The sequence below is a fragment of the Desmodus rotundus genome, chromosome 2, assembly GCF_022682495.2.
Source record: "Desmodus rotundus isolate HL8 chromosome 2, HLdesRot8A.1, whole genome shotgun sequence".
Classification (NCBI taxonomy): Eukaryota; Metazoa; Chordata; class Mammalia; order Chiroptera; family Phyllostomidae; genus Desmodus; species Desmodus rotundus.
In genome coordinates this window covers 186,224,301-186,368,479 of record NC_071388.1, presented here as the reverse complement: position 1 = coordinate 186,368,479, position 144,179 = coordinate 186,224,301, and the positions used below count along the sequence as shown (strand labels likewise).

The window sequence follows — 144,179 nt, the reverse complement described above, 5'->3', positions numbered from 1 at the left end:
AACGCTGTGTGAACTAGAGAAAAAAACTAGTCATTTCTGTTCTATTAACATAATTCCCTTACTAACCAGCCATGGATTAGCTATTTACATTCTGGGAAGATGTTTAGCAGTGGTACAGACTAGATTTACGCATTTTCGGTGAAGACGGTCTAGAGAATGATTGCTCTGGACTGTCACGAGTTTTACATTGAAGAAGGTTCATGGTGGCTGATAAGTCTTTCGTGTGGCCTACGCAGTATTTTTTTTGTCTTAAGTGTTGGCTTGTTGAACATTTAAACATTCAGAGATTTTATAGAAAATGTGGATTTGCTGCTCCTTATTCCCTCATTAAACCAGATAACCCGGTGGCCTGGTAGTGGCTGCCATCATTTAGAAGGCGGCTCTATTCATTTATGCTATCCGCAGGGTCCTGTAGGCACTGGGTTTGGCAACACTGGCTGCGTTTTACATCCTCCAGGGCTCTGCTTATGTGTGTGTGGATTCATAAATTGGATGATTTGTAACTTATGGAATGCCCGTATTTTGTTTATATCCATAGTCCTCTTGTGGACATGTCATTACCCCAAAATGCATACTCTTTAATTTAAAAGTGACCCAGATCCATACTAAACAGGTCACAGGTAAGTGAGATAAATGAGTCCCAGAAATAGAAAAAGAAATAATGAGTTTTATGGGCCAATCAAACATTACCCTCCTAATTATCACAGTTAGATGCTTAAGGAAGATCTGTTGATCACCTTTGAGTAGTCAGTATTTTAGTACATTCTTTTAAATTTAATTTGATTTGATTGCTGTGGTTCTTGTGGAAAGACAAGTGTATGTAATGTCAATGTAATTTTATTAGCTGCCTCCCATATAATTGCTTTAAAATAAGCTAATTCTTCATTGCTACACCTTGATGTTCTATCCTTATGATTGTAAACATAAACAGAACATAAGAACTTTATTATGTGACACCTATCTAATTATTATTTTTACTGTTTATCTCGTTATTGAGATACACCAATATACTTTTACATACTAGGTTTTTATTTTTCAAAGAAGATAATGAACACTTCTCTATTTTAATCTAGAATATAAAATAAGTAATAGGCTATTCCTCAATGTCTACAAATTTTGTTTTTGAATTGGTTATTTTTTTGCACTACTTTCCCATGGCATGTAACCACCCACCTACCCACCCTCAGAAGAATAATTAAGAACGAGTCCTATTTTTGTGTCTGCCCAGGAAAGGGTTTGTATTATCTTTTAAGCCTTACCTAAAACAGAGATTTCATATTCCTTGACTTGGCATTTGATGGATGTGTGTTTACTGTATCAAATTTACCTTGTTCTGTTCCAACAATGATTGACAGCCTTAATTTAAGGCCAGTGAGTTAACAGCAGATTGTTCAAAGAATGACCACCATTCTCTAGCAGGATGTAAGTGGTGTATAGAATGTATACAATTCACAATCTCAGTTATAGCATTTCAAACAAAGCGCAGAAAGCAATAATAAAAAGATAAACATATAAAGTACTGATGTAAGAGGTTCTTTTCCCCTTAGGACTTTACTTGGCTAAAAGATTATCAACACCAATTGTGAGCAGGCATTAGCAGGAGATAAGGGAATTATAACTGAATTTTGACAAGTCATTGTTAATTCAATACCCTACCAAACCTGGAAGCTCAATTTACTGTTCCTTTTGGTGTGGTGGCTAATTAGTTGTGTTTTCAGGGTCAGAAATATTCAGTGTATTTTTTTCCCCTGTTCTTCTACCACTCAAGTGTTATATAGATAAATAATCTCACAATTTTCTTGGTTGATTCTCTAGTCAGTCAAAGACCTTGTGATTTTCCACCTCCCTGTCTTTCTGATATCACAGTGCATTTCCAGGGGAAGTCAGGTGATGTCAGAAGTAGAAGATCAAGTGTATTTCCCAGAAAAGAGTATCTCTCCTCTTCTACATACCGTCTGCTGTGTCCACTGTTGTCTCAGACCTTCTTCACAAACAGTTCTTTTTCAGCTTTTGTCTGAGTTCCTAAGTCAGTACAAGACCACTTTACACAAATTTCCCTTCCCCCAGCTACATTCTTATTTTGTGTTTTTCAAAGCTTCAAATGATTATGGTTTCTAACAAGGATTTCTACTCTAACCTTTGGTAATTTTATTCATGGTGATGAAATAAGTTATTGAATAGGTACTTGAATTGCCTCTATTTTTACCTGCAAAAACATTTGAAGAAATCATTTTCAAGGAATTCCCAATAGGGAATGAAGCCCATAAGTGTGCACAGTGTGCCGCTCACTACTGCGCGTCTTCGTGGCCCCTGGGACACAGTAGATACTGTGAGTGACCGTGAAGTAAGTGAGCCCCAGGCTTCTGACACACCACCGACTTTGGAAACAGCACTGGATTGAGGGTTAGGAGAACTGTCCTAAACTTTAAAATATAAATTTAGTCTCCCACCTCTTGCCACAAATGGTCTGAGACTCCTAACAACAATATCGCAACAATAATAAAGACATAAATGGAAGTAATAAGCCAGGATGAACAGAACATAAAATGTGTTGAGCCTGGAGTCAACATAGTTGGCTGTTGTTGAGCTGGAAGTCAGAAGGACAGGGTTACAGTCTAGGCTCTGTCCCTAAATACTGGTCTCCTTGAGCAAGATGCTGCATTTCTCTGGGCTGTGACTTCCTCAGGCAGGAAAGTATAGGGGGTTGCATTATTAGATGATTTCTGAAATATCATCCAGTTTTAAAATTCCAGGTTTCTAGGATGATGGGAGGCTTTCATCAATCATTCACCTGGCTGTAAAGAAAAAAATGATTTGGGGGCTGAGAAAGAATCTTGCAAGTCTAGCAAGTTATCTTGGACATGGGGGGTACCATTGACCATGGTGCATACAGTGCAGGAGAGTACGGAGATGTCTCCGCTGGAGGGCGGGGGCGGGCCTCAAGATAACCATGCTTTTATTTCCGGGGACAGCTTATGCAGTTCACCCTGAAAAATACAGTTATCTTCTGCTTTGCCAGACTCTGAAAAGCCTCCTTACAACTTTAAATGCACTTAATTTTTCAGATTTATGTATTCATTTACTTAGATGTGAATCTCTGACTTATTTCATTTAAAAGAACATTATAGTTTTTATACAGTATATATTTTCATATTACAAAGATATTTTAGGCAATACAGAAGAATAAAGACAGAAAGTAAAAACAAGCAAGCAGAGAAAAACCACGCTAAATCTCACAGTCCAGAAATCATAATCATGGATTGCAGGTAAAGCTCCTTTAAGAGAGAATAGAGAAATAGAAATGTTTTTTATAATATTGGGTCATATTCTACTTACCATTTTAAGTGGTAAGAATTGATTTTAACTTAATTCAATCTGATACAAATAAAAATAAACTGAACTAAACAAAAGGAGTTATTGAGCTCAAAGTAAATGTTTGCTCCCAAATATCGGTCGTGGGAGAAGACCTTTGCTTAGTTTATCCCACACATTTATGTTCACTTATAAGAAGGTCTAGAGACCAACAAATTTAATGCCGAGCTCATTCACATCATGTTGTTATTTTCTTCTACTGTGATGTTTAAGTACAACATACGCCCATACCTTAAGAGTGTAACTCCAGTTAAACGTGAGTGTTTGGGCCGATGGTGCCATGGGGATAGGTACAGCCCAGCTAAAAGAAAAGGAAAAGGAGCCCACCTGTCTGTGCGTAAAGTGTGATCCTCAGGAGGTTTCTGGAGAGGTGGTATTGGGGCCCTGAGTATAAGCAGGGCATGGATGGCCTGTGTTCCTTTGCCCCCCCCAAAATTACTCACTTTGTAAAACTGCAGAGAGGCAAGATGATCAAATTGATGTGTTGAAGGGAGCCCAAGAATCTGTCCCCAACTCCCACACCCCCATTAGTAATTCAGTGACTTCCAAAGCAAAGAGTACACAGGACAATCCATGAGAAGAAAACGAATTCTAAATTCATCCTTACAAAATCTCTATTTTTGACATATGTTTTATAAGGTATATAATATATTAGTGCAGTAGTACAGTATTCATTTACAAAGAAATAAATCAAAAGATACGTTTTCAAGGTGCAAGTTTCAAATCTTCATAGACGTGGGAGGCCCAGTCAAGACTTAGAACCCCAGTACTGAATGGTGGGAGCAGATCCAGTCTTTCTGCGTGCCTCCATCTCTCCATTTGTAAACTGAAGTCGTTCTGCCCTTTCCCTTCCAGAGAAGGTGGAGGTCCGCAGAGAACACGGTTGCCCTAAAGAGCAAAAATTTCATAAACATTCTGCATTAACTTGGGTAATTTAATTCAGATTAAAAAATGGTTTTATTGCACTTAGTTCATATGTTAATGGCTCCATTTCCTATGTTTAATTCATGTTTGCGGGCATTCTCCCAGATATATATTCTGAATTAAATTAAGCCAAAAATAAATAAATAAAATTCTAAGAGAAGACTTCTATGAGAGATTCCTATGAAATCCCTATGTCTTACTATGTGACTTAAGGGGAATGACATAAATGGACTCTGAATCTCTCCCATGTAGCTCATGCATGAGAGTACCTCAGTTTGCTAAGAATTTGCCTCTTGTTGGCCGTTAGAACACTTACTAGAATATTTATTAGTTATGAATGAAGGAAGCGTGTTTGCATGTGTGTGTGCACGTGCTGACAGAAATAGAGCTGTCTACTTAGTGTCGGGGCTAGGTTAGATTTTCATGTGTTGTGCATGCTTAAAAACTGCCTAAATCTGAGAGGGAATTGAGGCGAGACTCCGAAGAGGGCTGATCACTGGCAGGAGCGACAGTGGGGAGAACCACACTGCCCGATGCAGCTTCTGGTTCTGGGATTCACCTAATAAATCTGCAGAGCTATTTATGTTTAATACTGTGCTGTATCCGTTTACTAAGGCTGCCGTTCAAAGTACGATACAGACTGGGTGGCTCAAACACCAGAAATCCGTTTTCTCACAGTTCTGGAGGCTGGACAGCAAGGTGTCAGCAGGGCTGCTTTCTCCTGAGGCCTCTCTCCTTGGCTTGCAGATGGTCACCTTCTCCCGGTGTCTTTACATAGTATTCCCTCTGTGTGTGTCTGTGATCTACTCTCCTCTTCTTATAAGGACATATGTGAGGACACACCAGTCATATGGGATTAGGGTTCACCCTAGTGACTTCATTTTAACTTTAGTTTATCTTTTTAAGGACCCTATCTCCAAATACAGTCATTCTGAGATACTGGGAGTGAAGCCATCAACATATGAATTTTGGGGGAACACAATTCAACCTGTAAATAGTGACGTTCCCCAAGGTGATGGCTGCACAGTCATCCCAACACCATTCCAGCTGAGCTACAGCTAAATTCACACTGGACAGCAGCTTTCTTCCGCCAGGGCTATCTTTATGCACTATTGTGAAATGTTTTATTGTGTAGCTGTTAAATGAAGTTTGTTGCTTTCCATGCCAGAGGTGGCTGTATTCCAGAAATGAATGAAGTGTGTACTGTGCCTTTTCTGTAATGAGAGAAGGAGAGAAAAGAAAATTGGGGACATTAATACTGTCAATTACTAGTATACAGTAAGGAGGAGTGCAAATTTTAATCCTGTTTGTAGGTTTTATTTTCATGGAAAGAATTTAATTTATATAGTAACATAAATTTGGTTTATTTTCCTCTTGATTCAATTCCACTTAAAGGGGCTTGAACTCTTCAGAATACACAAAAGAGGGTCAAAATACAATTTATTTGCTAGGCTGTCACATAAGATTTTTTCCCTAACATTGCAGTATTTTTCTTGGCTGACTAAGCACTTTTTTCCCTGGAAAATAAACACCAAACAGCTATCTATGAAATGGGTCAGAGTAAATATATTTGGTCAGGTGTGGGATAAACAGATAATAGGTTGACTAAAACAGTCCGAAACAAAATCTCCACGGCATTCAGCTCCAGCCTGAAGGCTTTCAAAGCCAAAAGAAAGAAACAAAACAAAGCATTTAATGTATTCATGGCTAGTTCATATTTCTATTAAAGATATGTTCCCTAAAGCTTTATCCTCACAACTTCAGATGAACAAAACACCAATCAACCAACCAACCAGCCAACCCTAAGCGGAGAGCTTGACAGAATTTTTACACACTGTGAAATCCCATGGTGTCACAGGCCACAGAGGCAGTTAGAGATTCTGGGACCCTCACAATCCTGGAAAACTCAGTGTAGTGATTGCTGCCTCCAGATTTAGAAGGAGAATAAAAGACTTTTAAAGTGAAGTTTGATATTCCCGATAGTAATGAGTATCATTTTAGCGACCAGGAAACACTTTGAGAAAATATGTGGACATATATATGAAAATATATGGAACCTATAGGGGAAGAAAATACTCAACTTGTAAAGCAAAAAAAACCCCAAAGTCCATCACCTCCACCTAAAATGAAACAAACAATTTTTCCTTTTGTATCTGTAAAAACAATGAGAAATTTAACTAATCTGTTAGGCCTCCACTTCCAAAGACATTTGGAATGTTTCCCCTTCTATTTCAATTATACCAGTCTCTTAGCAAAACTCAGGATCATTTCCATTGCAGCTGGGACCACAGACTTCAAGAGTTCAATGGGAAGTTAGAGATTTTCTTCCTTGAAACTCCCTTGGTTTTGACGATGTTGCTGAATCTCAGCTCTCCTTCCACTTCTGTAGCTGATTTTTCCCAGCCTTCCATGCAGCACCTTTCTCCTCTGTCTGTCCTCAGATATTGGCGGTTCAGTCCTTCATGTTCTTCTCACTCTTTCTGGGTGATCTGATTCACTCTCTTATCTGCAGCTGCTGTCTCTGTGCTGATGACTCCCAGGGCACACATGCCTGCTGAACCACAATCCATACCGCACCCCCCCGCCCCCGCACCGAACCCTGATACTGCACAAGTACTCTATGTTCAAAACTGAACATCCCAGGCTGAAGCATTCATTGTCCTCAACAGTGGCAGCTAGCCCCCAAGATTACTCCCATGATCCCCTCCCTTTTGGTTTTTATGCCCTTGGGTACCCTTTCCCACACTAGATAGGGCTGACCTGTGTAACCAAAAGAAAACTGCAGCATGATGGGAGTGCTTTCTGAGGCTCTAGTTATGAAAGATACTGTGGCTTCTTTCATGCTCTGTCTTGGATCATTTGCCCTCAGGAGAAGCCTGCTGCTGGTCACGAGGATGCTCATCAGCCCTTTGGAGAGAACTGGGTGGCACGCAAGATGCCTCCTATCAACAACCATCACTAACTCGCCCTGCATGAGAGGGAACCAAACTAGAAACAGAGCTCCAACCCCAGTCAAGCTTCATCTAACTGCAACCAACATTTTGACGGAACCTCCTGACAGACCCTGAATCAGAGCCATTTAGCTAAGCCACTCTTGAAATTTGCGCCAGAGAAATTGTGTGAAATAATAAATGTTTACTGTGTATTAGGTCGCTAAGTCTGGGAGTCATTTAGCAAATATGTAACCAATACTTCAACAAAACCTAAAACTTCTTCTATGTGTTCTTCCTCAGATGTGTACACCACAATCTGATTTCAGTAACTCACACAAGAAATAGTGACAACCTTGTTTAAGATGGCGGTGGTAGATGTGTCGAGAAATGGATGGACTACACATACATTAAGGGCGTATTTGATAGAACTCGGTGAGGGAAGGTGGGGGTCAGGGAATGGCAGGAATTTAAGGTGAGAGTCTTGTTCACTTGGTGTTATGTTTAATTTAGTTCAATTCCAAAAGGAATAAAAGAAAAATCCAGCCAAGTAAACTTTAATGAGCTAGATCTTTCATAAATCACAGTTTTCCACAATTTTGTCACAAGACTCAGATTTTAAATATCATGATTGAAGAAAGAAAATTGGAAGGAGGAGCTATCTTTATGGTAGAACAATAGTTGTTTGTATTTCTGTTTATACTCTTGAAATGTCCCTATTATGTATTATCTTATTTGCTGTTCATACCAATAAAGTGTATTAGCTCAACCAGTTATTACACAAATTTTAGCAGTGAGAAGAGAATGAGATAGTGCATCAGTGGATTTTTTAATTGAAATTGTGACAGAGGACGGACCCAATTCAAACTGGCTTAAGCTGAAAAGGGATTTTATTACTAAAAGTGTAGGGATGGGTATGGCTTCAGGTCAGCATAATTCAGTCTTCAACAGGCTGCCAAGACCCCGCTCCCGGCTCTGTTTCATTGCTTGCTCTGGGATGGATGGTTCATTCCTGGGCTCTATGTGGCCCATGGCTAGTGGCTGTAGGTTCCTGTCATGACAACTCTCAGATTAACAGAGGTGGAGCAAGTCTCTTCAGGTCTCAAAGTTCCGAGATTCTCTCCGACTGGCTGCCCACCCGTGAATCATCCACATAATTCTGGGATGTATGAAATGTTAACAGGCCAGGCTTAGTTTCCATGCTTTACCCCTGGAGCTGAAAAGAAATCAAGTCCATCCTGAAGCTCCTGGGCTGTGACTGGAGAAGAGGTAGTTCTCAGAGGAAAACCAGAGTAGGGTTACCAAAGCAGTCAGTTCATGGTGCCAGAAGACCCCAAATCAATAACTGTATGACAGAAATCTTATAGAAAAGCAGGGAACATATGTCTGATGTATAGTCATCGCCAAGAAAAAAGTTGTTAGGTCTGAATGTGAAAATCGAGGCCAAGAAATTGCCCGAACTAGAATTAGAGTCCTGGTAGGCTGCGTATTAATAAATGTTGCCAGTGGAGGTCATGGCCATGCCCATACACTGATACCTCTAAGACCCCCGTGACTGCAAAGATCCCCAACACTTGCAGAACAGAACCAGAGTCGGAGGTGGGGATGGAGTTGGCTCCTATGGGTCAGGTGTCAGCCTGGGGAGAAGGGCCACCTCTACCCGAGGCAGTGGATCGAAATGGTGGCTGAGCAACGGATAAACGGTGCACCCTTCATCAGCACTGATACCCTTTCTAGCTTGGGGTCTCCTGGAAGAGAACCTTCCCTCTAACCCCACAGCAGGGAGCACAGGGTCAAGCAGGGACATTGTAGCAGAGTTGCAGCAAGGGCGCTGAAATACTGTGGAAAAGCATGTTTCCAGGGAGGGGCAAAGTGATTCTTCATAAGCCAAGTGCTGGGAAAATGTGAGTAAGAGGTGGGCAAAGCAGTGAAGGCATGATCACTTAGTCAGAGCGTCCTGAGAATTCCACCCAGAGTCCTTAAAAGGCTGGCTGGCCAGTAAACGTCCTGGCCCAGGTGGGTCAGCTTTAAAACCATCCAAAACACCCCGGACATGTTTACAGGCATTTGGAAAGATTGCTAATTTGGAAATGTGTTCTAATGATAAAGCACTTTTTCCACTGAAAAAGCTTATGTATTAGTATCCTCCATTTTTGGTCTTTGAAGAGAACTAAATAATTGAATACAGGAAGTAGGACGAAGGACCAATCTTTCATGACTCTTTGACCTCACGTGTGTCATCTTCCTTTCCTGCACCCTGATTGTTGTCCATAAATCAAAAAGAAGTAACCTCCTTCGTAAGAAAATAATGAAGATGAGAAGATACAATGTAAAAAATATATTGAGGTAGAAAGACAAAAAGTACTATTTAAACAAGTGTATTATTATAATCCACATTATTACTACTAATGACAGATGTAGTTATAGTAATACATCTATGTACAGAAAGAAGAGAATAGAGTAATTTCTAGTTCGGATGAAGATGTATATACAAATTATGAAAAGAGTAGCAACACTTAGCTGTCAATAGATTTTGCCTTTGTTGTAAGGGAAAGATTGAGAATTTCTACCTTTTGAGTAAATATACCCTTGGGAGTATGTTTACTGTACAAAGAATAAGCAATGTTTTGCATTTGAGGCCAAAACTAGAAATCAATGTAACTTCAAGTTTTGTTCCTTAATTTTCATATCTTTCTAACAGTAACCACCAGATATGTTAAAACCAATCTTTTCCTGTCTAACTTGGGGGTATTTTCTGGTGTGAATGGTCATAAATCTTGAAAGAAATGTTGCTCCCTTTTCTTTTTAAGAACTAATGGTGAGGCCTAGGTGGGAGCATACAGTTATGCATCACACCCACCAGCATTAGGCTTTTCCCAGCAGGGATGTCTGGCAGCTTTTGTGGCTTCCAGCGATTTCACAGTTACTGTCAGAAAGGACATCTTACCAAATTCTTCCTTCTAATGCAATTTTGTCTTCCTGAAATTTGTAATATTTTTCCAGTAGGGATAGGGAATTTTTTTTTTTTTTTTTGAGAGTGCACAGTCATGTTCAAGTAAATGCCCTGGAGAAATACTTTCAATTAAAATTCAGAAGGTTTAAAAATCCGGTCTAGAAAGGATTTCCCTGACCTACAAAACCTAATAAGATTTTTTTCCTTTCCATTTTCTCCTTCCTCATCTTCTCTGAGTGCGTACAGCCGGCCTGCTTTCTTACCTGGTGGCCCATTTAGCTCTGCCCTCTAGGCATTTAAGTCAGAAATGGCTTTAAAGATTGTTTTGAGAAAACTTGACATACTGATCTACTCTCCAACTCAATGGAAAAATTTTAAGCTGGAAAAGAGAAAGAAACCACAAAAGCAAAGTAATAATAAAATCTTTTAGGTGAGTAAAAAAAAAAACAAAACAAATCTGGCCAGGAGATAAAGAGGTAATTTGTGGTGACTGAGGGAATTAAATAAGAAAATCTTAGAAAGCAGGGAGTTTGAGGCCTGAAGAGAGGGCAGGATGCAGGCAGCCAGTGAAGGCTTGGGGCCTGTTGGACCCCGGTGGCCCTGTGTTCTCTGGGGCCGGCGGCCAGTCATTTGATCTGTCTTGGTCGCATCTACAAAGTGGGATATGGATGCCCAGGCTGCAGAATTTCTTTGTGAGTACTACACATGGTATATGTAAAATACCTAACTGGTGTTAGTACATAGGTATTCACTTATTTAGAGTTATCATTGTAGAAAACTAAATGCCTGGGTATCGGGGAAAGAAAATTCTCTTTTTCTGTAAATGTGGTCTTATTAGGATTATGGTTAAGAGTATAGCTATTCAACTGAAATTTATAAAACATAACTAGTTAGAACCAACAAGCAGACATGTAGCAACTGAACTAAGTTTAAGGGGACAAGAGTGTCCATCAGAGATCATTTTTTATTGGGAGGCAGGAGAGGTGCCTAGGGCCAACAGATGGACGCCCACACCCCCTCAGGGCCCCGCCAGGGTCGAACCCTGCACTGCAGGGGCTGAGAGGGAGCGCCGCCTTAAGCTGTGCTCCCAGGGTGCCTCTCCTGCCTTCTCCTAGTCCCTGTCCACTTCAGAGGACGTCCTGCCTGGCTCATTGGCACCTGCACTTTGCTTTCACATTCGCTGTAGCTGGAGACACAACAGCTGCCTGTTGTTAGACAAGAACTCCAAAGGAGACCGTTACGGGACGCACGGCATGTGAAAGGGAACAGGGGTACATTTAAGACTATAAATTTGAACGGCAGAGATGATCTCATGCTTAGTCGTCAAAGAGGTCCACGGACGGACTTGCTAAAATTTCCACTGTTGAGGATAAGGCGTCATGGCCTCATTTTTTAACTCCAGAGCCTTAATATAAGTGCTAAGAATAGCAAGCAGGACCCTTTTTATGGGCTTGTCAAGAACAACAGTGGGGACTGGCAGGTACCAGTCGTCTTCAAGAACTAGCAACAAAGGAGAGTTTGATGGCGGTTGGGGGACAACCTCCAAAATACCTATTTTTCCTAGACATAATCTTCAAAATGCCATTATTTAGTTCATTCACCCCAATTCTCAATCTAAGCTTGAAGATAACTAGCACTTTTACTCTGGATTAATTGGGATGCTTGGATAAAATCATGTAAAGCCAGTTTGTTTGTTTGGTTTAGAATGGTTATGTATTAGGAATGTGTTTGGCTATAAGTAACAGAAAACCCAACCATGGGACGTTTAGCACAGGAGTAAATTTTCCTCATGTTAACAAGATATGAAGAGTCAGGCAGTTCCCAAGTTTGGTTCAACTACTCAGTTCTCTCGATCTTTCCCTCACGATCCCAATAAGGCCAGGCCGCTGCAGGACTGAGGCAGTATGGAAGGCAGAAAGGAGGGACAGTGGGAGGATGGCACACCAGGACTGTCCCCTTTTCTGAGGAAAGAAACCCACACTGCCCCCATGTTACATCTACCCATCCTGCTTCCACCCCTGTGTCTCTCTTCCCCCCATGAAAAGGTATGTTGGAGCCCTAACCCCCATACTTCTGGATGTGACGTTACTTGAAGATAGGGTCTTTATAGAGGTAACTAAGTTAAAACTGGGTCGTTAGGGAGAATGCCGCGTGAACGGGAGGGCAGCCATCTACAACCCAAGGAGAGATACCTGAAACAGCCTTTCATCAGGGCCCTCAGAAGGAACCAAACTTGCCAACATTTTAATTGCAGACTTCTAGCCTCCATAGCTGCAGACAATGCCTCTCTGTGGTTTAAGCCCCCCAAGTTGTGGTACTTTCCTACAGCAGCCCCAGAAAACTAATACATCCCACAAAACTTCTGTTTACATTTTATTGGCCAGAACTGTGCCCCTGGCTACTCCTAAATACAATGGAGGCTGGACAAATACGTACGTAGCTGAATATACGAGGTCTGTCTGGAAAAAGCCCAGCCATTATTAATATAACAAAAACAATTTGCAAGGCAGTGATGTAACCTGGCAGCCAAGGAGAGTGGACTGGAATGTGTATGTGTGACCAATGATGACCTCACTGTACTTAGTCAGTGGGCAGTTGATGGCATTGAGTGAGCATGTGTACTGTGTGGCCGTCGCATTCAAAATGACTGAGCAAGTAGAGCAACGAATCTACATCAAATTTTGCATTAAGGTTCTGGCTGGTATGGCTCTGTGGATTGAGCACCGGCCTGTGAACCAAAGGATTGCACGTTTGATTCCCAGTCAGGGCACATGCCTGGGTTGTGGGCCTGATCCCCAGTAGGGGGCATGCAAGAGGTAACCACACATTGATGTTTCTCTCCCTCTCTTTCTCTCTCCCTTCTCCTCTCTCTAAAAATAAATAAAATCTTAAAAAAAGTTTTTGCATTAAGCTTGAACATTCCTCTGCAGAAACTATTCGGATGATTTAGAAGGTTGAAGCTATGGGCAGCTGGTGACTGGCAGCTCCATCAGGACAGTGCACCTGCTCATACGTCATGTCTCATGCAGAGTTTTCTGGTGAAATGTCAAATCACCCAGGTGATTCAACCCCACTACACCCAGATTTTGGCGCCCTGGGACTCCTGGCTTTTCCCAAAACTAAAATTACCTTTGAAAGGGAAGAGATTTCAGACTATGGATGAGAACCATGAAAACACCATGGGGCCACTGGTGGTGACTGGGAGAACTGTGTGAGGTCCCAAGGTACCTACTTTGAAGGGGACTGAGGCATCATTGTTCCTATGTAGAATGTTTCTTGTAACTTGTATCTTCTTCAATAAATGTCTCTATTTTCATATTATGTGGCTGGATACCTTCTGGACAGACCTCATATTCCAACCAAAGCATTAGGATTTTGGTGGGAAATTAAAAAACACGATTGAATGCTGGGTGGATAACCAACAGTGTTTTCCATAGCAGGGAAAGTGTTTATGTTGGGTAGGTGGTGCCAGGATGGGTAGGACTCCCTCCAACACTGTTCAGAGATTTGAAGTCATACTTTGGACATAAAGTTGTGCAGTGGAAAGAATACAGGGGGTCTGGATACCAGCACTGATGTTGCCACTACTTGCGATATGGTTTTGCCCAAGTTGCTTTAACATCTAGCCTCAACTTTTTAATCTCACAAATGGAAACACTAATCTATGCTCTTAACATTTTAATACCAGCTACATTATAGAATTGTTGTCAGGACACCTAGTAAAATAGCAGATATGAAAATGCTTTTGAAAATATGATGGTCTATTCAGGTGTAAAAGGATAATTAAAGAGGAGATTATTCAGCTTTCATGTTTTGGGAATGAAGAAAAATTGGAATGAAGTAGTCATATCTTAGAAGTTAGAGGAAGTGAAAAGTCAACCCCCATTCTTCTAAATCTAGTTTTTACCAATAAGCTGGTGTTAGTGGAAGTGACACCACAGGAAACAGCCCCATTTCCACAGAGTAAGTAGCAGTCAGGTAGGTGGGTGTGGCCAGATGGAACTGGCTCCAGGCTTTATAAAAAGTTCAGAAAAAGAGAGGTTATGAGACTGTGGCCTATAAGTGCTCCTCAAACGTTTCCTGCTCACAAATTACCTGGGGCTTTTATTCAAATGTATATGCAGCTCAGTAGGTCGCGGGTGTGGCTTGCCAGTCTGCATTTCTCACAGGCTCTCAGGGCTTGTCAGGGCCACTACATAAAATCTAATTTGTTGTTTTGGTAAATGTTCCACACGCAGTTGAAAATGTTTTCTATATGCACTGTGTCATATTTTATATTTGACAATTGGGTAGACATCTTGTTGCTCAAATCTTTTATATCTTTACTGATTTATTTCTGTATGTTCTATCAGTTACCAAGAAAAGTGACACTCTATCAGTATGATCATAGATTTTTTCTACTGCTCTTAATTCTTCCAGTTTACTTTATCATTTTGGGGTTATAATAATAGGTACATGTAGATGTAGAAGTATTATATCTTTTTGTGATGATTATATTATAAAATATCCTTTTTATGCCTGTTTATTAACTTAAAGTCAAATCTGTTTAATATTCTTAGATCTAAGCCAACTATATTTTGGTTTTATTTACATAATTTATTTTTTCTTCCTGTTACTCTCAACCTTTCTTTTTCCTTATATTTAGTAACTATCTGTTATAAGCACCATACATTTCAGGTTGAAGAATGTAAAATATTAATATAAGACCACTTTGGATCTACATAAATGGAAATTTTATTACACCTGAGTTTTGTTTTTTATTTAGTTTGATGCCATCTTTTAATTGAACATTGTAGTCTTTAAAGTTATTGAAATAACTGATGTATTTAGGTTTAAATTCACTAGCTTACTATTTGTTTTCTATTTGTACTACTTATTCTATTTCTTTTTTCTCCTTTTCTAGATTAATAATTTTATTCCTCCACCTTTATTAGCTTGTTATTTAATATTCTTAAACTTTTCCTTTAGTGGTTACTTTAGGAATTATAATATTTCTCTTTGATTTTTAAAAGTCTAATATACAGAGCCTGACACAAATAACACCCCTTTTATTATAAAATCTTTTATTACAAAATCAAAAGCATGTAATTCTGTAACATAACAATATCACACTCAAGCACACCATATGACATTTTCGGTGAAATGTTCAAATTAAAACTATATCCCTGGCTGGTGTGGCTCAGTGGATTGAGTGTCAGCATGCAATCCAAAGGGTCACTGGTTTGATTCCCAGTCAGGGTACATGCCTGGGTAGCAGACCGGATCCTGAGTAGGGGGCACATGAGAGGCAACCACACATTGATGTTTCTCTCCCTCTTTTTCTACCTCCCTTCCCCTCTCTCTAAAAATAAATAAAATCTATTTTTTAAAAAAGAAAACTATGAATTATTAGACCCATATTATTACCCTATCAACACACTCAAGCAGGCATTACTTCTGCAGGACCCTGTATAATAGTAATTTTTCCATGACCTGGGACCATGGAAGTGCTTCAGAATATTTCAAGTCCACTTACTTCCCTTTTTTGTGCTATTTTAATTCCACATAATTTAAGACCTCATAGACCTTATTATTATTATTTTGTAGAATCAATATTTATATCCACCCCCTATGCCATCTCCACAGCTTTATCTGGTACCATCATCTGATTTATCATCCTGACTGATGAACTTTTCTTAGTATTACTTTAGGGTGGATCTGGCAACAGTTTTTGAAGGACATTTTCACTGGGTATGAAAATCTAAATCGGCAGTTACTTTCCTTCAGTACTTTGAATATTTCATTCCATTGTCTTCTGCTTCCAATGTTTTTGTTGAGAATAAAAAATTCAGTCTTATTTTTGTACTCATGGAAGTAAAATATCCCTTACCTTAAATGCTTTTCAGATTTTCTTATTGGTTGTCAGCAATTTTTCCGTAAGTTTGTTTGAAATAGTTTTGTTATATTTATGCATCTTGGCCATCTACAGCTCTTCGTAATTCATGGATTTGATATCTTTTGATTAATTTTGGAAAAGTCTCAGTCATTATGCCTTCACATGTTACTTCTGTCCTATTCTCTTTTTTCTTTTATAGAATCCAGTTATACACATGAGAGAATGTTTCACCTTGTCCCATTTGCATCCCCATACATTTGCCTAAATATCTTCTTCTAACCAACTTCCAATTCTCTGTTCAGCTAGGTCTAATCTATTGTTAAACTCTGTATTAGAGTTCTCTAGAGAAACAGAACCAATAGGATATGGAGATTTTGTATAAATATAAATATACATATATTTACTATAAAAAATTAACTCATGCAATTATGGAGACTGTGTAGTCCCACAATCAACTGTCTGCTAGGTGGAGATGCAGGAAAGCCAGGGGTATAATTCAGTCCAAGTCTGAGGGCCTGAGAACCAGGGGGGGAAATGATGTCAATTCCAGGCTGGGTCTGCAGGCCTGAGAGCCAGGTGTGCTGAGGCCAGGAGAAGATGGATGTCCCAGCTCAAACAATTAGGTGGGAAGGGCAAATTCTTCTTTTCTCTGCCTTTTCTATGGGGTTTGGAATCCACATTGGGGAGGGCAAACTGCTTTCCTGAGTCCACTGATTCAAATCCTAATTTCATTCTGAAACACCCTTGCAAACCTTGGCAGAAATAATGGTTAGCTAATACCTGGGCACCATGTGATTCAATCAAGGTGACACAAAATTAACCATCGCCAACTCTTCCCTTACATTTTTATTTTTAATCATACTGATTTTTTTGTTACAGAATTTTTTGTCATAGTCTCCAGTTCCATGCTGAAGTTCTGCATCTTGTCATTTGATTTCCTGATTATATTTGTGAGGGTTATTTCAAAGTATGTTTGATCGTGACAATATCTGTATTTCTTATGGGTTTGCTTCTATTATCTGTTTTACCTTTTTATGTTTGTTTGTTTTTAATTGAGTGATGGACATTGTAGAGTTAGTTTGACTTTCTGGCCTATCTTTTTACAGCAAGGATTCACTCCTTCCTTCTGAAGGCAGCTTGACTTGGAGCACATCACCTCACTGCAGTCAGGTAGTACAGTATCTCAAAGTCAGGCTTCAGTCCTGGTAAGGAAGGGATAGTCTATTTCTGAACTCCTCCCTCCCCTACCAACTGCTTGGAGGACCCCATTATTGAAATCCTCAGCCTCTTGGATTGTTGAAATCTTTGCTCATCTTACTTTTCAGCTGTGTTTCCTGATCGCGTTCATAGCGTCTCAGCTCTTTGTTTGTTAATTACTTCAGTGGGATAAGGTCAGGCTGACTTGGGGGGCTTATTTCTTTGGGCTTCCTATCTTTCCAGGGCCTCGGTTTGGCTAGTCCTTGCTTCATTGCTACTTCTTCAATACTTTCATCATGTAGTTTTTATATTCCATCCAAATTTTCTAGTTGTTCTCCAGGTGGAGGTGGGGTTCATCCAACATCTGCTAGTCTATCTTTGCTGGAAGCACACAACACCCAACGGTATTTTTAAAGCTCTTTCTAATACACAGCCAGTGCTGGGAATATTGAGTTTAACGGCGCTCAATGCCAGAAGCAATGCTGATTCTCATTTTCACCTTGATTTTAGCCCAATAATTCCTTATTATCTCGTCCGTTTATCAAGTCTCATGTCCTAGCATTTTGGTTGTTTTTACATAGAAGGAATCTATCCCAACAATCTAGTCTGCCATATTACCCACATTACTTTTTAATTAGATTTTTATTTAAATCTGTTTTCGGTTAGCACACTAGTTCCAGAAGGGCAAGCCCCATATCTCACTCTTCCTGATAGCCCCAACCGTAACCCACTGTTGGGCTGAATAGGTGCTCAGTCACTGCTGAGTAAATGAAATCACATGGCTTTAGATGAGATGCCCCGGCTGCATCTTAGTGGGTCCACCAGAACTGAAAAATATGAAGCTCAGTTTTGCCAGATTAAAAATGATTAAGTTTACAAAGATGAGATTCTGTGCCCTAGGGGCATTAGTTCACATGAAGAAAATTTACAAGAAACTAATTTATAAGTAACAATGTAGCTTGATCATGTTTAATGGGAGACACAGTTCAATGATAATGAATACCTATTATATTACTTCTTCCCTTATCTTTTGGTACTTGACTTCAGTCTTGTTTTTAATGCTAATAGTTTTCTGTGTTATCATTCTTGTACTTTATTGTCTTTATTTATACTTCCCCTCTGGAAAAAGAAACAGGTATGTACATAAATAAAAATTGATATTATGTGTTTACAAAGAACAATCTCATACAAGTAAGTCCACTCAGAAGATGAAATTACAGATCAGAAGATTGCTGTGGTAAAGACAAACTAGAAAGGGGAAATTCAAGTTTGCCAAATCCTTGCTTTCAAGCTGCTAAAGTAGATCTCTTTCTATTCTGTGATCTTTAAAGGTCATTTAGCGTCAAGACATCCTTTACCCCAGGACACTGTGAAAGAAACTGAAATTGAATAAATTTTTGTTCCTTGTCTTTTCTTTTGCTAATGTTACCAGTTCCCAGAAAAGTCTGTTATTATATCGCTTTTTGAAATGTTATGATATTTAAGATTACAGTCTCTCTTAAAATGTAACAAATGTAATAGAGGCTATTTCCTGACAGACTGAGAAGTGTCTTATTTTAAAAAATATCTCTTAATCACTCTGTAAAGGGATCTTTGACAATGTTTTTCATATACTTTATGTAAGATTGGGTCATTTTAATTACAGAGATTTGTTACTAGGAGTCTTAGATCTTCTATTTTCTTTCAACCACATTTGACATCACTTGAGGTAACACCATTTCTTCCCATTTAGGCCAGACTAACAGAAGCCAATGCAAACAATACCATGTCCAAACAACACTGAACAAAGAGTAATTATTATTTTTAAATTTTACTAAACATATTTTGTGTAACCTCTTTTTAAGTTGGCTTTAAAAAGTTTACGTGGGCCCTGGTGTGACAGCTGAGTTGATTGGAATGTCATCCCAATACACCAAGGTTGTGGGTTCCATTCCTGGTCAGGGCATAAACAGGAGTCAACCAAAAATGCATAAATAATAAGTGGAAAAACAAATCAATATTTCTCTCTCTGTGTCCCCCAAATCAATTAAAAAATACTTTATGTGTACCATAACAGGTATCAGATTATATAAAAAGTGAACAGACAAATGTTCCCTAGGGATCTGTAATCTCAAAAGGGCAATGATGTACGTGAAAAAAAGGACAGAAACAATAGGGGGTTTAACACTGACATCTCTCAAATATCAGGACTTGAGACTGCAGAAAAGCAAAGGATAGTTTCATTTGTGGCACAGAGGGAACTAGGTAGAATTTCACATTTGGACACACTGGGTGGAGGGAGGGAGACTTCTGCGTTATGCTGCCCTTTGGCCACCATCAAATGGGATTTCGCTAGCTTCCCGAGTAAGGGCCAACCGTGAGGTAAAGCGGAAGAGCATGTCATACGTGGGACACAGCTTGGAAGAGGCCGCAATGAAATAACCCTGTGTGAAACAGGAGCGCATTTGCTTAGAACAGTCTTTTGCAAAGCCGTAGGGAGAGAGAAGAGCTGGCATTCTGAGGTGGATGCTGGAGCTCTTTTCCCCATTAGACTGCATAAGTGGAAGGTTAGGGCATTTGCTTCACTCCTGAGAAAAACAGTAACCAGTACTAGTTACTCAGCTGACTCTTCTAACCATTTACATAAGCATCCTTCTGGTAAAAGAAAATGCAGTGAAATCCAAATGAACAACCTGTCAGCAAAAAAACTGCTGCTGACGTTATTAATCTTCCAAACCACCCAGAACTAGCATATGCATAAAAACTCATCATTGGGCACTTGTGGAATAGGTATCCCTCACTGAAAGGAATGGTCACTGTCAGCAGAGTTTGAAGTGCAGAGACTTTCCATCAAACCAATCTTATTCTCCCATTGATTTCCATTACAAAATCTGAGATGCATTCTGCCGTTAAATCCCATTAACCGTGTACCAAACCCTTTGGAAATGGCATGTTTAAAAGAAAAATGAAATTCTGATAAAACATTGACAGTGATATTTAATATATTAATAGTAATGCAGTGCTGTATTCAACATGTCAGAACAAAAAATGCTCAGGATAAAACATAACGTAATCCTATAAACGGTGCCTCACATACTGCAAAGGGTAATAATTCCCCCAAAACGAGCAACTTAATTTCTCACTAGTTTCACAACTGTCTTGGCTTTTCTATCATTACATAGCCAAAGGAGTGTTTTCTTTTTTATTATTTAAAAATATTTTCTCCTTTTCTACTGGTCTCTTCCCCAAAATCTTTGCCCAGAACCCCCGCATAGCTTGTGATGCTATTCTTAGATGGGGAAAATCAGCCAGCCTGGCTCAGTCATAGTGATTTATTGGGTCCTAGAGCAAATTAAGCCTGGAACATCACTGAAGGCCAAACTCACACAACTGAAGCTGTCTTACTGTGAGCACATCAAGAGAAGACAGCGTTCTTTGGAAAAGACAGTCAAGGTGGGAAGAGCACAGGAAGCAGGAAAAGAGGAGACAAACACGAGATGGATTGGCTCCATAAGGGAAGCCGTAGGCATGAGTCTACAGGAGCTGAGCAGGGCTGTGGAGGACAAAACATTGTGGACATCTCTCGTTCGGAGGGTCACCAGGAGTTGAAGCAGATTCAGTGACATGCAACACACACGCTCCTGGAATGTGCCTTCAGTGGAGCGACGGGCATCTCCTGGAAGGAATGCTGCAGAGGGAAGCAGCGGTCTCTGAGGCTGGACTGGACATTACTTTGGAGCTACAGTACCACTGTCTGACACTGGCAATGTGTCTGTGTTTGCCATTTTATTTTCAACCTATGCCCTTGCATAAGCTATGTTAAATGACGAAATGTTTTGTACAATATATGTTGAATGACTGATTCAATTTAAATAACGACTGTCCTAAATTAGAGGACAGTGACACTTGTAAGTGCTGGTAGCTGACGCTGGAAAAGTGACCTCAGTTACTAATCTCCATAGGATTTAGACACCACGGTCACAACAGCATTGAAGGTCCAGTGTTCTAAGGTCTGGGCAGGATGTTCCGGACGATAAACTTCTGCTGAATTCTTGAGTTCCTTCCCCTGCTCATTGTGGGAGTCGACTGTGTTAGGCAATAGCTGACTCGAGTCAGAGCAGCATGTGGGTCACCAGCTGTGCGACCCAGGCCCCCCCTTAACCCCTCTGGTATGACACACTGCAATGCAAAATTCAACATTCAGAGTTGGATTTAGGATTTTATTAACAAATAAATGTTTACTAAACTATAGCATGCCCATAGAACTCTGAAAAGTCAATAGCAAGATTGAGATGTTTTCTGGAGATCAGCAGGCTACCTGCCAAGAGTTTCTGGTTAAATCACCAAGATCAAGAGGGTTTTTTCCTCCCCATCATACATCCAGAAATCTCAACACGTCAGAGTCTCAAAAGTGACACTTGCAGGGAGTCAGATCCATGGTAATTAAACACCCGAGGAACACAGGTACAACTGAAATATCTGTATGGACCGGAACCATAGCAATGGTCACCAGGCTCCCGCGGTTGTAACCAGCACATTCTTTCCCTGCAGGCAGAACAAGTGGGAAGCCAAATTATGAGCTGAGTACACAACGAAAACAAAAGGGGATGTGTATTCTCGGGGAATGTTTTATGTGGGACATGACAGCCCTGATAAAGCTGCCACCTTCCTCTTCAGTCATAAAACAACTCTGGTTGTACGTGTGCATGTATGTCAGTGTGTGGAAGGCCACCGCCATTTTCTTCCAGATTCAAATCATGTCCCACAGACTTGTTTACCGACCTCTCCCGCTCTGGCGCTCTTGTGTCCTATGACACACTCAAGCAGTTCCCCAAGTTCCCAACCCTCCACTACAGTAAGATTGTGAAGGGAAACAAGTCCTTACTTCATGAAAGTATTTATTAATGATATGACCACTTAGACATTAGTCCATCATTCAAACACCTCTTTTAAACCCCGGGATTCCTCCCTCTCGGCCCCCCATGGTGGTAAGCGGTTATAATACAATGCAAATACATTGATTCCATTGCAAAGTAAAGTCACGAATCTTGCAAAACGTGTAATGTTTCATGATGTCAAGGAAAGTGAAGTTGGTAAAGCAACTGGCAAATGAGGATCTATAGAGTTAAACAAACAAATGAAGGTAAAGTCAACAGGGATGATGAGTATAATGACACTTTAGAAGAGAAGGAGGGAATACTTTGAATATCAAAGAATTAATTGAGACCCTTGGGAAAACTATGAAACCCTCAAATATGTATACAAAATGACCCTCTTTTTGATTATGGTGTAAAAGTCAAATATGAAATAAAGCATATTATAAGGTGCTTCACATTTTGTAGAAAAAATTAAGCCAACACTAATCTCCTTGACTTATTACTTATTTATTCTATATTATGACATAGTTGTCCTTACAATGTAAATTTTGATCAACATAGGATAGAATAAATGTATTTTAATAGTGTTGTTTTATCTTTTTTAAAAAAAGTCCCCAGCAAACCTTTTTTCCCCACTAATTGTTCTGAAATTTGGTTCCTGTGTTAAGCAGCTTTACTTTAAGGAGGCTTTACCAGTGCTAATCACACAGTGCTAATGAAGACTTCCTGTACTAATGAAGCAGAACTTTTCTAGTAGTAACTGTCTGATGCCTGGATTGTGTCTATTTACAAATTATATTTTTACTCTTTTGTTCATAAAATATCCTCATTTCTTAATTCTTGGGGAAGAGGTAACTTATTTACTCTTAGGTTTTTCCTATTGGATTGCTTCCAAAGGGTGGTACTATTAAAAGTAATATTAGTGTTTAGAACCTAACCAACAAAACAAACAAGCAAGCAAAATAGAACCAGAGACATGGAAATAAAGAACAAATTGACAGTGACTAGAGGGGAGGTGGGAGGGGATAACAGGGGAAAGAAGGGGAAGGGTCAAGTCAAGGAACATGTATAAAGGACACATGGACAAAGACAAGGGTGGGGGGGCAGACTGAGTGTGGGAGGTGGGGGTGGGTAGGGCAGGAGAGAGTAACCCGGAAAAATGGGGACAACTGTAACTGAACAACAATAAATTATTTTTTTAAAGTAATATTAGTGTTTCCAAAGGCAACTCATTTGGAGGACGCAGACTTGGGAGTGAACTTGGAGTTGGACTTACATTTGAATCTGCTTCTGCCATTTAACAGACATATATGTTAATGAGCAAATTATGTGCCCTCTCTGAACTTTGGTATCTTCATTTGTGAAAAAAGAGCAATAATACTCCCTCACAAGACTGTGGTGAAGGTCAGATGCAAACACGCGTCAAATGCCATGTACAGAGAAGGCATTCAATATGCAGTAGTTACAGCAGAGCTGTTTATTTTTGGTTTGTTTGAATTGTCTGCCAAAATTCCCTTGTGATCTTAATTTGCTGATTAATTTGTACATTCAGAATCTTTACATGTGTTTTACAATGTGCACCTAAGAGTAGCTATGACTAATATTGAAAATGTACCTTTAGGAGTGCCTTGTTATGTAAATCTCTTGGAATGAATTCTAAAATATTCTGTAAAGTTTTGAAAAATGTCACAATGAGGTTTTCAGGGTTTACACTGCAAAATTCTGGTTGAGTTCTTCTATAAGTTAGATGGCTGATATTTACATGGGAAAAAAACCTCAATGGAAGCTCCCCTTCTCCACACCCAAGCAATTTTTATAAACAAATCTTAACTTAAAAGCAAGAAACTCTGCCTTTTACCACACAGACAACCCCACGCAGAGCACAATCTTGAAAGTCATATGCTTCTGGATTTGAACCCCTGCTCAACTGCTTCTTAGTTGTGTGACCTTCATTGACCAACGTAATATTTCTAAGCTAGGGCATCTTCATCCATAAAGTTGGAGATAACAAAAATACCTACCCCAGGGTTGTCACGAGAATGAAATGAGACTTTACATAGAAAATGTTCACGTGCCCATACACGTTGAAAGTACTTAATAAATATTAACTATTATTTGTAAAATCTTCAAATTCACAAATTAACAAATATGTCATGCTTTGTTCAAAAATGGTAATAGTGTAACTTAAAAAACAAAAATTAAGTTCACTTGAGTCTTAAACATCAAGTTATATATAGGCTTTGGTCTTTGGCCTCTGGAATTTCCTATATCTGAGTTCTTCTCCTTCCCGTATTACTTCCCCACGAACTTGGCTTCCTCCCCAGTGCTTCTCAATGGCCTCCTCCCCATCCCCTCACACAAAAGGAACAGCATAGTGGGCAGGGTGAAGAGGAGAGACCTTGTTACAGATTGGCAAGGGCCTTCTACTTCCCCTCCTCCAAGCCTGTGATATACATCTCTGTGGGTCCCACTCCTTCAGATACTATTTCATTTACTTAACTAAAGCCGGGGATAACAATGAGGTGAGTTGGTGAGTTGGTATTCACCTAAGAGCACTATAACTAGGTATATACTAGATGAGTTACAAACATTATTTTGACTCTTCATAACAACTAGGCAAGATAGATACCACTGTTCCTATTTCTGAGATGGGTAGGCAGAGGGCCTGAGCCAGTAAGTTGCTTAAAGTCACACAGCTAGTAAGTCGCAGCATCAATGACCGTAAGGATCAAGTTAATGCGTCATTCAGGAGGTGACAGCTCTAAGTGGTTTTCCACGTCTGCGAAAGGCCTGCCCCGTCTTCCAGAGGGGCACAGCTGCTCCCTCACACTGGTGCTAACATACGTGTGTGCTATCGTGATATCATCTTAATCATGTATGACTTTTAATCTTTTTATATCACTTATCACCTAGTAATACGTATGTGTATACGTAATACTAAACGTACGAAGACCCTCATGCATACCATGCATTACTACAATAAATACACATTGTACAATAAATTATACAATGGATGCTGTAGATCTGATCAACAGAATTCCAGATATCAAAAAGTAAATAAACTACACTCTCAATCCCAGTAATTCCTGATTAATTTCCCCTGGCAAATATTTAATTTCAAATCTAGAAAGCAGAATCTTTCAAATATTATTATATGTAATGCCATATACTCAGGAGGGAAAGCTGAGAAGGGCCACCAAGGTGGATGTGTTTCTTCCACTACGAGTAGAATTAAGTGTCTCCTCTCTGGATAAATAACGAATTCAGCAATCATTCCAAAAGTGGAAGTTCAGCTCACAGTCCATCTGGGGGAAGCTTGAACTACACTAACCATTTAAGGTCAAGAAAACAACTGGTCAACCCTAACAACGAGCGCTGTTCAGGGTTTTCACCTAAGAGATTGCAGAATCACTATACATCTCTACATGCCAGCTCCAGAATACAATACGGTTCCACCTCCCGATAGACACCTCTCCCGAAGCCACAGGAAGAGCCAGGCTAACATTTAACCCCCTTAAAAAGCTGACGGCTCTCGCCTGCGCCCCACGTCTGCCCAAAGTCTCTCCATTCTTCTTGACACAATCGAGCGACAGGCCCCCTCCACGGATTCTAACTGGGAATCGGACTCCCCGCCTGGCCCCCCGCTGGGGGTCAGAAGGCAAGGGCGGGCAGGTGTCCGCGGCTGCGCCGACGGGGCGCTCGCGGGGCGGGGCCGCGCTCGGTGCCGCTCCCCTTTGTTCTGTGCCATTGTGTAGCGCTTCCTCTCCGGGCGCTTGTTCGCTGCGCCCGGGGAAGCCTGGGGGGAATTCGTGAAGGGGCTTTTTCTTTTTTCAGTTTACTTTTTAGTAAGTGAGGATCTCCCTCGCACGGCCTCTCCCTTGCGGCTTCTTAAGCCCCAGTGCCTAGGACCCAGGTGGAGTGGGAAGTGTCATTCCTCCCCACGGACGGCTTCTCCGCGGGTCTACTGCCCTGCTCCTCCTGCAGGAGGCATCCTAACCCAGTATTCTGGACTTGCACCTCCTGACCGGCCGCGTTCACGCCGTAACGGCAGCACGCGACCCTCTCCCTTCCAAGGGGCGCAGGCACGAAGGCGAGGGCCGGAGGCCGGTGCTCGGCCCGAGTCTGCCCGCCCGGGCGTCCTGGCTGCCGGCGCGAGTGTAGCCCAGACCCTCCCCGTGCCTCGCGCTCGCGCTCCCAGACCGCCGAGCGGCCAGCTCAGCCCCCTTATATAGCCCTCTAAAAATAGCTCGCCTCGCACCGCCTTGTATGGCAGCAGGGAGATCCTCAGCGCACCAATCCGCGCTCACCGCCAGGGACAAGCCCCGCCTCGGACCCCGTTTTACGCTACCCATTGGTTCTCAGTGACTTCATGAGCCTCCTGTTTACCTTACATGGTCACACGCGGCCTAATGGACGCCCTCCTCCGAGATCCCACGGCTGCGCGGAGAGCGGGGTGGTGGGAGGGAGTTTGGGGAGGGGGAAGAGCAGGAGGAGGAGAAAAGGAGGAGAAGGGGGAGAGACTACAAACTAGCAAGGATGGGGTGGGGGTGGGGAGGGAAGGGAAGGGGGGGTGGGGAGAGAAGCGATCGCGAGAAAAAAAAATGCAACCTCCCAAAATAAAGAGCAAAGATTGCATTAGGAGCGAACAGCGCTGCAGAAATAGATGGCAGCTTCGTGTCAGTGAGTTTGCATCCCCCTTCCTGATCCACGAGCTGGAGTGATTAGAGCCCTGGAAGGCAATTGTTACTCCCGTGGAGAAGTCCCCTTTTCCTGGCAGCCGTCTGCACTGTACACGCTGGATGCCTCTCTCCATCCACCCCACTCTTTTCTCTCACCTTCTCTCGCCCTCTCTCCTGCATTGATTTTTTTTTCCTTTTTAGTTGACTGAAACAAAACAAAACAAAAGGGCCACTGGATGTCTGCCTTCTTGGGGGGTGAGCCAGACAGACTGACAAACAAACAGACCCAACTGTGTTCGGGGGAGGGTTTCTCCTCCCGTTTTGCCCGGCAGCAGCAGCATGGACGTGTTGGCTAGTTATAGTATATTCCAGGAGCTACAACTTGTCCACGACACCGGCTACTTCTCAGCTTTGCCATCCCTGGAGGAGACCTGGCAGCAGGTGAATGATTTAAATTACTTGTGTAAATCGTGTGGTGGCGGCGGAGACGCAGGGGCTGCGTTGGTGTGGGCTTTGGGTTTGAATTTCTTGTTTTATTTTTTCCCCTCTTTTTGGCTGTTTGTTGTTTAAAATGTTTTCGGAAACAGTCATCTGTGCTTTACCTCTCCACCCACCCCCTAACCCCTTAGTGTGCCGAGCCGAGCAGCCGGTCGAGCTGCCTGCGTTTCAGTCACCAACATACGTACATCCTTGCGCCCACGTTGTTGGGCTCACTGTCCCCTAGCAGAAACCTGCCTAACTTCTGGGGTTCGGAGGAGCGGAGAGGGAAGGCGGTTTGGGGTTTTACGAGCCGTGGCTGACAGGATACCGCGCACGAGCTCGCCTACCTGATACCTTAAATCTGGCTCATCTCTTTCAACTGGTACTGACAATCGTCAGTTCGCGGGGTGGGGGTTAGTGTCAGTAAAGAATAGGAACTTGATTTTGAGATTAGAGAGTGGGCAGCAGCGAGAGGAGCCCAGTGACAAAAGATACTCAAGGCTGTCAGGAGGAGGACGGGAAGATGCAACGCTGACCATGCATTGTAGTTTTCCCCAGTGCAGTGCGTCCAGAAAGAAAACACCCTCTATGTGCGCCCTTGTTTCCCTTTTTTTTTTGTTTGGGGTCCCTTTCCAGTTAGACAGCAAAACCTCCGGCAAAGGACACGGTGTGCTTCCCTGCCTCTGACTTTGTCTTCGAGGACTAGTTAAGAAACTCCTTAGGATGCTGAAGGGCACTAATGCCAAGTTGGCTAGGCGTCCCAGTGAGGGCAAAGTGGGGCTGGTGACAAGTTCACTGCGCTTTGTGAAGTGGAATGAAGTGCTGGTCAGTGAAAAGTGCTAGAGGTCTGCTGCAGAACAGTGGTTTTCTCAGCAAGAATTAGGAGCTGCTGAGGGGACATTCTGCAGGAAAGATGGTGTGTGGGAGGTGAGGGGTGGTGTAGGTATTCTTTGAAAATTCTACAATGTGCACCAAAGAAAGTCCAAGAAAAGGGTCTGGATTTACACTTCAGAAGTGTGAACTTGCACAGTCCATCTTGGAGAAATCCAGTTGCCCTTGGGGAGGGCTACAGAGGCTTGGTGTGTGGCTGCTCTTGTAACTTCCCGGCTCCGTGACAGCAGCTCGTTATGGCTAATGAACGGCTGATTTTCCTCTGCCAGGATCCGAAGTGGGATTTGCCAGCTCGAGGCTGGGATGTAACAGTTGCTGCTTTAGTGAGTGAGGTTTGGCTTTTGGTACAACTAGCCGAGTGGCAAAGCTGATCCTCTGTACCATTGTTGTTAGTTGCTGCTGTCCCTTGATTGGAGGCTGCCAGTTGTCCTCCAGGTATTGGCATCTGTTGTCTGTGTGTCCACGCGTGCATTCCTGCTCAAGGATGCTGGCAGATATCCTTGACTTTGTCTCTGAATGCACACACAGTACGTTTTTAGCATAAGGTAATTTCTTCAGTACAACCTTTCCCTATCCTTAACGAGATTATTTTATGAAGGGTCTCACTACATCTTCTTCCTCCTTTTATTTCACATGCTAATTGAACCAAAATGCCCGAGTTTCATTTCTGAAATAGCTGTCATTTCACACTGTCAGCTCACTGGTGTCAAATGGTTGGGTATTAACAACTGTCTAGACAGGTTAGGAAGGGACTCCGTTGATTTAGTCAGCCTGCCTAAGGCAGCTCTTGTTTGTGACTAACTGTTAAGCAGTGTTGGAGGGAAGAAAGTTGGCTTTATTTGTTACAACGTTCTCTCCTGATGAATCACACAACTTTGTTTTGGTTCAAGTTTTCACAGTAGTAAAGCCTGTTTTGGGGGCAGGCCTCTCCAGAGGAAACCTGCTTTTTTACATCAGTTCATACCACGCAGGAGAAAATCTAGACCTGTAAAGAAACATCATTGGTTGGATAATTAGGGGATGTATTAGATCTATTGTTTCCTCAGAAGCCTTCTCAGCTTTTCCTTACCCCCTCTTCTCCCTCCCTCCTCCATCTACCCCTTTCAAGGAACCTCTTTCATAGTTTCTATCAGCGGGCAAAGGAATTTTCAGCTCCCTCCCACCCCCATGTCTTGCCTTAACCCTCTCCAACTGCCAACTACCATCATCTTAGAACCCTTTGCCAAGCTATGTCGGAGGCATACACACAGTCCATACTGAAACATAGCTTGTGGGGAAGCACTGCTAAATAACACCACGCAGAGGAGCTTTCTGCTCTGGACTCTACAGTCACACTGCTCTATGTAAAGGTGACTCTGACTCTTAAGTTCATACTGATGACAAAACCTCCAACCTCTCTCTCTTCCTTCCTCCCGCTCCCTGCCCCCCTTCCCCTTTCTGAGTGTAAGGAGGGGGGGATGGTTATATGCAACTGTTGGTTCCAAATCAACCATCAGATGGTGAAATTCTGAGACTGCTTTACTCAAAAAGGCTCAAGAAGGTTGCCACAAAGAACCCGAGGCGGGAGGAAGTTTCTTCATGCTCTGGAGTAATGAGATTTTAGAGGTCAAATGAGGAGCAATTATTAGATGTTCTTTGGAAAGTGAACAGTGTACCTGGCCTCGAGGAGATGAGCGAAATACAGAGATTCCAGTAATCTGATTTGATTTTGTTTGTATAGAGAGAGTGGCTTGGATGAGAAACCCAAGAAGCTCTGTGCATTTGCAAATTGAGGATGAACAATTTGGGGATTTTATTTTAAACGTATGGTCTGGGATAACTGTCCTGCTGAATAGTCAGTGACCCTCTGACGGCCCTTCTGTCACAGGGTCATATTTTGACATTGAGTTTTCAGGCAGTGATCCACATATAGCTCCAACTCTGAAAATCATTACTGGTGTAATTTTCAAGTCCAGATGGACATCCAACATTAACTGCTCTCCGTTCCTGGGCTCTGGCTGCATACTTAAGCACGCGGCCCAAGTAGCATCCTCTCTGCCTGTCATACAGCTGTAAATTACACTGTGCTTTTGTGGTCTGTTATTTTATGGAATTCAGCTGATGCACAAGTCTTAACAGCTACCAGCCTTAACCTCTTTGGAAACTTGCAGGACAATTTTCCAAGAGCTGTCTGAGCAAAAGTAGGAAAAAGTCAAAGGGATGACAGAAGCTGGAATAGCTCATAGGGTACCACTTGGGGGTGGATAAAGGGAGAGCCATTGATGAGTTTTGTTGCCAATAGAAACCATGATTTTTCTGGACCTACTGTTGACTTTAAAAATAAAAAGGATTTGATACAATATACTTGGTTGTTTTTCTTTGGGAAGCTACAAAGACTTAGAATTTGAATATATTCTTTATACCCAGCCTGCTTATTTTGTGAGTGCAGGTCAAGTAATGAGGTTCTCAGTCTTGTTTGCGTTTAGCTCTGCTTCATGCCATTTTGTGGCTTGGTGTATTTACTTGAAAACTCTTATGGAATTATGCTTGTTGTTAATGCTGATTCATAATTGGCAGATGGGGTCAGTTTCAGGCCTCCTTTTTGCTCAGAGAAAATTTTCCACTGCTACTGGAAACAAATAAATAAATCATAGAACATTCCTCCCTCCTCCCCCATTTCCCCATTGTTTTAAACTAATGGCATACTTGGCTACTGTAAGAACTAAAAGGTCCCCATAACACTGCAATTTCATCTTGGTTTCAGGCACCCTGAAACACTTTTACAGGCCTTCGGAATGAGGCATCTCTAGGGGACAACCTACAAAAATGGTTGCCTTCCAAGAACGGCCTCATGGTACAGGGGATGGGGTTGGATCTGTGAGCTACTTTGCTTCTCCCTCTGTATGGTGATCTTGCCTTCGCACGCTGCCTTCTATAGGCCTGAGCAGCCAGGTGCTGTCTCAGACAGAAAGACAAAGCAAACTGGAGGGTCCCTGCATCCGCAGGTTTGCCTCTTTCCCCAATTTGCAGAAACCCTTGTCATGAATTAGAATTTCTTGGCAACAGCACCACCCAGGGAAATTTGTAGACACAAAGGAGCCTTGCTAACCACACTGAAAGGATAAAATAGCTGGTGCCTCCTTTTTTTTTTTTTTTTTTTAAATGTGATTTGTGTGCTCTTCAGTTACCATAAGTCTATGTGTTTTTTTTTTGAAACAGTGTCTTGGTAGATTACGAAAAATGAGAACTGCCCCTGTTAGCCAGCTTTTTCTGTATAAGGATGCAATCACTACATAAAGTGTAGCTTTACAGATGAAAGCACATGTGAATGCGATCAATCACATACTTAGCCTTTCGTTAAGATTCATGTCCATGTTCTTTTTAATAGATACATCTTTGTGTAGGTGTAGGTGTTTTCAAACATCATTCAGTCTACCTGTTTGCAGTTTGGTATTTTAAATGTTACAATGCAGATATTCTTACTATGTCTGTCTTCAGTGGGTGGGGGGATATAGAGGAAGTGGTGACTTCTTTGTTCTCCACAAAACTCCCACCCCCACTTCTTACCCTGAGCAGAATGTGATGTTGGGGTCCAATCCATTTAAAGGGCAGAGCAGAAGATGCACTGTGACAGGCTCACCCTGAAATGATTTATGTATGGGCATGTCAGAGACCTGCAGTCTTCAGATGTGGGCTCTTGCTCCCTCCCTGCCCGTTCTAAATATAAATGCCAGTGGGGGCTGTTTGCCTCTCCACTTAAATGGGAAGAGTTTAGAGAGGGTCCTAATGGGGCTTTTAGTAGCCATTCTTTTCTAAATCTTCAGATTCTTCTCCTTTCAGAGAATTCCCGTATTTTAAATTTTCAGTACAAGAAGGCATTGCAATCTTCTTTAATCACGCTGCGCCTGTTGGGGAAAGAAGAATGCAGTTTGCTCTGGCCAGTCCCAACGGGCTCCTTTGGGTAGGGCAGCTGCCCACACGCAGTAGTAGAGGCCCCTATCTTTGCAGTTTGTAGTAGCGTGTAAGGGGCTTTTACCACCTTTGCTGGCCCCCAAGATGGGCAGACGCAGAAACCGCCTCTGTGATTCTGGTGCACTCAGTTCTATCAGTAAGCATGTGTGCAGGAATTGGGATTTGCTGAAACTTTAGGACAGCTCCCCAACTGAACCTGCGTGATACCCAGGGTGAGGGGTGAAGATTTAGTCTCTACAGTAAATCCCGTTGCTTTCCCAAATCAGTCGAATGCTTGCTTTGCATAAACAGGTGGAAACATTTTAACCCAAATTGCCGAATCTTACCAAGTGCAGTGATTAAGAAACTCTACTAATGCTGTTAAACTCTGAACGAGTGACTGTATCTAATCATTAATGTCACAGGTAACACTGACAAGTTAAGAAACACTCCTCTGCCCAGTTACATCGTGTGTTATCTTAGAACATCCGCATAAGAACACATCTTTATTCAATGTAGTGTCAGAGTCCCCGAAATAAACAAAGTATTACTGTGAATAGGACATACTTTTACCTGACATTGACCGCTACTTTGCCTTTATTTTCTGCGGCTGATTTGGAGAACTATTTTTATTGCTTTGAGTCCTTTTTGTCTTCCTCACTCGGTATTTCAGTGGGACCCTGAGAACTTGGTCCTGCTGAGTGTATTGTATCTGTTGTAGTTTCCATTAGGGCAGCTTCCTGCTGCCCTGTCTGCCCCATGTGTGATGTGTGCGTGTTACAGCGGAGCAGCAGTGACCTTGGAGTATGGGCCCAGGAGCAGCCTGCTTGAGATGTGAGTGACTTCTCATTTCCTAGTGAAGCCATTCCTGATTGAGCTGGTAGATGCGCCTAGTCACACCTTGTGGGATTTTCTTTGTTTATAATAAAATGTGGTGTGAAGACTATTTCACAGAAAATAATCTCATTTCTTGATTGTAGTTATGTGTAAAATACTGTGTGAGTGATGCAAAGTTGCATTGGATCCAGATTCTGCCTTGGATGAGCTCGACTTCAGCAGAGGAGAGTAAGGATGTCCAAAATTAAGCAACACAAAAGTAGAATACAATTCCCCAAAAAAGAGAAAATGTAAGTTCTCTGAGCTTTTGAACGTTTAACTGTGCCTGCCTATGTTTACCCACGTTGTTATAACCATGTTTATAAAACATGCTTGAATCTTACTAAGTTCTGTTGTGCTTTTAGCTAATGGCACGGGTGGGCGGGCAGGTGGCCCTTTTAGGACAAATGAGTATACAGTGTGAATACACGTCTGTCCATAATGGCCAGGAAACAGCATCCATGTCTGTGTCATTCGGAAATGATTAGAGGTAATTAAAATAATTAATGTAGAGCCATATGCAATGTCTATTTCTGAATATGGGTTTATTGATATTTCCTGAGGGCCATATTGAAAGTCAGGCCCCAGGCCCTGTACCATAGTTAGGACCATAGACTCTCAGAATTTCATATCCTTAAAAGGGTCTTGGTTTCCACAACTGCAAAACACTAGGGTTGTCCCAAGTGACTGTTAAAGCCAGATGAGACATTCGATCCTCCAAGTCCACTGCGCTGTTATCACCGATGGGTCCCAGGCTCTTCTGCATGACTGAATCAGTTCACTTGCCTTTCATCACCTTGTTCTGAATATACTTTGAGCCATTTCTCCTCCCCACAACCCCTTGCCTCTAAAGGGAGCCAAGAAAATCTCTCTGACTTTGGACAGTACTGATACATGGAATTTTGGAATTGTCTGAGCCCTAAATGAATATGTGGGGGAAGGCTTATATATGCAACGTAATCCCTTTTCCACTTTTAATAATGTGTGGTAACCTGGAAAATGTACAGTGCCCTGAAAACAAAACAACAAAAGCTCCCAGTTACAACTTGAATCGTATAAAAACATGTACTGTCACTTAGCCCTGGCTGGCGTGGCTCAGTGGATTGAGTGCTGGCCTTCAAACCAAAGGGTCATTGGTTCGATTCCCAGTCAGGGCACATGTCTGCATTGCAGGCCAGGTCCCCAGTAGAGGGTGCTCAAGAGGCAACCACACATTGATGTTTCTCTTCCTCTCTTTCTCCCTCCCTTCCCCTCTCTCTAAAAATAAATAAATAAGATCTTTTAAAAATGTACTGTCACTTAAATAACAAATGGAGGGGAGTTAAGGGAGAGCATTGAGAGAACGCGGTGGGGAGTGCGTGGATGATAGAACTGAGGTTTTATGTAGAAAGCATCGGATGTGAAATGACTTTGTCTCTGACAATAGATGCCTCTCCAACAGTAGGCCTACAGGAAACTTTAACAACAATCATGGGCCGATTCAGAAAACTTTTTGGAAGTGTTTTTAAATTTATTGAGAGTATTGGATGGACAGTGAGGTTGTAATGTTTTACAGATTTAAACAGAAAATACTGAATGTTGTGATAAGCAGTTGGAAAGAAAGTCAGCTTCTGTAAGGTTTTTAAAAAGTCCTTTTTGGGGCTGGAGGATGATGAAGGAGGCCTAGTGTTCGCACTGTGCTAGTGAGGAAAGGCAATGTGGGGTTGCTCTACACTCCTTTGCCCAGTGAATTTTTGCCCTTCTCTACCCGATCTCTGGTGGTTATCATGGTGAAAATTCTTTGTTGGTGGTGGTTTCACAAATCTGTTTCGCTACTAAGATCTCTGGAATGGAGATTTCCATCCCAAATGGAGGCTACTTGATTTCCTCAAAGCTGTAATCTACATCTCTAACTCTGGACATGTTCCTGAGTTTCAGGCCCACACACCTGACCTGGGAACGTGGGACTGACCACACAACAGGCTTTTTGGGTCGTCCTGTGATCACCTCAGCTGGATACGCAGCAGAGTTTTCCTCCTCAATGCTTCCCTTCCTTTCCTGGCTTTCTGATTTCTTTTACTGATAAGAGTGTTCTTCCTGTGATCTAGGTTTGAAGCTTTGGTCATCTTCGGCCCCTGTCTTTCCCTTGAATCTAATCAGCTGAAAAATCCAATTGATTTGGCTCCTCCCATATTTCAAGGTCTTCAACTTTCTGCTCCTCTGCCATTGCCTGAAAGCAGCCCCTGTCACCTCCCCGGGACTGACTTTCCACTTCCACTACCAGGGCTTCAAGTGGTCAGGGGTGCCCCGTGACACAGAGGATGAGGCCAGACTTCTACGAGTCAAGATGTTCCAAGACTAGGTTTAGAGAATAGTTTACGTGTTTGTCCTTTCGTGTGTAGTAAAGGCCATCCAAGTGGATGGCTCTGCTTTTCCTGCTTCTGTCTTTATTTGTGTCATTTCTGTCAGCCTTTTTCTTCCTCCTCCCTCTTCCCCTCTGATCCTCTTTGTCCAAATCCTACCCATCATTTAACATGGTTGCCACATCTTCCAGGAAATTCCCCCCCCCCCCCCCCCCCCGCCCCTTCCTCGGCCAATAATAATTGCTACTGTTACTGAATTCTTGTGTAGACCTTTGCATTTCCTCATGATGCTTTTCAGTTTTGTCTTGTAGTACAGGTTTCCTTTTTATTTTCTTCTTTCCCCTGTTGTCTTATTTTTCCAGTTGGGTTGTATGATTTAGAGCAGACTTGATGCCTTAATTATAATTTCAATGGTAAACTTTTGGTACAGAACCCCACAGGTTTTTAGAGAGCCTTGTGCTGGGCATTCCATGGATATTTAAGGATTATCAATTTGACTTGATTTAAGATTTGCCTGTCTGTAACAATGGTTTTTCAACCATGGGTGCGCCCCAGGCCAGTTAAATGAGTGTCCATTTGGGTAAAATGAATAGCAGTCAGTGTTTAAAGCTTCTAGGTGATTCCAATAGGATGCCAAGGGCTTACAGGTTTAATAGTGTGTGTGTGTGTATAGTGTGTGTGTGTGTATATATATATATGGTGTGTGTGTGTGTGTGTGTATCAGAGTTGTAGATGCCTACTCCATTTATAGAAGTAGTTCATTTCTTGTATAACTCGAATCTAAGTGTAACAGAGGTTCATAATGAAGCAGGACAGTGCTGGTGGATGTTGTTCATCTAGCTCATTGATTACTAGTGACTGCCTGACTGTTATTCCATCTTTATTGCTTTGCTTTCCCTCACCTGAAGTGTCTAATGCAGCCCCTTTTGGCTCACATTTCCTATGACCCACTAGAGGTTTGCTTAACCTGGTCAAATTCCGTTTCTGGTAACTTTGTGTTGCTGGGCCTTAAACGCCAGTCGTGCTGGCTGCGTAATTCCTTCTCGGAAAGCCCTCGACCATGATTTTCCACTTACCTCAGCCTGTGCTGTGGCTTTAAAGGGATGGGCGCGTGCATGAACATGTGTCGGTTGATGCCAGATAGGCATCAAGTAGTAGCTCTCCATATTTGTTGCTGACCTCCCTGTTTGGAAGTAGACTCTATTTATGTGGAATTTCAAAGGACCCATGCTTCTAGTAAGAGGAACAAAAATAAACTGGAAGAATTGCTGCTGAGGACATTCAGTCAAGGAGGCTACCTCCCCGTCCATAGAAGGCTTAGCTCTTGTGGTAATGACCGTGGGCATGTGGTGATCTTCACAAAGAAGCCTTAGAAATGCCTCTATTTCAAACTGCGATGTTTGCCAAAATGTATGTACTGTAGTTACATCCTTTCATCTATAAACTGTCTTTGATAGGGGTACGGTTGGCGAGAAAGAACATCCTGAGAGGAGCTCAGAGCTTAGGGTACAAGGATGCCTTTTGGAAAGCTCAGTCCAGCTGTGAAAACGGCAATTAGCCGTACAGCAATTGCTCTGGGAGGGAGTGCCTGCCTGCTCCCGCTCCCGACCCCATGCTCACCCTCACCTTCCAGAGCCCAGTGAGCAGGAATCCAGTGGAGTGGTCATAGTGTCGGCTCTTATTTTTGGAAAGGCAGCAAATTTGCTCAGCGTACAAAGGAGTGGAAATAGATTCTTCCTCTTGAGCTTTTGTTGCTGGTTCATTTGGTCACGGTTAGACCCTGTTAATAGAGCACAGTTCCTGCCCATGACGGGGAAGGATGTCTTCTGTGAGCGGGCCCCAGTGCAGGGCTGACTCTCCTGTGAGCTACCTGAGGTGCTGTTCAATGTCGTTTTGAGTAGCTTGCTTCACTCCTGCATTCCAGGGGTTTGTTCAGCCCTCACTGTGCATTTGCCCATCTCTATTAAAGTTCTCACTTTCTTTAATATGGACCAAGAGATGATTTCTCTTGTTTACTTGTGAAAGTCTAACAAACATCTGTATTGAACTTCTGTTCTCAGGATCTTAGGGTGTTTTGCTCACAATCCCATCATTGGCACATTCCTTCTGTGACTAAGGAGCAGGCAGGTCACAGAAATTCCCTTTCAGAGGTGAGAAAATTGGGGCAGACGAAGATTTAGCAAGTTGTCTTAATGTGGCTACAAAGCAAATGACTTGCAAAACCAGTGTTGGAACACACTTTTCTCTTTCCACTTGGCTAATCTTATTCTCATAATAAGGATCATAATAATAGCCAATATATGTATATCAGATACTTCCTAGAGGTAATATTTTTTGAGCACCTTATATTCGGCATTTCCTTCAATTCTTGCGACTGCCCATGTGTTACATACTCTGTTTACCCCCATTTTACAGATGGAGACATTGAGGTTAGAGGTATTAAACGTCTGGCCTAAAGTTACACAACTTGGAAGTGGTTGAGCCAGGATCCAAACCCAGGCAGTCAGCTCAGTACTCAGAATTTTTCCATGTATACTCTCCTAGTTAGGTAGGAGGCAGCAAGGTAGGAGGCAGCAAGGTAGGAGGCAGCAAGGCAGAAGCCCAAAGTCATGGCCTGGCAACCAGTGGAGATCTCAACCAGTAGAGATTTGAATAGCTTTCTGGCCTTTTTCTTGGGCCTTGGATTTCTCGTCTATGAGAAAAACTAGACTATACTAAATTTCCTTAAAGTCACAGTGTTTTTAGTAGTCAGGTTGCTTGGAGGCTTTGAAATAAGGCAGATCCGGAACCTTGAGAAAACCACACAACATCTCTCAGTGTCATTCCGTCACCTGTGGAGTGGAGTTCATGATGCCTGCATGTTAGCTCTCCTGTCCTGTGCCCAGCACATAGCGCCCACCTAACACTTGCTCTTTCCTCCCCCATTCTCAACAATTCTTCCTCCCCTCAATGCTCTTTTTCTAAATAGTATCCCTTGCCCCTCTAAGATCCCAGTGATCCAGGAGGATCTGAGAGAAGGTGAATGATGGGAGGCTGGGCAAGGGAGTGTGCTGAGCATCAGACATGGCATTCCTTCATTCATCCACAGGAGAGGCCCTCCTGAAGTCACTTGTACTGAGAACCGGAGAAAGACCAGCCATACCCATTACCCCCAGAAACTGGCACTCGTTTTGACATCCTTGGAATTTGCTCAGTCTGTTCATGCAAATAGCCAACTCGTTCCCTTTTCTTTCTCTCCAGTTTTACTTACGACTGACTTCTCTAAAGTTTTTCCAGTATACTGTTATTTTTTTTTAAGAGCCAGAATTAGGCACATCTAACATAATACAGTGCCGGTTACTACACCTGCCGTTTCTGCCTTACCTGATGACTGAGCTTACAGCAGCTTATGAGAGTGAAGGAGGTTTTATGAGATCTATAAATATCTCAGATAGGATTTTTATTTCATTTTCCCCCTTCGAATAAGACATAATGGAAGCACTCACACACACAAGGAATATTCTTTCCGTGATAAAGTAGGGCATTTTTGAATTGGCCTCTGAAAAGCAATAATTTGATGTGGTGGTTCGCGTTGGGAGTTTTATGGGGGAAGGGAAGCAGCATGCATATGCCGCTATAAAACTCAAAGATCATTTCCTCCTGTGAAGGGTTAGCGCAGCACCTATGGAGAGATTTATTTCAGAGATGCCAGCCCTGTGTGCGGGCTGCGTTCCCTCCTTCTGAGAAGTGTGTGTTTGTATTTTCTTAGATATATAGAAACCGTGGGAGGCAAGCACCCCTGGCTGGGGGGGAGGGGTTCCCTGACAGAAAGCTTGCAGTTCTTGGTCTAGCGGCTTCCGGCCGTCCAAAGGGAGGTGGTTCTCCACCTCCTCCCCACTTCAAGGGTTTTCTGGGAAGATTTCACACCGCTTAACAGATCACAATTGGATTTTTTTCTCTCCCTGAAATTTCACTTAAAAAAAAGTCTTAAGTTTATCCAATTTAAAAAAATATGCAAAAACCAATGCCAAGACATAGAAAGATTTTTTTTTTTTACCTTGCTCATTGACGAGTACCTACAAGGAACCCTCAACTTGTAACTTAAAAAAAATACACATTTTTAAAAACAAGCAGTGACGGCTCCAGGTACCTCACTTTTCCTGTCTGTAAAATGGAAATCAGGAGCTCCATTTGCCGTGTCTTACTCAGGGCCGTCAGGACAAATTTAACTACAGATTTAACTATTGTTTTTGAAAACTTGGTATCTGACATCATGACTACTCAGATTGTTTGCGTGATGGCTGGTTTTTGCACAACCTCTCCTTACATATGTCTCTCCCAGTTCTCAGTAGCTTCGTGTTCAACTAGATGATAATTCAGTTTGTTCTCTGAAAGAATAAGCCATGTGAGTTTAGCACATTTGAACCAAAGGCAGGCAGAGGATTTTTCCCTAATGCTGTTTAATTTTTTTTCCCATTTAACGTCTCATCTCTGTGTGTATCGTAACCCTAGCCCTCTGGCTCTGCTACATGCACCCACTCTTCCATGCTTATCATCAAAAGATGTGACTTCTCTGGTCCTCAGGGTCCTCGTGTGCATATTGCCAGGTAGAGGTAGGAGCGGTTACACAATCGGAGATACAAACAGGAAGCGCTTAGGCTGAACTGGCTTGAAGAGGTGTTTTATTTGGCCAGCATGCGTGTTTCAAATTTCTTTTTAACTTGAACGCTTTTAGACAGATCATGCACTCTTCAATTAACCTTGCCCCCACTGCTTCCACCTTGTTTCATTTCTGATCTCTGGTCTGGTGAGCATGCATTTGGGTTTTGACCCAAAGACTGGAAGCTCTGTAAGGCCCCTTCCTTCCCGCAATGCTGTGACTTGGGGACAACCTTTATTTCCCCATCACTACCGCAAGCCGGCTTGCTTTCTACTCTCGCCCAGAATCCATGTTCAGTTCTTTTTAGATTTCTGTACTTTGTTGAATGTCTTTGTTTGGGACTCTATTTTATAAAGCAGCTTCCAAATTGCAGCTCAGTTTCTCCTAGTCATCCAGGTTCTGTTGTAGCTCATCGAAATCTGGGGTGGAAAAGACCATCTGGTTTACCCCTCTCCCCGCCTGGGCTGAGCAGTTGCTCCGGAGCATGTTTATTCCTTATTGGTTGGTATTTGCAACATTTTCCAATTTGGAAACTGACTCTAAGTTTCCTGAGCATACAGCCTCTTCTTGGTCTGAGAACAAATGGGACAATACCAAACAAAAAGTTTTTTTGGTCAGACTGCCCTCATTAACAAGGGACTGCTATTGTCTTGGTTTCTTTTGTCCCTCCCAGAGATCCAACTGGTCAGTGTGAGAAAAACTCCTTTTTGTGGAAGGAGAACTTGTAACCAGTTCTGAGGTTTCCGAGTCTGACGTTGGGACGTGTTGTATAGAATTCCATTAACTGCTTTCACTACTTATTTTTTTGTGGAGCTGGATTTTATATGACTTGTTTCACTGAGGAAATGATGCTTTTTGTGTGAGGAACTCCAGAGCATTATAATAAAGTACTTTCCTGAGGCTCGAGTAATTTGCTTTCTCCCTACCCTCGGCCCTCAAATACTGCCAGCAAGACGCTTGGCCTTCATTTTCTGGTGCTTTCAGGATGCTATTCTACATTAGGGGGTGTTTAAACAAATTTTATTCTTTTTTATTGGCTACCGTATATTACTCAGGATATCATTTAGGTTGACCAGATGGTGCTTTTCAGGGTCATTCTTTTCCTGTTAAAAAAAAAAAAAAAGCCATTCCTTTGAATTACTTGATGTTGAGTATTCCTTTTTGTTTTCTCCAATCTGCAATTACTTTTTTCTTTTTAAATACTTCTGAGTGCTAAGTAAAGGTCCGGGGTCATTATGGTGTGTGTGTGTGTATGTGTGTGTAAATTATTTTTAACACTAGTAACTGTTTATCTTACTATATGAACAAGCTACCATTAAAGTATTTCTTAAAAAATACTTCTAGAAAGGAGGGAGGGAAGGAAGCAAAGGAGATAGGAAGGGAGGAAAAGGAAAGAAAGGGAGATATTATGTGGATTTAAAGTGCACTTGCATAGTTTTCCTGTGAAAAAGAAGCAGAGTGCAAAGCTTTTGTCTTCCCACCTGAGATGTGCCCGCCTACTTTTTTCTCCGATTTTTACATCTGTGATCTCTTTATGCTCCTTGTTTCCAGAGACTAGGATTTTACCAATATTAGAATTTGAGGACCACTTGGCATCTCACGGCAGTCCTCCTCAGTTTGTAGATAACCTGCCTGCGCTTTAGAGATCAGTGTTTACGTCCAAGCCAGAACTGGACCTTCAAGAATTGGGGACCACTTTTCAGTATTTTCAGTGCATTTGTACGTTGACACAGTTCAGGACGTGGTGCAGGCGCCCATGGCTCACGGCCACGCTTCCCAAAGGGCGCCCCCGCCGCGTTCTTCATGAGCACCGCGTCAGACAACATCAGAACCCCCGTGGGAGGCAGCATTTTTCCCTTTTCGGTTTTTCTCCCCCAAACCTTCCGATTAATTCAAGGAGAGAGACTCAGCTTTGTGGGAGTATGTCTCTAACACCTAAGGCTTAATACTCTTTCCTTCTCCTCGTCCTCCTCCTTCTCCATCTTCTCTTTCTTTCTTTCTTTTGTTTTCTAATGAAGAGGGAACAGATCTGTCCCAGACCCAGAGGTTTTGACAGGTAAACGTCTTCTAGAAGTTAATATTATTTTGGTTTTGGTGTTTTTATTTTATGATTATCTTTTATTGATGGACATTTACAGAAAAAGTATTTTAAAAATATGCAGCCTTAATACACAAGGCCTTAGTGAGGCAATTGTAATATAAAAACAATAGGGAGATGATTGTGCTAATGAAATGTTGATTTGGTAAAAATGAATAAAGGTGGAATGAAAACGAAGTTGGGGTGGTAGAAGATTCAAGTGGTTTGTAATAAGGAAGCCTGGAATTTAGTCCTGACTTAGTAAGTATGAACCAGGGCAAATTGCTAAACTGCATTTTCCCATTTGCAGTGTGGGGATTATAATAATAGCATTGTTATCGTCAAATGATATATGGATGTGAAAGCGCTTTGCAAACTGTCACCATGCCATACAATGTTACTATTTTCTAGTCTGCGGTGAGGGGGCGGGGGGGGGGGCTTTTGTTTCTAGCCTTAAACTAGCACTTCTTGCTGGCGTTCTTCCCCTTGACTTCTATTCAGTTTTCTGAACAGAAATGTCGTAGCTCCTTATTTGTTAAAAGGGGGCTTACTCATGGAACTTTAAAGAACTTTCCTACTAGGTTGTCTGAAAGTGGGGACATAAAACTTTCTGATTTCTCTTTGTATGTGTGCAGGTGTTAACTTTTTAATAAATTTTAAGAAAGCAAAATTAGTCTGTAGTATGAAGTCTCTCAAAACTTCTGGCTAAAAATAATATGTTTGGCTTAATAATTTTTAGATACATTTTTTAAAAATTAGAATATTTTATCACATGCCTGACAGAATTGTGTACATTTGTGTGTACATGCGTGCGTGCGTGTGTGTGTGAGGGGGTGGATGCCCAGGGGTAAAGGAAGTTTGGGTTTTATGTAGAACTGAGAACTCTGGGACGGTTTGCTTCTGGAAGTGGAAGTCTTTGTGGCTAAAATGACTCATTAGCAATGGATTGTCACATGTTGTCATAAGAAGATGGGGACTTACCTGGATAAGGAAGTCCAAGACTTACCAGGGCCTGTCCACCTGACTTCCCGGGAAGCCCAGCCCATGCTACACAGGCAGTGCCCTCTGGGACGTGGACTCTGTTCCCGTCCCAGGACAACCCTGGTCGGAGCTAACTCGATAAAAGGGAGGCTGATCTTTCTGACGTGAGGACCACCCTGACGTGGTGGTCAGGCCCCCTGAACTCTTCAAGGAAGGATGCTCTGCTCTCCATGCTGCCTCAGACAGATGCCATATGGATAAGGATCTGGGAGCCCAGAGTTCAGGTCCAAAGGGCCACTCTCATCCTGCCTCACCTGGAGCGCAGACAGAAATGAGGGCACACCGGGACCTCTGTCTCCGAGAGGGCCACCAGGGTTTTAGCCCATCTCTGTTTTGTGGGTTGAGTAGCTCTGCCTTTGTGCGTTCATTTGAAGTGAAAGCTTGCATCTGGGATGGCCCTGGGGAGCCGTCTGTGTGGTCAGGGGCACAAGCCTGTCTTGCTCTGTCTGCCTGGATCAGAACGCAGACTCGGCCCTCCCCTCAGCCTGGGTGGGGTTGGATGAGGGCCCCGAAGCTCAGTTTCCAATTTGCCCCGGCTCCAGACTTTCAAGGGGGAAGTAGAGATGGAGAGGGACAGCGGTGTCAGCTGTTTGACCCACTTCTGTAGCGATTTGCTGGGACATACCTTTGGCTCAACCTCTTTCATGAGAAATTTGATCCTGGGGTCAGGCATGTGACAGAACACTTGAGTATGCAGCTGGGTTTTTGCCATCGATGTGATTTGCAGGGAAGTGTGGCCATAAAATGCTTGAGATCATGAATTGGACGGATGCCCCATCTGGAGAGCCATACCTTTCTTTGCAAAATTAAATATTTATGTACTTTGAAGGTTCCGTTTTGATTTTTAAAAAGAGGATAGAAACTCACTGAACAATTAAAAAAATCCAACCACCATGAAATGTTTGGAATCAAGTGGTAACATTTCCAAGTTCATAACAAATAGCTTTACTGGAAAACATTGTTTTGTTCTTTAAAGAAAATCTACCCTGTCCTAAGCCATTTCAAGAACTGGCAGATGCTACTACAGCCCTGGCCAGCAGACACCTTGGAGGTGGCAGAGGCCAGGGCCAGTGCTGGCCTTCAGTACGAGCTTTGTCATCCGTTACTCTTCCTCCTCTTCACTGTAGGGTCCCTCCACTGTGGCGTTCCCATTTGGCACTAACTTATTTCATTTTCAAATAACTATAGACTTATAGTGAGTTGCAAAAATAATACACAGAGTCCCCTATATCCTTTATCCAGCTTCCCCCAAAGGCAACCTTGGATACAGCTACCAGAAGACTTAGTGCATTTCTAGGCTCTTGCTCTGAGGAGGTGGGGTGGGTGTGGCAGGAGGGACCTTCTGGAAAGGTGGGGTGAAGCCCTTGCCAGGCGACGGGGGGCAGAAGGAGAGAGGGGGCGAGGAGGAATCCAGGCCTCCCTCACACCAGCCTCTCTGTACCTCAGGCTTCTCAGCTGTTAGAGTGAAAAGTCAATTGTCTTTTGTTTGAATGAAAAAAAATAAGGAATGAAAATATCTGTTATATACGCTGATCTACATAACATTTCAAGTTAAAAGAATATATAAGCAGTTGTTGACAGTTTGGGGGGAAAGAGGAGAGACTGCTGGGGATGAGGAGAGGGAGATTTTAACTTTTCAGCCCTTTTTTGCTCCATTTAAATGTTTTTGATCTTTATGTATGTCCATCACTTTTATTTATTTTTTTTAAAGAACAATGCAATGATGGAATAATGGGCCATTTATGCTTTCCTTATTATGGTTTTTTAAAAAGTTTTATATGTTAATGTAAAATATCCCAAACTTCTTGAGAAGGTCAATAATTTGGCTGTTCTTTTAGTGGGACCAGTAAATTAACCCCGTTCCCCCTTCCTACCTCATTAGAGAAAATATATGCAAAAACTAGAGAGACAGAGGTTAAAAATCGGGTTTACTGTTGATAAAGCTGGATCTAGACCCAGTTTGGCAGGGCCCTGTCATTCTGGCTTCCCACTGTTTACCCCTCCCCCACCCCCTACTAGCTTATGGGCTGACGCATCTGTGGATGAGATGTTCCCTGAAAGCTGGTCGCAGGGATTCCCCGTGGCCTACCTGGCGCCAGTGCTCCCCATGGGCAGCGGGCACAGTAAAGCCCTGGAGGGTCAGAGCAATGGGAGAAGAGTGAGTGTGGCACTACTTTTCCTTTTTTTTTTTTTTTTTTCCTGTCTTGTCTTTCAATATCAGTCATCTTTCTCTCTTGGTCAGGAGTAAGTGAAGGGAGTAAAAGGAAGCTTTACTTCCAGGATATTCCTGGAGATATTTACTTGTGGGAGTGGAGGCTACTCAGGGACACATGGGACAAGGGAAAGGCTTCTCCCGGGCAGAAGGAAGACCTAGTTCTAGGGAGCACTGTGTCCCTGCGGGATTCCCAAGGAGGGGACGGAGGAGCCTGAGGTGCAAGGGGAGGGTCCTGGGTGCAGGGAGGAAGACAGGAAGCAGCAGTGACGGTTCTGCAGCGTTCTCACTCGGGAAGGGGGCTTGGGTTCACTGTCCTAGGCCCTGGGACGTGAGGGTCATTGGCCGGGAAGGGACTGGGAGCAGTCATGGAAGTGGAGTGACCCAGTGCATGTTTGGTTCTAGCGGGTCTCAAATTCCCCCAGCCTCACCTGCAAGTAAAAGTGGAATGCATGTGAGGACTATCGACCCATAGCTGTACTGGGAGAGGGGTACAGTAGTCCCTCCTTATCTGTGGGGGTTACATCCCAAGCCCCCAGTTGGTGCCTGGAACCGCAGATAGTACTGAGCTTTATATGTACAGTGTTTTTCCCTATACATACAAACCTACAATAAAATTTAATTTTATATCAGGGACAGTAAGAAGTTAACAATAATAAAATAGAACAATTATATCAATATAGTGAAGTAAAAGTTATGTGTGTGGCCCCTCTGTCTCTCTCGCGCTGTAATAATCCATCTGATAACCAAGAAGGCTTCTAAGTGATTCGTGAGTAGGGAGTCTGTGTAGTATGTACGTGCTGGACAAAGTGGGGATTCGGGTCAGGCGGCACCGAGCAGGACAGCGTGAGATTTCATCATAGTTCTCAGGAAGGCATGCGATTTAAAACTCATGAATTGTTTATTTCTGGAATTTCCCATTTAATATTTTTGGAATATGGTTGACCATGGGTAACTAAAATGGCAGAAAGTGGAACTGCAAGTGGTGGGAGGAGCTACTGTGTAGGTGGAGAGAAGAGAACAGGAGGCTCCCATGCCTCCAGGACACTCTGCTTTGGTGACCGCTGTGTTCTTTACCTTTCCACCTGTCCACTTGCCCCTTCTTGGCCACTTCACATTAGAGCAGAACCCATTCCTTGTCCCTGAAGTCAGCTGGCATTTGCTGATCAGAGCATGCCACAAGCCAACATGGATGAAAACACTGGGATAAACACACTGTTCGTAACAAACCATTGGGATTATTAAGAAGGAAGCAGAGAATGCTTAATACCGGAGCTGTGCTCCATCTCCGTGTGGTGATTTCTTTTTCTGGTTCTCTTCCTCGAGGATTTTCTCAGTGGTGCCTGTTCCATGAGTAGTCGTTAGTTACTCCTGCCAGGGGAAGTGAAATCAGCCGTGACCTGTATCAACATCTTGGTGACATCACTCTCCCAGTTCTCTTTCTTTAACTTACTCATTTAATTCCTCCCTCTCTTTCTCCTTCCCTTCCTTTCTCTCTTCCTTTTTTGAGGGTTTTCAATATGCCAGGTACTGAGGTGGGTGCTGAGGATGCAATAGTGACCCAAACAGATGTTGTCCCTGCTCTCTTGGAGCCTAGAGTCCAGAGGTGGACCCAGAAGACCAATAACTACTTACGGAAATACGCGTTGTGACTGGGACATAAGGGAAAGAACAGGGTGCCAGGAGAGAATGCTTCTTTAGTGACTCTCCCAGTCACCCCTGAAAGAGGCAAGGAACTTTCCCATTCATCTCACAGCTTTTATATACTTCCCCCAAATGTTCTCAAAATCTTTTCCTGGAAGTTTACTGTTAATGCTCAAAAGGAATCTAAAATGGTACAGACGTTTGAGATTGAGAACACTTATAACCTGTATTTTACCTGTATTTCATTTGTTATTAGTCTCCTCTCGGGTTTATAACTTTCCAGCTATGTGGGTTATATTTATAGGTGGTGGTTTAATCTTGCTAAGCAAAGAAGTTGTCACACTTCATATTCTATATATATTGTTGGCCTTCAGTAAATGTATTATTGTTTAAAGATCTGCTTTTAACCTCACTTCTTTTCTAATAGATTTATATTGTTTCTTCCACTGGAAAAATAATGAGGGAAATAAAGAAAAGGAAAAGCTAATGGGTCTTTCCATATCACGTAGCAAATCATGTTAGGCAAGAGATCTGACTAAACCTGTCTGCTTTGGCCTTGGTGTGTTACTGTGTAGCACTTCCTAGCAAAGTCGGTATACGTAAAAGCAGTAGGTAGTGTATAGTCATCAGTGGGGACAATTTTTAAAAGTATAGATATATAAGCATTCCATTCCTTAAGTTCTGCCCCAGGATTTATTGGGGAGTCACCACTGTCCCTTTCGAGAGATGTGAATAAGATCAATAAATTTATCAGCCACATTTGTCTGATTCGAACTTGGTAGGTGGCTCAAAGAAAAACCCTTCTTTGAGGCGGGATGCTTTTTTTAACAGCAAATGGATTGACTTGACGTAAGTGTGATTTGCAACAGGGATGCTTAACCTTCTATCTAGAGTCAAATGCCAGAATTGGAGAAACTGCATTCAAAGAGGAAGTTACAAAGATAAGACTTTTGACTGATTTGTGTGAGGGGAGGAAAGATTTTGGGATTCAGATATATCTGAAAACTGGCTTTGTTTACCTGTAGTGCCTGCCAGTTTGCAACCTCTCAATGACAATGACTGGCACTCCTGAAGGATGGTTGGCAGCATACCAGAGAGACCAAGGCGTGTCTTCGTAAGAAGGGAAGGATCCAATGAACCCCTCTTCATTGGGTGTGCGTGGGAGTTGGTGATGATACTGATTTGGTGATAGAAGCAGAGGGATTGGGTCATGTGACCTGGGACAGGGAAGCCTGGACTCAGCTGGGGAAGGCCAGAGAGGGATCCTAGGCAAGTCAGAAGGGACACAACGGTTTCATTTCCAGGAGCTATAGCAATAGCACAACACCTTTTTCTGGAGAAAACAGTCGCAGATGCTCATTTTGGTACTTGTAGGAGACTCAGGAAAGCAGAGTGGAAAATTAGCAACAATAGGAGTCTCTAACATTTGTGACTGCAAGTGACAGAGCCACATTTGTGTGATGTATTTAAAACTTTCGTCTTGGGTTGGCCCCCTGGCATGACTTGCTGGAAGTCTACACCAAACAACAACTCTTTGCCATCCAGACCTTGCTCGGTCAAGCTGTACTTTCTTCCAGTACGACAACCCCTTGGCCGAGGGTAAGGTCTTCTTGGAAGGCCATCAACCACAAGTTCATCTGTTGGGTTTACATGGCAGTTGCCTGCCCAGAGTTGACTTTAATGAAGCATCCTTTCCCTTGGAGCCAGCCTGCCTCTCCCCCATTGTCCTTCTCCACCCAGGCAGAGAGCAAAGCCCTCTCTTATGATTTTGCAGAGTTAATAAGGCTGCTCTATTGATTTTGTGAGCCTCTCAGTCACGGGGAATGTGTGGGGGATGGGCCCAGCGCTCAAGGTGTGCTTCCTCCAACTGTCTTTCCAGGCCTGGAGCTTTTGTTTTGAATCTGGAAGCTTCCGACCAGGGCTGTATTTCCAAAGGTCAAATGCGCCTGCACATCTTGTCCTTAACGAATTAGCTCTGCTGGAGCCCTCGCTGAACTTGCCAGTGTTCACCCTGAGCAGCAGCAGCAGCAGCCTCATGGCCAGATCCAATTGCTTGACACTCCACCCTTGAGAAGTGAGTGCCTCAAGGAGCCACTGAGAATTACTGGCCAGGAGAATGTGGTCATAAATGCATGTCTACAGGAATGGGTGAGGTTTCCTCTTTGCTTAGAAAGCCAGAAAAACATCAACAGAGAGAGGCTACAAAGGAGAAAAACATACCCAGGCACTGAACCTTTGGTCCCTTCCCCGACAAAACATTGGATGGTTTTTAATGAGGGAATTTCACCTTTTTTTTTAAAAAAGGGGAGGTAATATTTTTTTCAATCACCCACTTTCCTCCTTTTGTTCTTCTCTTCCATGTTTTCTTCTTTTTTCACTTTAAACCTGGTGTGCTCAGATCTCCTGATCTCTAAGGAACTGATGTTTCTTTGAGAATGAGAATTCTTAATTTCATTGACCTTTTTATTTTGGCTACCAGGAAACTCAGAGCCAAGTTTACTTCTGTGCTTGATTCAGTAGCATTTTTTGGGGGGGGTAATATTTATTTTTGCTTTGTTCTCATTTCAAAGTTTGTTATCTGTGCGTTTTAAATTAGGAGTATAAATGTGAAAAGGAAGGTACCTCAGATGATTTTCTAAAACATTTAGTTTCAGGAATATTACTTGGCAACATTAATTTGCCCATAGGGCCTCACTAGTATCTTTGAAACTCTTAATCTCTTCCCAAATTGATATTATTATCCAGAAAAACAAGTAATTTCTGTTCAGTAAGTGTACTTGTAAAGCTCGGCCAAGAGCAAACCAGCATTATTGTCAGCTGGAAATAATCGGTATGCTTTTAGGCCCTGGGGATGCATTTCTTGCCACCGTACAACACGCACCCCGTGCATCGGATGCCTAATTTCCACTCACTCAGCAGGGCTTGGGTACACCATTGCTCGTGTCATGCGCTCTTTCTAGAACGTCACTGCTCCCTCTCTCCACTTGACAAAAGCTCACTCATTTTCAAGGCCAGCTCCAATGTGACATCTTCACATGGCCTTCACTGGCCTCCCCAGGAGTGAATTGATTCCTTCTCTGTGTTGTCCCGACCCTTGATTCACTCTCATTATTAGTCATACACACACCCTGTTATTTATAATTGCCTGTATTTCTGTCCCCCTGTCTCTACTATACCCTGGCACCTTGTAGGCAGATATCAAGCCCCAGGATTCCCTGAAATGTCTAGCACAGTGTCTGATATAAAGTAGAAGTTCAGTCAATAGTTGTTCTGTTAATTTAAAAGAAGTACCAGATACAGTACCTGTCCCTGAAAGGCCAACAAAATTCAAATGGGTATAACCTGCTTATCCAGAAAGGTTCTTTCTCCCCGGTCATGCTCCTGTTGGACAAATGGACAGTCGGATCCAGGCATCCCAGAGAAGAGCATGCAATGAGAGGTAATGGTGGCTCCTGTTTAGGAAGTATTGATGGAGAAGCTCCTGGTCATGGTGGGGTACTCAGCCCAAGGAGAGTTTAAAACTTGGTGCCAGACCTCCAGGATCTTGAAGGCTTGTCATAGCACCCGCTTCCTCCTGCGTGCCCTTTCATGTTGCCGTCGCTGCAAATTTCCCATTCTTGTTCCAGATTCTTCTTCAGAGCAGGGATTCAAGCTGAACGGTACTGGGCAAGAGTAGCTGAGCAGAAGACAAATGAAGTGCAGCTCATGCATGATTTCCTCTAGCTGGGCCTCTCCTCAAATAAGGAATTTCATAGGAAAACTGTGGGACATGTTTATCACCGTCCCCACCAGTCCCTACTGTCATATTCCTGGACTGTTTGACGAGAGTATGGTATACACCTGGTGCCTGTAGGAGTCTGAGGTTGTGAATTCCCTCACCTAGTTTTATCAGCAAGGACATTGTCAGCTTCTAGAGGAAAGCATCCTCAGAAATAGCACCTGTCTACCACAGCACTCCACTCCAAGTACAACCATGTGGCCTTTATGGTGAAGCCTCATCTAGGAGACCAGACAGAAACTGCCATCCGGAGTCTGCAACTGAGATACCTGGAGGCAAGCAATTCTATGAGCAGAGGGGTCAGAGTAGTAAACTTCATCTTGCTTGTGTCTTGCTCCCCTTGGGCAAGTAAGATTTGGTCATGAGAAACCAGGACCAAAGAGGAAGTGACTTGAGGAAGGCCACAAAGCTAATTGTGTAGGAGAAGCTGGTAGAAGTCCCCCTGACTTTGGTCTGTTTGGTCTCCATGACAACGTATTGCTTTTGATTTTATACACCTATAAAAAGTCCGAAGGTTGAGAGATCTTGATATGCAAGATTGATTAGGCACCCATCCCAATAAGGTGCCTAATTACCTGATTTTTAGCAAAAATGATCTTCCACCCCCACACATTTCCGAATCACAGTACTGTTCTGCACACACTGGCCATTGCCCTTTTTAGGTTGTTACTACCAGATGATTATAGACAAAACCACTTTAAAATTAATGTTTAGGTTTCATGCAGGGAACAGGGCCGTGTCCATTTTGCACTTGAGCTGATATGGTACCCAAAGTTTGATGGATCCCCTTTGCTGGAGGTGTGTTACCTAACAAGAGCCCGCTGTTGGCACTCACAGTTTTTATGCAGGCATGAGATGCTTGCAGTTCTCCTCTTTTCTGTGGCTGCTTTTTCTCTCCTTTTCTTCTTGCTGCTTTCATTCATTCCTTGTCCCTTTCCTAGCTGCATTTTCTATTTGAAGTTGAACAAAATGGATGAGTGATTGATAATAGTGGTATTGCAGTGAACCAAGAACCACTACTGTTTTGAAGGAGGTGGAGAAGGGAGCATGTTGAATCTGGTTTGATCAAATTTGTATTTTTACATTTATTAAAATTAGGACATTTAAAATAATTATAACATTCAAATACCCCTTCTTAAAAAGAATATCACTTCCGGTTTCCATATATTTGGCATTAATCCAATAAACAAATACAATTAAATTCTCAGTAAACTATTTATAGATTTTCTCAGTTCCTGTCTTTACACACAGATATTAGTTCCATTTCTTTCTATTGGTGATTACACTTGATGTTGACAGGTTGGAATGACTGAAATCCTGTTTACTTTTAAAAATCCAGCAAGAGATGGAATAGGCAGGGAGAGCTCCGAAATCTAATGAAGGGTGTAGTGGAAACCAAGCACACTCGCCCCAGTCTCCAAGGGAGAAATTACATAGAGGTATGTAGTTGGAAAACTAGTGAAAGAAATTGGGGATTGGTTGTTGTGTTTCCAATTTTGGAAGATCTTGAACCTTTGTCAGGAATCCTATTCCTTCAAGGTTACTGCGGGATGATAGTTTGTTGAATTTTTTAGAATATTTTGAGGTTCTGGTAGAAGATTCAGAGTTGGACCAGAAAAAGTTTAATCGTTAGGAGCCAAGAAACTTTTGGTTCTGTATTATTGATAGCCTGGCTACAGAACTGTGGAAAACCCCATCTCCTTTACTGGGCAGGGCTCCCCACGAACAGGGTGGGGACTTTAATCCTTGCAGTCTAATGGTCTCACAGGGGGATTCCGAGATGACATGATAAATATTGATATGCATTTTCAGAAGCTTTAACAACAGAATTCTCTGTAAAAAAAAGTATATGTCATTTCATATGTCTTGAAGTGGAAAAGCCCAGGTTTCACCTGGCTGCTGTGGTTACGACTTTGTTCCTGATTCTGTCAGCCTGTTTTCTGGAGAGAATGGAAGGCTTCTGCAGATCTCCGATTCAGTGCATTGTGAGGTGGGAGCTCAGAGTGTGCTTTTAACAGCAGCCCAGATAAAGCACCCTTTTCCTTAGCAAAAGTGATCCCTTCATTCATGTAGTTGTTTGCAAATCCTGAGACTGTGAATGTCATTTTTACTTTCTTTTCCCCAAAAGCACATGCAAGAACTCAAGTTGTTCAAGATCAAGCTGAATATGGCCAAATTTCAAGGCAACCACAAATCTAGACACATCAAAATATCTTCTTAATTAAGGCGCACCGGGCTCTGCTGGGACCCACATTCCAGGATTCTCGGCAGAGAAAACATGTTTTCTTTATAGGGGAGTTTTATTAGCAACGATGTTCCGGTATGTGGCTCAGGTTAATTAATGATGTAGTCACACTGGTGTCTTGCCGTGAGTTGTATTCCAGTAAGTGGGGCACTAGGAAATCGCATTGGCGTATCCTGTTGTGCCAAAGAGGAACCCTTAATTTGGACCAATAAAATAAAATACATCTGAGTGAGGTCTGTCAACAGGGCAGTTTAGGAATTCTTAATGCGGATACTGCCTGAGACTGAGAATTCTTTCCCTACAAACTATTAGGTAGCATGTGCATTGGTTTCAGAGTATGTGCTGTTCTAAAACATTTTGTTGGCTGAGGTGATTGAGACCTCAAAGGCCCAGCCCACCCACAAGCTCTGGTGGACCTGACCTCCATTGTGTAAGGAGATTTGTACCAAGAACCACCTTTCCCCCATGAGTGTTTTTATTAATTCTAAATCACCGCAGTGTTTTAAAACTTAATTTATGTTGTGCATATGTAGCAAGCTTCCTTGGAGGTTGAAACAACAAAGCAACTGGACTGGAAATTAGATTTTCCCCCTTATGCTGCTAATGTAGTTCTTGTTCCATTGGGATTTCCCCTTTGCATGGGCTGATGATTTCTTTGAAACTGTATGGAAATTGGTTCAGACAGGAACAAAGGGGAGAGGGGATGGCAGTGATGATTCAAATTAGTGTCTCTTCTTCAATGAGCGTCTGGTGTGCCTGAAAGTGCGTGTCATTCGATATCAGCTGAGCCACCTAAGGTTAAGTAGCCGGAGCTACTGGAATCCAAACTTCAAGGGCCTCAGCACTTGATTCTTCCCTGTCAAGTTGGGTTGAATCGTTAATTTGAAACCTGCAACATTGTAATGTGGGTCAGGAATGGGCCACGCACAATTTCTGTACATGATGGAGAACCTTCTCTTCCTCTCTCCCTCCTCTTTTTCAGCCAGCATGTGACAGATTCCTCTTGCCTACCATAGCGATTTGCAACCTTTTTCATCTCACGGCTCACTTAAGTAACTACTAAAATTCTGCGGCACACCAAAAAGATATTTTTTTTTGCTGATCTGACAAAAAATAGGTGTAATTTTGATTTATTCACAGTGGATGGCTATTGTGTTGGCAGTTGTCATTTTTTAATTTGACAATCTAAGGGAAAAGAGGTTAGTGCCCTGACTAAACAGTCAAATATTGCATGTTTTGAATATTCTTGCGACACACTGGTTGGAAATTGCTGGCGTAACATTACGAACAGAAGAGGGAGCGGCTTTGTGGCTGTGGGAAGAATGACAGGTTTAGAAGAAGGCGTCTGAAACGCATGAAAAAGAATCTACAATTCAGTGTCAGGGGCATGTGTGTACACACATACATATGCTCACAGACACACGTGCACGTGAAACCCGTGACGCTTCTACTCACTATTTGCACCCTTAGCTCTTGCCTAGTTCAAACGCCATACTCTCTTAATTGGATTTTGGCTCACTTCCAGGTTCAGTGTTTGAGGGTTCCGTTATGTGAAATAATGATCCTGAAATAAATAGCACCTCTCTGTAGAGATGTCTTTTTTATGTAAAATTCTTAAAGGGAATGGAGAGGAAAGAAATGCTTCTATGTTTAGGAAGTTATGGGAAAGTCACCCAAATGGGCCAAAACGGGAATTTCCAGGGACCTCATCTGTGTAAGTAGCGTGTATGGCTGTGTAAAAACAAGTTCTTGATGACTGCGAGATTTGAATGGGTTTTTCATTTAAGGACCGTCGAATGTGGGGATGCCAATATTGGGGACCGAATTGCTGTGACCCTCAAGTCCTTCTAAGACCAGTGGCTAGAGACACCTTTATCAAGGAGGTTCATTTGGATGATAGAAATGGCAATAAATGACGCAAAGTGGGTTGAGCCCCCATCTTTAATCTATTCCCTCAGGACAGCAGTTAATAAGCAGCTGGTTTGGAGGCCAGAAGAGGGGTGGCTTTTGTTTATCTTTGTGACACTCAGGGCATATGATGAAACATGGACTGCTGAGAAGAAATACCCTCTTTGCACCTGTTTGAAACAGGCAGGTGTGAGGAGGACCAAGGCTGACCGCTTCATCTTGAGAAGAGACTCCATTTCACTACTTGCTGATAAGTGTGAGTCAGCCAGTGCTGAGGAGAAGCTATGATTGAGCCTTTCGACCTAATGAGGCAGACGTATTAGGGTAAAATGAGGTGAGGAGACCAGGTAACACCTTTCCTGGAACTCCAGGTTTGATTAATTAATTGATCCATTTATTCATTCACCTGGTAGGTTTTGAACGCCTTTTCGAGGCGCTGTGCGTCCTACACAGGGACACGGTCTCAGTGCTGCGCTGTGGCCTTTCGTGTAGCTAAATGGTGCCTCTCGGTTTGGAACACTGCATCTGTACCAGAGAGTATGCATCAAAAAAATTGTTTTTTCAAATGAGAAACATTGAAGAGATAATAGATGAATATCACCTGTAGTTAAATCTTCAAATACTGATATATCATACAGGAAATGTTGGTAATAAATGTGTACACATTGTTTCTGATGCTCTTTGGGTGAAGAAGGAAGAAATTTTGGTTTTCATCATGCTCTTGGACCCCTGCCTGACCAGGATTGTGCTCACTGTTGCTTTTCAACTGGATTGTTTGTTTCAGAGTAGCTTTATCCATCCACGCACCCATCCATATGACAAATGCTAGAGGCAGGCCATGAATCAGGGACAGGTCTAGTTGTCTTTGAAGAGCCCCATCCCAGTGAAATTTACATTTAGGTGCTGCTGGGCCTGATATCCATGATGAACCAGAGAATTTGTTTTATTGAGTGTCTTGGGCTTTGTGATCGAGGCTGTGAGCCCCCTGTGCAGAGGAAGGTCCATCCACCACCTCCTTCCAGGTTCTGCAGCCTCTTCCTTTCACCTCCCCGTGGGGCAGCAGACACATGTGTCAGTCTTTGATCCTGTTCCCAAAGAGCGGTTCCCACTTTTCAGTCTTGACTTTTCTCCTACTATTTCCCGGCATCATGGAACTCCAGACGGGTAGGCTCCTTGGAAGACCAGTCTGCCTGGTGCATGAGAAAACTGATCCCGGGGAGGAAAGTCTCTCAGCCTGAGTTTCTTGTTTATTTAACCTTTTATACGCAACAGCTTTACTTTGACAGTTATTTTGTATTGTTTATTTCCCCTTTCCATGCCCTTGATATATTTGTTTACATTTATTGTCTTCTTGGATGTGGAGTGAAAATGAGCCACAATGCACAAAGTGAGTGTGGCAGGCCCTGCTCCAAGCACGTGACACAGATCCAGTGGTGGAACCCTCACACCCTCCTGTGTGGGAGGGTGTGTTGTCATCTCATTTTACGGGCGAAGAAACTGAGGCACAGAGGGGTTAAGCAACGTGCCCAGTAGTGTTGGGAACTAGTAAGTCTTTAACCTGCGTTTGGCCCCAGGCAGTCTGGCTCCAGGGCTGGTACTCCTATTCCCTCTCTTCTGCCTCCACGTATACCCGGGGCGGTCTGTTTCCCTAGCCGCACAGTGGCACACCCACACAGCCGTCTTAAATACTTCGGGAAATTCAGATACCTCAGATTAAGTGAAGACACAACCATCCGTGTTAGGAAGAGCGGCTGAGGGCTTGCTTGCTTTACTTTCTGGCTGCCATCTTTCACAGTCTGAGGAGTATGATGAACATTCCTCCTAGGACCCCACATTGTCTTCCACATTCCACAGTGGAAGTTGAAAACTCTCAGTTTTGAAAATATCCTGCAGTCACTAAATTGCATCTGCCACCCAGGGCCCCAATGGGATTTGAACCTGTTGTTTTTGGGAAATTTGTGTATGTGTGCAACTGTGCTTTGGGGCAAAAAAAGCAATTATGTGTGTATATATACACACATATATATGTATGTTCGTATATACACACACACACACACACACATACATGGTATATTTAATTAACCCAACTGAGAAGGATATAATATTGTTTCAGAAGGAAGTCAATGAAATGAGTTTGCTTTAAAAAAAAAATCCCAGTAGCCTGAGTCAGGCTGTGCGAGTGATTTAGGAGAGGAAGGGGAGGTGATGTAATGGGTTCGGCATGTTCCTATCTTGGCCACTCTGGGCAAAGGGGCCGGGGGAGTTTGGGGAGGGTGTGTACCAAGTTAACAGGAGCCGGTGGGGGTAAGAGCAGGTTGTAAAACAGGATTAATCACCCCTTGTCAGACCTTTCCCTGTTACTGTGTTGTCAGTAATTTTGGTTTGAATGAAGGCTCTCTAGCCAATTAATGTTTGTTTCCTTTGGCAAGACCTCTTGGGGGAAAGGATGAGATTGGTGAGTTTAAATTTTTTGTTTTGTTCCTGCATTTTGGAAGAAGAGGCAAGTAACAAGAGTTTGGGTTTTTAATGAAATCTCCCCTGCCTGCCCCCACACCCCCTTAAGAGGCGAGAGGCAAGACATGGCCAGCTGGTGCCTTGAACTGACACAGGTGCAGAGGCTGTGGGGGGTGGGGAGCCAAGAATAATTACAGGTTTCTGAAGCATTAGGCTCTGCCTGACATAAGCGCTCATGGTGAAAACTGCTTTTTATGGAAAATTAATGGTGAAACTGAAAAACTGTCAGGGCCGTTGTTGTTCTTGGGAAGCCGTCATTTCTCAGGGGTGGGGCTTCTCCCAGGTCCTTGGGCTCTCAAGAGCTTCTAGGACAGAGCGCCCTTCTTCCCAAGCAAAGACGGATGGGCGCTGTCTAGCACAGGGATGGGGTTGTCCTTTAGGATGTCTCTTACCCATTTTTTTTTTTCTGTCTTAAACTTCACTTGCAGCCAAGATCTACGTCTTTGCTCTAGTGTAGGAAGGTTTTTCATTGACTCTTAAGGCACGAATTTGTCTATGAAGATGTAATGACCAAAGCAGGGACAGCTAATGAAACTTATTTTCAAGCTATAAAGTAACACATGGGATTTCCTGCAGTATGTGGCCAACTACACAGAGGCTTAGTTGGGCCATAAGACAGTAGCGGACCCAAGTATGTGATCCAGCTAGCTGTACACAAGCAGTGGTGTCTCTTGACCACTCAGAAGACCGAATGTAGTTACAGTCCAAGTAACTGGCCAAGTGATAACGAGTGAGGCTTCTTAAGGGCTGATGGAGGGTTGGTTCAGCAGTTGGGGGTAGAGGCCAGAGTGGTAGACTTCACACTGGCATGTTCTGAAGAGTAGCATCTGGGAAAACAATCCTGGACCAAGATACAAAGACCTCTGGTGCATGGGCCATCATGTCCCTAGTGGAGACTGTTAACCTAAGGATCACAGCTGCTATGAAGGAAGACGGTGCTTTTCCAAGTTATTGGAGTATCAGGGGGAGCCCAGTGCCTTCTTTAAAGGAACGTAAGACCTGGGCCCCATCTTTGCCCAGGTTATGGGACTTTAAAACTCACTTTAACATTTCATTCAGATTGGAGTTGTTTGGGGCATTTCTTTATATGCAGCAACTAAGGAATCCTTGGAAGATGAAAGAGGTTTTTGAGGCGCTTATTTCAAAGACATCACCTTCTCCCCAGGCCTCTATTCTTGTCTTCTTCCTTCCCTACCTCCCCAAGGAAAAACATACCAACACACATTTTCCTTTATGTTGGAATAGTTTGTGGAGGAGAAATGCTGAAGAGGTTTCAATAGAAATTCCCTGACTTTCACGTTTATTTAGAATTCAGTTAATTTTCACAGCATCGTCTCTCAGAATTTACAGATTACTAGAGGGAAATATTTAATTTGGCTTCAGCTCCGGCAACCGGTTGACGTGAGAAACAGTGGAGAGAAATGCGCTCTTACCCGGTTCTAGTCCGGTGGCTATTTTGTGCAGTTCAGCAGTTCTGACGGTGATGTGTAATACCCGTGCACCCCTGGGGTGTGCTGTTGATGTTGATGGCTGGGTTTTTTTTTTAACCTAATAGCTAAAAAATGCAGGAAGAGGTTTTTTCTTATCCCATATACTTGCTTACCCACATTTTCTAGACTAAATTCATTCTCTCCTAACCTTCCACCCTAATATTCTTTGGCAACGGAAGTCAAGAAAAAGTAAATATTTATCTTAAATTTATACAGGAATCACTTTCTAGATCTTACAAGGTTGATTCTTATCACTGGTTCATATATCTTTTCTGCCATGTTAGGTTCTCCTTCTCAAACCTGCTTTGACATGTCGAAACCTAGGAAGATGGACAAGAAACTTCAAGTGCTTGGTGTCAAAGGGTTCTCCCATGGGCTTACTGAACTTGCTAATCATGGTGCTTTTTTCCCCTCCTCCAAGCCCCTGAGAAAAATGGTACTAGACCTCTCTGGCCATGCTCACTACTTCCTTTCCCATCTTTCAACTTGGACCTAATTTTAAAATAAAGACTAGAAATGTGTCAGAATCATTACATCATATCATCCTTGGGAGGGAAATAAATCATACAGTTCCCATAAATACCAATCTTTGCAATCCTACAGAGGTTTCCAAGTTGATTTTAGGGGTCAAAAAAATAAAGATTTTGCTAAAAAGTGTGATGTATAAGCACATTCATACTAAGCTAGAAAAGGATGAGTGTTTTAGAAGATCACTTTTAAAAAGAAGCCCAAATTACCCTACTATCAGTAGTTTGTTTGTGTCACTTGAAAATTTCATTCTGGGATATAGATGAAGATTTCAAAGCATAAAAAAGTAATTAAGCTTTGGGGCACTCCCAGGAGAAAGGTAAGCAGTTCATCCCCTTGTTGCTGTCCCTCAGACCCTCTGGGGACTCTGGCACCATGGTTAATAGCACGTGACAAAACCACACATAGTAAATGTCAGGAAGGGCTCCCACGGGCAGCCAAGCACAGTTCACCTGCGATGTGCAGTTACCTGGGAGAGCGTTCTTTCTGGGAAGTCAAGCCCACCTCTTGCTCGCTGGAAAGCATCAGCAGCATCAGCAGCATTATCATCATCGTCACCAGGTCAAGGTCTGGTCTCAGAAGAAGCATCACTTGGCAAATTTCCATGAAGTGGAAAGCTATATTTCTCCATATTTTTGCATCTGTATTCTTTCTCCAATTTTTTATTTCTTTGTACCTTTAACTCTTGAATCTTTTAGGTGAATGAAATAGGTGGAATACTTGGGATTTAGGGCAGCTGGCTAAAGGGACCACAGATGACTAATAATTGATTACAAACATAGGTGGCATTTTATTTCAATGGCTCTATATTAATTATTCCAGAAAAGAAAAAACATTAGCAAAGTGCAACTTCTTTTATTTATTTATTTTTGATTCACCAGCTCAAGCATATGTGGACCCAAAGGTGTCCAAGAATTTCTCATAATGACACAGTTACTGAGCGGTGGCAAAAATATTGGACCAATGACTTCGTATTCTGTTCAAATGAAAAGACACAGAGATAAAAACTAGGACATTTTGTGTTCCAAACATTTGGTTTTAAAGGGGTGCCACTGAGGAACCTGGACTAGAGTCTGCCTCACCTGGACACAGATGGGATCACCGCGGTCGGTGGTGATGGTTCGGGGTTGTGAGATGATTCCAGCTCACTTTTTCAGGAAGTTCTAACTCTTACAACACCGCATCACTTAAGACACTGAGACCCCTCCGCCATCCGAGATGGCACAGGTAGAAGTTTAGCTCTAAATGATTGTTTTATTGGTTGAGAACCCATGTGGTATGACTACTATGATCATTGCTTTTAAGGAGATCACGGTCTTAATAAACCAGACGTTCCACCAGTTTATGGGCTCTTCAATTCATTTTGGAGATACTGTTTAATTGTCGAGGATTGAGGAGGGGTGGCTTTCAACACTTGGCAGTCAGCTATTTTCTTGATGCCATTTTTTTCTAGGCCAGACTTTCCTGAGACTTCATGTTGAACTTTGAATGAAAATGATTAGTGGGAGGGAAGATGAAAGGTTGTGTCAAGCATATGGGCATAATGTATAGTAAAGAGAGGAAAACAGGCGAAGGATGGGCCTTTGGGGAGGATTGTAGGAAAAATGACAGAAGTGTCCAGGTGTGTTTGTAATCCTGACTGGCACGATTTATGTAATTTATGATGAGATAAGGACAGGTTGAACAAAAGTCGTGTTGGTAATCTTGGCATCATCATACCCCTATATGACCCAGTTTCATTTTTTTAAAGATTTTATTTATTTTTAGAGAGAGGGGCAGGGAGGGAGAGAAACATCGATCTGTGAGAGAAACTCATCAGTTGCCTCTTGAAAGCCCCCAATCAGGGACCTGACCTGTAACCCAGGCATGTGCCCTGGCGGGGAGTTGAACCTTTTGTTCTGTAGAACAGAGCCCAACCCACTGAGCCACACCAGTCAGGGCTAAATGACCCAATTTCTTACGTATCTCTTGATCCTGTGAAAGTACCTCTCACCAACAGCAAGGAGATTTTGGTAAACTTAATTTGTACTACAAGACTTGGGACATCCTGTTCCCCATCAGCTTCTTTCTCACTTTGGAACCTATCATGGAAGTAGCAGGCGTGGCAACAATAGGTTTGAATTTTTTTTAAAACTAGGCCTTGGATTATCTCTCTTAATAAGCATGTTTCAACAAGTGATAAGGTTATGAACAGAATGGAGAAGGTATTAAAAAAGATTTTGGGGTGATCATTTCAAAACTAATTTCATGTGATATTTGTTAGGCAACCAGGAGAAGAAGAAACCGTGCATTTCAAAGGTGAGATATCAGAGAGCCTTCCAAAAGCTCGTCTGTGGCCCAAGTAAGAAGAAAATCACTTTGCACCGGGCACATTTCCATCCCATTGCTGACCCCGGTGGGTTTCTGAGGGGGTGGAGGTTGAGTCAATGGCTCAAGCCTTGAGTTGTATTGTTAGGTGAGGCTTAGGGAAAGCTTATTTTTCCAAGGTAAGGTACCAGGGAGACATAATTTGTTGTCATTAAACTGATATCTACCAACTCAGATCTGGCGTTTGCTTTCTAGAGTGTCATTGGGACAAAGTAAATTTTGGGTTTGGGTGGCAAAACAAACATTTGAACTCTATATCCAAATTTATAGTCTGAAGATGCACCTAGTTTGCTGTTGGGTGTTTTCTTCTCTTTCTCCCTCTCTCTTTTGAAATTATTTAGACTTACAGAAAAGTTGCAAAATTAGTACATAAAGTTCCTGTATATACTTTGCTCAGCTTCCCCTAATATTACATAACCATAGTACAATGATCAGAACCAGGAAATGAACATTGATATGATACCGTTAACTAATCTGCACACGTCGAAACACGTATTTTCCCCACCAGTGACCTTCTTAAAATCCAGGCTCCATGCCAGGATTCATTGCATTCAGTTGTATCTCCTTGGTCTCCTCCAATCTGTGACGGCTTTTCAACCCTCCTTTGTTCCTCACGACCTTGATACATTAAAAAATTACTGACCAGTCATTTTGTAGATGCCCCTCAATTTGGATTGGTCTGGTGTTTTCTCCTGACTAGATTGAGGTGATGTGTTTTTGGCAGGAATGACACAGGATAACGTTGTGCTACTGTCGGCCTGTCGTATCAGTGGTCCGTGATATAAATATGTCTTATTACTAATGGTGCCTACTTTGGTCATGTGATTAGGGTGGTACATGCCAGGTTTCTCTGCTGTAAAATTACTGGTTTTTTCTTTGTAACTAATATTTTGTTGGGAGGTACACTTCGAGCCTAGGCAAATACCTTGTGTCTCATTATACTCCCATCTACTAATTTTAACGCCCATTGGTGATTCTTGCCTGTAGTCATTATTTTGTTGTTTGCCTAATGGAGATTTTCTATTTCCATCATTCCTTGTGTGTTTCCTAATTGCAATTTTACTGTAAGGAGGAGCTGACCCTTCTTCATTTGTTTATTCATTTATTTACTTCTATCACTATAGACTCATAGGTATTAACTTTATCCCACAGATTAGACACCATTATTGTCATTATTCATTTTTATTGTTTCAGTTGTCCAGACTTGGCCATCCAGAGCTCCTTCAGGTTGGCTCCTGAGTCTTTGACATACTTCCATCACTTTATGAGCACACTTCCTTACTGTCTGGTACCACAAGGTATTCTGGTTCTTTTCTATTTTCTCCAGCCTTTGAATCAACTATTTCTCCAAGGAGTCCTGGTTCCTTTATTGGATAATGATAGTTAGAAGCCAGGACCTCTGTGCCAGGTGTGCTCACTGGACTGGGGTGTCTTTGCTTATAGATTCTTCCCATAGACAGAGCTATACATTTTATTTATATATATATATATAGGCTCATACATATATATACACACTTATTTCTATATGTACCTCTCTGTGGTTGTATTAAAATCTATGTGTAGATAATGGTACCTCAAATTCTAATTAAACATCATAAGGCATTTCTTAATAGAGTTCTTATAATCATTTTTTAAAAATGGAGACAAACTTTCTCTTTGGCTTGGAAATAATCTAACATTAAAACCCTCCTCATTCTTAATATTTCAGTCTTCAACACTCTTGATGAGTTTTCTCTAAGCTTTATCCCTAGTGTGTATTACAAGAAGTTGCTTTCTCAAGACAATTATTCCACAATGATTTCATAGGGCTATTCAGTACATCTTAATGGGTACTCATGCTTCTGTAATTCTCAGATGGAGTAAGAATGCCCTGCATCGGGATTGCAAGTGACAGCCTCTCTTAAGTGGTCCAGACTTTCCCAGATTTTAGTGATGGGAGGTATCTTCATATTTAGATCACTAGTGTGACCCATGTGCACTTGGGACTCAAACTAGGGCATACTGGACAGGTTATTATTATTATTTTTAAATAGTCACCTGAAGATGTTTATTGATTTTGGAGAGAGAGGAAAGGGAAAGAGAAACATTGATGTGGGAGACAAACATCAATCAGTTGAACTCCTTACAGGCTCTCAGATGGGGATTGAACCCACAACCTAGGTATGTGCTCTGACCAGGAATTGAACCCACAGCATTTTGGTGTATAGGACGATACTCCAACCAGCTGAGCCACTCTGACTAGGTTATTTTTTTAGTCTTCCTAGGAGAGTATGTAAATATGTTTAAATATCTTCAGTTCCTCAGAACTCTGAATATAAGGAAATAAGAGCTTCCTAACAATCACAGCAATTTTTTAGTGACTTTAAAATCTTTGAGCTACAAAGTATATAAAAGGACAGAGCATTCAAAAACTCTGTGTACAGACAGTGGTGACTGGGGTCATAAACTAGGACTTGCATGTGAGGCAGGGAACGGCCTCAAGGACTGCTTATAACCCATGATTCTGCTGATTTTTACCTGGACCATATGTGTCTTTGAGGTTTGGTTCTGCTGTTTGGGTGAAGCTAAAGCAGCACTACAATTGTATTCCAGAAGACACGGGTTAGAGGTCATTTCTAAGATTGCCAGCCTCAGTAGGGTTCGGGATAGGGTGCACGCACATGGTTTTGTAGAGTGGATGAGAGTAGAATGATTAAAGTAATGGTATAAAGTTGATGTTATCTTTGTCTGATAAACATTATGTACCTGTTGGGTGCCAGCCACTGTGCAGGGTAGGTGACAGTTTAAAAAAAGAAAGGGAACCCTGGCTGGTGTGGCTCAACGGATTGAGCACCAGCCTGAGAACCAAAGGGTCGCTGCTTCAATTCCCAGTCTAGGGCACATGCCTGGGTTGCTGGCCAGGTCCCCAGGAGGATGCATATGAGAGGCAACCACACATTAATGTTGCTCTTCCTCTCTTTCCCTCTCCCTTCCCCTCTCTAAAAATAAATAAATAAAATCTTTAAAAAAGAAAAAGAGAAGGGGAAGTTTAAGGGAGGTTTCAGGAGTAAGATCCTTTAATTCAGAAGTGAATGAACTGGAGCTTAGACCGAGGTTTTTAATACTGCAGAGAAGAAAATTATAATTTCTAGCAATGAGACGGGAAATTTTGAGACATAGAATTCAGAAAAGGGGCCAATGTGGACAGTGCAAATTCTTAGACCTGAGAAGGTGGTAGTGTTGCTGGTTTCAAATGTAAAGTGTTGGGAAGCTACTCAGCAAGAGCTATTATTTAATTAATAAGTGAAGTAGAATTAAAAGTTACTTTTCCAATAAGCTTTCCTTGGTTAATACCTCCGAATTCTAGAGTGTAGAATGCATTGCCCATTCATCTCCCAAGAGCTTATCAGCACACTTTTTTATTGTGTTCCTTGCTATTACCTTGCTTTGTAAAGTTACATCATTTTTAGCTTGTAATTGCTTATTCTGTTCCTGCATCTCATGGATCTCTTACTGTCTTCTGCTCCTAACATGCAGACAGCCTGGCACCGTGCTGTGAAGACAGTAGTTGAATGAACACTTGTGATATGAGAGTTGAATGAAGATTGGAACTAGTCATTAGTTTATACTATTAAAAACCAACAGTGAGACCCAAAGGTGATTCATAGCTACAAGTCTGTTTTTCTTATTCAGTAATGCAGAGTTTTACCAGAAGGTTGATTTAAAAACCAATCTTTTGAAATGTCACCACAATAAAATCTTTGACAGATGCAACACAACTAGGTGTATCATTAAAATATATTTTGAACAGAATAAAGGCCTAGAATCAGAACACTGGTTGAAAACACAGAAGCTGTACAGAGGCAGTAAATTAGGAGCTAGTCACATTTAAAATTTGCCGTCAGTATTTCTTTGTCGAAGCTCAGCAGTTAGAACACATTGAGCTGGTGTTAAGTCAGCACCATGGTTTTATACAAGATTCTTGAAGAGTAGGGTTTTTAAGTGCAGAAAGCTTTTAAACCAGAAATTTAAATATCCATTTTGCCATAAAAGTGCTTCCACCATCCTACAAAGACTTAGAGGCACCAGAGATGAAGATTTGTTGAAACTGTGACCCTCTTGTTCCTTTTTCTCTATTTCTTTACCAGTTGAAAACTTTATGTTGAAATTAGATTGGGTTTTATCTTTAATAAGTCAGATAGCTGTGTTTGATTATAATGGACTTGTGCTCCTTGCTGCCAAATATGTAGCAGTTGTATTTTGCATGACTTACTGTGAACAACAGGGTGTTTGTACCGGCATTCCTCTGGAACAGTGTTCATTCCTGATGGACAGGGAGCCCGTGCTCAAGGCAGGACTTGATGGGGGCTGCCTGTGCCTAAGGTTGCCCCTTAGTTAGTGGGGACGTGGTTTGTTCTTCAGAGCAAGCTGGGAAATTGGCTTAGTTTTGTGATTTGCTCATCTACTTGAGAAATAAAGTTGCCCAATGGGGAGTCTTGTCTTGCTGTGGAGACCTTGTCTGATTCTGTCGCTTCATGTTTAGGTGGGAACTCTTAGGGAAGCCTGGAGCATCTCACCTGCTGAATTGGATTGTGGGGCAGGAGATCAGGTTAACCTTGAATGTTCTCTGGGATCTGATGGTGCTAGAGAGCCCTCCTGGGCCTCTAGTTTCCCATCAAGTGTAGTAGTTGAACTCATAGGATGTGACCTTATGAACCCTTCAGGAGTATTCAAGGAGTAAATAACAAGGGCACACCTTTCAGTAGGAGACTTTCAGATGCGGGCCATGAAACCATTCTCTGTATCCTTCTGAATCTTCCTCCTCCGCCTGTCATCATGTGGCCTCATGGTGTTCTTTGCCTCTGATAGCTATTTCTTTCCCCTCCTCCCTCCCCTCTGCAGACATGCCTTGAATTGGAACGCTACCTACAGACGGAGCCACGGAGGATCTCGGAGACCTTTGGCGAGGACTTGGACTGTTTCCTCCACGCTTCTCCTCCCCCGTGCATTGAAGAGAGCTTCCGGCGCTTGGACCCCCTGCTGCTCCCTGTGGAAGCGGCCATCTGCGAGAAGAGCTCGGCAGTGGACATTTTGCTCTCTCGGGACAAGTTGCTATCTGAGACCTGCCTCAGTCTCCAGCCAACCAGCTCTTCTCTAGACAGCTACACAGCCGTCAACCAGGCCCAGCTCAACGCAGTGACCTCATTAACGCCCCCATCGTCCCCTGAGCTCAGCCGCCATCTGGTCAAAACCTCACAGACTCTCTCAGCCGTGGATGGCACAGTGACGTTGAAACTGGTGGCCAAGAAGGCCGCACTCAGCTCAGTAAAGGTGGGAGGGGTGGCAACGGCAGCTGCAGCCGTGGCGGCAACCGGGACAGTTAAGAGCGGACAGAGCGACAGTGAACAAGGAGGGGTAGGGGCTGAGGCATGCCCCGAAAACAAGAAGAGGGTTCACCGCTGTCAGTTTAACGGGTGCCGGAAAGTTTATACAAAAAGCTCCCACTTAAAGGCCCACCAGAGGACTCACACAGGTAGTGGTACAAGTTGGCCGCACGTGGTTTCTTCTTCTTTTTCCTCCTTTAGCCTCCTGGTGGGAAGGGCTTCTCTTTGTTCCAAGAAATGGCATCCCTGCCGACCAGAAGGTGATAGGAAGGCAGGAGGGCCGGGGTGGGGAAGCAGATGACTCCCTCATTACCTTAAGAGCTCCAGAGGTCCTGAGAACAGGACACGGGTTTGTCACTCGCTGGCTGTGAGACCCTTTCAGAGGCAATGCCGACCACAGTGTAGGATCGAACAGTTCTGAGGTTGTGTGAACGGGGCTCTGGTAGTGTGACTCACAGCCCTGTGTGATACTTGCACTTGTCCCTTTCTGACCCTTTTCATTGTTTCATGAGTGTCATTCTGCAGTTTTGATCAACACTGGGATCTGAGGAGGTACACTTGAAAGAATTCAGTTAAACAAGGTAGCCAGGGTGTCCCCATTCACTCTTTCCCCAGCATCCCTGGTTTTTCATCAAAGCCGTCAACAGCAGGAGGGTTTCAAAGTTCATTAGATGTGATCATTCCATAATTAATTGGCGTCTCCTCTTTTGCATTGTTCTCTGGCGCATGCTTTATGGAGAGATGGCAGAATGGCTTTTTAATGAGCTTGTTACTGAGAAGTTGCTGAAGTGATTACGTGGCTGTGTGTGTGGTAGGCGCAGGGTGGAGACTGATGGGAACTGCATATTTTACTCAGGACTTCTGTGGTGACTCCCAGGAATCATATCGATCTTTGGAGTGATGGGACAATTTGGAAGAGTGGGGTTTACAGAGAAAAGGCTGAGATTGGCATTTTCTTTGAAACTGGTCTTTGTTTTCTGCATTGAGGTGGAAGCTTTAGGCCTGGCATCTCCTCTTGGTGTTAGCATCCTAGGAGCAATTACTGTCATTGGTGGGCTTTAAACAAGTCCCTGACAGCATATTGCCTGTATGGTTTCTGCCTACTGCTTGGCACAGTACAGGCTGTATAGGGGAAACTCCAAAAGTATAAGCCACAGAGCAAGAATATTGTCGGAGAGAAGTGGATGATGAATCTCAGCTCGGAGATGTCTGGCGAGAGTTCTTTGGGGGCTCACCACTTGTCTTTCTGGTGCTCTCTGGTGGTTTGTGGACTGTGCCACCAAGGAATCATGCACTGCAAAGTTCACTGGCTGGAAAAGCAGGAAAGCCTGGGTTCTAGCTTTCACCCTGCCACTAACTACCTCTGTGACCTTGAGCGTGTCCCTTTACCTCACTGGGCCTCATAGCCCACATCTGTCATATAATCTGGCTCTTAAAGCCCCTTTCAGCTCTACTGTTCTGGGGTTCTGTGAAATGTCTTTGCTCAGTACAGGAGAACTTCCCCACAGTAGGGGTGTGTAACGTGACTAGAAGAAATCACCATTTTGAGCCACAAAGTTCTTCCCACGGGAGGATGAGCATCGACATTGCTTCCTTTCAGCACGGGACTAAGGCACGCACTCCTCTTATTCTGAACTTCATTTCCTTTGTGGCTCTTGCTCGGTTCATGGGAAGGTCTCCTAAGACAACTTTTAAGCCCTGTGGCTCAGGTGCAGAGTCCCACTCATGGTTTCCCATCAGAGCTGGCGTTCAGGTTCTCCACTGCACACACACCAAGGCTAATGCTTCCTATTGTCAGTGTTATTTCTCTGTGGTATTGTCCTCAAGGTCATTTCTTTCTCAAAACCAGAGAAAACAGGATGAGGTGAGAACGTTGAGGGCATAGAATTCATGATGATGGACACATTTCGGAATTACTGACACCAAGACAGGCCACGTCCTGCCTAGTATGGTGGCTGGACAGCTCTGGGGAAGCAGAGATTCCTTTCTGGGGGGTAGGAGGGGAGTTCAGAGCATTTCCTTCTTTTTCTTATCCCTTCTTCCCAACAGATGCGTGGTGTCAGGAGGCTCACTCTTTGGAGGGAGGTGTTATTTGGTGCTTTGTTTGGGGGGCATTGTGTACTCAGTGATTATCAGGGTGGAGCTCGTGATGTTCCCCAGCACGTCTCACCACTTTACATCTGCTGGACTGCGGTGGGAAGACTCCTCCGCATGGAGAAGTCACTCAGGCCCCGTGCATTACCGGAAAGGCAGCATTGCAGAGTGACTGAGAGCAGGGCTTTGTCGTTTGGTGGACTTGAGTTTGAGCTTTGGCTCTGCCACTTCCTAGGTTTGTGACCTGGGTAAATTATTTCTCCTTACTCAGTCCCATCTTCCTCATCTGTAAAACAGGGACAATTGTGTCTACCTCCTAGGTTGTTTTGAAGATTAAATGAGAAACTGTATGTAAAATACTTGTAAGAGCTTATTAAAAGATAGTGGTAGGGTTCACTGTAGTTATTCCTATTGCTGTAGATATTGAGCAGTGATGATTTCATGGGAAGCCCCCCCCATCTCTATATAAACTAGCAATAAGCCCCTTAGCCAAAGTTAAATACCAGCAAAAAGCAAGAAGCCCTCCGTCCTCACTCTTGCACTTTCAGTGTGTGGGTGATGACGCTCATGGACACCAGTTGTGGAGGGTGAGACTGGACGTGCAGGCATTGGCCATCGAAGTTGACACGAATGTAGAGCAGGCCTTTTCTAAGACAAGACAGGAAGCAATCGCCTTGCATCCTCAGAGACAAGCATGGAGGAAAGAGTATGTGCTTATAAGAAAGAGAAACAGACAGGAGGGAGGCATAGATGGGGGTGAAGGATGGAGGGAGGGAATATGAATTAATTTGGATTAAATGGATAAGAATCAGAAGTATTTATTTGGAATTGGTGTGAATGGGGCACATGGGGAACTGAAAACAAAGGTGATAATTTATGTGGTGTGGATGAACTAAGAATAATGAAAAAAGCATGAAAGATGGAACCAAATTAAGTGCAGACATATCAAGGAAATGGACTAGTAAAAGCTTGAGGGCAAAGGTATATGGTGATGGGAATTCGAGATGAGTCTGCGGATAAAAGTGAGTGGATAGGGGAGAGCTGCTGAGGAATGTTGAAATAAAGTTTTTTAAAATGGGTTCTGGTTGGATTCAAGCAAGCTGTTTTAACACAAGGCTCACTTTAATTCAGTGAAAATACTTCCTTGTTTTTCAGCTGGGAAGTGTTTGGGGACAGAAAAAAAAAGGCTGAGAAAACCATCCAGGACAAATACTGGCATTTTGTTCTCTAGAGGTGTATATATGCTCTCTCTTCTGTATGTTGATATGTTGAAAAGGAGACAGTTGCAAAAATGAAATGAAGTCCAGTGCGTGGGTCTTTGTGCACAAGAAAGACAACACGTTGTTGGCAAGGTGAGATTGCTCGTATGGAGGAATTTTTAGTGTTCTTCACTCAATCTTCATATAGACAGAATTTAGAATTTACTGAGCTAGAAAAGATATGCTCCCCCACTCCACCCCCTTGGGCTGTTCTTTGAGGATGCTGAATCCTTTAAACTTTTTGCTCTGGAGGATGTTAGGCAATGAGGTGATTTTTTTTCCAGGTAGCAGATGTTCAAGTTGGTAGCTAGGGCACAAATACTGGTTATCCAAGGAGGTGAAATTATGGATGGGGAGCCAGGGCGTGGGGGCGGTGGAAGAAGATGAGGCCAGGACTGGGACAAAGGGAATATTGTGAAGCAGCAGAATCTCAGTGAAAGGAAGCATATGAAAATGGACATATGGTTTCTTCATCGGGAAGAGCACTTAGTGCCGGTGCGAGTGGAAAATGTCCTTCAGCAGCTGAGCCATCGCAGACCTTTCTCTGCCCTCTGTTTTCTGCTCTCTGTATGATATATTTTTCTTTCTCAGTGATTCAGCCATTACGATCATCTTCTTGGACTCAGCTAAATAATTCTAATATTTTGATGCAGGAGAAACCTTTACTTTCAGTTCTCTAAAAATCAATTTATTATGCTTATTTTTAGCAAAAATCAATTTGTTAAAATGTTAGTAGATGCTGTGCAAAAAAAAACCCATTCTTTTTCACATTTCTTCTTGATCACGTCCCAGATGAAGAAAAAGCAGCAAAAAACCTGTGATTGAAATGATGCTCTGTGTTAAATGAGCAGACTTTTCTAGTATGGAAGTTCATATAAAAGCACGTTCACATTTATACTAATAAGAGTGAGTCGTGTTAGTAAAGTCAGGACAAAGGGCGGCAATGAAATCTTTGGTGGCTGGTCACAGAGGAGGCAGAAAAGAGGCCATGTGCTCACACATGCTAGTTGGAAGGTTCTCTCTGGGGACTGGGGTTACTTTAGTCTAATCCATGGGTGGTGATGAGAACATTGTAGATTGTGCAATGAAGGATGAAAAGGATGTTTGCAGATGGAAAGGTAATATAAGCATGCCATTGGCATTTTATATCTGCTTTGGGGAAGGTCATAACCGATCAAGATGTGGCATAATCTCTTAAGTTTAATTAGGGTTTATGGAAATGGCTTGTTTTTAAATGAAAAGGTGGCCCAAAATATTACAAACAAAAAGGTGAGTGTTGTGTTTAAGAAGCAAACAAAGGTGGTTATTTTATACATATAATGGAAGTTCTTTAAGTTTGAAATATATTTCTTTTACTTATTCAACAAATAGTATAAAGCACTTGCTATGCATTTTTTGAAGTCTTCTACAAATAATCCTTTTAATCCTTATGTTAATATAATGACACAGGTACTTTTTTTATTTCATAAATGAGGAAAATGAGGTCCAGAGAGGTCAAGCAACTTGCCCAATTTCACGTAGCCCCTAAGTGGCTGGGCCGGGACTCTAACAAAACACTGCTCCAGACCAAGCTCTTTTATGCCAGCTAATGAGGGAAGAAGAAGTCAAGTAGATATTTTTCTTAATAACCGATTATTAAGCGGAAATGAGAAACATATAGTTTAAATACAAATTGACAATGAGAACTACTCTAAGTGTCTCCTAAATAGATAAAAGGTAGGAGGGTCTTTAAAACAAAGTGCCTCATCAAGTGACAAAGACCCAGAATGAGGAAATTACAAAGGGATGGTCTTCCATTTCCAGGCCCATTATTGTTAACTACTAAAGCTACTATTATTGTGGTCATTACTATTAAACCATTTTTAAACCTAAGTATTAAAGAGAGACTTTCTTGTAACAGTCCCAGTGGACTCATTAAAGTGACAAATGTTGACACTCTGTACCTATGAAATAAGAAAGGCAAACGTTATCACATGTAGGGGAAACTGAGGATCAAAAATATGAAAATGTCTTAGCCCAGGTTATATAACCCGCCGTGAGCAAAATTAAAATTCAACCGATATCTCCTGTCCCGTAGGCTTGCATCTTATTTAGTTTGTTCATTCAGTCATTCCGGGAACAGGTACCAAGTGCCTGTAGCTGTCATGCACTGGGCCGTGGGGGGCCAGCACAGGAGGAAGGGAAGGCAGTTTATAGAATGGGGGTGCTGAAGGCTCGTTAACTGCGACTGGGGCCTCCTGTCAGTGGTCGGCAGAAGCATGGATGATTCCGAAATAAGTCACCTTTCTCTTTCTGGACAGGGTGTTTATTGATTCTGTGCATGTTTTTAAACGATGCCAATGTGATAATACACTAATGTATATAAATGGAAGCCCTAATTCAAGGTCAGGCATATCAGCAGGACAAAATTGAATACCTCAGTCTAGAACTCTAGGGGGCCCATCGACCACTTTCAACCTCCTTGGTGCCATAGATAAGAATTCTTTGATTTTATACAATAGCAACTGAAATAGGGCAATTTTAAGACATTCAAGGGCCTTTAATATTCTGAGACACATGGCTGCTGATGTTTATCCATGGGTTGAGGCAGAAACTCATTAAACCCCAATTATGGGATAGAAACCAGAATAAGGGTTAACTGTTCAGTTCACGAGGTGGAGAGAGTTTAATAGGAATGTTTGATATCTTGGGTTTAGCATATTCAAGATTTAAGAGAAAGAGTTTGTAAAAGGGAGTGTGAATGAGGCGGTGGGAAACAATGGGAGAATTTTATGGTTCAGAAAATCTTCAAGTTTCACCACATGATAATTTAGCAATATGCTGGCTCTTAACATTTATGAAGATAAATTTAGGTAAACATATATTGGGCAGAATATCTTAATCTCAGCATATACACAGCAAGCGCATTTATTTTATCATTATAATATGGTAATAAATGTAGGCTTTGTAAGGTGCCTACTCCAGATGTCCTTTTAATGGATAATAAGTAGTCACAAAGTAAATAAACATGTTAAAATAAGAATGGAGGACAAAGTAAAAACTGGAAATGAATACATATTTCATCATACACTATTTATTGAAAACCTACTATACGAGACACTGTTCCTTCCCTGTCTCTGAAGACCTTGCTTTTTGATGGAAAAGCCTGAAGTATAATTTTCATAAAGTCATTACATTTGGAAACTGATCTCAAAAGAGGATAGAGCATGCATTGAGGGTGGGAGGTAGGAAGGAGGGAAGAGAATCAAGAAATCTCATTTCAGAAAAGGCAGTGGAAGTACAGAATTATAGAAATTTGAGGATTTAAAGGTTGGGCCATCTCTGTTTAATAGAGAGGAGGGTCATGAGACATCTGGACAATTGAAGGAATGATATTGGGAAGGCCAAATGTGAACTTTAAAGGAAACCGTTCCCTTTAATAAGTGGATAACGTACAGAAGCGTTTCTGTTATAATAAGAATGTTAATGACCATGATGATCACCGCTGCCCTTTACGTATTGGGAGACTTGAGGAAAGTTAAATGGAGCTTTGTAAAGAGTGCGGACTAAGATGGTATAAAAATTCGTTGGCAGTAGGCAATACTTTCCTTATGTCTCCTGAAGTTGAAACATTAATTAATTCTGTTTAAATGAGAAAAAAAGAGTTTAAGAAAGTCATGTGTAAAAATAAAAGCAAAAACAAAACCCCAAAAACCTTTTTTTAAGCACTGGAATAACTCTTTTAAAAAGATTAGTTAAAATATAAGGAGAGAAAAAAATATTTGTAAAATAGTGTTTTTCTTTGAAAAAAAACATCCAATTTGAATTTAGTAGAAATTACAGCTAAAACCTTGAAAACAGATCATGAGAAAACATACTTCTCATGGAAGGAGGTTAGTTCTGAGAAGTGAATGGAATTCTGGGAATCCCACTGACCATGGCCTGTTCGTAATGGGACTCAAAGCTCTGCCAGGCTACTCAGGTACCAATGGAGAGAGGCTGGCTCTTTCTGACCAGACAGTTTCGATTTGTCCCCACCCTAGTAGAGGTGAAGTGGATTGCCCTAGGCAAACCTCCTTCTGAAATTTCAGTTTCTTCCTTCCTCATGCCCCACCTTATACCTGATGTTTTTCTGCACCAAGTCACTTCCTGCCTTTGAAGCTTTCCTTTGGTCTCCTTTATATCAGAAAGGATCTGGTAGCCATAACAGGATTGGTAGATTACAAGTCCATCAACCATTGTAAAACACTGAAATCTTTCATTATTATTTTTTTTAATGTTCAGTTGTGGGAGACTGTTAGTGGAATTTCAGGAATCTGCAAGCAAGTAGGGAGACAAGCTGGGGGTGTGTTGGAAGCTAGAGCAGCATTCCCTACCTCCATTCCCACCCTGTTCCCCTCCCCTGCTACTAGGTTTTCCACATTCTACATTTTCTAAGAGTAACTTCTTTTCAGACATTTAAAAAAAGTAATGTATTGTCATGGCAGCTATGAGGCTAAATGTTAGTAGAAGCAAGACCATTCACAGCAATCAAAATTTAGTGACTTTTGAATGTGCTGGTTATTTGGTGAACCAGTGATGGCGTTGTTCCCCATTCCTGCCGTGTTCCCATGTTCAGCCGCCAGTGTGAAGACGTGACTAGCTTGTATAATGGAGGTCAAGCCACTAAAATTACTTAAGAGTGTCTGTAGTCAGGATAAGTTTTTCCTGGTCTGTTCCATATTTCTGTTCACCCTACTTTCTTCTTTATCCTCTGTACTTGCTGACTTGGGGACTGACCAGGATTCGACCTGTCACACTTTTAGAAATGGGAGACCAGGATGCCCTGTTACCAGTTCCTTATGGAACTGAGGGCCACCTTTGTCCCAAACCAGGCCTACTTGGCAGACACCCTTTTGGGACTATACATGCTTTCCTTTTTTTCCTTCAAAGGTTATGAGTTTTAAATTTTTAGTAAATTTATATTATAAACCACTCATCTGGTATCATAAAACATAACTGAGGTTGTTTTGTTGTTGTCTTTCTACCTTCAGAACATATCCTCTTCCCATTACTAGAACTGACATTTAATTTATGGAATTCAGTCACGTAAAATAGTATTATGCATAGTATTTTCAGGCAACCAATGTAAAATTTTTAAAAATCCCAAGTTTGTTAGAATGGCATAGTTTCAGCCGCATCACTAGGTGAGCTAAAGTTGATGAAAAGCATCAGTCCTTTTGTTGGGAGCCAGAAGCCAGAAGCCACCCTCAGCTGAGAAAGTTCTTTTCCTTCGTGGTAGAGTGTTGCCCAGTTAGGTGTATTATGGTGTGTGATGTCTTTCTCTAGAGCAGCGATTTTCAACCCATGCACTGCAAGAATTATTAAAACATTCAATACCTGATTATTTAGTCAGGGACACTGACCTTTTTTTCCTTAGCCTGTCAAATAAAAAAAATGACAACAGGCAACAACAATAGCTGTCTGGTGTGGATGAATCAAAATCATACCTATTTTTTTTGTCAGATCAGCAAAAAATATATTTTTTGGTGAGCTGCAGAATTTTAGTAATTAATTTATATATGCCATGGGATGAAAAGTTTGAAAATTGCTGCTCTACAGCCTTTGCTGTTTTCACAACAAGGCAGTTTTGTGAGAAGGACTATAGATTGTTCCAGTAGTGAAGCCACTGTTAGGTGAGACAGGTTCTATGAGTCTCATGTAGAATTATATAATCTGTACCCTGATGAATAGAACCCAAGCAAAAGGTTGAGCCTGGTATGTATTTTAGTATATACAAGAGTAGCAAGATACAGTAGGAAATAATTTAGGATAGCTGTGAGGTAGTCCTGTTTAAAAGTTATCTGTCTTAATTTTGTGTGTTTACGTGATTTAATGTCGCCTCACTGGAATTCATTAGTGTGATTATAAACTTCTAACACGGTGTTTGAATCACCTGTACTCAACTCCTGTTGTAGAAAGGAAATTATGATTCTTCATATTGAATTCTCAATTGGTCATGAGCCTATTGAAACTACTATTAGTATTTTAAAAGAGCAACAAAAGGTACATCTTCCTTCTCTGATATTGGTAATAAGACATTTTATGTTCCTAGTGTTCAGCAGAGAGTGTCAGAAAATCAATAGGAATAAATTCAAGTACACAGGATTCAGCCTATTCGAAAATGTAGTGAACGGCAAAATGACAGTACGCATTATTAAATTTTTTTTGCTTCACCCACATGTAAATATTAGCATGTAGAAAAGGTACCATTGGCTACTTAGAAATTTAGGCAGAAAGCAGTCTGCTGGCTTTTTTGTTTTTAGTGGGTTTTTTTCATTCGTTGTTGTTGTTTAGTATCTCAAAGCTTACAACTAATCTGAATTTGGAACTAAATACTGTCATTACAGAAGATTTTTTTCTGAGTTCTTCCAATTTCTCTGGGGACAAAATAATGGCCGCTTGAAGCAGTGGAGAAACAGTAATTAGGGCAAATAGTAATACTGTGCATGATTGAGGAAAATGTGAGGAAGGGAGGGAGAAATGCAACAGACAGACTTGTACAGCCTGTTACTAGGAAACCACATCAGCATTAAATACAGTGTGCTAATTGGCTATCCTGTTTCTGCCTGGGTACCAGCCTGGGCCTGCTACACAGCTGTTTCTGCTCTTTCTGGTTGCTAGGTAACTGCATCATTTCCCCCCCTCCCCCTTTGTGTTCTGGAGGCTAATTGGCTACTTCTGCTTCTGGTGTTGCTGCTGGGTACCAGTCTGGGCCTGCTGCTCTGCTGTTTTCCAGAGGGATTTAATGGGGGGGAGGGGAAGGAAAAGGGAAGGGAAGATATGCTGGCAATTAATGGAGCATAAGTGCAAATTCTACACAATGTCTGGCACCTGCGTCCCCTCATCCTGCTTTCTCAACTAAATCTTTCAGCTATGAAAACACATTAGAATCTTGGAAGTGTTTCTTTTCTCTGCGTACCTTTTGAATATGGTTCAAAAGAAAGGACATTTGAAGACTTATTACTTAAATGGTGGATTCAGTCTTCTTAAGAAAGAACTCGCAAATTATTATACATCTAAATTTGACATGGGCACGATAGAATTTGCGTAGACATTAAAATTACTAACTTATTAACAAGGCAGCATTTTTTAACATATTAAGAATAGTGCCACTTTATCTCTTAAATGGTCCAAATTCCTTTGTAGCCATTCTTCTTGATATCATACAGGCTTAAAGTAAGAAATAAAATGGGCTAAAAGTGATTATGACATTTTCACAAATGCTGTATTCATTTAGAAGGAGCAAAGGGAAGCTTCTAGGCCCATGAATTTGCATTATAGATTTCATTCCTGTCATGCTCACAGCACGTGTTTCAAGTACTTTTTGGTGATCCATTGTATTTACATAGAAATAATGCATGTTTTGCACACCTTATTTTCTTTCCTTATAACAAACAAATGTGGTGCAAAATAAACCTAAAACCAGTTTTGTGATTTAAAGAAGTGTAATTACTTTCCATATAGTTGTATCTCCTATTTAAGTAAAGGTTTCCATTTCATCAGTATTGACATTTTCACTGCAAGTGTAGGGAGAAAGATTCTTTAGAAGTGAAGTGATGCTTCAAGGAGGTTCCACTTTAAATAGTTGAGAAATGTATGTAAATTGGGGCTCCTGAAAGAGGCGACTCCATCCCCCTGGGAAGGAGCTGTTTTATTGAGAAAACTCGGAACATGTTCTGTGACTACGCACAGCAATAGTTCGCAAAGGCAACTCTAACTTGATGCTAATGGCTGGTTCTGGTTTCCCACACTGATGAGACCTACCATCCATGACTGAAAGTGAAGCAGGAGGACCTCTATTCTGAGCAAGAAGCCCTGCCACTCTTAAGATCAGATCAGGCTGTGGAATCCTTGCTGCTCAGAGTACCCTTAAAATAGATCGAACCAGGCTAGGATAATGGAGAGAATATTGCAGTGTTGCGGAGATCTTAAGGAAACCAGCTAGCTAGTAACGATCAAACTGCACAAGGAAACCTTATTATCAGAGGAGAACTATGGAGCAGATATAGTCCTATATCTGCTATTTTTATTGAGAGGACTAGTTGTTAATCACTCAGAAGTATTGGTTTATTAAAAGACTTAGCCATTTGATTATGAGGAGCTATCGTAAGTCAGGACAATCCCTTCATTGCTTCACAAGTTTTATATTCTGGATTTGGGAGGAGGTGGTTTTGATTGTTTCAGGGTCCCCTCTTTGTTGATGGCAGATTGTCAGAGTAACAACTTGCCATGTGTTACTACGGATTGTCCCTTGCTGGCCGAGGTGGGACCTGGGGTGAAAAGTCCAGAGAAGTCCCCGGTGTCTGTCTCGCCCACCACTCTTCAGTCACCCCGTGGGTGTGGTCAGGGAACGCAAGGCAGGGGTCTTTGAACAGGCCGAAGTAGTCGTAGCCTCGGCTGTAAATGAACACTCGTGCCCGCTTCTGAGCTCCCTCTCTTTATTCTGGGTGGGCGTATCTTTATTCTTTAGATGTCTCCATGTTTAGAGCGATAGTGGGAGCACAGGCACACTTTGGGGCTTGAGGAAAGGAGACACTCCACTGTCTGCTTCAACCTTAGGATTCCCCTCTGTCGGGAGAACCTGCTTTGCTAATTCTCCTCTTCACACAAAGCAGCCACCTCGTGCATGAGGGAGAGCAGTTGACGAAGCTGGGGAAGAGGCATCCGATGTCTGCTGCAGGCAGCCCAGCAGGGCTGCTGCTCACCCAGGGTATGCCTGTGTGCGAACCAGACAAAGGTGCCTCTTCCTGGGCAGCAGCTGCGTTGGATCCAGCCCCTCAGCCCTTAGGCGGACGCCCTGTGCTCACTCCTCCCGTGGCTGCCTGCTCGCCACAGGAGCCGATCCACGGTCGTTGGGCCTTTCTGACCCTTCTGGAACTTGTGAGGCTGATGAGCTTCCGGCGGGAACGTGAAAGTCACGTGACTGGCCAAGGCGGGTATTGAGGCCTCCTCTCAAAGGCTAACGAGGCCATTCTGTGCGAGGGCAAAGCTTTTCGCCCTGCCGAGCTCCCAAATGTGAGCTCATTAGTTGCCTAATGCAGCGGTTCTCAACTTGGGCCGATTTTGCCCCTCAGGACACATTAGCTGATGTCTGGAGAGACACTTTTGGGTTGTCACATGGGGGTGGGGGGAGGGAGGGCGGGGTTTGCTCCTGGCATCTGGTGCGTGGAGGGCGGGGACGCTGTTTACGTGGGACTGCGTGCACCCCGGCCCCACCCCGTCATCGGGCGCACGTGTCAGCGGCGCCGAGGTGGAGGCACGTGGCTTGGCGCAGCCTTGGCCGGCCCGCACGTTTTCTCCCTGGGTGATGCTGCCCCGCCAGCAGAATCCATCCTCGTTCTTTTAAGACTACAGAACAGGCCTTGCCTGCCTTCTTATCACCTTTTGAAAGTTGAGCACAGATAAAAATTGCGTCATCTCTCACTCCGGTGGGGACTCAGCATCCCGGAGGAGGACGTGAGGGCGGTCTCCCCGCCTCCGCCCAGGCTCGCGTTCCAGACGCAGCGCAGCGTGGTGATGATGAGGGCCGTTCCCGCCGTCCGCTCCCCCTCGCCGTAGGCTCCTGGCCGTGCTGCCCCGAGATTTTGCTGAGGCAGGGGTTTGACTCAGGAGCTGCCAGGCTGCCGAGAGGGAGGGAGGCTTTTAGCCAGGAAACAGGCCCAGCTGACCAGACACTAACGATCATTTCCTACCTGTCCTCGCACGGGCAGCGGCCTCCCTGAATTAGACCAGTCGGTTCCTATCAGAAAGGAGGTTGACTCCTAGGGCAGAAATAAGACTGAGGATAAGTGTTTTCAGTCAGAAAAATAGAACTTTTATTGGGAAAACTGCATTGAAGTATGTGCACTTGGGTGCACTCGCTTTCATTCACCTCTCTGGTTCCAGGGAGAAAGGCGAGCTCTCAGGTGAAAGGATTTCAATGGCAGCATCTAATGGATGCGTACTTTATGCTTGCATTTGGCAGGAGACGTGAATTATGCATTGGCCCTTTCAGCTACGTTCACATGCATAGAAAATAACATTGTCAGACGTGTCATCCCCAGATACACTGGACAATATGCTATTATAATTGTGGGGCATTGTCCTAGCCGTTTGGAGATAATACTGCTGACATTATTCTTCTCATTCGTGTCAGAGTGGCTGTAGGGAGTACGTGACATCTGTGTCTTTCACACAGATTGGCTTGTCCCCTGCCGCTCGGACAGGTTGCGATCAGTGAGCGGGCCTCCCGGGGTCATGGTAAGGGCCCTGTTTTGGACCCCAGTCGTCGCTGGACCTTAGTTTTAGGTCCGATCGGGAATTAGTGGTGTGGATCTCGATGGGCTGGCGCCGCGGGGGTGGGTTCGTCGGCCCCCCAGAGCAGGTGCGCTGAAGGAAGGGCAGGCTGGGGCACGCATGCTCAGATGGGCTTTGGGGAAGGGAAGCAGCTGGGTACCGAGCCCGCCACGGGCGCCTCCACATCCTGGCTTCGGGCAAGTGAGCAAACAGTGACAACGCCATCTCTGGTGCTCCTATAGCTTAGCGACTGCTTTCGCGTCTCCCATTTCATTTTGCCCCCGTCTGCCTACGTGGGAAAAATCCTCATTCCCATTTTACAGATGAGAACACTGGGTCTCAGAATGATTTCTTTCTCCAAAGGTTTCTCTGCCAGACTGTAGAGCCTACCCCGTCCAATGGAATTTCCTTTAGAAATCAGCTATTTTTTAGGGGGGTGGGCAGTGCTAAATTAAAACAGCATAGAAATGGACTTAGTTGTATTTATGGTTTAGCAAAATAAATTGTTTAGTATTTGCCATCCCACCTATTCCACACATATGCAAAGTAACACATGAGTTGTTACTTGTCCAATGTGACAGCAAATTCAGAGCAGCGAAGAAAATGGAGTGACTGTCATATATTCTATTTTGATTGCACTTAATCCTTGGTCTTAGTTGATTTTTTTTCTCTTTTAAGAATGCAAGCTAGTTTTGAAGATGCAAACAAATGCAAGGTATTGATTCTCAGAATGATACCGCACTACCAGTGAATTGCATAGTTTAGAAAATGTGGGGGCAGAAATTGTAAGTGGAAACTTCTCTTTGGAGTCCTCTTTCATCACTGAACTGGAAACCCCACACGGAGGCCCGTAGAGAAGTGGTTGGGGGAAGCTGTGGGTAGGTGGATGTTGGTGTGTGAGTTGCACGTTGTTGTCTTAGGCAAATCAGAGAGGAGGGGAGTTTGAACAAATCATTTGTAATTTTATTTTTATTTATATGATAAACGTAGTTAAAGATAATCCTGTTTTATCTGCCTTTTGTCTCACTTATATGGATGCGCTAAATGTCTTAAGAGAAAAACACTTGCTCGACACCGGAATTACAAATCCCCTAACAAGCACAGGTCCCAGACTCAGGTTAAGACCCCGCTGCTGCGCGCAGCCGTCGCTCCTCCGTGTTCACAAAAGCCCGTGGTGACGAGCCGCTTTCTAACTAACATTCTGCCAATGGGATCGACAGGAACCTCCCAGCAATGGGCGTTTGCAACCTCTGCCAGAGATCTGAGGGAAGAAAAGATGTTACCACCAAAAGACAAATTCCTGGAAGGTACAAGGAATAACACATATGACTCCTAAGGGCTCTACTTTTTGGTGGCTTGTTTGCCTCCCAAAAGTGGATTGGGTTCTTTGTCCAATCTTGTGTTCCTGTGCATCTTTGTATTTTCAGATTTACTTCCCCCTTTTATTAATTCTACCTGCCAGAGAAGGGATGGTAATAAATCATTATGACTGGCAGGACCCCACTCCCATTTCATTTTCGCCTTTCCCTTGCTTAGGACTTGCCACTAAGCATTTAGTAAGCTTTCTAACCCACTTGTGTGTCTTTTGCCCCCTCCCACAGGCAGGTCTTGAAGTTTCTCTGTGGTTTTCCTTGGCGTCCATCTTCTCCACAGAGAACGGTTAATAAGCAAAGGCAGGGGCTGGAAGGAATCCTTGCAGCTGAAGGAACCCTTTCATACATCTTCCCCACTGCTGTCAGCGCATGAGCTGGGAGGACCATGGGCACAAAGCTTATGGGATCAATTACCACGAGCTGACTGTTAAACATTTTTTTAATCTGTTGTGAGAAGAATAAAGCAATAATTAAAATTAACTGAGCAGCTTTTGCTCTATTGAGGCGTTAAATCTTTGTGTAAACACAATCACATTGTGCAAACATAGTTCTTTTCAGTTGGCTGATGTAGACAGTGAAACCACTGAAGTCTGGAGGTCTCTGGGTCAAGGGCCCGTTTTGCCACGGTTTGAAAGGTCACCTGCTCATTTGTGTCTCTGCTGTGCTGCACAGAGGGCCCCGAGCGGGAATGATTCCTTGGCCGCCGCAGCACAAAGAGGAGCCGGCTGGCATTTGGCAGATAGTGGTCTGAGCGGAGGGGGCAGGAAAACAGCGCAAAGAAGGACTGCTGAACACGCGCTGGTAGGGAGTGCGGGCGAGCCCCTGGGGCCCCGGCAGTGAGCTGGCTCGAAGGTGGAGAAAACAGCAGTTATAAAATATAAATGTGTTTATTATTACACTGGGCCCATGCTATATAATTTTATACACACTCATATTGGTGATTTATGGCTGTGGCTCCATACAGAGGAGAAGCTTGCTAATTTATCCAAATTGATAGGGAGGCTTCTGAAGATGATCAAACTGGAAGGAGCTGTAACTGAGAAAAAATGTTCTCCTAAAACCAAAAAAAAAAAAAATTAAAAAGTGGCTGCTGTGTCAGAGGCATCCTTTGTTCATTTATTTTAATAAGCTGCTTCGCTTTAATTATTCATGATAACGCGTGTCCTGGAAGGAACATTCCACCCATGTCCCCACAGCAGAAGCTGTTACTGCTGAAACAGCCTGCCCAGCTTTTCTTGCGATTGTCGTGTTTTTCCTGGTGAGAGGTGAGAGCTGGAGGGTGGCAGTTTATGCATACCTGATGCCCCTTTCTGGAGCAAACGAGAGAAGTGGGGAAGGCAGAGCGGTCCCAGTCCAAGTTTGGGGCAGACTAACCCTGTACCTGTGTCATTGCCCTGAACCCTGCCAAGGCAGGGGATGATTTTCCCATCCTTCTGAGCAGAAAACAGAAGCCTAGAAGAGCCCAAGGGTAGGCAGCTGATAAGTTCGGGTCTGACTCCAAAGTATTTGGAGCCTCCTGCAATATTTTGCTGGAATTCCCCAGGAAGGAAGCCAGGAAGGGGCACAGGAGCAAGACCTTCCTCCTCCCTGCTTCCACCACGGCCCATCCCATTTGCTGTGCTTTCAGCCCATTTCCTGGTCTTAGCAGCAATTACCCTCATCGTTTCCGACAGCTTTCCTAAGTGTTTCTTGTCTTGGCAGAATCTTGAATTACTCGTTCTGGGAGCTCTTCAGAGGAGAGCACTTTGGAACAGCATGCGCTAGTTCCAGAGTACCCAGAGCATCCATGATGTATGCCCCTTCCAGGGGAATTCAACCGTGACCCAGGGTAACCTGGTGGGCCAGTTTTACCTGCATGTTTTAATTACTAAAGGGGGGGGGAAGCTGAATGACCACCCACGCTTAATAACGGAACCCTGGGAGGCACTCCTGATGCGTACCCTTTTATTTCCGCCGGATTCCATCTATTCCCGTTTCTTGTTGGCACCACTTTCTGTGTTTTGTGTCTGTTCACGTCTCTCCATCCCTGCTGCTAGGAGCAGCACCATCACTGCTCCAGCCACTATGTTGCCTCTCCCAGACTGTCGTAGAGTCTCCCAGAGGGTCTCCTCACTTCCCTCTGCAGCCCATTCCCCATTTGGTAGCCAGAGTGACATTTGTAAAATTTAAATCCAGCTGTGTCATACCTCTGCTTAAAACTTCGCAGTGGCTTCCATTGCTCTTTGGGTAAAGTCCACATTCTTAAGTGTGGTCCCCTAAGAACACTGTCTGGTAGAGATACATAATGTCAGCCACGTGTACAATTTTACATTTTCTAGAAGCTTTATTTAAAAAGTAATTCACTGTGCTAATTCAATAATTTTAATATTAGGCTCTTATTTAACTCAGTATATCCAAACTTACCATTTCACCATGCAATCAATATAAACAATGATTAATGAGCTATTTTACATTCTTTTTTCCCCAAGTCTCTGAAACCTGGCGTGTGTTTGATACTTGGAGCACGTCCCTGTTTAGATGGCTCACATTCCAAGTGCTCAGGGGCCATTTGTGAACTCAGATAGGACCGAGCAGCTCTTCAAGCTTTCGCGGTCTGGCCCCTGCCTGATTCCTCAGCCCCATCGTGTCCCTCTCTGCCTCTGGACACACACTCCAGATCTCCCTCTTCGCCAGTTTCTGGGTGAGGTGTAGGTGAGGACACGGCAGAGGGTGAAGAACCTCTCACCCCTGCTAAGGAGTTTGCAGAAATATTCCAACAGTGAGCCATCTTCATTCCACCCTTCCACCCTGCAGGGCCTTCAGGCAGCCGAGGTGGGGTTAAGAGTGAAGTCCTTGCTTTGCAATTGGCCTCGGGGGTTTCCATCTCGGGTTTGTTTTTCTAGGGCTGTGTCAGGGGACAGGGATGATTTTTGAGAAAGTGAAGGGAATGAAATGGAAACACACTTGGTAACATGAATTTGTGGTATCAGTCTCCTCTGAGGAACATTAACTGCTTACCCCCTACTGAGGTCCTGTAGCAAATAATACTGTTGCATGAGCTAAAGATGAGAGCGTGGGACCTGGGGCAGGAAGAGCGAGTTGTTGGTCACACCCCTGGTTTCTAGTCTCAGGAGATGACATTCCTTCACTTATTTATTTTTAAAAAGAATAGCTACTATATGGGTGCCTCTAAATAGTTCTGACATTCTTTCCAGTTGAAAGATTTCTTTTATCTGCAAATATTTCCAAAGGAAATGTAAACATTTATTCTGTTGTGATTGTAGGTAATTAAAGAAGAGGCAGAGTGAGGTAGTGGTTAAGCCTGTAGACTCTGAAGGTGAGACCGCCTGGGTTTAAATCTTGACTGTACCACTTACAAGCTGGCAAACTTGGTGAGTGGCTTAATTTCTCTGACCCTCAGTTTCCTCATCTATAAAATGGAAGAAGATAAGAGCATGTGTCTCACAGGGCTATTGAGAGGATTAAAGGGGAGAATAAACATAAAGCCCTTAGTGTTTTATAGTGCCCGGCACATAACTCATGCATGGTAAATATTAGTCAACAGCACATTTCCCCAGGATTTGTAAAACACCATCATCAGTCAAGGCTGGGTGGAGTTGGGGCATAAGTCTTGGCTCAGGATGATTGTGCAAGGTATATTCTCTGGACTAGTACATTTATTATCTCATTATTTTGTATATCTTTGTGAGAAGACAAATACAGATATCTCATCAGGGTTTGATTCCACCATCCATATATCCAATAGAAAAGCCAAGTATATTTCAGTGAATATGAGGCCTGGTAAAATACGAGGTCTGTTCAGAAGGTGTCCAGTCATGTAATATGAAAAATAGAGACATTTGTTGAAGAAGATACAAGAAACATTGTACACAGAACAATGATGCCTCAGTCCCCTTCAAAGTAGGCAAGTTGGGACCTCACACAATTCTCCCAATCACCATCAGCTGCCCCACATATTTTCCTGAATCTCACTGAGAGTCAAATCTCTTCCCTTTCAAAGGTGATTTTAGTTTTGGGAAAAGCTAGAAGTTGCTGTGGGGAGGCTGAGACACCTGGGTGATTTGATGTTTCACCAAAAAAACTCTGCACCAGACGTGATGCATGAGCAGGCGTATTGTCGTGATGAAGCTGCCAATCTCCAGTTGCCCACAGCTGTGGCCTTCTGAATCATCTGAAATGTTTCCGTGGAGGAATGTTCAAGCTTAACGCAAAATTTGATACAGGTTCATTGCTGTACTCTCTCAGTCATCTTGAATGCAATGGCCACACAGTACACATGCTCACTCAATGGAGTCTACCACCCCCCCACCCCCGACTAGTACAGTGGAATTGTCATTGTTCACACATGGACATTCCAGTCCACTCTCCTTGGCTGCCACGTTACAGCGATGTCACACAAACCAGTCTCGTTATGATAACAATGGTTGGACTTATTCTGGACAAACCTGGTATACACCATATTTTAGTGATGCACACATGAGACACTATTAACAAAGGTCTGGTGACCTTTCTGAAGAAAAGAAGTGAGATGGAGATATGAAGTAATGTTTATATTGTAAGTTCTGGCCATTTGGACGTGTATCATTTTCATTTATTGGTGGCTGTTACCCTTTGAATTAATAAGAACATAAATGAAACTATTTGTGATGGAGACACAAGCCAACAGAAACTTAAAAGAAGACATAAGATTCTTTTTTCCCTTTCACACAAAAGTCCGGGCTCTCAGAAGGCTGTGCTCTGAGAAGTTGTCAGAAGCCCAGATTCACTGCATCGCGTTGGTCGCCCGTCCTGAGGGCTTCCACCCTGAAGAAATTGCCTTGTCCACGCAATTCAAGATGGCTACCCCCAGGCCTACTTTCTAGGAACCTAGTTTTCATGCAGCTATAAAAAAATGCAGCTTGAAATTGCACTTGTCACTTCCACTCACATCTCATCAGCTAGAACTTGGTCCTGTGTTAACATGCAACTGCGAAGGAGCTGCGACAGAGAGTCTTCATTCTGGGTGGCAATGAACCCCACTAAAATTGGGGGGAGCTCTTATTATACAAAAGGAGAGAATGAGTATCGAAGGACACGCGGCAGTTGCAGTTGCTGCTATGCTCTTCATCTTCACAGTTTCTCTTTAGTCTGCCATGCAGACATTTTACCATGAAACATTCGACTTCTGAAATTCTAATGTATACATGGCAAAAGAGAAATCCTACTTCATTGCAAAAGCAGAATAACTGTGAAAACTTGGTCTGTGTGGAATGCCAGAAGTGTTGATTAGAAACAATGTACATTTTGCATTTTGTAACAATATTGCACTATTGGAATACTATGTAGTGGCTAGGAAATTAATTACTTGACAGAGCAAGCATATAGGGTCTAATTTACCACATCTTAATATTTCTTATGTCATTGCATTGCCCTTTTTGTAGCAAGATGAAGATTCCAGAGAAAATGAAGAGAAAGTATTTCGTAGTCATGGGTTTGCAGCTGACAAAATCAGGGCTGTTTGAGGTTAGAGGTATAGAGGCTGACAGATTGCGTGAGGGTGTTTCTGCATATGTGGGTGTCAGCATGTTTGTGCTGAGTTGTTTGCAGATTAGGGTGAGCGCGTGTGGTGTGTGTGTTAATGTGGATTCTATGGGTGGCTTTAATCATTGTGTTTTCTTCCCAATTATTTTTATTATGGAGTGGCAGAACGAGGATGTGGGAGGGTTTAGGTTACAATGCTTAACGGAAGGTTTGAAAGAGGACAAGTAATGTATGTGTATGTTTGTCCGATCAAGTTGATTGAGGGCCTTTGGCATGTCTCTAACATTCTGAGTCTTGGGGATCCTAAGGTCATTAAACATGGCCTTCTGTCCTTGAAGGCCTACAGGTGTGACTCTACCACCTCTCCAGTTCATTCTTGAAACTCCTCCTCATATACTCACCATTCACCTCAGCTGTAAGAGACCACTGGCTTTCATCTCTGGGCCTCAGCACATGCTGCCTCTTCTCCCTGAAATGTCCACTGCTCTTGTCCCCGGCATTCTTCAAGTGTCAGTGAGGCTTATCTCCTCTGGCACACCTGTCCTGGTGGTTCTACAGCATCTTAGGGTCCTGCACACGTCCGTGCACATGCCCTTATCAGACACCGTGGGTCTTGTGTTGTTGGCATGCAGGCGTGGGCCTTTCCCACCTGGGGACGCCTCTGCTGCAGAGACCCTTTCCTTGTCCGCTCAGTCTCCAGCAGGGTCCCTGCTCAGTGTGTCTTAGAACCAACAACTAACGTTGGTTAAATCCAACAACTCATCACACTGGAGAGGCTGTATTTTTGCCATCAGTAAATTAGATGGGAAGTGTAGTGTTTGACTTTTCCTGCTCACCCATGGACAGAAATGAGGTGTTTTGGAGATAATGCATGTTAGGGCTTATGAATCTGGAAGGCAAGGTGGTAATGAAGTTTTTGTACTGTTGATTTTTGATTAGTCACCAATCTCTTAATTAGCAAGCACCATACAGAGTGCATATAACATGCCTGAGCCTGCACTAGGTGTTGTGGGCGATGACGAGGAGGCAGGAGAGAAGGCATCCAGCCCAGGGCCTGGGCACTCATTGGATTCTTAATCCAACTTTGAATTGGAGGTGTAAAATGTCCCAGATTAAAAATTTTTAAGTACTTTTCGTGCAGTATGGATGGGGAAAAGCAGGGCAAAGGATTAAGGCATAAAAAGATAAATATCTGCAAGAAATAGTAGATAACAAAGGGTAAAAACTCAGAGAAGGTTGTAGTTTTCTGACCAGGAAGTACTTGAGGCCCACATGACGTGTAGCAGACAGACACGTTCTCAGTAGAGGACATCCTAGTAAGTGGGAAAGGCTGGGGAGGGCTGGTTAGGGGTGTTGGAGAGTGAGGGGTTTTTGTAAGGAGTGGGGGGGTAGATAAGAGAAAAAAAATAAGTGAGATGGTTTTGTGGACATATTTTCTTAAGTATATAAGCAATGGTATGTGAAGAGCATTTGTCTTAGGTTATTATTTGTCAACATAAGAAACGAATTTTTCTTTTGGGTTACTCTTTTTTTATACTTTATACCTGCATAAGGTACCTATTTGGATTGCTTTAGCTAATCAGGTAATTCAGTGTTTTTAAAAAAAGTGTTTGATCATCTTGGAAGAGAGTTATGGAGACAAATTGATGTTTTAAATCTTGACTGATTTAATATTTGCCTCTAAAAATCTCTACGGAATTGGATCCCTGCCTTTTCAAACTGAATGGTAGCTGGTCAAATTTGGGCTTCTGGAGGGTTGATGTAGTTACCTTTTTCAGCTTTTTAATTTTGGGATAAACTGCCTTATAAAATATTGATATGCTTAGCCTACTTCTTTACCATCTGCATTTATATAACCAGGGAATAAAAATTAAGATTAGCTTTAGCTTAATCATAACAAATTCAGGATGCCGAAGCCAATCATTTGATAAGCTTCCAAAGTCGAATCTGAGGTGCTTTTGGGTTATCTACTCCTATGGGGTTTTGTAATACCTTGGACTCGTCTTTTTTATATGTATATCAGATATGTAGCAGAAAGTTAACTTTGCATCCTAATCGTAAATGATTTAAGTTTATATTTTCCAATTTTTAGTTAGCAAAAAGAAAAAAAAATGAGTGTGCCTTGGACAATAATTTGGTATCAGCCACTAATGTGATACGTGCCAACTGATGACCCCGTGGCCCTGGAGCAGAGCAGGTTTGATTCAGCCTCACCTGCCTGCCCTCCTGTCCTGGACTTCCATGCCCCTCCTTCCCACTGCTCCCAGGTACCCAGTGCTCTCACCCTGCCCTCAGGCTCCCCTAAGCCCTCCCCCATAGGTGTCAGGCAGGTCTACGCTCCGCAAAGCCGTGTGCTCCACAGTTACTTTTTTTTTTACTACCACACTCTGTGCAAGAAGAATACATTTCTGGCTGTCCCCACGTGAGGCTGTACACCTGAGTTGCCAACTTCTGCAACTGATTGCCTCTTTGGTCCCGGGAAGGGTTCCCATTCTGTGTTGGCTTATTTCAAAAGAGGGTATTTCTGGAGTAGAGGTATCGTCACTTTCAGAGGGGCGTGGTGATACTTTTGATACTAACTTAGCTGGGAACAGGTGTGAAGCTAAAGGAACATTTCTTCATTCCTGAAATTAAATTTTTAAAAGTGATCCAAATATTAATGGTTTGGTCATTAGACTATTCCTGCATGTGTCTGTGAGTTTAGAGTTCATATTTTTAGTAATAAAATTTCCCCCTAAACACATCAAATTGAATGTGTTAATTGAACCTGGCTCACAAGGTAATATCTTTACTACGAAATGGAAGAGACATCTTACAGATTCGTTTCACGTAAATTCATGCGGTGCAGTTGTCATCTGGACAGGAAAAAGGTGGATGTTGTAACAACTTTTTTCTTCGAATTTAGAATACTTAAATTTCTAAGTGGACATTAAACTCTTTGGAATTATCCCTAAACAGCTAATAAAAATAATGTTTAAAGTTAATGTGGGGACAACAACAACAACAAAAGCAAGGAAAAAGGATAAAAACAAAATAAGGAAAAATTCAAAACAAATTAACCTCAATGCCAGTGAAACATTTGTTTCCCCTGATGGTCATGCTTACCTGTTTCAGGTGTGAATGTTGATGTCTGAAGTTTTAAGTAAAGTCTACAGTTTTGGAGAACTGCATTTTTAAGAGTTGTGGGACTTTGTTTTCCTTTGTTGGGGGGGGGGGAATTAGTTGGACCTCACTCAGCCCACTGAAAAATATTAAGAGTACTGTATACATTTTTATTTAAATAAAAAGTCAATTTGACTTCGAAACTCTTATGAAACTCCCTGGCACATGGGAAGCATGCTGTGGTATCTAAAAACACGTGTATTGAAATCACAGGTTGCGCATTGCAAAAAACTCCAGATGCCAACAGCTCTACTTACTCTAGCACCTGGGGTGGGTGCCAGATTTTAGGACCAACCAACCCAGTCTTCCTCCAACATTTCAAACAAATTCACCAGGAATCTAACACTTCACTTCTAAAGGGACGTTTTGGAAATGTTAACAGACATTAAAATGGAATATGGCCCCAAAAGTTTGTTTAATCCTGTATAGTTCCTGACTATGCTTCAAAGGCAAGGTGGGCGTGAGAACTGACTCACTGCCATGCGTGGGCTCCACTTTAAGCCTCATGGAGAAACCCTTTTGCCCAGAGGTGATGGAGGTCTCTACCGTAGCTTCCTTTGGCCTCCATGCCTGCACGCTCCCTTTTGATGTCACTGTTACCATCAAACTCCTTTTATCCATTTGGGACTTTGTAGTTGACCAGTCACTCTCATGTGCTAAATTCTACTGAATCTCCCTACCTATAAGGAAGCAGAAGATTTGTTTTTAATTCCTTCTCCACACAATTAAGAACAAAAAGTCCCAAAGAAGTTATTAGTCTCTGCAAAGCCACATTGCTGTTATGTGCCAAAGACAGAGCTAGAAGAATGTGTTTTGGGATGATTTACCTATTTTGTTTTGATGACGAATCCATTTTGAACCACTGGAGCAATGATTCAAGCATCATTGAAGCATAAAGGGAGGCTTACCCTAATGGTTGGCTCCTACAGAAGCTTGGGGGTTCCCTCCTCCACACGTCTGTGCACATGCCCTTATCAGACACACAGGCCTTGTGTTCTTGGCATGCAAGCGTGGGCCTTTCCCACCTGGGGACGCCTCTGCTGCAGAGACCCTTTCCTTGTCCGCTCAGTCTCCAGCAGGGTCCCTGCTCAGTACGTCTTAGAACCAACAACTAATGTTGGTTAAATCCAACTTGTCACACTGGAGAGGCTGTATTTTCACCATCAGTGAATTAGACTGGAAGTCTCACTATTTTACTTTCCCTGCTCCCCTGTGGACAGAAATGAAGTGTTTTTGGAGATAATACGTATTATGGCTTACAAATCTGGAAGGCAAGGTGGTAACACAGTTTTGGGGGCTGGGTATGGGGGAAAGTTTAGGAGGGATAAGTGAGTGCTTACACTTCAGTTGATGGTGGGCTTTCCACATAGAAAATATATTTTAAACTAGTGCTATCCAAAATAGAAATATATGCAAGCTGTATATGCAATTTAAAATTTTCTAGGAACCACATTTTTAAAAAAAGTAACAAGAAGTAGGTGAAAATATATCCAAAATATTATGATTTCAATATAAAATCAGTAAGAAAAGATTATTGATGAGATATAGTTACATACTTTAAAAATTCTAAGTCTTCAAAATCCAGAGTGTGTTGTATATTTACAGCATATGTAAGTCCCTTTAATGGTTAAAGTGTAGTTTTACCCCAAAAAAGAGTATAAAATATTATTTATGTTGCTTCAGTTTTTGAATTTTAATTAAAATTAAATTAGAAGTTCAGTTCTTTTGTCATCTTAGCTAGGTTTCAAGGGCTCAGAGCCGCATGTGGCTGGTTGTCAAGAGCTGTGGGGTTAAGTCAGAATCCCTTCTCACCTGTCTACATATTCTGAGGTAGGAGCTACACTTCACTGAGAATATGATTGAAATGTTAGCTTATACTCTTCTAAACAACCATTTTAAGGTGGTGATCCAGGCTGTGATGGTGAACCTAACCTAAGCAAGTTATTGTTTTATTTGTTGTTTTAGGAATAAAAAAATAGAGTAAATATTTGTATGCTCTGCAAAGTGACAAGTGCTTTGTGTAAATTCAACAACTCAGGTCCTAGCACCTAGTAGGCCTTCGGGTGAGCCAGTAATGGATAAGCGAGAAAAAAAATCAACATGGACTGTAAGTAATGAGTACACATTCTATGTTATGTTATAGTTATAAATACTTTTGAAATTCTGGGAAATAAAGCCCTGGTCTCATTTTCCATCAATCACCTAATCTAAACACTGTGAAAAAAGAAAATATTTAAGATTCAAATGAAAATGAAGAGGAACTCAGACAGTTTTCCAAAGCAGAGTTAAAAACTTAGGGTAGTTTTTAGTTACAGCACATGCACACGAAAAGGATCGCCAGCTGATGGATCAGTGCTCACTGCTTACTCTTTCCCAGTGTTAAAAAAGCGTAGTGACGTTTTCTCTCTCCATGTCTTTATTCCCCAGGTTGCTGAAATTCTCTAGTGCTGCTGAGTGAAAGCAATTGATGGGTCTTTGCTGATTTCCTCTAGACAAACTCAGTGGCAACATAAACCCATTACAAAATATTCTTCCTCCTCTCCATTTTGCTTTTCCATTTCCTGATCTGCAAAATTTCAAGCTCCTAATCTAAGTCCTAAAGAGACTGGGACCTTGACATGCCCAGATAACAGACATCTAGTAACCACATTTAAAAAAAGTAAAAAGAGATAAAATTAGTTTTAACAAAAAAAAACTGGGCATGCCAAAGTCCTAAATCTCCTTAAGAATTGGATTAGGAACTTGAAATTTTGCAGGTCAGGAAATGAATGCAGAAAATTTGCATTAGTGATGTTTATTTTCAAGGGACTTTTAAACCTGGAATGCAAGAGTCTGACACATGTTCATATTTCATGCTAGAATCTGTATCTTAAAGGCAAGTTTATCCTGCAGTACATTTGGCCGGTCTTGTATGCTCTCCCAAACACATCTTCACTGAGAGCCTTTACAAATGAGTTCCATAAAATGACGCACTTGGTTTCCCAGAGGGGATGTTGCCTGGGAGACTGGGGTCCCAGGTGTAAATGAATGTTTCAGGATGAGTTTTGAGACGAGTTTCAGGATATTCCTTTATTAGGCCTGGGCAGATAGGGAAGCAGTAGAAGTGATCTTTGACTGAAGGAATATTAAACCCATGGTAGAGTTCCACATTTTAGTCCATGTCGCAGGAGAGTGGCCAGGTTTAAACAAGCAGGCAAGCGAGCAAACATTTCCTAGTCTTCAGCCAGTTCAGTACCCAGAACGAGAGGGACTGAAATCACACAGGCTGTCCTGCCTGTTTGTGAGTGCTTGGGTCTTGGCTGCAAATCAGGATGCTGTGTTCACTTAATGCACGCCACAGCACTGAGCTGGGCCTTGCTTTAGTGCTTTTGGTATCGCAGCGACCAAAACAGATGCCTGCACGAAGCTTATGCTCTAGTAGCGGAAGCACACAGTAGTATGAAAAACAACATGCAATCTAACTATAAAGTGATTAAGTGACATGGAGAAGGTGGCAGAATCTGCTGTTTTCCAGAGGATAGTGAGGGTCGGTCTCTCTGAGGAGGAGGCCTCTGAGCAGTGAAGTGAATGAAGTGAGGGAGCCAGAGTGCTCCAGGCAGAGGGAGGAGCAGGTGCAAAGGCCCTGAGGTGGGGAGCTGGTGAGAGGGTAAGTCCCGGTGAGTCTGGGAGGACGAGTAGGAGATGTGATTAGAAAGGTAGCCTGGGGCCAGATCATGGCCCTGCTCTGGCCCTGCTCAGGCTCTGCTCTAGGGCCTTCCATATTTTTCACGTATTCCCAGAGTTCTAGGAAGCCATTGGAGTACTTGCATTTTAATTGCTTCACCTTTTTTGGGTCTTAAACTTATTTGGCAGTCTAGTGAAGCCTGTGGAACCCTTTGCAGAATAATGCTTTTAAATGCATAAAATGAAGTCCAGAGGATGTCACAGAAACCAATTATATGGAAATCTAAAGGATAAGGTGCCCTGTAAAGGACACACATGCTCTGATTTACATTTTCAGAGGATTTCTCTGACACATGGAGATGGAGCAGAATGGAGGGACCGAGGAGGGACGCAGTGAGACCAGAGACCTTGCAGCCAGGCGCTTTCCATTTACGCCGCAGGGCAGCAGTCTCTAAAGCGGGGCTGGCAGCGCGGCTTTTTGAGTGCAGGAAGAAAACTCTGTAACCTCTATTTATGTTTAATTTACCCTAATTTTAAAAAAGTCAGCCTAGTGCATCACTCCACTTTTTCTTTTTGTCAATGAGCTGGAATCGGATAGAAAACATCAGAGTGCGTTCATTAGCCCATAAGATGGCGCAGGTCTTGTTTCATGTAACCTTTGTGTCGTTCATATGCACACATGCACGTACATGCTCCCTTGTGTGTGGCGAATTCCAATGTAAAGTGTATTTTTTTCTTTTTGAACTACAGATTACTTTCCGCATTAGTTTACATTGGTTTCGGGTATACACGTGGTGGCTAGACAGTCATACACTCTACTAAATGTTCCCCTGGGTATTCGCAGTACCCACCTGGCACCATACATATTTACCTCAGCGTTATTCACTGTATTCCCTATACCGTACTTCTCTTAAATTTCTATATTGAGTGTATGCTTTATGATATCCTAATACATTAAGACTTCAGGACATTTGTATAATTCATGATAAACCTACTTATGCCGAAGGAACATGTTCAAAAATTATTTATTCAGGATGTGTTCCGATCCATCAGATTTGACGGCCGCGGGGTAGGGACAGGAACAAACGCCACACTGGCGCAGACCACGATGCCTTTCAGAGGCCACTTTGTGGAAGGGCCCGAATTCTTGCCATGATCCCACCTTGCTGAATGTCAGTCCTGCTTCTCAAGCACCTTCATTCTCTTCAAGAGCCCTCATTTGGTTATAAATCTATTTATATCTGATTAGACTTGCTGTCACCTCTGAGGTAACATGTACTCCCCCAGGGAAACAAGTTGCCTGGGGTTTGTCTCCAGATAGGAAAAGTAGTTACTGACATTCCTCCCTGATGCAGGGGCTCTGAGAGTGTGTTCCCCTCCGAGCCCTGTGAGCTGCGCGGGCCCTGTCAGCCTCCCGTGACACGCCCGCCTCCATTCACACACGCCTTCCGGGCGGGAGTCCTGACGCTGTCAGTCTCTCCCACCTGCCTGTCTCATGCAGAGCTTTCTGGAACATTTTCACTCACTGCAGAGGTGCGGTGAGGTGAATGGCGGGCGTTACCCGGGCAGTGCTGTGCGAGGGTGTGCCCTTTTCTGCTCTGTACCCGGGAATGGTACCTGGAGTGGAACAGGAGAGAAGGGAGGGTGAGGCAGATGCGCAGATTTGGCATGAAATCTGCTCCAGTTATGACTGAACTGCTTATTTCTTTTTTCTTTCTTCCTTCTCCTTCCTTCCTCCCCCCCTTCCATCCTTCTTCCCTCCCTTCCCTCCCTCCCTTCCTTTCTTCCTTTGTTTCTGAAAAAAGACTTTCTTCTTTTACAAAGAAACAAACCCAAGCCTTTTATAAACTGAGCAGGAATCTTCAGGTAGACCGTCAGGGTGAGAACCAATGCTTCACCCCCAAGAACAAACAGTGGGTGCTGGTAATCCTGGCCATGCGAAATTCCAACAATGTCACTGACCTGTTTCTCAGTAGAAACTGGTTTATGGAAGTGGGAATAGAACCCGGGAATGAGGTCAGCCTAATCCCACTATTTCTGAGCCCTACCTAAATATGTCATCATATTTTCAATTCTTTGGTTTTTTTCCTGCGTTTCTGACTTCTTAACTCTGCCTGTTTCAAGCACTGCTCCTTCATTTGGCTGAGTTCTTTCTTGGCTATTTTAAATTTCTTGTTAGTATTTGTAGAAATGGCTACTTATAGGTAAATTAATCAGACACTGGAAAAATAGCTTGATGAATCACTACAATATGACTTGGCTAAACTATCAGGGTACAAAGGGGCATATCCTCGTATGGTTCTGTGTAACACCTAGCCAGAAGCAGGAAACAATGCTAGTGATATGATTGAGTCAAGTTCAAGCTCTCTGTAGTTGCTGTCTACACAGTTGTCAAAGGGATGCTGAAATAGCTACTGGATAGGACAGTGGGTTTGTTCCAGAATTAACTAAGAGCCTACGTTATTTCCTGGGAAGTAACTAAATCCTTGATATTGTTTGTCAAAATAAAACAAAATAGAACTGATTTTTAAAATTCTGCCGTGGAAAAAGCAAGCAGTTTGAAATTAAAAAACAAAACAAAACAGTAAGGACATCCACTTTAATCTCTTTCATTTTCTCCCTGTCCTTCCTGTGTCCTTCAGAATGTGGTTGCCTGTGATGGACGGGTCAGTTCGATTGTGGCATTGATTCTGGGGACTGGATGTCTCTGCTTGTTGCTGCAGAATATCATAGGATTTCCAGATACTCTGTTGCATTTGGGCTGTGCTTGGTCCACATGGTTCCAGGAACCTCCGATTTTACTTGTATTGAAGGCCTTTGGGGGTGGACAGCATTTTGAACTTCTCAGGTCTTTGGCGCCTCATTCTCCCTTTTCCTTGCTGTTGTTCATGCTAGATTTCCTTAAGGTAAGAAAGCCTTGTGAGTAATCAATAGCATTAAGAGGGAAGCCTACATGCCACTCTGAGGGGAGCACTTTTCTCTCCAACTGGGGTTGCTCTTTCCCCCCTCAAGCATCCCACTCATTCAGAGCAGATCTAAGGAATACCCAGTTTTTCTGACCCATTCTCCATCTGTAACTAAGAACATGTTTAAAGCTTACACAGACTCTGTTTTCCTGATGGTTATATTGCCTGGAGGGACTCATGTCTGGAGCCTAAGCTCTGGAAGTTATCGACCCCCTGCTAGGCCTGCCTCCTCAGTGGCCTCTGGGCACACTGGTGAACTGAGGAGGACAGTGAGTTCAAATCAGTTGACTATTTTACCTGTGCCAGGCTCAAGAAATGGGTCTTATATACATGTCTTATGCATGGCTATTGATTTAAACCTCACAATAAATGTGGGATGCTCACCCCCACCTGACAAATAAGGACACTGAGGCCTAGTGTCTTTAATGAACTCAGAAATAGCCCAGGTGTGCTAACTCCAAAATGGATTTGACATGTCCCCTCTTCACCTGCTGTTCAGCAGGTACACTTTTCTAAAATTTGGGCTTTAAGGATCCAGAAGGTGAACTTTTAACCCTTCTCAGTGATTCATTTTTTACTGGTTTCCAAAGCTGAATGGGTTTCCTCCTGTGCTTCCAGCTCTCCTTCATGTCTTCTTGGTTCCCTTTCAAAGAAATGCCCGCGCTTCTCGTTCCTCTTCTCTATGGGTCTTACAGAGCAGTGGCTCACTAGGGCACCGATTTAATGAAATAAAAATTTCAATCATGTTTGGTTTGATTCTAGGTGATACAAATAAAGCATTGTGATCACTTTGTAGTCAGGCTTAAAGGGAAGAAAAAAGGTGGAAAGAAGAAAGTGAGTCAAGTATAGTCCCGGGCAATGTCTCCTTACGTGCTGCCTAGTGAAGGTTTGGCTGTGAAAAAAGGAAAAATAATAGGACAGCCACAGATAGTCCTCTGGCACCTATGTATCCTGAAGTTTGGGGTTTGGCAGTTTATAATAATTATAAGTTATGGGAATCTTCCATGTGCCAGGCACAGTTCTAATTAATAGATAATATATATGAATCCACATAATATTAAGTTATCCTCTCCAAACCCTGGGAGGTACATACTATTATATCTCAGAAAACAGAGGCAAACAGAGGTACATTAACTTGGGCAATTGGGGGCAGAACTGAAAGCTGAACCCAGGAAGGTTGGCCTCAGGGCTCATGACCACTATGCTAACCTGCCTCTCAGGTACAGGGCTCAGTTCCTAATGAGAACCAACAAGCCATACAGCTGGAAGGGTAAATATGTGTCGTGTTTGGTGACCGACACTGATGGGCTAAAAAAAGTGGTCTGAGGAAAAGTCATGTACTTTCCTTTCCGAACCCGTCCATCTGTTTTTACTGTGCGAAAAGGTCACTTGAGTCCAAGAGCTCGAATTTCGTGCTTTTAAGCAGCTGCACTGTGGCTAAAGCCCCCGCTCTACAAATTGACTTTAAAAATATTGTGTAATAAATATGTATCTCTCCCTAATATGATGCTCTTGGAGTCATTTAAGTTATGGGCTTCTTAAATAGGACTTCGTGACTGTATTTCACAGAAATGCTGGGAATCGTCGAGTGATATTTCCTTTCCTCTCAAGCTGTAGCCTTTCTGGTGACTGTCCATCCACTCACATTCTTACTGGAAGGAGCCGTGTTCTGGGAGACCTGAGCTGTCTGCCTGGCCAGGCAGCTACCTGGCTACAGTTGTGGGAGGCGGGGAGAGGAGGGAGGAGACTGAAAAGGCTGAGACGGTAAATTACTGTATGTTCTGGAGAAAAATAGACTAGAAGCGTTTGTGGTTCCGATGAAAATAGCACATTTCCTTTCTGCCTGGACTTTGGGGGTCAAAGTGCTCCAGGGAATAGCAAATAAATAAAAATCGATCCCTCCCCAGTCAAAGGAGATGCTCTGGCAACTGAAGTAGACAGCTCCAGATTTGAGGATCTTGTGAAACCACTTATTGAAGGTTTAAAAATAATAATAACAACAACAACAACCGACATGCTGTGTTTAGGAAATGGAGTCTTCCAAGAAGGATGTATACAGCCCTTTCCCGAGACTCACCAGCAGGTAGCAGACTCTGGTTGGCGTGTGGCCATTTGTTCCTGTCTCTGACCATGGTCATTCCATCTTTTGCAGGTGAGAAGCCTTATAAGTGCTCGTGGGAAGGGTGTGAGTGGCGTTTTGCACGAAGCGATGAGCTCACGAGGCACTACAGGAAACACACAGGTGCAAAGCCCTTTAAATGCAACCACTGCGACAGGTAAAGAAACTTAGAAGCTTTGGGGTGGGGAGGGAAGACGGTGGGGTTGGCGGATGGGCTGTCTGTGTGCTCTGGGATTCATCGAAAGCCCCTCTCCCAGGGTCCCTTCTACTTCTCCGCTGAGAAAACCAATGAGATAAGGGTGCCTTCATGTATGTAATCGAGAGATTATATGAATTCTTGGTTCAGTTACACAAGTATTTACTGACCTCCAGCTGTGGGCCAGGAACCGAGTTAGTCACTGGGTATCAGTAAGATGCAATTACTACCCTCAAGGAAATGGTGAGACACATCATTTTAGTAAAAGATAAAAAGTAATGGGATGGAGAGTGGTTCCCTGTAGCGGCTTCTCCTGATCTTTTTATTAACATCAGTACCATTTTCCCTCATCCTTAGTAATGTGAAAGAGTAGAAAGCCTGCTTAACAGAAGGATGGCGAGTTATAAGGCTTTCCTCTGAAGTATTATTAGAAATGAATTTACTGAAGACAGTTGCCATTCTTTGGGGGCCTGCACCAGTCCTTCTCCTCTGAAAATAGGCACAAAGGTCTCAAAGATGGCGAGGCTTTGAGAACTTATGCTGTAACTCCATTTCAGGCCTTCAGCATTTGTTAGTGGAAGAAAGAGCACGTAGCAGCAGATACTACGCCAGTAATAGTATCTGACAGCCTTGGCATTATCAACCAATAAACCCCAAAATGGAGACTCTGCAGGCCAAGGTGAAGGCAGGATTAGGTTTAGACATAATCAAATAATGGGCTTGCATCTGAGCGTGTTATCCTTCTAATCCTATTTCTGTGTTTAAAAGGAAGCTTAAGAAAATTAACCATCTTTTTAATGCAATACTAAAGGTCTCGGTTATGATGAGAAAAATGCTTCTAATACGATAAAAGCCCTGAAAGCCTCAGGGTTCCCTGGCTTGGCCAGCAGCTCGCAGGATGGCAGGAGGGGCTGCAGGATGCCCATCGAGGCCTGACTCTCCTTAGAAGGAAATTCGATCTCTTTCGCATCCTGCCTCCCCTGTCCCTGGGCAGGCACCTCCCCTCACCAGGCCTTCCTCTGGAGTAGCGTGTGTTTGTTTGGAGAGCAGGTCAGGGGTGGCCAAGTCCCCTGGTGGCCAGTTGGCTTGGTGCTCCTTTAAGATGCTTATAAAGGAACATTCATGTTTTTCCTCCTTTTTTCCCCCCCTTCTTCCTGAAGAGGCTATTTTCCTCTTATCTTCATTCTTTAAGAACTAAATAAAGCCCCCAGGCCTTCTGGAGCCCAGAGATAACCTCCCACCCCAGGGCTGAGGAAGTCCACTTCTCGAAGCTATTGTCATTTGTTCCTTTGGAGCTTTCTTCTGCTCCCCGAGAATGCAACCTGTTTTCTCATTTCTACCCCATTACCTAGCAGCTCCTCTGCAGATTATACTTCAGTCAGGTTTCTCCTTATTTGGCAACTTTCCCCCAACTCCCACCTCGAGTTGATCCCTCTCCAGCCCTGGCAACTAATAAAGAAGCTACATAGATGGGGATTCTTTGTCCGCAGTCCTTTGGGGGAGAGCAGCATATGCCCCTTGCTAGCAGTTAGAGTATACTATAGGAGGCCCACACAGTCCCCTCCCCTGGAGGGTGGCGAGGCTGTCCCTTGCAGGTTGTGTATTTTGGGGGCCGTCGTGCTTAGAAATGGACAGAGTTCTTTGGGGGAAATAGCTAGAGTTAGTATTTCTGTCTTCAAATCAACTGTCTTACTGTGAAATGTACAATTGTGTAGTCATTGATGTATTAGGATTAAATCTGATTATACAATTTATGTGGGAAATATTTTAAACCAACTAGATATTTCAGTGAAGGATTTGTCAGAGATGGGCAATTTGGTTAGTCTTTTTGCTTTAGCAAAATATACTATGGTTTCTGGAGCTAGAAATTTTCTAAGCAGATGGTACCAATTCTGCAGCATGCGTGGTAATTGGGAGAGATTGTGAGTTGCTCAAGGCCTGTGGCATTGGCCAATCATCAGTGCGTTTTCAACAGTGTCAGACACGAGAGGTTGGACTCACTAGTGTCTCAAGACACAGAGCACCCTGCCTTTCAGTTGCAAGGATTGTGCTAAGGGCAGTGCAGGCCTGGGAGGTGGTGTCGGGAATGGGAGTGGTCCCGAGCAGATGAAAGGAAAGCGTGGAGTGACAGAGGACTTGGCATTGCTTAGAAGACGTTTTCCTTCAGAAACAGAGGGCATCTGCGGCTCTTAGCAAGACACTGGATCCTGTTGGTACCACAGTGTGTGTATGAGAGTGAGAAACCTACCTCTGGCCTCTTTAATTTGAGCAAACTGCCCTATTTCTGGGCCAAGCTAGGGTGGGGGTTCCCTTTCCTTAAAGCATGTACCATGCATATTTTTATTTTGTGTATAGGCTAGAATAAAAATGTGTGTTTGTTTCGCCAACATTTAAAATTGCTAGATGCCCTAAAAATGCCTGTATTTCTGGCTTTGTCTGGAAGAATCAGACAATCCTGTAACAGTGGGCTTGTGTTCCCACATGACCATAATGTCCCGGAGCTGAACACTAGCAACTACCCATTTGAGATCGCCGTGTGATCACCAGTTTCTCACTGTTCCCACACTCCCTGTGGTCTCCTGATACCAAGGCAGGCCGTCAGGTGGTATGGATTATCACACTTGCTCCATGGTCTCCTCTTACGAGAGCAGTAGTTCTTCAGATCCACGCCTTCTCAAAAGTGGAATCAGAGAGTGCTGTGTGTTTCTTACACTTGACCCACTACCCTCATTGACTTTAGCTGCCTGACCCCTGAGGACATTGGGTTTTGTGACCCTCGGCTTTAGGCCTAGGGTTGGGGACAGGGCAAACAGTGAGGTGGCTCTGCCATTTCCTTACAGGCGGCCTGAACCATGCAGCCCACTCACTGAGTGACCAGCTGCTGGAGAATGAGCCTTGTCTCTCGGCCTGCAGAGCACGAGGCTGCTTCCACTGGTGATAATAGGCCGGCCATTGTTCTGCCGACTCAGCACAGTTGCGGTCCAGGGAGGCGGCTGCCAGGATTGTCCCTTAAAGATCTTGGGCTGTTGAGAGGAAGATTTTGACCTTTGAGCCAGCCCACTTCTGGGTGGTAAGAAATACTAGCCAGTATTTAGCCCTTTGGTACCCTAGAGGGTTTGCTGTTGGCTTAATGCCCACATGACTTCAGTGTGCCTTTTTCATAAGCAGGAGAAATGACCATTGGGGTTTGACTGGTTCTCTGTAATGAACAAATTTCAATCATTAAGGACTTTCTTATTTAAGGTCATCTGCCTGCTGTATAGTCATAAATACCCTCTGGGGGTGTATTACTCGTGGAATTATTTGATTCTGCATTTCTAGATGCTGAGTTTATCTATTATCTTTTACTATTCCTATGTGGAGCTCAGTAACTATAAATTAATAAATATAAATTAATCATGAATAAGTATCTTGCTGGTATATTGAATTTAAATAAAAACCTCAATGGTGAGAGACCTAGTCTAATGTTGAGTATCTTATACTCCTTAGAATTTGAACAAATAATGACGCTGGCTTGATTCTGGAGGGATGCATTACATTTCATACCATGTTAAGGATCTGGTTCCCCCGCCCCCACTTGTTTTTTTCCTGAAGAAGCTGAACACTTGTGCATATACCGCTAGGTACCCTGCACAGAGTGGGCCATTGGTTAAAGGCAGAGTAAAAGTCTAGAGCATACACGTTACGGACTGGTTACTTCAAAGGAAGTTGTGTATCAAGAATACTATTTTCCTCTAGGTTTCCAGAATACAGAAGGGGAAGGAAAGAGGTTTTGCCCGCTGCCGAGACCTCTCCTTCACTTCACTTCTTACCACCTCAGGTGCCCGTGTCTCCCTTTAGGACAGGCAGAATGCTCTATGTCTGCTTTGTTGCTGTCTCACAGGCCTTTGCTGATCAGGCCTGCCCAGATTAACTTAATGGGCTAGTTTCCAGTTGCCACAGATTGAACATCATTTTTATATATCTGTACAAATGTATCATCTAGTAGTTCTGTAGGTCACAAGTCTAACACAGGTCTCACTGGGGTAAAATCAAGGAATCAGCAGGGCTGCACTTTTTTCTAGAAGCTCTGAGGGAGAATTCATTCCCTTGTCTTTTCCAGCTTCTCAGGGTTGACCACATTTCTTGCCTCCTAACCGCATTCCTCCATCATCCAAGCTGTTGAGTCCTTCTCATGCTGCCGGGCTCTCTGGTTTTCTCTTTAACAGTTTCCTCTTCCTTTTGGAAGGACCCTTGTGATGGCATTGGCTCTATGCAGATAATGCAGAATAATCTCCCTATTTTACCATCAGCTGATTAGCAAATTAATTCCATCCACAACCTTAATTCCCCTTTACCTTGTAACCTAACATATTTATGGTCCTGGGAATTTAGGTGTAGACATTATGGGGGAACCATCTATTATTTTGCTTATTACAAACTCCTTAAATGGACATCTCAGTCCCCTTCTTCTCAGTCTGAAAAGCAGGTGTGGCTCAGAGCCTGGGCCCTGGAGTCAGACTGCTCGGGTTCCAGTCTTAGTGATGAGTATCTCATCTGGTGGTGGGAATAAGAATGGTACCTGCTTACAGGGTTCTTGTAAGGGTGTTAACTTTAAAAGGGAAATACCTGCAGTGAGAACTTTTCAACCTAGATCTTCCTTTTCTAGGCTGTTTGGGATAAAGGAAGGGGAGAGGAAAGGAAAAAGGCAGGGAGGGAGGAAGGGAAGAGAATAGAATAGTGGGTCAGTGGGCACTGCTGTGTGCAAGTTCAGGGTAGAACAGAATTATACACATTCAATGCTAAACTCCCTGCTGGCTGGGTTGCTTTTCTGTGTACCAATAGCACCAAGTTCTTGTTTTTAAAGAAAATTTTATTGGTGTTTTATAGTAAATCAAATCCCTTTTAGCTCGTAGCCTGATGATACTCTAAGGGATTTTCCAAATAACTTGCTCATTCTAAATCAGAGCCTGAAGTAAGCTGGTATAAATAGAATTATTATTATTCAACATGTTACTGGATTAGAATGTTTTCTTCTATACTTTTCCCATTCTTATGTGTTTTTTTATTTTACCTTCGTTCTGTTTTACTTCATTTCCTTGGAGTTCTATCCTCCACATGTATCTGTTTCAGAAATAAACACAAACAGTGTGTAGAGAATGTTGGGGGCAGAGGATAGAGTGAGTTTTGTTTGTTTGTTTGTTCATTTGTTTGTTTTAAGAATAAACAATCATAGGAATCCTGGACTGAACAGGAAAAATTGCTAACTTGAACAGGATGACGTGCTAACATCTTAACAAGAATTTCGGACTGTGCAGTTTTCTTGGACCTTAGGGTAGCTGGGAAATACTCTCACAAGTGAACATGGAGTGGCCAGTTTTAAGAGAAGAATCCAGAGCTAAGAAAGGCTGCTGTCTTATGTGCCGACTTCACTGGCATTCTCATTGGAACCTTAGTTTGTAGGTTGGGGGGGTATGGAAATGCCCACTCTCTTAGTTATAAGATACAGACACCTGACTCAGACTTGTGTTAGCCTCAAAGGGTATTTCTTAGCTCAGGTGACTGAGAACAGAATTAGAGTTGTCTTCAGGCTTGGCTGGATCCAGTTCTCCACTATTGTCATCAGGACTCTCTCTATCCACTGGCCCAATTTTTCTTTCTTGACTTGGTTCTCAAACAGGCTCTTTGCCACCTGGCAGCTCCAGGCTTCAATCTTAGTAGCTTAGCAGCCCCAGTGGAAAGAGAGCTTCTTTCTTCCTATAGTTTCAGTAACTGTCCCAGGGCTGGCTCTAATTGAGCTCTGTGGGTCACGTGACTGTTGCTTAGCAGATCACTTAGGATTGGGGTCAGCCCGGTACAACTGAGAATGCAGGGGAGTTGCTATCCAAAGGAAAATCAAGTTGGTGATGTTAGAGGAAATGAGAAGGGCTGAAGACAACCACTGTACCTACTGAGAAGGTTGAGGAAGACACCCAGTGAGAGACCTTAGGGTACCCAGAGGCAGTTCAAAAAAGTGGGCTTACAGGTCTACCTGGGATCTAATCTCAAGTCTGTCACTCACTAGCTATGTGACTCTAGCCTCCGCTCTCCACACATACACCAGAGGGTGTAAATACTTACCATGGAAGGTTGCTGAGGAGGTGACTGGGGTGATAATATTGGGGCAACACCTAGCACATGCCTGCCTATTATACGGTACTCAATAAATGTGAGCCCCCTTCTCCACACTTTTTCTTGAGATAAACAGAGTGTCTGTGTAGAACTGCACATATCATAGGCAATGTTTCTGGGCTTTCATTGTAAAGCTCAAGACTGAACTTTGGGTGTTGAAATGTTCAAGTTCCGCCATTCGATAATACAAGCTACTCATTTCTAGTATTTATAGTATACGGGCATGACACACGTTTCCAAAGCATTGGCACATTCGTTTCTTCTTCAATGATGACAACTATGATCATAGTAGCTGACACCCATCGAGACCTTACTGAGTGCCAGGCAATAGTTGAAGCACTTCCCATGTTTCATTTAATCCTCACAACCAAGCTAGGAGGTCAGTCCTGTTTTGCAGAGGAGTAATTAAGGCATGGAGATGTTAACATGCTTGGAGTTACGCAGTTATTGGGAGAGCTGGCATTGGAACCCCAACAATCTGACACCTGAGCTCTCCTTCCTAACACACTACCTTATTTCTCAATACACTTGTACTGTCTCTCTTTCAGGTAGTATTAATCGTTTTCTTAGGGGCGATGGAAGTTGAGTTTTCTACCTGGACCTCTTTAATATTCTCGTTGTTGTTTATATTTCCTAGGTGTTTTTCCAGGTCTGACCATCTTGCCCTCCATATGAAGAGACATATCTAAAAACCCTAAAGGCCAGAGGTGCCATGATGCCGGCCGTTGTCTGAAGGAAATGCCATGAGGCAGAGGGCTGGACTTCAGGCGGGGACCCATGGCCTCGCAGAAGAGAGTTCTCCCTTCCAAACCTCTGTGTACACACACAGACACACATACCCACATGCGCTCTCACGCACAGACTCCCCACCACACGCCCTGTCGTGCACTCCGCTGTATTTAAAATATATACGTCTATTCTTTATGCCTTGCCCTAGCCAGATGGTAGAAGACGAAGAAGAAGGAAACCCAGTGAACTCAGCAAGGCAGACTGGCTGCTCACTCCAGCACTATTGGAATTATTTCCCGCTGTTGCCAATGGAAATCGAAGAAAATGGATATGACGTTTCTGCAGGTGGACAGCCGTAAGAGGGGCTTATTTAACTTGCTTCTCAGTGCAACTTGATAGGAGAATACAACGTCTTAAAGTTGCATATGTGTAGCACTAATGTTCCTTTTTAAATAGTTGGGGGAAAATGACCTAGAAAACCAAATTGCAGTTTGGTAGCCAAAATTAACTCTTGGTTTATTTGTCCTTTGTGTGTGAAAAATCCTACTATTCCATGCGTCCGATTTCCTCAAAGAACTGTTGATCGGTTTTGGTTCTTAGTACCTTTGAGATCTTTCGAGTCAATACCAACGGCCTTAGCGGCAACAGACTCTGGAATAACACCTTACACCTTTCTGGCCTGCATTTCTCTAGACTTCACTCTTAAGGGAGGAGTTTTCTTTTTTTTTACTTTTTGACTCTTGCACACCATATGCACTAGGGATTCTGGAAACTTCTAGCATGACTGCAAAGTGGCCAAGAGAATAAAGTCCTTGATGATAAATCACAGTCTCTCCCTTGAGCCTCACCTTATTGCCAGTGCTAGATTTTTTCTTTTTAATCTCTCTGTTTTTGCTAATGAAAACTTGAAAAGCTTATTGGAAGCTTAAACGTTTTATCTTTTCTCCATGGACTAAACCTCTCCAGGACTCCCTCAGCACGTGGATGTCCAGCTCTCAAAGCAGCCAATCAGATGGGACATCACAGTTCTCTCATCCCCTTGAGGCGTCATGACCTCAGCGCATAGCGACCAACCCCGTGCTGTGAGTCATGGCCACCCTGTACCCAGTTTCAGCGTACATGTCGCTAGTCTCAAAGGGCAGCTGCATATTGAACCTAACTCTGGGTTATGACCTGACAAAAAGCCAAAAATATCACTCTTTCCAGGAGTGGGGAAAATGGAAGATGCCTCCCAAGTCTAGTGGCTTCAAAAAACATCACCCTATCTTCCTCTCATCCCCACTGAGCTCACGTTCCTCCACTCGTTAAAACACACGGTGCAACCATGCCATGGTGGGAATGAAGGGTGGACGTTTCAGGAAAGGGTTGAGATGTTTCTCTCCTGGTCTGGCTAAAAGGAGAGACATGTTTCTAATTTTTGTTCTGGCTAGGCCCATCATGACTTGTGACCTAGAGCACCCAGGATCAACAGAGGCCTCACGTTTACTCTGCAAACTGACTCCGAGGGGGTTACATTCCTTGCTTTTCATCCCACACACACACCCGATGTCGGTCTCTATCTACTCGCATTCTTAGCTAGCTGGCATTGGCCTCAACTCCAAAGACTGCCTTTAGGACCATTAAATGGCCTATGCAAGCAAGCGGGGTGGTTATTAGGACAGATTGTATATTTTGTATATTCTGGGACCATCCCTTCAAGACACGTCTCAAAAACAAAAATGGCATTTGGTCCGCACACGGTTGCTGCTCCTTCATACCAGCTGGCTCCCCTCCTGCCCTCCTTTGACTGTTTGACTCACTGACTGTTAAAACGCCACCCTGTACCAATCTGGGATGCAAAACTGAAGTCTTTAGAAGGAAATGATAACATAAGAAACACAAATACATTTATGACAGCAACCTTCAAGATCCTTGGCATTTGGTTCCTCAGCTTTCTGCAACCTTTGTTTTCACTGAAATGTTGAAACTACTCATCTGAGGGTAAAGGAGCTTCCTTGTCACAAATGTTGTAGCTGCCATTTGGACCCTGGGGGCATTCTGAGGTCTGGCTCTTAAACTTTGCTTTCTCCTTTTCCTTTTTTCAATTTAGACCAAAAACAAAAATAAAAAAATTACAAAAAAAAAGACCCACAACAAAACAACAATAAAAAACCACCCTAAAACACACACACACACACACACACACACAAAATCTGCCCATTTGCCAGAGGCAATTATGTATATGTTAGTTGGAGGGTATTTTAAAAAATCAGTTTTATTCCAAAGATTTAAAAGTAGACATGACTTAGAAACAATTTCTGGAGCACTGCTTGCTGACAATCTCGTAGTTTTCAACTGCATTTGAGTGCATTTTGTGGCCAGTCCATCAGGGCGTACCACGGGATTATATTTGAATGTGTGGTGCATCCTTTCGGGATGAAGGATGTGTGAGGGACCTTGAACTTCAGCTGTATTAAACTGTAGCGCCTCCAGTCAGTGCACTAGATGAAACGTTAGACACCCTAGATTTTGTTGGTTCGCTGGTTTTCCTTCCTGCAGCAGCCTCCAGCAGGAATGCACGCACACTCCAGAGATGGCATTGGCCGTGGCCACCACGATTTACAGATGTTCTCTCCCCAGCTGGAGCTGCTCTTGCCTCTTGAAATGCTATTATTAAGGGTTTATAATACTTAATTTAATTTTTGAACTGACCAATGCAAGGCTCTATTAAAAAGAAAGTTAAAAAAAGAATGCAAAAGAGTAATCATTGCTTGTTTGCTCCCTGTTGTCATCTGTGGTCTTAAAAAGCTGTCATTTGAATGTGGCACAACAAAGGCCCTTTGGTCCTCATCAGTGTCTGAACTGTTCTGTAGTTCCTCTCTCTTTTGTATCAGTGAGGTCCTTTGTAATCTGCTCCTGACCTTTCTTAGAGCAGGGTGCGCCGAACCGTGCTGGTGGGGCTGGCTCGCTTCAGAGTCATTTGTTGACTGAGAATTGGCCGAGAATTTGGTAGGTGCTAAGTGTATGGCTTTGAAACTGTTCCTCTCTAGCCCAATTGACACCTGTGAATGATAACCAGTCCTACCCATGGGAGTGGGGGTACAGCCCCAATCATTTTGGAAAAAAGATCCAAAAGAGAAGGGGGCATTTGTGATCAAATGCCCAGCATCTCCAAAATGGCAGAGATGGTTGGGCAGAGCCTGGTGGAATGAACAGGCTTTCAAAGAAATGACTTGAAAATATTTTGCTCCCAAAAGGACAGGTTATTTTAAACAGTGCTTTAATGGACATTTGAAACACATCAAACTGCTTTTTCATTTAAATTGTTACCTCCTAACGTTCCAGGGGATCCCAAATTTAAAAGGAAAAACCTGGCATGGTGTTTCTTGTGATTGCCCCTCAAGCACACTTAATCCAGGGTTCAGAGTCTGATGTATAGAACGATAGTGTTTCTAAGCCATTGACAATTTTGACAGTTTATTTCAAGTTGTGTTTCTTTGTCCTACCACCTGGCTGTAAGTCAGAGATGTGGAAACCTGAAATGACATGCTGCTCCTAGCTACTGGCCTGCCCCACTCACGGTTGATCTGCCCAACTTAATGCCTGGTGGTAATGACTATTATGTCCAGAAAGAGGTGATGGGACTCCATGACAAAGCTGCATTTTATACAATATCGGAGACCCCCAAGTGAACTCCGTGCTGACCATTTTCTTCTCCTCTTTGCGTGCTTTCCCTCGCAAAGCCCTTCAAATACCCGCATCTCCTCCCCTCCTGCACCTCTTGTGCCCTTTTTACATCTTTGATTGCCTGATTCTAACAGGGTAAAAAGACAGCCAACCTCACACATGATTAGCAGAACTGATTCCTATTTTTTGAAAAATCTTCTTTCAATCTAGAAGCCAGAGAAGATTTTTTAAGGACTTTAGTTTGGGATAAACGTCCAGATTAGCCATGTCTGTTTGCATCAGAGGGGAAATAAGTGGGACTTTCAGGGCGACTCATCCAGGACACTCAGAGCATTTTGCCGGTAGCCCCCACTCCTGAACACCATGGCAAAGCCAAAAAGAAACAAACAAAACCTAGTGATTAGGGTTTTTGGCTCAAAATGGCACTTCATAAAATATAAAATACAGTGCAAAGTGCTTTTGTCTTCTCTTTTGCATGACTTGGTTTTAGGAGAAGGAAGAAGGTAGGGAAAGTCAGAGAGAGGCAACACTTTTAACTACAAAAATCAGGTTCGTTGTTTCTTTCTTTTTTAAAAGTCTAATGAGGGCCAGCACGTCTGGCCACAGTTTTGCACCCAGATCTTTGCCAAAGTGAAAACTCATTAAGTCGAACCTGGTTGCAGAAGCTTTCCCTGGCCTCTTCCGGAAGTGGTCACCTGCCAAGCGTGGGGTGGGGGCGGGAGAAGAGAATTTTCCTCCTGGGCCTGGATTCAATTTCGGTAAACATGGTGATAGCTCAGTTTGAAAACGAGAGGGGCTGGCCCGAGTATACATCAGTGCCTCTTTGATGGCCCCCTTCCTCAGTGAGGGTCATTGGGAATACTCGAGATGGAACGGCAACAACAACATGTGTCCAAGGAAGCAAAAACTGCTTCTCAGTGTGAGATCCCATGACCGACTCCCTGAGGCTTCAGGGTTTTCTCTTGCTTTTAACACTCTCTCCGACCTCCTCTGTTGGTTTCTAATGGATCCCAGAAAAGGGGAAAATAAAGCTGCAATTAACTTTTCTTGTGTGCGCCCTTCCGATCTAGTACTGTATTCTTCAGGTGTTTTGCATTTAAGTATAAGTCCTCGGGAAACAGGTATCAAAAATGGAGAGAGAAATCCTAGGTCATCACTTCTCAAATATCCCAAACAAAACACTCTTTTCAAACAGGGCTCCCTCTAAGCGGCCATGAGGGAAGGTTGATCCGTTCTTTGTTGGGGACTGTTTATACAATTTTTTTCAACTGTGAGCTTTGGAATCGTACATTGCTTTGACTCCAGCTTCTGTCTACTGCCATAAAATGGACCCCACGTCAGAATAATGAGGGTGGTATGTCTGCGCACACCTAGGTGTGTGCGCATGTACCTATTGTACCTTCGCAGAAGGAAAACAGGCTACTGACGTTTCAGAGGAGTAGCCACCAGTGCCTAATATCTTTTTGGGGGGATGGATGCTTATAATTGCCAGTATATTGAAACCACACTGGGAGTTCCACATGAAGGGGAAGGGCTGAGGGTGGGGAGAGGGGGACATTTTAATCCTGGGCCTTTGGACCAGAGACAGAATAATTTCTGCATATCTAGGTCCTCAGAGGCTTTCGGACTCATTGGCTGGTTCTCAAACTTTTTTCTTTTTTTTTTTTTTCTCCCCAGCATGCATTTCCTGTCCTCAGACTTAATTTCCTTATCTTTTACTTTTGCTTCATTCCAGGGAGGAAAAGTACACCTGTTTGGCCAAGATCTCCTTGCTAACACAGAGGCAAAAATAAATGTTTAATAGTTTTGAAGCCTCCCCTTCCTTTCCACAAATCCCCCCAAATTCCTCTTGTCATCCTCCCTGTTCCCACCACACATCTTCCCAGCCACCACCATTTTTCTTTCAAACCTCTGTTATCCTCTTAACAGGCTTGAAGAAATTTATTTTTGCACTATACATTCTCTTTTTGCCAGATGTGTCTAACAAGTGTGTTTGGAGAGACCTACTCCCAGCCTCCTCCTGTCCCCTGCCTCCCCGGTCACATTTTCTCAGGCCTTCTCTGGTATTTATAATATATCACAGAAGTACCCAGTCTTATAGCCCTCGGTTATGCCTTTTTTTGACATTTTATTTTTTTTAAGCTTTTTATATATATATATAAATATATTACTTTGTCAAGTTTTTTTGCTGTATAAAAGTCTTAAGATTTAAAACTATTATTTGTATTATATGATGGTGGTATGTTAATGTTACAAAATTATTAATGAAGAAAAAATTTATTTTTGTTACTGGTCTGTTTCATAATTCTTTTTTAAATTGGTATATTGTAAGATATCTATGCAAAAAATGTTATGTGACGCATTTTTATTTAAGAATGTACTATGTGTAATAAACAGTAGAATGTGTTTGGCCTTGGAATGCCTTCCTGCACTTCTCCTTAGCTTATTTCGTTGAGAAAGAAAACTCCTCAAAGAGACACAAACGGGTCCTTATCTACCGCATGAGAATGTTTTTCTCGGAGAGAGAAAGGGAAGGCGGAAGACTGTATTAGGCCATTTTTCTTTGTTTGGGAGGTTGTTGGGGTGTGTGTGTGTCTGTTTTATGGTTTCAATGAGGTGGCTCAGTGCCCAAATAGAACGGAGCACTGACGACTGTTTATTTCTATGAGGAGGAAAGGAGCAAATTGTTGGAGGTTATGAAAAGCAATATTTTAGAATGAGGAGGGTTATGGGATGTTATTTGTTTAGGGGGTAGGGGAGGCTTATTGAAAGCAGTTTACTTGGGGAACAAGGGGTAAAGTTTGTTCTGGGATAGAGTTAAATAGAAGCATCTTCGGAAAGGATGACTAGTGGAAGAGTGAAGAAGGGCCCAGGTGAGAGGGAATAATTTCGGTGAGAGGTGGGAGGAGTTAATTTACAGGGGGCAGTTGGTAATCAAGGGGGAAAGAGCTGACTAACCAGAGGCAGAGAAATCGGGGGGCCTGTACATGGTACGAAAAGTTAGGTGCGATGTAAGCTGCCTGAAACACTGAGGAAGGGGGATGAAAGGCCCAGGGGAAATTCAGAACTAAAAGGGACACTGACTGAAATACACTCTCTCACACATGACTTCCAGTAAAGAACATCAAAGTGAGGGGGACGGTAGAGAGTCTGTCTACCTGGTGTCATTATCCCAGCAGCCCTTGCAGGGTGATTCCCTGAGAGAAGCTGTATCATCCCCGGAAACAACAATAAACTCATCTGTCACTTACTTGGGACAAAGCACTACTCAAGCTTTCTTATCACACTTCGGACTTACGGAAAAGGATACAAAGGTGAATCACTTCTATCACCCATCAAATGAATGTGACAAACTTTTCAATAAATTGTCACGGTCAAGACTGTTGCTACGGTGACTGACTTGCCGCCTTTGTACAGTCCTGTCATGGAACGGGAAGGCAGTAGTAAGGAGTGTCGCAGTGGGTTTGGCAGGGAAGCTGAGGGGTTTGTCCTCGCGCTAATACAACTCAAGGTAAAGAGAACAGGTGATGTTGTGGGGCCAGGGAAATGTTTTTGGAAACAGGTAAGTGAGCTAGCAAAGGGGCAACCCAAGGCTAATTGACAACAAACTACAGGACCCGGTGGGTAAAACACGGGGCTCGGAGGCAGTGGTCCAACCTCCTGGCCCCTGATCAACTGGTAGAGCCGTGACTAGATGAGTGATTTAAGCATCTCAAAGCCAAAGTCGTTCACCTAGAAATTTCTTTGCATGAGGAAGTATAAGAGCACTTTGTGGAATGGCTTAGAACAAAGCTTATTACCCCATAATAATAAGCCTGCCTTGTAAAAGGACATCGAATTGGACGTTTTAGGCGCAGGACAACCTACCTTGTGCCAAAACATTAAGAGGAGAGGGTGGGAACTCTAACCTATTTGGAATAAGGAAACAAGCTGGTTTATGTAAGTGAGTATTCTGGGTGACAGGCTCTCTCATATGTAGAAATATCTTTTGCTTAAAATACATCTAAAAATTACCTACTTCACAACATTTTCAAGCATCCATTTTTGCAATATAATACACATTTGGGTGACTCCAAACTGAGGTTGCCTGACCCCACCCTGAATGACTCCACACTTCATACTGAGTGACTATACTTTCTTTGCTGTGCTATCCCTATTTGGAAGTTGCAAGTTCTTTCTGTCACCTAGCAATATTTTTCTCCTCGTCAGCTAGCACATATCAGAGAATCAAGCTTGGTAAGTTACTACAAAAATAACTATAATTTGAATTCAACAGACAGTAATCTGAAAGTGTAACCTGGATATTCTAGGGGAGTGAGGCGTATAAACCTTGTGACAGCTGTAATCTGAGGTCGCCTATTCAACTGGGAATTCTGGGCTAATGGAAAGGAATCTCGTAAAAAGCAGAGCTCAGTGGGAGTGATAAATAATTTAGTATAGCTAGCTCGTCTTCCACTTACGATGATAGGTTTAGGAGAAGAGGTGGTTAAAACTTTTAACTGAGACACGAATTTGAGGTGGCTGGCAGGTGATGGCTTCCTGGGTTTTCCACGATGAGCCAATTCACCATTCCTTCTCCAACCTTAAGCATTTTGTCTGAACTCTTAAAAACTATCGATGTTGATTGGCTGGAATGTGACCTGTTACCTTTTTTAAAAAATTCTGCCTGATTATAATATAGTTACACATACCACCACACTTTATTTAAAAATAGCAATGGTGGCAGGGGAGGTACAGGGTGGAGTGGAATAAAAGGAAGAAAAACATGGGGCAGCTGTAATAGTATAATCAATAAAATAAAATTTTTTAAATAAAAATAATGAAATGATACAAAGACAGATACAAGAGGGTGGGAGGACAAGATTGATGTCCGTACAGCATTTTTCACTCCACACCGCCACATTGGAGCTGCCCGACAACACTGCATGGTGACAAGCATCATCCATCACCATGACCCTTGCCCGCACAGGTAGAGAAACTGAGGTTCAGAGAAGGCATGTGGCTTTCTGAGGGCCCAGGGGAGACCATAAGTGGTAGAGCTGACCCATAGGTCCCTGACTCTCAATTTAGTGCACCTTCTGCTATCCCTCTCTGCTTCCGGAAGGTCAACCAGGAGCTAACTTGAAGCAATTCTGACTTAACTTGTCCATTTCCTCTCCATGCACCTATAATATACATCACATGCTGCAATTGGAAGGGATCTTGGAGACCTCCTTCAATGCCAGCAAACTGAGGCTCATAGAGGTCACAACGCGTTCAGGGTCATAACGTGTCAACCCGGGGTTGTTGGTACGCAGTAATGACCTACTATTCGTAGTGGTGTTTCTTAAATTTTAGTCACTCGAGTACAACCTTCAAGATTCTTGCATTATCCTTGCACTATTATTTCTTTAATATTTTTTTTAAATTGACCCACTTCTAAAATTTAACCTACGTTAGCTTCATCCAAAGCAAAAATATTCCTAAAACCTCTGATTTAACTGTTTTTCCTCTAAATATAAAGGAAAGTTAATAATGTAACGCAAGATAAAAATACCTTTGTGTTACATTAAAAATCTCAATGACTACTGGTGGTACTGGAGAGGTCCTGTTCTGTGCTATTCCCTAAAATCTACTCTGTACCATTTCTCTTTAGCTAATTATCTAGTCCATATGATGCTCCTTGGAGCACGTTTCAAATTGAATCTCAAACTAAGAGCATGTGAAAATTTAATAAAGACTGATTTGATGACTGGAAAGTTACTTAAGGACCCCAAGGTCTCTCGGGAGGAAGAAGATAATACGGCCCTAAGTGAAGTGAGCACGCATTCCCGGCCGCGCCCTCCCATCTGTGGAACACCCACCCACCCTCCCTCGGGGAAAGGCGCTGTCAGTGGATCGGCTGGTGGCCAGGCCCTGCCGTTACTCTGCGAATGGTGCCCAGACCATTAGGCATGGACTGCATCAAGGAAGTCACCCTTCCTCATGTCCCCCAGTCAACAGTCAGCGCCTAGGAACAAATGCTACAAAAATGCATTTCCTACACTATAAAATGGCTTCAAAAAATGGGCTCACATTTGTGACATGTTTCCTGAGATCTCTGGGCCACCGTCTATACATACAAACACGCGACTCAGCCCCTGAGGCGTTTTCCCAACCAGCTGCCAGCACCTGATGTTTATATATATTAAAGCTTGTCTATTTTTAAAACTACCACTAGTTAGGAAGAGGTAACTGTTCATGTTTTATTCATCATGTATACTGTGATATGAATCAGTTTATTCTATCCTTTCATGAGAAATGGTTTTAAGTACAAGGAGGATGGGAGAGATGGGGATTATGCATGGGGAAAAAATATAGAAGCAGGTGGCCCACTTTGGGACACAGGAGGTGGGGAGGGGTAAGCAGACAGGCAGGCAATTCTCTGCCCATCACTGTGGAGACACAGGATATCAAATGACTTCATAAAGGCACTGAAGCAATATTTCATTGTTGGCAAAGTCTGCTACATGATCAAAATGAGCATCTACAGAAAATTGGGTCTGCAGAGCTTATCACAGGAAACAGTTACTAGTATAGGGGTGGCCTCCAGTTAGGTAATAATAACGGATCTCTGGTTATGGGCTTGATTCTGTGCCTTGAAGCCCCAACTCCCGGGGTCCTGGTCCAGTGAGACGAGCGTCAAGTTTCCTCCATAAAGATGGACTATACCTGAGTTGCTGGGGGAATTTTTAAAGAAACATTACTTGTGGAGTGTAATATCAGAGCCAAAGCAATGGTGTGTCTTCTGCAGCTACATAATGTGCTGCATTCTTGGGATTAAGTCTGCAGGCTGTTGTGAAAAGTAAGAAATAAACACCCTGATCTTATTTACATGCTCGGGTGAACTCATGAAGGCGGAGACCGAAGGACTTGCCACTTGAAGCCGTAAATGAATTGTCTCAGTGTCAAATTTGTTATAAAATCATTTTTCATCCCAGCTTAGAAATACCTGCTTACACTCTAATGTACATAGGATATGATGACAATATTAATGAATGGTCAAGACATGAATCTTAACTTTGGGTCTGAGAACTTTTAACACCTTTCTGTTCCCAATCCTGATTTTTTTGTTTTTGTTTTCATTTTTCTTTCCCATTTACTCCCTCTTCCTCTTTTTTTTTTTTTAAGATTCTATTTATTTTTAGACAGAAGAGAAGGGAGGTAGAAAGAGAGGAAGAGAAACATCAATGTGTGGTTGTCTCCACATGCCCCCTATTGGGCACCTGGCCTGCAACCCAGGCACATGCCCTGACTGGGAATCAAACCGGTGACACTTTTGTTTGCAGACCATCACTCAATCCAGTGAGCCACACCAGCCAGGGCCCTTTTCCTCTTTTCTTTCCCCCTTCTTTCTACACCCTGGTATCTGAAAAAAACTGTGAGGAACTGGCTCCAAAGCCCGTCCTGGGCTTCCCTGTGTGGTGTTGCCCCAGTGATCTGGCCCCAGGCGCTGCTTCTTCCTCCTCTCCGCCTCCTCTGACCTTTAGACTCACTCTCTCCCAGTTAGGGGCTGTGCGTTTTTTCAGCGCAATTTAAAATGGTACTACTAAGAGAGTTTTGGTTGTTTCCCTGGTTTTCTCGGGGACAGTTAGAAACAGAAAACTGCCTGATGACAGGGATGCTCCCAGCACAGCCTCAGGGGTTAAACGCCGTCCTGTGCCAGGCGTGGGTCAGTCACTGGGACGTGCATGTCGTGCAGGAGTGTGCCACCCACCCACATACCCATTTGAATGTTTCTTACCAAGACACACGAGCACTAATAAAAGAATAATAAAATAGTTGTTTGGTGATTCTTAATCCCAAGTATCTTGGAAAGTGTCATATACGAATTTTCTCCCTTCGCTCACAGTCCTGTCCATCACAGTACAGGCGGGTCTGCATTTGTGCAACCTGATCATCCCCCAAGTTAAAACTGACCGCTGTTTAAACGCACGCAGAAGCCAGCTGTGCGGGGTGTTTCTCGTAGTGCGGGCCAACAACCACATGCAGCAGAATCATTGAGTCCTTTTCGAAAATGCAATTTTCTGAGTCTCATTCTTTGGGAGTAAGAACTAGACATCTGCCTTTTAACAGGTTCTCTCAGGTACATTTTCAGAGCACCTCATAGCCTGAGAAACACTCACATATAATGCAAAACAACATTTCAAAATGCAAATAAGTGTCCTCTAGTTTTTGTTCTGTAAAAATATGGATCTTTGTATGTACTTATGAGCTCCTCAGAGGAGAGCATTTTGTTCCTCAGGCTGCATCTGCCCGGGACCTGCCACAGTGACTACTGCCCTGTCGCCAGTTTACTGGGCATCGTCTAAGGAGGTAGCCGATCAGGTAACGTCCCAAGAATTCCCTTCGGAAGTGATCGGCTGTTGTTTTAGAAAAGAGCTCTGGTGGTGACTCCGCAGCCAGTGAGTTTCTGTTTCGTTGGTGTTCCTTGAGCCCTCCCTCGTGGCCTTGGCAGCCCGTGCCCTGTGCTGAGAGGGGGCCCGGCAGAGGCCCTAACCCAGGAGTGGGAACGCCAGCCTGTTACGGGCCTGGAGGACTCACCCCGCTCTGGGCTCTGCCCTTGGCTCATGAAACACCAGCGCCCCCCTCGCCGTGTCAATTCCTCTTTGTTTTTTCACACTTTTGCCTCCTTCCTCACTGCCACGTTTATGCCGCCGCATTTCATCTTTGATGCAAAAATCACCTGGGACCAAGAGCTCAGAGGACCCCAAATGAGTCTGTCTGTCAACAAAGCCCTTAGAGCGAAGCTCCATTTTACTTCCAGATTTTATCGTAAAATCCATGTGGCATTGGTAATATGGGTTTTTCTATAGTCTGAAAAAGTGATTCTAAAAATAGGCCTGTGGAAGACCTAGCAGGAAAAAATAGGCGCAAAAGAGGAATTTTCAGCTGATTGTAAAAGCACTTCCTGAAAACAAACGTTCAGATACAGGTTCCTGCTGATCTCCTTCCTCTGGCCCTCACCCCCGAGGGACGGGATGGCAGGCTCAGAGAACAGGAAGGGAATTGCCATAAATCTGAGCTAATTTGGAAAGGGACGGGTGAAGCAGATACTCAGCAATCAATAGAGCGCCGTCTTGTTTTGTGGTCAATGTTTACAGCTCTGTTGCTGGAGTGTGATCCTGCTGCATCGGAACATGTGCCATTAGAAGTAAAATGAGTTCACCTCATGCCTCCTGGAGTAATTGGTGTGCATCGCTCCTCCAGGTGCAGGAGGCCAAAGTCCCTGCCTGCAGCTGGAGGAAAGGTTTGTGATGGTGCTCTCCATCCTCCTTAGCTTTTATTGTTTCATGATTCCCAAGAGAGAGAGAAAAATGGCTGATGTCTCTTTCCTCCTCTCGTGTTTGCAGGACGGGATGTACACACGCCATCCCGCCACACCTGAGAGGGCTGCTGGGGGAGCAAACGGGGAAACGGAACCACAGCGAGAACAGGGGCTAGATTGTTTCTTCCCTGAGTTCAAGGAGTGATACATTGCTCAGCTGCCCAGGGGGAAAAAAAGTAAAGCATATGTTTTCTTGTCATGGAAAGGAGAGGGTATAAAAAATGCTTTGACTGAAAAGCAAGTTCACTAATTGATTGTTAATGACTACACAGCCCTAAATGTCTGGAATTTGGTGTAGATTCAATGTAATTTGACATTTGCCAACCGTTATTAAATCTCTTTGATGATCTCCCGGTGCAGCATGGAGGAGCAGCTGATTGGCTTTTGGGGATGGAAAAGCAGGCTGGCTGGGCACAGAGTCAATGGGGTATCTGGAAAGTAGCCATTGTCTCCCAGCTGCCCTCTGCTTCCCCAGGCCCGCTCCCACTGGCGTTCCTGACACTTCAGTCTTCTGTGGTCCCCTTCCCGTTTCTGCAGGCTCTTTTCTCTTCTATTTCCCCTCATTCTCAAAGTTGTATTTCCTTGCCAGCATCAGTTCACCTGCTCCCCTAAAAGCAACATATCCTTTGCTCTATTGGTTTCTCTAACTCAGAAGTTAACGTCTCTTTGCAAAGAACAAAAATTTACTACAATCGTATCGAGATCAAAAAGATTCAGATAAAGATGAAGGGGTATTTCATGAAAAACCCTTGTGGGGAAAATAGTTCCTGGAATTTGAAAGTCGTTGGGGTTTCCATCTCATTTTCTCTCTCTCCTTTCTCTCTTCTCTCTCCTCCTCCCTCTCTCTCATTTCTGTGTTTCTTTGCCTAATACTCTGCCCTTCCTTCTACAAACAATATTCTTCACTCCCTCATCCATTGTGTGTGGTCCAACGTACCTTTGAGTCTAGCTACTCCTAAATAACTCCCTTAGTTCTAGTGTCTACAGGACTGTCACTTGGCTACCCATGGGCGGGGGCACAGTCTCCGGCTCCCAATCCTAATTTCCTGTAAGGAGGAACTTAATTGGCCAGGCCTGGGCCTAGGGCTCATCACTGGCCAAATCAGCTGTTGCTGAGGGAAAGAGGTAGCAGGGGACCAGGCATGAATATTGTGTTCATCCATCCAGAGCCGAGAGTGGGCCATGGGCAATGAGGAAAACATGGGCAGCTCTGGTACACTTCCTCAGGGCCAGGTCCCAGATCCCCCTCTTCATCTTGGGGTCAAGTATCTCAGAATATCCAACACAGCCTTGCAAATAGTTCTATTTTTTATGTTCATAATTTATAATACACACCAACACTTGTATCAACCCACTCACTTCAGCAGAACCACCAACTCCTCCTCATCCATGCTTCAGCTGCATCTCCTCTCAAAAGACTTAGGAGGGGGAAAAATCAGAGTACCTTTCAAGACTGTGCCAGAAGAATCAAGTGAAAAGCTGCAGCAATGGGAGGGGAAACCACATAACCCTATTATAGTAAGACCGAAGGTGAGCTTTCTTTCATTAACACGTGTGTGAGGCAGCACAGGGGGCAGACAGAAAGGACAGTGTGCGGAGCCAGGAAACATTCTCCCGCCCTAACTGTGCCTCTGCTGAACTGTATGACCTGGGGCACATCACTTAGCCTTTTCGGGCCTTGCTCTTCCTTTCCAGAAATATCAAGAGAATAGATCAGATGCATCTTTAAGTCCCCTCTTATTCTTAAATTCTGTGACAATGTAATTTCAAGAAGAATTTGATAAGAACACTATAGAATACCCATATAGAATGGCCCCAGAGAATGGTTCATCTTTGCATACATTTTTTTATTCATTTAACAGAGATTTGCCGAGAATTTTTAAGCTAGCTAACTAACCTCTTTGCTAGGCTCTGGATGTGTATGTAAGCGGCAACAAACAGATGACGTCTATACTCACAGTTCAGCACACGAAGGAAAACCTGTCTCATCTGCATTGCAGTATTTCTGAGGCAAACTTTCCTTTCATGGCAAATGCTGTTTCCTCCTACAGAACTCTGCATACCTCGATGAGAGATGGCGCCTGCTTCTCTGCCTACCTGGGACTGGAGCCTTCGCTCTCTCGGTGAGACACTTGGAGAACTTGGAGACCCGACACTGAACTGCTGCAGAGACCGTGGGCATGGATGGAAAGAGAAACTGGCCAACTTTGCCACCTGCTGTGGCAGGTCTTTCTAACAGGACTTCCTCTTTAGGTTTGGAATAAGTTCCAAAAATATCGAAAGCCTTTATACTCAAAGATAAATGCAAAAGCATTGTGAAATGCAATCAGACATTAACTACAAATTACCTTCCAGGTCGACCCTCTGAGCCTCTGTTAGCAACTTGAAGAGCATTTTAAGAATTACAGGAGTTAATACATGGATGTGATGGGAGGTGGGCCTGGGCATGCTACATGCTCCTTAGGGCTGGTTTTCATTATCACTACTAACAAAAAGCTTGAACATTTCAGGGGACAGTTTCCTGGATGTGAGTCTAATCATAGTCCTTGAGAAAAGGGACATGCTTTCATACGCTCCCCAGATCTTGGATCGCTGGCCTCTGCTTTGGGCCCAGGGAAGGAAAAACCACGGAGGGAGAGGCTCCGCTGGTGTGGCACAGCCTCTCTGATTCCCTTTTCTCCTGCAGCCACCCCAAGCATGTCGCCCCCCATCCCAACTCCTTGCCCAGCTCAGCTTCTCCTTAACTGTGGAATCCCCGGAGAGGCTGGGAACAATGTCTTCCAGGTTCCATCCTGTTCTTTCTCAGAGACTTCATCCCCGAAAAGCTAGCTGATGTGTTCTCAGAAAACACAACCCTGGTAGGAATGTTGGTCGTTTTCTGTGCGAAGTGTTATTTTTTCCATATTAGAGGTCTGATTTCCTGCAATTCTTGGAGAGTATGGGGAGGAAGAAGGGTCAGGAAGCTGGGCACAGAGGGGAGCAGTGATTAAGCGCCCACTCATTTCCGGCCTGTTCCTTCACAACTGCAGGGAAAGCGGTTTGAGGTGTTCCTGCATTGGTTATTTTTGTATAGAAAGAACAGTGTCTTTGTTAATGGATCCTAGATGACACAAGCAGAAGATTCAGCATTTTTCCCTTTGGTTGTCACCAGCAGTGTGGCTTTCCTGGTGCGTCACCTCACAGGGCCATTTCCTCAGCCCTGAAAAAAAGGACAATACTTGCTTGTTGAATGATTTGGATTTCCTTCAAAATAAAATGTCAGGCCAGTCTAACTTACTATTATTATTGTAAAAGGCTGCTGTCTTGCAAAGTGGTTTTTACCAACTAATCACTGTTTGAGTACTTGTAATAGTAAGTCTGTTATAGAGTTGCAGGGTTTGATTTAATTATTTAGTTTTTTAATAACTGCTCTCCACAGATACAAAATGAAGAGGAAACCACTTATCCAAGTGCTTACTAGTGATACAACAGAATAAGAGTGAAAGGTATGAAGTCTGTCCAGGAGCTATCCAGCCATATGATAGAGACATTTATTGAAGAAGATACAAGAAACACTGTACACAGGACAATGACACCCGGTCTCCTTCAAAATAGGCACCTTGGGACCTCATACAGTTCTCCCAATTGTCATCAGCTGCCCCGTCGTATTTTCCTGAATCTCATTGATGGTCTGAAATCTCTTCCCTTTCAGAGGTGATTTTAGTTTTGGGAAAAGCCAGAAGTCACAGGGCGCCAAATCTCAGCTGTAGGGGGGCTGAGTCACCTGAGTGATTTGATGTTTTGCCAAAAATCTCAGCTCAAGATGCGGTGCCTAAGCTAGAGCATTGTTGTGATGAAGCTCCCAATCACCAGTTGCCCATAGTTGCAGCCTTCTGAATCATCCCAATAGTTTCCACAGAGAAATGTTCAAGCTTAATGCAAAATGCGAAGCAGATTTGTTACTCTACTCGCTCATTTTGAATGTGATGGCCACACAGTCCACATGCTCACTCAATGGCATCTACTGCCCCCACTGACTAGTACAATGAAGTTGTCATTGTTCATGCACACGTAGCATTCAAATCCACTCTCCTTAGCTGCCAAGTTACATCGACGTCACACAAACCATTCTCGTTATATGAACAATGGCTGGACTTTTTCTGGACAGACCTCGTATGCCTCTTTTGGTTATTGCTTTAATAGCTTGTTGAGAGCCTTAATAAAATGCCTCATTTAATAGTCATAATAAACTCCAGTAGGATAGATATTATCTAAACCCAACTGCTACTTGCTCTTTGTCTTTTGAATGAGGAAACAAGTGCAGGGAGGTGGAGTGATTTGCCCAAAGTCACAAAAGTACTAACTAAGCAAAAGACGTGAAAACATCCCTCTGCTATTCATGCTGTTTCCCACCTACCGTGTGCTGATGAGCACTTCATTGGAGCAAAGTCTACCCTGCCTTGATGAGATGCCCAAAGACTTGGTTCACTTAATAGATGTTTATGTTTATAATTGAGTTATTATAGTGTTCTGGAAGTTTGTTCAAAAACTGAATTTTGCTATATTTTTATTAAAGTAACCAGTCCATATTTAAAGGGTTGAAACACAACTGCATGTTGTATTCGGTCATTTGGAAGATCAAGCCTGTTTATTTAGTATTGTGAAAACTGTATGACACAGGAATTGAGATAAGGATTAATTAATTCACTAACTTACAATAAGGCAAAGACTGTTCAACACTGGGAATTTAGAGATGCCCAAGGAAATTCATATTCATTATTGAGGTAGGACTGTATATCTATGTTAACTTACTTATTTTGGGTGGTGACAGTCTATGCACAAAGGGGGGGTTATTATTAGGACTAGGGTATAATTCATTATGGGGATGCCAACGTATCTTTGTAGAAACCGTAAAAGTAAAACATGATTTCTAGAACAACTAGAATGGGAATTCAAGAGCTCGGCTGGCCTCTGTCTCAGCTGTTTCTCTTAGCTCATTTATTCCATTCTCCTCTGTCTGAAGACTTCTGCTTCTTTGGCCCTCACATCAGTTCATAAGGCTGCCAATCACTCTGAAATTTATTGCTTCAAAATCAAGAGAGGATGAATTCTTTTTATCAGATTCGATTCCTAAACTGGACGAGGAGCTCACCCTAGACCAAATGACTCTGTCCTTTGAGGGGTGGGGGGACACTGTCTGGAAATGAGCTGCCACTAGAAAAGCGATGTGGAGAAAATCCTGTGAAGGATGGACAGTCTCTACATTCATGAAGCTCCTAATCTTGTGATCTATAAGCAGATAATACTCTAATTACATTAGCTCAATTACAGAAATATATCAGATCACTCTAAAAACACAGAAAAAGGAGCAATGACTAGGCCTAAGAGAAATCCAGAAATTTGTACTAATTAAGCTTCAAGTTGTGGCTTGAAATATGACCCCCCCAAAAAAAAATTCAGTGAGGAAAGGGCTTTACTGGCAGAGGGAACAGCATGTTCAAAGGCTCAGGGGCATGGAACCATGGCATGGAGCAGTGAAACATGAGGCTGGAAAGGGGAATGTTAGCATTCATTCTACGTCCCTTTCTACCTATGACCCTCCCGCCTCTTCCACCCTCTAATGAGCAAATGAGATCCTGAAATGATGGAGATACACTGCATAGCACATTTGGCTTTTCAGAGAACTTTTACATTAACCCTTTCATTGGACTCATACAATGTTGCTACGGTGAAGGGAGGACACCCCCCCCCCCCATTTTATTGATGAGGAAAGATGTTTTTAAAGGACTCTGAATTGGCTAAGATTAGTTCAGGGATAGAACTGAGAGTAGAACCCAGGTTTTCAATTCCCAACTCAGTACTCTTTCTACCCCTTCTGGGAGTTTTCCTTTACTGCCTTTAACCTAAGGCATCAAAACTGTGTCACTAAGAATTCAGTCTGTTGTGACAAACCACTGGGATGGTCCCAAGTAGAGTTATGCATATTTTATTCTGGTCAATTATTAAAATATCTTGTAAAACCTCCATTCCAGAAAATTATCTGAAAGAAGAGATTCTTGTCACCTGGAATGGCAAGGGAGAAAGACAAAGAAATGATAATTCAAGAACTTGTTTATTACTACGATTTATTTCTTATAATAAGTACATGCAGATTTAAGCAAATCATATAAATATGTATAAGGAATGGGTGATCATTTTTCATCTTACAAAAGAATTTCCTGCTATATTTTAAGCTACATTTTAAGTTAAGATTTTTAAGATGAAGACAGGGAATGTATCACATTTTTTAAAGAGCCAGAATTTGCCCACTGTGGCCTGTTGTGTCTGACACTTAGCTTGTAAATGTTCAATAAATGTACGATGAATGAATGAATGAATGAATGAACACAAGAAATTTTTTAAAATAAGGACACAACATAGATCTATGATTAAGAAGAGTGGGTCTTGGTGTATATTTAGGATTGATTTTTGGCTGTACCACCTACTAAATGTAAAACAACTGACAAGTATTTATCTGAGCCTCCATGTTCTTAGTTGTAAAATGAAAATAATAATTGAACTTTTTTCCAAGGTTGTTTGTTTATTGAATAAAGATTTATTGAGCATCTACTATGTGCCAGGCTCTGTTCAAGGTTCAGGAAGATACTTCAGAAAACACAGGTGACGGGGTCCCTGGGCAATAAACAAGGAAATAAGTAAATGAGTTCATTAAAATTGTGAGGTGGCGATACGAAGGAAGTAAAGAGGGTAATGTAGATGCAGTCATGGATGTGCGGGCTACTTTAGACAAAATGGCAAGAAGAGGTTTTCCTAAGGAGGTGACATTTGAACTAAGACCTGGGGAGAAGAGAGTGAGCATCTACGGGTAGAGCTAAGGAAGAGCTTTCTGTGAAGAGGAAGCAAGAGCAAAGCTGGGGAGGGGACAGAATCCTAGAGCTGAGGAACAGAAAGGAGGCCCCTGGAGCAGGAATACACAGTGTCAAAGGGTATGAAATAGGAAAGAGGCTGGAGACTGGCCAGGTCCCAAAGTGCCTTGTAGGGCCAAGTCAGGGATTAGGACTTTGCTCTAAGAGCAGTGGGGATTTACTGATGAATTTAAACAAAGGGGTCCCCCCTACCTGATGTACATTTTTCAACAAGCACTCTGGCTCAGTAAAAAAGCATTAACATCCATCTAATTGCTCTGGTGAAAAACCTGAGTTCTCCTTTCCTCATCAGTTTCCCTCTCCCTCCCTATCAATATATCCAGTGAACTCACTTTTGAAAATATACCCCAGGCATCTTAATTTGTATCCATTTCCATGAAAACCACATTCATCTAAACTACCATCTCTGGTTTGGTTTAGGCTATTGCAATGCTACCTTAGACATTGTACGTTGGAAAACTTATCAGACTTTCAAGGGGAGAGGGCAAGTAGGCAGTTAAATATTTAACGCTAAAGCCAGGCTGAGGATTACATGAGATAATGCACATAAACACATAACACAGCATCTGGCTTCTAGAGTGTTCTTAACACACGTGATTCTTTTATTTTTATTTTAAAAAAAAATAACACTCATTCCCCTGGTGCTTTTCAACATGATGAAAAGAGGAAGGGATTTGGAGCAGGAGACTTGGCTTTTTTGTCCCAGTTTAAAAGAAGTGCGACTTTGGACAAGTCCTAATGTCTCTGAGTTGCTGTTTCCTCCTCTGGGAAATGAAGATGTGAACACCTGTTCTTCCTATTATACAGGGCTGTTGTGAGCTTCCAATATAATGATGGATGTGAAAATGCCTTGTAAGCTGAAAAGCATTTTTTCATGAGCGATCAACCATATGAAATTATATTTAATTCAGTTTCCTTTTGCACCTGACCTCTTAGGTTCCTATATTGTAGGACAATATTATAAAATAAATTTTACTGTAGGGCTCTGGGGTGTTCAATTTACAGGAAGATCGAGTCTCAAATTCTTGAAACTTTGCTGAATGTAACCCGAACCAGGGCTGTCCAATAGATCTTTCTGTTGAAATGGAAAGGTGTATCCATTCTGTCCAATACGGTAGCTACCAGCCATTGTGGTTATCAAGCACTTGCAATGTGACTAGTGTGCCAAAAAAACACAGTATTTTATTTTTTTAATTTTAATTAATTTAAATGTAAGTAGCCACATGTGGCTAGTGGCTACTGTACTGGCCAGTACAAGTCAAAAAGCCCTTACTTTTTCAGGGCCCTCATCTATAAAATGAGGTCTTTTTTAGACTGTTACAATACACAATTCAGGAACAGATAAGCCAATTTGGATAAAATAAGGGCTGAATCCTGAATCACTTTTCTTATTCTCAAGTTGAAGATAATCTTAGAGTTTTTAAAAGTCGTAGCTGTTTTATTTATTAATGAGATAAAAGACTTCCAAACAATGACAGCGGTCTCAAAGTAAAAGGCCCTCACGGAAGATGAACTACTTAAGAGACACGGGAGTTATATTTCGGTATCAAGTAGACCACTTGTTTCGAAGTTAATGTTTCCCATTTTGCATTAAGAAAAATCACTAGGTAAAAATATTTGGTATTAATAAACAAACAGATGGCTACAGTGGGGATTTTTTATATGATGCCGACAGTTGTGAGGTCATAAGGGGTTTCTGTGATGAAGCTGGCACTGATTTTGTCTCTTTGCATGAGGACTGTTACATTACCACTGGATATTTAAAACATTGGCTGAAGTATATAGAGAAATAGACAAAAAAAGAAACAAAACCCACTAATGTGACTGAATTGTTTGAGGGAAAAAAATGAGAGCTCAGCAAAAAAAAAAAAAAAAAAATCCCCCAAAACAAACACACTCCAAGACAACCAAAAGGACTAGAAATGAGAGATATTGAGAAGTGAGAAAAGTTTTTGAAGGGGAGAAAAATAATATAGAACTGAAATAAGAAAGACAGAGAGGGAACAGATTGGGGTAGGCGGTGAGAATTGGAGAAGAAACTCCATATCCATTTGTGAAAGACACCAGGAGCTAAGCCTGTGTGTGCGTGTACGTGTGTGCGTGTGTGTGTGTGATGGGGACAGGGGCGGTAAGGAAGACCAGAAAAAATCACTTTGGAAAGAAAGAGTGATAGGTAGTGAGGATAAGGAGGGACAGCTGTCATCTCATTTAATTAAGAAATTATTAATGGAACAGACGGGCCGCCACAGCGAGCGTTTACTGATGAGTTGCTAAAACTGCAGATAATAGCAGCTGAGAAGTTCCTGAGAGCAAAAGTGGTAAGAATGCTAATTTAATTGATAACATTATACTTAACACAATGCTTATAAATTTTAAAATCACACATTAAAGAAATTAAAATGATTCCAATTATCATCTAATTATGGTTGTTTAAATAATGTAATACAATTCAATGTTTTTTAAAAAGCCCTAATTATAGTAAACGATTACTCTTGTGTTTCGAATTCTCCTTTCAAGCAATTAACTGTTCAGTCTTACAGTCCTAGTAGAGGTAATTTTCTCCTGATGGCCACACCTTTACCAAACCTATAGAGCTTTGGGTCAAAAGAAGATAAATGGCAAACTTAGCTTCTAAATGCCTTGGCTTTTCCTTTTCTGTTTCTTATTGTTTCATAATAAGGGTATCTGGCTTCTCTCTTCAAACAACCACCTTGTCTACTCTTTTTCCTTCCCCCACCAACTCGAGTTCCCTGACAACATCTCCCTGCCTTCATCATAAGTGAACACGGCATCCACTGTGTTAGACGAACAGTCATACAGGAGCTCGGCCACACAAGTTCACTTCACTAAGGGCTGTCTGGGTTGAGAGTCAAGAACCATAAACTTGTGGCTCTGACCGTGTCGTTGACTGTGGTTGAAGGAGAGGAAGGCAATGTTTTGCTCACCTGAGTCCTTTGTGGGTATTCAGCCCTGAAATTAGCACTTGGAGTAATGGCCTCATGGTGGGTAGAAAGAAAAACACAAAACAACTGATTAATTTGAAAATCAAATTGATATCTTTATTTTTCCTAATAATACAAGAATGTTGCAAATTATTCCAAAAAATACAGGTAAAGTTAAAGCTCTTATAACTCCACCTAAACAATCATTATTGAGAATTTGATACATTCCCAGAAATCAAGATACATATTAGCATAAATGGGACCTTATCTATGTAGTGTTCTGTGGGATTCCTTTTTAACTGAAGATATAATGGCTATAGTTTTATGTAAAAACGACATTGTTCACTGAATGAAAGACACTTGTGATGCTAAGATTATGCACCAGGAAGAAAAAAATGCTGCAGGTTATAAAGTGTAGGCTCTGTAGACGATAAAGCACATCTTTATTTCAGAGATGTTAAAAAACTTAAAAAGTATCTTATAAGTGATGAAATACAGTACTAAAAATTTCCTTAACCTATTGACAGCTGCGTAATATTCCATTGTAAAGCCATATCATAAATTACTCAACAAATCTCCAATTAGTAGACATTGGCGTTGTTCCTCATATTTTCAAATGTTTATGAACTTCCTTAATGTATATCTTTGCCATGTTGTATTACTTCCTCAGGTTGAAGTCCTAGAAGTAAAACTGATGGATTAAATGTCTTAATCCTGTTTATGCCAGGTTTATACTCTTACCAGTTCTGTTTCAGAGCACTTATCTCTTCAGATCCTCAGCAGTTGATATATCCTCTACTTAAACCTAGCCAAGAAAAACTGGACATCAACCAAAACAATCCCAAGCCATGCACCTCATTTGCCATCCACTATCATTTTTATTTTTCTCCTTGGTATTTCCAGTACTCGAGGAACTTCAGTAGTTTGAAATGTAGATGTCCATAGAGGATTCCTCACTAATGGACGAAGCCCAAATCCATTTATCTGTGGAGAGTCGCCCTTAGCACAGGGCTGTAGACAATGATCTGCGTTGCGACTTGCTTTTCATCTTTCTACAAATCAGGGACAAGGCCTAAGGATCACACCTTCGGTTGTGACTTAATATGAACAGCGCCAGTAAATTAGATTGGGGCTGCTTTCCTGAACCCTTTTGTTCATTTGATCTGAAATCAGTGAACCCATACTGTGGGAACACAAAGATGAACAACTTACAGTTCCTGCCCAAGGAACTTACAATCTAATCAGGGAGATGAAATACACTCTACAAAGTTATAGAACAACAGAAGATAAGCTCATCAATTACACGAGATGGGATATGATTTAGTGTCGAATGTGCAGACATTAAGTCCAGAATTTGAATGAAATCTGGAGACAAAATGCCCTGTCCCTCCTAGAGGCACCAAGACCAATGCTAATGTGCCGTGGCCCTCCGGAAGCACAAAGATGACACATGGTCGATTCTACTCTAGGCAGCATCTGTGTCCTGTGCCATCCCTCAGGAGTCGGAGGCACATCAACAAACGCTCAGTCTTTCCTGGAGCACCAGAAGCCAGCTGTCCCAGAGTCCTGTGAGCTCTGGAGGAGAGAAGCTGGAACGTTTGACTCCAGCCCCTCTTCAGGAGGAGTGCCTGGGGGCAAGATACAGAGTTGTAGGATCCTGAGAGCACACGACTCATCATTCACCCACTCACGGCTGCTACACTAAGAAAGGGGGAGTTTACCATATTCCCATGCCCAGTGATATAGGGACTAAAGTCCTGTTCATAAAGCCGGCTTCCTAGTTAATCAGTAATTCAAGTTTTGGGACATAAGCCTCCCAAACCCAATTAAGAGAGAGAGGGAGGGGGAGGGGCAGGATGGGGGGAGAGAAGTGGGGGGGGGAGAGAATTTTATTTTATTTTATTTTATTTTATTTTATTTTATTTTATTTTATTGTTTCTGAAGCCAGATACTCATAGCTTTTAAGAGCCACCACATCCCGTCCTGCTTCAGGACCCTGGTTTAATAAGGATGACAGGAAACGAAGGACTCCTTGCTGATACCGAAAGAGTGCAGAAGTGCCGGCCCGGCCTCTAGGTCAGGGCATAGGTAGGTCGATGACAAGCAGGCGGTGAACCTGTGGGAGCAGCCCTGGGTGCTGAGTCAGGAGAGGCACCTTCATGACTCAGAAGTGTGGTCAGAATGCCAGGGAGCACTTCAGAATCAGCGCAGGTTTGGGCACACTCGAACCTCCTGAATCAGACTCTCCGAGTGGGTGAGGCATTGTTTTCTCAAGAAATTCCACCAGTGACTCAGATATGCTCCTTTGGTTAAAAAATAATCACTAAACCTGGTATTCTCTAGCAAGGAACTCCCAGCTTCATTTCTGATGTTTTGGGGCTTCTCTGTAATAAAAAATAAAGAAAAATAAAACCGAGGCTTTAAATCATTTAAATAATACATTTTAATCCCATAATTTGTGTTTATATTTAACCTAATAACTCTTAATATAAGATTGCAGTGCAATTTAATCTCACAAGATAATTAAAGATTTATGAAAAATAGTAATTCTTGGGGAAGCATAGGCAGTCTGATCCAAAAATGGAACGCAAGTTTAAGGTTGTATGATGAATGGCTACTTTCAGTCCTGTCGTGGTAACTCTGAGACTGAAGATAGTACCTCATCTGGTGAAATGATTAATGTATAAATTTGACCCTCTTCATTAGTGGGAAGGCCAGGTCCTCATCTTCCTGCCTCCTCTTCCTCACCTCCCTTCCACCCCCTCCCCTTCCCATCAAAGTCCTGGGTTCAGATGTGATGATCAATGACCCCTCGGTCATACCACCTCTAGGCTGACTACTTCCTCCCAAGGGGAGGATTGTTAATGATATTAATAAGAGCAGTAACATCTGCTGAACTCTTACTGTGTTTCAGGCTCTATGCTACAGGCAGAAAATGGATTTTCCTTTCTTTCTCAGTAACCTAGGTCCCAGAGAGTCTACAATTCTAGAGAAGCTTTCTGTTTTCCACAACAGGCTCCATACTAACATATTACAAGTGTGGAATATGGTTCTTTTCTACTCTTTCAGCCAGTGTGTTGGCTTTCACACCCAATTATCATCACTTTTTAGGATACTCAAGCACAAGTCAGACCCCAAGTCCTTGACATTGGACAGAGTCTTATGATTTGGTGACCGAGAAATACATTGATCTGGTGAGGTAAGGCTAGATATGCGAACAGAAACCTCCAAATGAAATGAGAATGAGAAGGTGATGGGAGAACTTGCAAGTACGCATGCTGAAGGGTCTCATCTCTGCCACCTGCTCCTTGGGTGGCACCTTTCCTCCTTCCCACCTGGGAATGTAAGCAATGGCTTCCCTTCTCCTTTACTGATGTTGTATAGGAAATAAGACCCTCTGAGGCCACTGTTGCATCCCTAACCATGTCCCTCATGCCATGCCCTCCCCAATTCTCCTCCAGATGTTTCACATTTCTTCTTCCTGTTTCTCTGTCCCACAGCTTCTGAAGGTACCTCTTCTCCACTCCCCAACACTCTCAAGACTCTTCTCGACTCTCTCTAGCCATTGACACAGCTTTCAACCTTTCATAGCAACATTTCTTTGGGGGGAAAAAAGAGGATTCTACAGTTACTCGCTGCACAGTTTTGTCATGCCATTGGTGTGTAATACAGTTTCTCCTCCCACTGTGTTCCAATCCAGCACATGCCTCAGCACCGGCCAATCCTCTGACCTTGTCGCAGTCCTGCATTTGGGACCTCTCCGCTGGATTTAGGACACTCAGTTTCTGCATCCTCAGTGCCTTTCAGAGTCAATTCTTCTTCCTAATCTCTAAAATTAGTGATTTTCAAAAGATTCTGCCCATTTGTTCTCTATCTCCTTTCTCAAGCCAACTTCATCAACTTTACCCACTCATTATAAACAAATCACACCCCCAACCTTGTCCTAAACTCTGGGTTAGTTTTTTCCAACTTCCTTTGAGACATTTTCAACCAAACATTTTTCTGAAATTTCTCACTCCAGTTTCTAAAATCGTACTTATTAATGTTCCCTACACTCAGACTGAAACTACTTTTCCCTCTTAACTTCCCTGTTTCTATTCATTTCTTAATCTAAAAACATGTCTTGGTTTAGCAACACTCAAGGCAGAAACACCCCCTGGCCCTGCATCTGGGTAAAGACGGAGGAGGGGCGGGCCCTGCTGTGTCACTCAGACCAGGACAATAGAGGTTCTGCCATCTTCAATGCATCGCTTCCATGGAGGCTTCAGGCACTGACATGCAGATGGCAAGAGGGGAAAGAGACATTGGGACTCCAGCGGAGGCTTATTCAGCCACATCTGGAAGTGGTGTGCATCACTTTGTTCACATTCCATTGGCTAGAACTTGGTCATGTGACCTAGCTGCAAAGAAGACTGGGTAATGTTGTCTAGCTGTGTGCCCAGAAGGAGACAGGCCGTATTCAGCAGTTAGTTGTCTTTTATTTTCCCTGTAACCAGTGTTCAAATCCTTAAAGCCGTATCTTTTCCCTTCCTCTCTGTCCTCCTCCTCCCGTCTTCTCCTCCTCCTCCTTCTTCTTCTCCTCTTCCTCCTTCTCCATCCCCCTCCTTCTCCTTCCTCTGCTACCTTTTTATCTTCCAGTTAGTCACCAGGTCCTGCTAATGTCTCCTCTACAATAGCACTGCTTTTATTTGGTACCACCATCTCAACTCAGGCCCGTGTAAGCTCTAACTGGACAACCATACGGTCTTCTAACTCAGCTCTTTCCCCTTCTAATCTCTCACTTATTCAAGCAATTATATTCCAGGCCCCATGTTAAGTGGCTAGGGAAAAATAAAGATATTAATAGACCTTGTCCCTGCATTTATAATCTCATAGGGGATATAGATAAAAAAAAAAGACTCTTACCACACTGGATTATTACTTGTGATGAGGAAATGCAAGATACAAGAGAAACATGTGGGAGGGACCCCAAACTTCCACTTAAGAGAACACAAGTATTCCCTACTCACTGACCCCCTCATTGCCCTCATTGGTCCCTGACCCACCATCCTTAATGCCACCGGAAGTGATCCTGTATATTTATGAGTTTGTTTGCTGTTTTTGTGTCTTCTCCCAGAATGAAAGCTCCACCAAGAGCAGAGGCCATGACTAACTGGTCAGCAGTGTAGCCACAGGGTCTAGAAAAAGTGCTGACATGTCAGACAGGACCTAGTCTAGGAGGTCCAATTAGGTTTCTGGAAGAAATCATCCTTAGGGTGAGGCACAAAGATGCACAGGAGTTAATGTGCTTTTCTGATGGTCAGAAGGGAGACGGGGTGGAAGACATTATTCTTGGCTGGAAGGAGAGAAAGAATGGCTGAGAATCAGCGTCGGGAAGAGGGGAGCTGGTGGTAGCGGGGTGAGCATGGCCTTGTAAACTGTGTTTGTGGATCTGGATTTTCTCCTAAAGCCAATGAGAAGCCACGAAGAGTTTCTAATAGTGGAGCTGCGTTAAGATCCTATTAGAGCTTTAGATCCCTCTGCTACTCTTTGTAGAACAGCTGGGAGGAGGGCAGGACAGGCAGCAGGACCGAAGGCAGCACACAACCTGTGAGCCCAGGGGACAGATCCAGGTGGCATGAGCCAAAAAGTGCCAGTACATTTCAGATTAATTTTTCAAAAGTATTAGCTCAAATGATATTATTCTCCCCTGAAAGTCTTCAAATGGTGAAGGTTGGAAAAATTAGACAATGGCTATATTTCTCCACTTCTGTTTGATCTTCCCTTCCAACTCAAGTGCTTTCTCCTCCTTGAAGCTTTCCATGATTTCCCCTGCTCTGAATTGTTCTAATATTTCCTATTTATCCAAATCAATTGGTAGGAATGCCCTGTCCTGTGGGGGTCTCCACCCGCAGGGCCCCCCCACCCCAGCTGCCACGGATGAGAATAAGTCTACCAAGATACGATCTGCTTGGGGAGGATATGTGGCTGATCTCTCAAAGAAGAAGGGCCAGGAGCCTGTTCCTCAATGGGCTTTTATTGGGTTTATTTGCATAGGAATACAAGGTATATATGTAAAGCTCATCAATCAATGTCAGGCAGTAAGGATCAAACAATAGATAACATTCAAAGAACTATGAGGGCTTATTCTGAGTCAGAGTCAGTAAGCTAAAAGGCCATAAAACTTTGGGGAAACAAACTCATTCCATGCTTGGACCCTTATCATTTAAATTGAGGGCATTAGCAAAGTAGATTTCATAGGATTTTATGCATTCTTTCTTAGACCTGATCACCCCAGGGAACCCGCCCTTTCCAGCACAGGGCCACACCCACCTCTGGCATTGTTTCTGGCTTATGTCATGCAGGGGAAGTAAAGCAGCCAAGAGATTAGGAGACCTCTTGCAGAAAGAATGAGGACTCAGGCTATGTCGAAGCCAAGGGATGAGGATCCATCACCCCCTTTTTCTATAGCCCCCCAAGTCCTTCCCTGAGGGGCCCTTCATGACCATGCCTGTCTTAGGTCACCCCTCCTTTGAGGAATCTTACCTGTCAGTGGTTAACCAGTCAGGCTCAGAGCCAAGCAGGGTGAAGTAAAGGGAGCAGAGATGGCACCCCTGTCGGGGAGATAAGGTTTGTCTCCTTAATGGCTTATGGTCCCAAGGTCTTTTTACTCAATCTTAGCCATAAGGAGTTACAGCTTCTGAAACCAAGCAGGGCGGTTCCCAACACTGTCCTGTGTCTTAGTAACCTTTACATTCACCCCCAGCCTTCCCTCAGTAGATTGCTAAGATCTTCAAAAAGTGACCTTTATGTTATTTCATAAAAACGTGCTTATAGAAATGTGATTTGAAATAACTAAGTCACACTAGGGTGTTTGTCACTGATTGTGACAGCTTCCCCTATGATACTGAAATTTTAAAAAAGGGAAAAAAATTCTTTGGGAAAGAAAAAGTATTTAATCCAGTCTTTCTGAAATCATATGTCCCTAGGATGTTCCAGAGTTCACATATGGCCCAATGCTACAAATCAATCTGCATGAAATTTGCAACACTCTTGGGGAGAGACATTTGGGTGAAGTTACCCTACAAGGCAGTACCTCTGTGGGACTGGAAGCCAGTGCACCAGCACTTTCCAGGAGGCCAGTAGCTCCTTCCTGCCTGAGGCACATTAAGATGCTGACTCTCAGACACCCAGAAGGTCTCATTGGCTCCAGGGAGCCTGTGCCCTTTGTCTGGTCTTTTATTGAAAGGCTCACAGAGCAGAGAAATAAGTTTTAATTTCAGGTCATGTTGGTGTTGGAGGGGTTGCCTTAGTCTGAAAACGTTTCCTGTTAAAAGTAGCCTTTCTCTTCCTACTTCCATCCTCTAAATCCTAGGTCCATAGAGGCCAGACTTGCAATTCGAAGAAAGAAGGGCACTGGAGGACCTAGTGGGGCTTTTATGACTTAAGGCCTTGTGCTCTGAGGGGGTGGAAGGGAGTAGTGAACAGTGTTTGGAGCAGCAAGAACAATTGTCACCTGGGAAACCAGTTACGTGCAAACTAGGAAGTAAAATTGAAAAAGCCCACTTATATATCACCCCATGTCTCCCCTTGTGAGGCCAGAATAAGCCAGTGGCCACTGCTGCTGAGTCAAACACCTCAATGTTAAAACATCTTTATCACCCTTCTATTTATCTTCCCGTCTGCACATTCGGTTCTTCAGCTATCTTCATCTTCTATTTTTCTTTTTCTGTTTAATAATTCTTAAAATGGCAGGCATTTATCTTTTGTAGGAGTTATCTTTGGATATGATTTGCTCTTTTCATTTCACACCATCCTTTTATTTACATTAGAATGCCACCTTTTCATAAAAACTATATTTTCAATGGCTCTTATGAAGGCAGTGTTAAATCATTGTGGCATTTATTGGCTTTGGGTACAAAAAGTTGTGAGCATGTGTCCGCTCAAGCACTAATATATATGTACCATTCACCAGTTGGTTTGTGCAAGAAGGTAAACAAGAATATCGCATACAGTGACTAATAACAGAGATCTAAACCAGAATTTATTGAAAGAGTAACCCATATATCTCCTGATTTTTTTTTTTTTTTTGATATTGAAAAACAACTTTCATGCATTCAGGAAAAGAAACACCAAAAAAGAAAAGAAAAGAAAAAAAGGACGGCTAAGTAAGCAACACCAATGTTGCTTAAAAGCAAACAGCAACAGCTGACCAGGCTGCTAATCTCTGTTCTTCCCATTACCGGCCTCTTCGGAAGGGGAGTTCACGGCAAATAGCAAGTGAAAGGAAAGAAAATCCAAGGATTTTCATCAATTACACACTGTGTAAGCTGCTCCCATAAAACAGAAACTTGACTTTTTATTTATTGACCTTCCGCTGGACTGAAGGACCGAAGATGTTCTGTACATTTCAAAGTAAGCGGTGGGCTTGCAGGTTCTTCTGATGCGCGGAGGGAGAAAGGTGGCTTGTGCATGCACTGTGTGTCCGTTTTGGACTTCGCACTTTGCAGGTTGTCATTGTGTCAAAACCAAACCCTGAGAGGAGTGTGAACTTGATTCATGCAATAAATCAAGTTCTAATTCAGGGTGAAAGTCTGAACCCCTCTCCTCCCAACCCCGCCCCCCGCCCCCATGGCAATCCTCCACATGCTTCCAATGCTATTGCAATGATTCAGAGAGCTCAAACTGGACTGTTATTTTTATCACTCAGTCCCAAAAGTAAAATGTTTGGCTAATTTGGTCCTTATTCCCGACACCCACTCCCCATATTTAGACATGGAAGAACGAAGACAGAAAGGAATGCTTAGGCAAATTAGTCTGAAAACAAAGCTCAGGAAGAAAATGAAAAGAGAAGAGAAGGGAGAAGCCAACAGAAAGGATGTATCTAGACAATCCCCCTTTGTTTTCAGAAGGCTCCCCTCCTCTCTTAAGACTCTGTCTTCCTTCCCTTATTAATTCTGCTCTGCAGCTTATCTCTTAGCCCTCAGGTAGGAGAGATCAGAGCCAGTGCGTTGGCTCTGGAGGCGGCTCTCCCCGGGCGGCCAGGACCTGCGGGATGCTCAGAGAATACCTGCAGCAGCCGGAGACCAGCAGGCGCCCAGCGGGTGCCCAGGTCCCCCGCCCCGAATGCAAGGTTTTCTCATCCCTCCAGGACCCTGAGGGAGATTAATAGTCGCCCTCAGTTCTGGGCATTTGTTCTTTCCCCAGTGTCCTTGACATATTAAAAATATCCATTTTAATGTCTCTAAGCAGAAGGAATAACCCCCAAAAGGTTAAGGCAGGGTGTGGACAGAATTATTCAAAGACGCTGCTGGGAACCCGTAATAATTACACTTTGGATTGCTCTGCCTTCTCAATGTGGCGTTGGTCATCGACATTCTCGAAGGGTTTAAAAAGGGGGCTTGAAATGAACATACTTTTGAAACAATGGCTTAATACTTGTTATCTGCATGACCTTGACCAAGTTGCTTAAACTCTCTTAGCCTCAGTCTCCTCATTTAGAAAATGGGGATAATAATAATCCTTACCTCAGAATGCTTTGAAAGCATTAGATGAGCTAACGTGAGCACAGGTTAATCTAGTACAGCTGCATGTGAGGACGTCGCACGGGCTGGTGAATAATAGAGAGGCTAGTATGATTGTTGTGGTTGCATATTGGTTTTAATTATTGGTGAGATGACATGAAATCTTAATAAAGGTGTACTTTGTATCTGTATCTAATGAAGAATTTCAGAAAAAAACAGAGTGGGCTGTGATATCTGTTTTCTGTGAAGTCAGGAAAACAGAAGCCATTCCCAGGATTTGAACAGAGGTAATGAGATACAAGAACTGATTATGTAGGTGGCAGAAGGGATAAGAAGCCAAGCAGGAGATAGTGAAGTGACCCAGAGATTAACAAGAGCAAGCAGCTGCTGCTTAAAACTGAAGAAATAGCCCTGGCTATAGCTCAGTGGATTGAGCATGGGTCTGCAAACCAAAGGGTCACAGGTTTGATTCCCAGTCATGCCTGGGTTGTGGGACAGGTCTCCAGTGGGGGTCGTATAAGAGGCAAGCACACATTGATGTTTCTCTCCCTCTCTTTCTCCCTTCCCCTCTCTCTAAAAATAAGTAAATAATCTGTTAGAACTGAAGAAATATAGGGAAAAGGTGATGGAGAGACCAGAAGACAGGGGGAGGGGCTTATGCCACAGAGGAGTCTGACCACTGTTGTAACTGTCACTTGAAGCAGAGACAGAGAACTACCTGGGTTTGCCCTTCCTCCTGCCCTCCAGCATTGACGTATCTTGGTTCACAGCCTGTTGACGGCGCTGTCTGGAAACACCGTTTGCAGAGCCTTAACGGCTACAGAATCAGCAGAGATGGACTCCGACCTTGGAGGAAGATGAACTCTTCGTATCTATGAGGTTGATATATTGAAAAGAGGCCATTGCGATTCTGGGTTTCGGCTCCTTTTTTTTTTTCCATCTAGAGAAACTCTTATCCATAATCATTCAATAACTTCCACCAAAAAAGCTCCATCATCATTTATCAATGCTGGTTGATCAAACTGCTACTTACCATCGTGAGAAAATGACTTTGTCACCATGAAAAGCCAATGGTGATTCTTTGGCCCATTAAAGAGTGCAAAGGGGAAAGAACAATTGTTAGCGTCTTTGCTTTCTGCAAGATTGCTTTCCAACTGAGGGCTGTCCCTTTGAAAATGTATCAGTCTTAAATATGAGAAGCGCACGAGGTAAAGACTCCACCTGACACACGCTGTAAATGTTCGACTAGCACCTTAGCCGCATCTCTCCGTCCTAGACCGCAGCACTTGTTTCTTACAAAGTGCCAGGCTCTGGCTCTCTGCCCAGCGCAGAATGGGCTCCCTAGCCATTTCATTACCAGAAATTACAATGATCATCGGCCTAACTGGGAATAGCGTGATCTGAAACACAATTATAAGTAAACTGAAAGTCTGGGTGGCCCGGTGATGACTAATCAGAAATATTACCGCCTGGCACATCACACCAGATCATATCTCAGGATCATCACAGGTTGTTTTCATTTTCAGAAGCACTCGATTATCATTAACATGACTGGAAGGAATAAAGCCATTATTCCAATCTTCAGCTTAGGTATCGAGGAACTGACGCACACAAAGGTCCTGATATCAGGGTCAAAGGCCCTGGTCAGGACAATTTCTAAACTCCCAAGTACACAATCATGATTCGGTCTGGTGTGATTGCAAGTCTGGAATTCCCACCCTGGACAGTGAGAAACAAAATAACCCCGAAAAATGGGATTTCTCATGGCTAGAATAGTACACACTAATTTAATGAGGTGGGGGACACACAGCCCAGGAGAAGCGTGCTGCAGGAATTTCCCGGAAGACAGAAAGTACTGGAGTGTGGCTCTATTTGCATGTGGAAATAAGTGTAGGAAAGATCACCTTCATGTGAGTGATGGGGACCCGGCCTCAACGTCAATGTCTCTACCAAGGCCAAGTCTCTCCTCTCTGAGGTGAAACAAACACATCAAAGAGGGACTACAGATTTGTTTGCCAGGATGGAAGAGAATGTTCCAAAGTATGTTGCATGGCTTTAGCCTTGCAATAATGCAGCGGCATGATAGCAGAACGATCCCTTGTTGTTCCAAGTCTGAACTTTCGGCTAAGTGTCGCGCAGGCTAACCCAAGAGGCTGAGGACCACAAGGTAAGGAAGGAGAGTCAGTTGCCCTGCCTAATGTAGTCCAGATGAGAGCAGTCAAGAACCTTGACGAACCTTGAGTGGTTCAATCCACTCCAGATTCTCTGCTTCTAAACTGCAGGGCTCATCAGAACAGGTGGAAATAGCACTGTGTAGCAGTCCCCAGTAGGAGCAGCCACTGGGAACATTTCTGGAGCTGCTTAAGGACAGCCATGGTGGCTGGTAAATCAGGCCATCCCCGTGGCTAGAGCAAGGGTAAAGAATAATGAAATGAAGATAAAGTTTGTATCAGCCCTCCCTGTGCATTAAATATAAGAGAAGTGTCCCTAAATGAATTGCATGCAGTCTTTCTGAAAATGATGCTGTAGAAAAAAAGAGCAAATATTGGCACTTCAATAATGTTTGCCCAGCAATCAGTGAGCTGTATACAGCACTCAGGGTATCTCTGTTACTGGAATCAATTAGGAAAACGGAGAATTGATATCCTCCAATGACAAATATATGGTAACTGCTGACAGTACAGATAACGTCAGCTCTTCAAATCACCTCTGAAGTCGCAGGTCTACCTGATGTTGTCATCGATGCTTAGGGAATCTGTCTGAGAACACAGGTCTTACTTCAGTAAGAGCCAGCTGCTGTTATTACACACTGTCTCCTCTAATGTGCAAATCCCTTCCCCTGCAACTAACTCTTCCTATCCATCCATCCATCTGTCCGTCTGTCCATCCATCCAGCAGATTTATTGAGAACCTACCTAGTGCTAGCCCAATTTTAGGATGGAACCAATCTCTGCTTCCAGTGTGTGTGTATAAAGTAAGACATTATCATATAAAAATAAAAATGAATGAGCCGTGTGAAGATCTGAAAAAAGAGCATTCCACTTAGGGGCTCTGCAAATGCAAAGCCCGTGAGGTGTGTTCAACTGCCTCCTCTTTACCCTCCTGGCATGTTTAGTTGTTCTTCAGTCTCTTATTGCTTCTCAGACTGGTCGGTCCTTCTTCCCTTCTTTCCTTTGTCCCCACCTTCTTCTTTCCTCCCTCTCTCCTTCCCTCCCTTCCCTCTTTTTATTTTACTCTTTATCATTATTTATGCTGTCAGAGGTCTTCTAAGGAAATCTTAGGGCTGTGAAGGTCTTATACTACAAAGACTTCTCAAATAGATTTGTGTTGTTGCTTTTGCTTAAATGCCTCTCTCGTTCTTCCCAAATAGAGTTTAAGTTTCTTGAAGTGAGGACCCACTCAAGTGTCTTCAATTTTTGTGGATTTCCCGAAGTGGCATTATAACAGGGCCCACATAGGAGAGACGCAGCATAGTAAACGTGGGCTCAAACTGAAATGCGTATGGCTGGAGAAGGCTGTTGAGATGAATTTGCCCACCCAATATACTTTGTGGCTATTCCTGATCTCCCTCCTTCTGTTTGTTAAGGTATTCAGTTTATCTCCAGACAACTAAAAATTTTTAAAGTCCTCTGGGGAAGAAACCCTAAGATATTGCTATGTGTTTGGTTTTAGCTCTGTTTGGGGTATCAACTACCATCCTGTAAAGTCACTGATAACATTTTTATTGATAAAGGCAGTTCAGTAACACGTTGATAGGTTTTAGTCTGTACAGTATAATTGGGTGGATAAAATTGAAAGATAAACTTCATTCGCTTCCCTTAACAGGAGATGATTCCAAACAGCCATCTGATGATTCGTATTGTGTTTGGGAAAAGCCCCAATCCTCCGCTTTTGGAGCCAGTGAAAATTTTGTTCATAGTGCTCTCTCTTTTGAGAGAGAAAAGATTTCATGCCCCCAGATGAGATGGTTACCATAAATTCTCAGCCCTCAGATTTTGAGATCACAGCTCTGGCCACCTAACCTAAAACTAGTGTAGATGAAAAGGTTTTTATAGCAGCAAGCCGGTGCCATAGCGATAGGGTGGTTGCTAAGGATGTCATTATCACTCTGATTGCAGGAATCGGTGAATTAATTGGCATGACCTCATTTAAGTCCTTGGGGCCTACCTGTTCACAAATTACAAAGGAGACAAAAAGTAGATCTTTTTATAGTGTCAGGAGGCAGCACCTGTTCACATTTAACATAGCATTTGAAACAAGCTCTGACACACATTATTTATCTACCTGTTATCTTTTTCTCACCCCGTGCCCTCCTTCCTACTCTTTACTACATAGAACGAAGACATGGCCTGCTTACATTTTTTTCCACTGCTCTATTTTTCCCGTTTCCTCTAGAGGAAGGGGGAAATTTTTTTTTTCCTGAAAATCAGCCATTAAACTGAAGAAGGCTCAAGGAAATGAACTGAAATGTCTTGTAGGAAGAAAAATAGCACTGTGAAGATGAAAAAAAGCCCAGGATAATGGAGATTGATTGCTCGCTCTATCTATGGCCTCAAATAAAACTGATTGAATTTAACATGTTAGGTTACAGTTAAAAAGCTCAGTTGTTTCAGTCAGGGTAATAGTTTCAGATTTTCATAGGGAGCCATTTATTTATTTTTGCATTTGTGAGTCATTTAGTCATTCCCCTGTGAGTGAGAATACATTTATTTTCCAACTCCCTGCTGTTAGGCGTTCTATTAATACCACACTAGTTGAAATAAATGGAGCAGTAGAAACTCTTTGGTGGTGAATTTGTTTTTCAGATTTTTTTTAATACTGCTATTTTGGTAAGTTGGCTTTCCAACCTCTCCAGCGGTTTAATATTCTTAACTTCTCAACCTTTCCCTCTCTAGCTTCACTTTTGATTGTTGCTTTTGCCTCAATATTGGCCATTTGAAGGCCACCTGAAACCTTATAACCCAAGAAATGCACACAAAAGATGGGGTGTATGGTAAAGAAATACTAATCAAGTGATAGGGTTGTCAAAAATTATGGACAAAGGGACAGTTTTTTAAAACACACGTTCTCCCTCTAAGCTTTTGTACTCTGCCCAAAGGGTAAGGCCAGCCTAATAGAGAGGGAAATTGGTTCTGCATAGGAGGAAGAGGCCAGGGTCACGTTTTCCAGGGTTCTAAAG

The 144,179-nt window shown here is 42.9% G+C and overlaps 1 protein-coding gene across 3 annotated transcripts; it reads left to right on the top strand.

Annotated features, from left to right (window-relative positions):
• The first annotated feature begins 26,686 nt into the window (after positions 1–26,686).
• On the top strand, positions 26,687–111,730 carry KLF7 (KLF transcription factor 7). Of its 3 annotated transcripts, none has more exons than XM_024563954.4 (4): positions 26,687–27,227; positions 66,630–67,058; positions 99,597–99,720; positions 106,547–111,730. In XM_024563954.4, the coding sequence occupies exons 1-4, from the start codon at positions 27,126–27,128 to the stop codon at positions 106,582–106,584; spliced, it is 693 nt and encodes a 230-aa protein (XP_024419722.1). In that variant the 5' UTR covers positions 26,687–27,125; the 3' UTR covers positions 106,585–111,730. The 3 variants fall into 3 exon arrangements, with proteins under 3 accessions (XP_024419722.1, XP_045054092.1, XP_045054091.1); XM_045198157.3 differs by having other exon boundaries at positions 66,630–67,260; XM_045198156.3 differs by having other exon boundaries at positions 66,630–67,263.
• Positions 111,731–144,179: the final 32,449 nt, after the last annotated feature.

Excerpts from the sequence above, each read along its gene's own strand:
- KLF7 (XM_045198156.3), top strand. The coding sequence starts at position 27,126 with ATGGACGTGTTGGCTAGTTATAGTATATTCCAGGAGCTACAACTTGTC. Across the intron at positions 67,264-99,596 it reads CCAGAGGACTCACACAGGTA|GTGAGAAGCCTTATAAGTGC; the intron begins GTGGTACAAGTT and ends CATCTTTTGCAG. Across the intron at positions 99,721-106,546 it reads AAATGCAACCACTGCGACAG|GTGTTTTTCCAGGTCTGACC; the intron begins GTAAAGAAACTT and ends TATATTTCCTAG.